General features: G+C 42.6%; 2 protein-coding genes across 2 annotated transcripts; one reads left to right on the forward strand and one right to left on the reverse strand.

Moving 5' to 3' along the window:
• Window positions 1–5,400: 5,400 nt before the first annotated feature.
• Window positions 5,401–30,765, forward strand: SLC49A3 (solute carrier family 49 member 3). Its single transcript, XM_063129102.1, has 10 exons — window positions 5,401–5,825; window positions 12,325–12,483; window positions 16,720–16,939; window positions 18,792–18,868; window positions 18,975–19,112; window positions 19,970–20,086; window positions 20,488–20,640; window positions 21,824–21,981; window positions 24,067–24,179; window positions 29,405–30,765. Exons 1-10 carry the CDS (start codon window positions 5,673–5,675, stop codon window positions 29,557–29,559), a joined length of 1,443 nt encoding a protein of 480 aa, XP_062985172.1. The 5' UTR covers window positions 5,401–5,672; the 3' UTR covers window positions 29,560–30,765.
• Window positions 30,766–31,335: 570 nt separating this feature from the next.
• On the reverse strand, window positions 31,336–116,546 carry DGKQ (diacylglycerol kinase theta). Its single transcript, XM_063129108.1, has 23 exons — window positions 116,252–116,546; window positions 98,627–98,706; window positions 85,534–85,633; window positions 84,080–84,165; window positions 83,671–83,796; window positions 80,310–80,463; window positions 74,737–74,805; window positions 69,781–69,881; window positions 68,546–68,769; window positions 66,517–66,607; window positions 65,502–65,556; window positions 65,150–65,211; window positions 62,791–62,941; window positions 61,344–61,382; window positions 59,600–59,715; window positions 56,741–56,892; window positions 51,723–51,871; window positions 51,341–51,522; window positions 49,259–49,359; window positions 46,685–46,831; window positions 43,747–43,858; window positions 43,143–43,295; window positions 31,336–41,700 (listed from the first exon to the last, which is right to left on the reverse strand). Exons 1-23 carry the CDS (start codon window positions 116,544–116,546, stop codon window positions 41,602–41,604), a joined length of 2,844 nt encoding a protein of 947 aa, XP_062985178.1. The 3' UTR covers window positions 31,336–41,601.
• Window positions 116,547–144,179: the final 27,633 nt, after the last annotated feature.

The following is a 144,179-nucleotide window of genomic DNA, read 5'->3' on the forward strand; positions in this document are numbered from 1 at the left end:
TTATACATGCTGCCCTTGGGTAAGCTTATTCAATCTCATGGCCTCCAATATCACCTGTATGCCGATGATACACAATTATATCTCTCATCTCCGGAACTTTCTCCTGATGTCCACGATCGTATCTCGGCATGTCTTTCAGATATCTCAGCCTGGCTGCTTCATCGTTGTTTGAAACTTAATATGGCAAAAACTGAACTGCTTGTTTTTCCTCCTAAACCTTCTCCTCACCTCTCATTCTCTCTTACTGTCAACGATGTCACGCTTACTCCGGTCAAGGAAGCTCGTAGTCTTGGCTTTATATTTGATTCCTCACTCTCCTTTATTCCTCATATTGAGGCAGTAGCTAAATCCTGTGGTTTCTTCCTGTATAATATTGCCAGGATTCGACCATTTTTGTCTGTCTCTTCTGCCAAGACTCTCGTTCACGCACTGGTTATCTCTCGGTTGGACTACTGCAACCTTCTTCTCTCTGGCCTTCCCTCGTCTCACATCAGTCCGCTGGTCTCTGTCCACCACTCTGCCTCTAAGATCATCTTCTTGGCCCGCCGCTCTGACCATGTCACTCCACTTCTGAAATCTCTTCATTGGCTTCCAATTCACTCCAGAATCCAATATAAACTTCTCCTGCTGACCTTCAAAGCTTTTCACGGTCTAGCTCCTGCCTATCTCTCCTCTCTCATCTCACACTATTGCCCCGCTCGTGCTCTCCGCTCCTCTGATGCCATGCTTCTCGCCTGCCCAAGGACCTCCACTTCCCTTACTCGGCTTCGTCCGTTTTCTTCTGCTGCCCCTTACGCCTGGAACGCTCTTCCAGAACACTTGAGAACTACCAACTCAATCACAGCTTTTAAAACTCAGCTAAAAACTTTTCTTTTCCCTATAGCTTTTAAATATTGAGTTTGTTCTGACTCTATACTGTTAGCCTCACCCTACCCGGGTGTTTACACTTCCCTGTGCCTGTTTGCATTCTCTTTCCCTCCTTACTGTTTACTTCAACTTTATTAGATTGTAAGCCTATGCGGCAGGGTCTTGCTATTTACTGTGTAATCTGTACAGCACCATGTACATTGATGGTGCTATATAAATAAATAAATAAATAAATAAATAAATAATAATAATAATAATTAAAAAAAAAAAAACAGTCTACCTCTGCCAAGGGAGGCTGATAGACTCGCTTAGAAAGTGTGGTGAACCCTTCGAAATGTGTATTCCGGAGTAAAACTAAGTACCCTTTGGCCTGAAAATCACTCCTTAAGCCGCTTGTCAAATGTAAATGAACATCCCTTGCCAAAACAATTACCCTTTCCTTATCTTAATAGCTCATCTTTCACTTTGAAATGATAAACCTCTGCAAGTCTGCTCCTTAATCTTATGCTCTTATGTGGAACTAAGGGGGGGGGGATTTTTAGTGTACTCCCTAAGGTACTTGACCCTGGGAACCTTGGGGGATATTGGCTAGGCCTAAAATTAAAGTGGTTCAGGGCCTAGAAGCTGACTGGGCCAGTGCTTTTGCCTGTCCACATGGAATCATACTGTCCATTGTGATACTGCCAGAGCTGTCAGTAACTTGTCTCTTAAAGGCCATTAAATTGTTCATTTAATTGTTCTAGTGGCCATGTCTCCCCCTCCCATTTTTACTCTAAAGCAGACACGGGGGGGGGGGGCAGTTTGGATCAGGACTCTAGTGCAGGGGTAGGACTTTCAAGAACTAAATCGAGGACCCTGCACCTGTTCCAGAGTAGGGGGAGCATAATTGCTAGACTGGCATTTAATGTCTGTTTTGGCCCCTGGTTTAATAGATTTTGCATTTTACAACCAGTTTGGTGGCAATTTTTTAAAATCTTTTATTTATTTATTTATTACATTTATATACCGCCCCACAACTGAAGCTCTCTGGGCAGTTCACAAAAGTTAAAACAGTAACATTAAAACAGTATAAACAGTTAAAAAAAACAGTAAAAAAAAAGTTAAAACAGTAAACATTAAAAAGTATACAAAATTAAAAAACAAACTTAGCATTGTTAAATGCTGTTAAATGCCTGGGAGAAGAGAAAAGTCTTGACCTGGCGCCTGAAAGATAACAGTGTTGGCGCCAGGCGAGCCTCATCGGGGAGATCATTCCACAGTCGGGGGGCCACCACTGAAAAGGCCCTCTCCCTTGTTGCCATCCTCTGAGCTTCCCTTGGAGTAGGCACTCGGAGGAGGACCTTAGATGTTGAGCGCAGTATACAGGTAGGTACATCTAGGTTTATCCCTTTATATGTAGGATTATATGTAGGTTCATGTAGGTTTATCCCTTTATAAGCTGCCTGTTCTTCTCTCTCTCTCTCTCTCTCTTTTTGTGGGATAGAAATAAAAGTACTTACCTGAGTTGCAGGATCTACACTACTGTTTTAAAACGGTTTATAACAGTAGTGACAACTGTTGGGGCCCAGCACACACTCCGTATACAGCTTTCAAACCATTTTCAAAGTGTCATATCCTGCTTGGTGTAGATCTGCTTCCCCAAACTTGTCATGTTACTAATATGGAAGAGGAAGAACCTTGCGCTCAGACTGGGCCGTGTGTGTGTGTGTGTGTGTGTGATCAGCTGCCTTCCCCAGAGATGTACCTTCCTTAAACACCCCTCTGGCGATAATTATTTCCCAGAGATAGGTGAATAGGGTCAAGGATCTGATGGGAATTGGAGAAACACTCACTGAGGCGGTACATTTTATGAGCCTGTGAAAAAACTGCATAAAATGGGTAGCTCCACATTTCTTAAGGAGAACATTTCTCCAGTTTCCTTGGCTCACCACTGTATTATTATTATTATTATTATTATTATTATTTATTTATTTATTTATATAGCACCATCAATGTACATGGTGCTGTACAGAGTGAAACAGTAAATAGCAAGGCCCTGCCGCATAGGCTTACAATCTAATAAAATCATATTAAAATAATAAGGAGGGGAAGAGAATGCCAACAGGCACAGGGTAGGGTAAGCAGGCACAGGGTAGGGTAAAACTAACAGTATAAAGTCCGAGCAACATCAAGTTTTAAAAGCTTTAGGAAAAAGAAAAGTTTTTAGCTGAGCTTTAAAAGTTGTGATTGAGCTTGTAGATCTCAAATGTTCTGGAAGAGCGTTCCAGGTGTAAGGGGCAGCAGAAGAGAAGGGACGAAGCCGAGCAAGGGAAGTAGAGACCCTTGGGCATGCAAGAAACATGGCATCAGAGGAGCGAAGAGCACGAGCGGGGCAATGGTGTGAGATGAGAGAGGAGAGATAGGAAGTTGTCTTCTACTACTGGGACTTGACCCACAATTCAGTTGCACCTGACCTGACCTAAGATGGGACAGACTATTGACACCTCAAGCACTTGCTTTTTTGTTTGAGGTGTGTGAGAGAGTGAGTCAGTGGGTGTGTGAGGGAGGCATATCTATTATATATCAAAATAAAATGTTATCTACCGTATTTCTTTGATTGTAAGACGCCATCGATTGTAAGACGCACCCTAATTTCAGTACCACCAACAGGAAAAAAAACCCCCGAAGACACACCCACGATTCTAAGACGCACCCCATTTTTAGAGATGTTTATAGGGGGGGGGGGGAAGTGTGTCTAAGAATCGAAGAAATAGGGTATAATATGTTGGATGAAGTGGGAATTCTCCGAAGGGCAGATTCGGCCTCAGACCACCACAGTTAGAAACATGCTCAAGGAGAAGAGGAAAAAGAGAGAAGGAGGAATAAATACCAACAGCTGGCGCTGCATTTTTATAGCTGTCAGCAGAGAGCACAGTTGTTTGCTCAGCAGTGGGTGTGGATACCAGCACTGAGTCATAGGTCATGTGAGTAAGTGTTCCTTTGAGATCCCTCTCCTTCAGGGCCAGCCAAGACATTTTGTTTCCTGGGTCAAAGGACAAGATGGTGACACTTGGAGAGATCCTTTTGGATAGATCCTTCTGGAGCTCCTCACAAGCCCTTTTCATTTTAACCACCTTACGTAATTTGGTGTCATCAGCATACATGGCCACTTCATTGCTCACTTCTAATTCCAGATCATTTGTGAACAAGTTGAAAAGCATTAGTCCCAACACAGATCCCTGTGGGCAGGGCCAGTGCCAGACTATTTTGCGCCCTAGGCAGGTGAGCTGCTTTCACCCACCCACACCCACCCCAGCGTACCTGGGCACGGGACGCCATCTCGCCCACCCAGCCGAAGCGAAGCCAGGACACTGGGGGGGGGGGGGGTAGCAGGCCGGCAGCTTCAGAACAGCGCGCCTGGCCAGAAGCCGCTCTAGGAGAGCAACTTCCGAGCGTGCCATTCCAAAACCGCCCGCCCCCCTACCCCAGCGTTCTGGCTTCGCTTCGGCGCCCACCCAGCGCCCAGAACGGCGTGCCCAGAAGCCGCCCTCTCAGAGCCGCTGTGGGAGAGTGGCTTCCGGGTGCAGCGTTCGGCGCCCCCCTTACCTTGGCGCTCTAGGCGGCCGCCTGAGTGGCCTCTATGGTAGCACCGGCCCTGCCTGTGGGACCCCACTATTTACTTCCCTCCATCTGGAGAACTGACCATTTATTCCTACTCTCTGCTTTCTGTTCTTTAACCAGTTAGTGATCCATAAGAGGACCTCTCCTCTTATTCCACGACTGCTAAGTTTGCTCAGGAGTCTTTTTTGAGGGACTTTGTCAAAAGCCTTTTGGAAATCCAAGTTCACCTATAAGTGAGGGGGCAAGTATTTATTTATTTCTATAGCGCCCAATAGCTGAAGCGGTTCACTGTAGCGGTGAACACTAGTTCACTTAGGTAATTACAGGGGTGGAGGCAGCTCTGGACTTAATGATCTTATAGTGGGGCTGTATAGTGGTGTAGTGGCTAAGGTGTTGGACTGGGAGTCGGGAGATCCGGGTTCTAGTCCCCACTTAGCCATGGGAACCCACTGGGTGACTTTGGGCCTGTCACAGACTCTCAGCCCAACCCACCTCATAGGGTTGTTGTTGTTGTGAGGATAACATGGAGAGGAGGAGGCTTATGCACGCCGCCTTGGGTTCCTTGGAGGAAAAAAGGTGGGATATAAATGAAATAAGGAAATGTGCATGATTAGTCCACATACTTCAAACGTGGTAAGCCAGCCTTGCTACATTTCGGGTCCCCTCCTGCGCATTCTGCTGACTGGGGCTCCTGCCCCCTTTTCTAAACGGGAATAGCAACGCGTTTGGAGCCCTGCGCGGTTGCTTCGCTTGCGGATTGTCCAAAAAACAGGCAGATCCAGCAGCCGGGCTGGAGATCTGGCGCAGGGAGCTCAACCCAAGAGGCGCTAGGACCCAGCAGAGAGAGCCCGCGGAGGGGGAAGCCCTGGGAGCTCCTCGGGACAATAAACTGCAGCGCTGGTTTGTCGGTGCGAAAACCCAGCCAGTCTCTCCGGTAGCAGCGGCCAGGGAAGCCGGAGCAGGAACGGGTAGGCGCCGCGCGGGAACTGGCTTTTCGGGATTTGCCTGAAAGATGTGGCAATTGCCACCACCCCAGTCCCCAGTGACCCAGGGAGGACGGCATCCGGCACGGTGGCCCTGAAGGCGGTTGAGCCACGCACAGAGAGGAGGCTTCCCATTTAAAAGCAAGCCTTTCAGTCGGGGCGAGCAGGGAGGGGAATAAAGTTCCAAAGGGGCGCCGAAGGATCCAGAAGGCCAGAGAGACGATGGACGTGGAAGCCGCCAGCAGCAGCAGCAGCAGCAACGACCACGAGGTCGTCCCAGCGACGGACTGGGTAACGCCGAGCTCGTTCAAGGTCTACAAGCGCCGCTGGTTCCTGCTGGCCGTGCTGTGCTTGCTCAATTGTTCCAATGCCATGGTACGTGGTCACGCGGAAGCGCCTCTCTGCCCTCCGGCGCGGGGCTGCTTGGGTGGCTTGTGCCTGGGCTCGCCTCGGGCTGCTTTCCCACCCGAAGCCGCCCACGGAATGGGCCCCGGGGGTCCAGGGTCGCCCCGCGAGGAGACAGGGCCGGATTGCGAGGCGGGTGGGGGGAGCCCCGAAACCGCGTGTTACACTCCGTTTCAGCCCGGCTACTCAGCGGAAATGCACTGGGAATTATTCAAGTGACTTAAAAACCTGGGGCGTTTCTACACCTTCCCCCCCCCCCCTTTTGCTGGATCGTCCCTGTGCGTGCAAATGACACACACAGGATCCCTGGAGCAGGCAGGGACGATCCCTCCATTTTCCTGGGATAATCCTTAGGTGCAGAAAGGGCCCTGCTTTAAAGCCCTTTATAACAGTTTTATAGCGCGTTAAAGCGCTTTATAACTGTTATAAAGCGCTTTAAAGCAGTAGTGTATATCCTGCCCTGGTCACATGCAGCTGGGGCTAGATCTACAGTACTGCTTTATAGCGGCATTGTAGGGCCCCGATAACTGTGGGGGCACAGTCCACATTCCCTATACCGCTTTCATCGTGTTATCTAGGGTGTCCCTATGAAAAGGAGGACAGGGCTCCTGTCGCTTTAACCGTTTTACAGAAAAGGGAATTTCAGCAGGTGTCACTTGTATACATTCATCACCTTGTGAAATTCCCTCTTCATCTCAAAAGCTAAAGCTGCAGGAGCCCTGCCCTCTTTTGTATCTGGTCACTCTAGTATAGCTCCTTCAGCTTTAACTGTTGTGATGAAGAGGGGATTTCACCAGGTGCTGCCTGCGTACAGATGATACCTGCTGAAATTCCCTTTTCTATACAACTGTTAACGATACAGGAGCCCCGTCCTCCTTTTCATATACCGTATTTCTTCGATTGTAAGACACCATTGATTGTAAGATGCACACTAATTTCAGTACCACCAACAGGAAAACAAAAACCTAAAACACACCCGTGATTCTAAGACGCACCCCATTTTTAGAGATGTTTATATGGGAAAAAAGTGCATCTTAGAATCGAAGACATAGGGTAGGCACTATATGTTATCGCCTGCTTTTCTTCCACATTCGTTATGGTTTGATCCAAGGGGTAAATCTGTGTTAGGTATTCAGCAGCAAGTCTCACAGAAGGAATGGGATTTACTCTGTGTCAAGGTGTGCACAACGGGCGTGTGGATCGGTGGGTACATAGGGTTGTATCCAATGTTAGTCTAAAGTCCCATTCATTTCAATGGGTCTGTTCTAAGTAGGATTAACATGGAATGCAATGTCATAAGAACATAAGAAGAGCCCTGATGCTGGATCAGGCCAAGGGTCCATCTAGTCCAGCACTCTGTTCACACAGTGGCCAACCAGCCATCTGCCAGGGATGAACAAGCAGGACATGGTGCAACAGCACCCTCCCACCCATGTTCCCCAGCAACTGGTGCCCACAGGCTTACTGCCCCAAATACTGGAGATAGCACACAACCATCGGGCCTAGTAGCCATAGATAGTCTTCTCTTCCAGGAATTTATCCAACCCCCTTTTAAAGCCATCCAAATTGGTGGCCATCACTACATCTTGTGGTAGTGAGTTCCACAATTCAACAGTGTTCTGTTCCCACAGTGACTAACCCCAATGCCTATGGGAAGCCCCCAGGCAGGACAGGAGCACAACAACATCCTCCTGCCCATGTTCCCCAGCACCTCTTCACAAGCCCCCACCCTTTTTCAGCCACCCTAAATAATTTGATCTCCTGCAGTGAAGAGAGATGCAAGGATTCAGCATCTCTGAAACCTCCTTTATTATTTATTACTTTTATATCCCGCCTTTTTGTACATGATCCTCCTCTTCATTTTATCCTCGCAACAACAACCCTGTGAGGTAGGTTGGGCTGAGAGTCTGTGACTGGCCCAAAGTCACCCAGTGGGTTTCCATGGCCGAGTGGGGACTAGAACCCGGCTCTCCCGACTCCCAGCACAACACTTTAGCCATTACACCACAGTGGTTCTCTTTAGTCCACCTGTAGCTCCATAGCTATTTCCCTGATTGTGATGTATTTAAAGAACTCTTTATTTTTGGCCTTATTTAGCGATATGCTCCTGAAAATGCTTGTTGTACCCCTTATTATCTGCTTGCATTTCTTTTGGGCAAGTTTGTTCACATTTGGGCAAGACTTCCAGTTTCTGCCTCCCCCACATCCCACCCCAGTGCTTGGCCTTCCCTGACCTGCGGTGTACATTTGAGCTGATTGTGGTTTTGAGCAACCTCCAAGCATTCTGGAGAGATTTGGACCTCTTGACTTTCTCTTTACCAATCCAGACAGCAACAGTAGACTTGTTTATCTTCGGCAAAGAGAGGTGCTCAGCCTCTACTGCCTTCTTAATCCAGTTGTTAAGTTCATCCATATAATTAGATAACTTCTGCTCATTAGCTACAGTTATATAGACTCTGGTAGAGAGTAAAGAAGTGGTTTTCACTCTGGACTACTTTACATAAGAATTAACTGCTTGATTGGGCAATTAACTAGTTTGCCAAACTTGACCTCTCCTTTGTTTTCATTGTGACACAGAAAAGCAATTAAGTTTCAGTAAGCTAAAGACCTGCTTCCTCATTTGATTTAAATGCAGCCAGTCTGCTTTCGAGAGACTCCCTGTTAGGTTGTAAACAAGTAGTGTTTCCTTGAGGGGGAAATGGCCAAGTAACATTGGGATGAATGTTGACTGGTGGCCAGTTTGCACATGCATGTACATCACTTGAGGACTTTCAGATGGATGTGTGAATTAACCGTGTTAAAAAGAAAATACTGCGGCAGTCAGAAACGTCTGTCTCTGGTGTGCGATTTGTGATGGTTCATGACTGGCTTACACAAATGTCTGTCATCAAGTCTCTGATGTGTTTGCAAACATTTCGGTGCGCTTTAATCCATGTCGGTCGTAACAGGCACCTTTCAGCGCCACCAATGCTCTCTTGAGGCATCCAGTTATTGCTGGCAGGAAATCGCTTCATTATCCCTTTTCTGCCAGAAGATTCCCATTTTAAATGCCAGATTGAGCACATCAGCATCATTTATTTATTTATTGCATTTATATACCGCCCCATAGCTGAAGCTCTCTGGGCGGTGTACAAAAGTTAAAAACAGTAAACATTATAAACAAATATACAAAATTTAAAAACGTAAGAAGCCTAAAAACAACAGTATCTTTGTGAAAACAGCTATTCTGGGGACAGTTAAAAACGAACAAACTCAACCCTTGTTGTTAATTGCTTGGGAAAAGAGAAAGGTCTTAACCTGGCGCTAAAAAGATAACAATGTTGGCGCCAGGCGAACCTCGTCGGGGAGATCATTCCATAATTGGGGGGCCACCACTGAAAAGGCCCTCTCCCTTGTTACCATCCTCCGAGCTTCCCTCGGAGTAGGCACTCAGAGGAGGACCTTAGATGTTGAGTGCAGTGTACGGGTAGGTTCATGTCGGGAGAGGCGTTCCATCAGGTATTGTGGTCCCAAGCCTATAGGTCAAAACCAGCACCTTGAATTGGGCTCGGAAAAATTGTGGGAAAGGCTATATCTAGATGCTAGTTGTGCAACTCATTGTTTTTTACAAAGGGCTCAACCCACTGACTTGTGCATAAAAGTTCCTATGAAGCTGTGAAGCACTCACTGAGTAAATTTCCAGCATTATTTAGTGTTATCCCTTACCCCTGTCGGAAGAAAAAAGGTGATACCCTGATTTAAATTATTTTTATTAAATTACTAAAGGGCATCATTTTCCATGGGGTGAGCTGCTTTTGGAAATACCCTTTATCTTTTGAGCGACAATAGCGAAATCTCCTCAGGAGATTCAGATGGAATGATCCCACACATGGCAAATTCCTGCCTCCCTTGGCTTACTGAGAAATGCAGAAGAATCTATTCTGTAACAGTTTCCCGAGGTGAAATAAGCCAACAAGCATTCATATATAACTTTGAAAGAAATTAATTTCTTACAGCAGACGCTTCTTTTTATTTTTCAAATGCGTTCTTTAATTTGGCAGCTGTGATAGTTGGGCAGAGTCACTTTTTCTATGGGATGCAGTATCGAAAGAAAAAACCACGAAAAGGCATATGGCTCACTAAACACATTTTAATTGTTAGTGACTTAAAAGATGATGGGTGGAGAAATCTTAATGTTGCGGGGCAGGAGGGAGAGAATTATATAAGAGGAGCCACCACTTCCTAGGCCCTGCTAGTGCTGGCTAGAGTGGGAAAGTGAGCAGATTTTTCCTATATACACACAGAGAGAGTTCTGTCCCCCCCCCCAAAAAAAAACCCTCTCCCATTGACCTCAAATGGAGGAAAAATCAGGACACCAACTCTAAGGCTGGCACAGTGATTTTCTCTTGTCATTTTGTGTGTGTGTATACACTGGGGAATGAGGGGGCTTTGAGTCATTTAGATCGAGGGTGGGTGCACAACCAGAACCCCCCCCCTCAGTCTTTGCTGCGCCCTCCCACAGAGCGCCCTGATTCTGCCACTAGTGCCGAATCACCCCCTGCACTCTCCCCTAGAGATCCTCATAGAGATCCCTCCCTGTGCCACTAGCAGCGAGGAAAGAGCAGTCTGTATTAGAATTGCTAGTATGTGGGGGGCAGCCCTTGAACCAGCTTCCCATGCCACCCTCAGGGCCATTGTTCCTACAATATAAGGCAGCTCCTTATTGAGGACAAACTGGCCCTCATCTCCCTGCCTTTGCTTTTGAACTTGAAGCGATAGCTGGCTTGGGAAGCAGAATGCAGGACGTTGACTCAACCCAGCAGGGCAATTCTGATATTTTTGCTAGTAAATGTGACTTCCATTCCGCAAGCGTGGGTCCACATTCCATCCTGGCTGCTGTTGGACACCCCCCCCCCCCACACACACACACCAGGGTCAATGGAACTCCCGCAGCTGCACATTCCTTCCTAGATATGCCCTTTTGTATGATGGACGAAGGAGGAACGTGGGCCTCACTGAGGAGGTAACTGTTGTGTCCCCAGTTTGGGCTTCCGGATGTAAAGATGTCCCATTTTCAGACCTGTCTAATAATCTACCAGTCTCCCCTTCACCGGTGATATGGAAATAATGTAATCCAGCCTTCCTGAGCCTGGTGCCCTTCCAGATGTATTGGCCTGCAGACTCCATCATCCCCAGCCAGCCCGACTAAAGGCCAGACAGTGGGTGATAGAAGCTGTCGACTAGGTTGAGGAAGGCTTTGGAGTATGCTTTGATTTCTCAGTTGGTTTGGTAGAGATGCACTGATGTCCTGTTTTCAGATATTTTTTTTAAGGTGCCTCCACCTGAGTTTTTAGGGATCCCCCCCATCTCCCTGCTTGCTCCATTCAGGAGGGTCCTGCTAACATTGAGGGGGGATTGGAGGGTCTGCCATGCAGAGGCTGTGTTGGGTGGGGAAGACTGCTTCCATTAGCCCAGTTTCACAAACCTAAATCTGGATCCAGCCCATAGTGGATTACACATATACCAAATGTAATTGCTCTAGCTCATTGGGAAATAACTGTTCTGCTACTCCTTTGATGAGTCAGTGGGTGGTAGCCTTATGTCATATATGCATGCGTGTTTGTGTGACAAGATACTGTGATTGCTAGAACAATCTGAAAACAGGGTGTGTGCGCATGTGTGCGTCTGTGTATAAATGCTTAATTTTACCTGTTCTTGCTTAGAGATCTGTCATGCATCAGTCTCCTGCCCCCAAAGCAAACTGTAATTTGTGTTTGCATTAATTCCCCAGAACCCAAATACTGTTGCATGAAGATCTCTTACTAGCTAAGTATGCAGCCTGGTGGGGTGGAGCAAGCTGGGGGTCATATGACCCTTTACCCGTCTAAACATGCATGGGATTGCATCCTAAATGTTATACATGTTTTACCTGGATTTATATTTTGTTCCCAGGTAGGATCCCCTAATCACCTTCCATTCTAGAAATGTTTTCTTAACACTGTTCCATAGACTCCCATTCTGTGGAACAGCGTTAAGAAAATGTTTCTAGAACGGAAGGTGATTAGAGCATCCCACAGAGTTTAGTAAAATCTTCCAAAGACATTCTTGCTGCACCTGAGCAACCAAGCAGGTCTGCATTACAAAAGTCACAAATATTTTTTTACTAGCCCTGCTATCCATGCATGCCTATTTCAGTCATATGTGACCTAAACAAAATAGCGGAACTTCGGTAAAGCTACATTGCCTAGTTGAAGGTGATTTTTGCACGTCCCAGGAGACCAGGTGAGTGGCTATTTTCAAAAATGACAGCACAATCCTATATAGGCCTACTCAGATGTTAGACCCATTGAGATCAACAGGGCTTACTCCCAGGTAAGTGGGTATAGGATAATGTCATAATTTAATACCTTACATTTATGCCCCAAATTTCCAACATTAACTTTCTCCTCTATTAGGTTTCAAACATGCCTCTTTTCTCCTCCATCTGCAGCTATGGTTGACATTTGCTCCGGTGGCTGATATAACAGCCAAACAATTCCATACCTCAATGGATATGGTCAACTGGCTGACCATTGTGTACCTTGTGATATCGATTCCAGTTGGATTCCTAGGAATATGGATTCTGGACACCGTTGGACTTAAATGTGCTGTAAGTTGAAACAGAGATTGACATGAATTGGTTTACTCGTAGGTTTTCCAAAAGCTTCTCAGGGATTTCTCCACAGGATCAGTATTGACCAGGAAGCTACCCTGAGGGAAAGCTTGCTAATCTCCTGCAATGTACGACCAATGGGGGGCATTGGAGGTGGGGTGACAGCAGTGAATCCGAAGACGCCTGGCATGAATGACAGGCCAACCAAGGTGGGCCAGATCTAGCCCACCTGGGATCCCAATCTGATCTTCTAGGGTCCCCAGATGGCCACGCCCCTTTCCGCCCACCCCACCTGTCTTCCTTTGACTGTTGATCATTGGGTGTTTTTCTGGCTGATTCTCAGGTAGGATGCTCTACTCACCTTTCACACATTCTAAAAGGTTGAAATGCCTCTCTAAAGGCTTCTTTAGACGCCATTTATCTAAAGACCACGACCTAGGTGGTTTGAAAAGGCTGAGGCCATGCATTATTTTCAAATGGGAGTGACACCCTCTATCACATAACTGTGGGAACTGTAAAGTTAGCCCAATTAAGTCTCCAGGGAGCACACACCAGCCCACATTGGCCACTGATGAAGACTTCGTGTTGAAACACGTTTGGCCTTTTTATTCTACGTTGTTTCTGTTAGACATTTGTTTCTGTGCAATATGCTATTGCAGTTTTAATGCAATATTACTGTTAATCTTAATTGTATTCTTGGATATTAAATATTGTTCTAATATATATATATATATATATATCTCCATCCTTCACTTTTTGTTTAGTATTACATAGTTGTTTGTTAAGGACTTCACGTTTCTTTGCCCTGAGGATGGAAACCTTGTCTCCGACAGGGTTATTTTTAACATGCAACGGGTGCAAGATTGCAAAACCAACATCATATAAATTCAAGGCTGCTTTAATGCTCTCCCCAACACTCCCCACCTAAAGTAGCTGTGAGCTGTGCTGCTGCTGTCACTGTTCCTTGCATGAGGTTTTAGAGTCACTTTCTCTTGATACTGCTGGTTCTGCAACTCAGCAGAATTTTGCAGAATTGGTCTCTCAGTGGCCAGCACACAGTCTTGCGAGATCATGCCTTGGTACCGCTTCCTTGCCACACATTTCCCCATTGATGTGGTGGAATTCCAGGCTGTGGCTCTCGTCGTTGAATGCAACACTCAAATTTACATAGTTACTATTTATTTGTTAAATGTATTCATAGGCTGCTTTTTATGACCACACCTTTGTGAGGAGGTGTGCGCAGCAGAAAACACGCGTAGATAAAAAAAACTTGTTCATCTAGTCAGCCTGAATTACTAAGAGGCATGGTAGATCTAAATGAAGCCATAGGGTTTCAATGTATAAAGGTGGGGGAATCACGTATCCTAAAATACATTAAGGAAAGGCAGCCCACTTACACTGGCCTGCTCAAAAGGCTACGTTGAAGGAGCAAAGCATTATTAATTCAGGGATTCCGGAGCTGTAGAGCCACCACTGAGAAGGCTGTGCCCACCTACTTGGTCTTATCAGGGGGCGCCCAAGCTTTGAAGGATCATATATTCTTGCTGTTGACAAAGGCTGCCAACCTGTTGGTTGTGATGGCGCAGTTGGGAACAGCCTGCTTGCTTGGCCACAGACCACTTTGTGGCAGCCTTGGAAATGATACAGACTGGGAATGCAGCCACCAGTTTGGCTAATCCCCCAAAGCTGCGTGGCTTCATGTGGCAAGCTCTTCAGCCTGTTTACTTGACTCACTCCCTTTCTTGTTCAGACATGCTATACTAGTCCGTGGCACTTACATGGGGCTCTACGTGAATTCAAAACCGTTCTCATGCGTTCTCCGTTGACCTGACTACTGCCCTCTAAATCAGCTCAATATTAAAACCTTCCCCCCCATTTCAAATTTGGGGCTCAGGCTGAGAGACAGTAGGGTATGATTAAATCTGGAACTAATCCATTGGGTTCCATCACCAGATTAGGAATCCTGACTGACCAGATCCCCAATCAAGCGAGGGAGGCCTGGTCAAGACAGTTGCTCAGGGCCGAGCACTATTTACATCGGTGCTTGGGGCCTGTGGAGAACTGGCATGAAACTTCTTACCGTCATGAATTCATGGAACACACACTGGGAATAGGGTGGACATCCCTAGTGATTTGCTTGCCTGAAGCCAGCTAATAGGTTTATGGTGGACGGCATTCAAATCAAAAGGCCCACTGGATTTACAGACCTGCCTCATAGACTCTGGGCATGTCTACACCTCCCAGCGGAGAGGGGAGGATCTCGCGATACGATCGTGAGATCCTCCCCCTTTGTCCACATGCAGCACGCAATGTCCCGGGAGGAAGGAGGTTGTCGCGCCCGCCAGTTTTTATTATTATGGAAGATGAGCGCACGAGCACTCCATCGATAAGGTTAGTGTGTGTATTTTTAAAAAATGATCCCGTTCCCCCCTCCCACCCCCGATGGGTAGTGTGAGGAACGGTGAGTTTTCTGAGGATGAGGACTCTGGGGATGAGCAGCCACAGGCGGGACCCAGTACTAGCTTGGCCGATCAACAACCAGCAGAGGCCTCATCCAGTGCAAACTTAGAAGAGGAGCAAACAGACTTGTTACACGTGCCCTCGTTCAAACAGCAAAGGGCAGAGAAGGAGGCTTTACGCCGATCTAAGCGGATTGCTAATAAACGCCAGCTGAACAAGGAACAGCTGTGAGGCTGAGCTGGTGTATTTAGGTAGCAGTGCGCAGGCCAGCAAATGGTCAGAGCTTATCTGGTTTGCCTGGGAGAAGCTCTGGACCGTGTACCCTTGACCGTGCCGTGTTCCTGTTGGATCGTTTTGGACTCTGGACTTCTTGGACCCCGTGACTCTCTCCTGCCCTTTGAAACTTGGACTGGCTTATGGACTCTGGTGACTTGCTCTCTCGTGCCTTTTGAACCCTGGACTGTTATTTGGAATTGGCTTGGAACTTTACGTGAGCACTAAAGACTGTTCTATTTTGTATTTAACTTGTGTGAATACACATTATTGTTTATCGTTTAGTGCTGTGTTGTCTGATTCTTGGCGGGCTTCCCAGTCTGGGCACTCTGCCCAAAGAGATAAGCGAAAGTGGCTGGCTACAGACTGGCTTCTTCAGGACAGGTACAGAGCTCCTGAAGAGCTCCGTGCCCCATGCCCAGTTTACTCGCAGGGATCCAGGACGAAACTGGGATGTCCACCCACACATCCCGCGTTCTTGGGGCAATCCCAGCAGCACGGGGAAAAAACGGGATAAAAGCCATCCCGGTTATCCCGGGGAAATGGAGGATGCATCACTCCCTGCCCCCGGGATCCACTGTGTGTCATGTGGATGCACAAGGATGATCCCGTACTGTTAGAGCAGTACGACAATGGAACCAGTTACCTAGGGAGGTTGTGGGCTCTCCCACACTAGAGGCATTCAAGAGGCAGCTGGACAACCATCTGTCAGGGATGCTTTAGGGCGGATTCCTGCATTGAGCAGGGGGTTGGACTCGATGGCCTTGTCGGCCCCTTCCAACTCTGCTATTCTATGATTCTATGAATCCCCAGGGCAAGGCATGCTGTAGACTCTGTTCTACACTAGGTTAATGTCCTGCTGCTCATATTATCTGCTAACTAATTGGTTTGATTGCCATGTAAAAAAGAACTTTTCTTGAAAATGAAGAAAAGGCTATCTTCTATTCAATATGGGATTACAAACTGATTTATTATTTTTATTAAGCACCTCATAAAATACATTTCTCTAGGCATTTTACAGTTTAAAGCAACAACTTATAACAACACAAATAAAATCGCAATAAAATCAACAACATGAAACCAATAAAAGTGCCAGCACGGCATCAAATACAATTGATTGATTTGATTTTGATGTATTTATTTGTCTTGCATAAGAGGTAAACACACATTGTGGGGCCTAAAATAATGAAACGAACGTACTCAAATATTTTAGAAGACTTAAAAAGCCCGGGAGAACCGGAAAAGGTTAGCCTGGTGCGGAAAAGATAGAGTGGGCACCTGTTGAATTTCTGTCTGGAGAGCAGTCCGCTTCTGGCCAACTGTGGGGAGGAACCGAAATAAGCCCTTAATCTCTCTCTTGTTGCCACCCTCTGAATGAGGCGACACCGGAAGAAGGGCTTGCAAATGCGTACAGGGGCACGAAATAGTTTCTGTACCACAATTGCCATCCATTTCATTCTTGTGGGTTGTCTGGGTTAACGCTGGTTTCTTCCCCTGCAGGTGATCCTCTGTGCCTGGCTGAACATGATGGGAAGCGTCATCCGCCTTTTCAGCGTCATCGACATCTTCAGCCTAGGCTCTCTGAACGTTGTATACCTGCTCGTAGGGCAGTGCCTCTGCGCGGCAGCCCAGCCGCTCATCTTTTTTGCGCCCACCAAACTAGCGGCTTTGTGGTTCCCCGATCACCAGAGAGCCACAGCCAATATGATTGGCTCAATGTGTAAGTAACTGGGCACTGTTGTGCCAGGCGTAACGGCTCAGGAGCTGGCAGAGAGGGGTGGCTATGAGCGACAGACCATGAACCCCCTGTCAGGTATTGTGGTCCCAAGCTGTGTAGGGCTTTTTTAGTCTACATCAGCATGCTATGAACAAGCACAGGTGTCATTTACATTTTACTGTATTTCTTCGATTCTAAGACACACTTTTTTCCCCATATAAACATCTCTAAAAATGGGGTGTGTCTTAGAATCGCGGGTGCAATGATTATTCTTAGAATCCAAGCTTTTTTTCTGTTGGTGGTACTGAAATTAGTGTGCGTCTTACAATCGATGGCGTCTTACAATCGAAGAAAAACGGTAGTTGTGTTGGTGTAGTTGCCACTGCAAAACAACTTCTCTCTGGTTGGTCCCTAACTATTATTGATAAAACCATCAATCGCTACTGTTGTCAGGATCACGATACCATTTCATGCGTGCTTTTCATGTCTGCTCATCGGTTGTGTCCCAGTTGTCCTAGCGTGATGTATTAAATGAATGTCCCAGCTTTGAAGTTTTGGCTGTGAACCAGGGAGGTACCTGAGCTACAAGGCTTGGCAACTTTGGCACTTAGGCCATGAGATTTGTTTGAAGACAATAAATTAGTTCTAATATTCGATGAAGAATTCCTACTTTGTGTGAAAGTCGTTAGTAGCTATTTTTGTCTTGGCACAAATGTTACTAAACAATGACTACTTCGTTTCTCAAAAGTTTAGGAGTTGTCAGCCTAGCTGCTAATTCAATTCATTCCACAATTAATACATTCAATACTCATTCTAAGTCTCAGTTTTTAATGGAATCTTTCAGATATATATTCAAGTAATGTAATTGTTGAAATTGCTGGAGAACCATCATGTCTCCAATTACCCTAGGTGTTTTCTCCCTTTTTAATACGTTGTGATACCACCAACAGTGTCAGTAGTCCATATTCAGTCATCGTAGGAGGAGGCTACCCTTAATGTCCTTGTTCACACGACATGACAAACCAGAATGGTTAAGCAATTTGAGCTAAACATTATAGCTTAGCATGTCGGGTGAACCATGACTTAGTGTATCATGTGAACCATTCCTAACCATGGTGGCTACATAACCATGGTCTAAACATGCTCACTGACCATTTGCTACAAAAGGGTTAGCAGCTCCGTGGCTTATCGTGCCAATAAGTACAGGCCCAATAGTAGACTATAAAAGAGGTGGGCGCTTCCGCCCCCCCCCCCCCCCCGGCTACAATCTTGTACAGGTCATAATGAGGCCCTGTTCCCAGAGGGAAATGTAGATCTTACACAGAAGATTTTTTTTTTCCCAGAGGAAAAGGATCTTCAAAGGCAAAATCCAGCATGAAACTACTAAATCCTCAAGAAGTTCAGTCTTCTCACTTGTGGCTTAAATCAAGATTATGAGTTAAGATCTAGGAGTAGGCGAATGAGCGAATTAATGTTCACTAAAATTCTCTAAACGCCACCTTGAAGCTCGCCTTGCCTTGTTTCTTGTGTTCGATTGTGCTGTTCTTTCGTTTCATCCAATGGGAAAAGTGTGCATTTCTCATGCATGGATGTGAGTGTGTGCATGTGTGTATGGAGGATGACATTCCGTGCATCTGATGAAGTGGGGTACAACCCCCCCATCAGACCCATCCAGCACGGCCAATGTTTAGGAACAATGGGAGCATGCCATAATCAATTTGTTAGTCTTTAAGGTGCCTTGGTCGTTTTTGAATAGTTGGTATGTAGATGAAATGTTTGGCATTTTATTTCCGGTGCTTTTGAGGGGAAAAAAGATCACCTCTAAATCAACTCTTCTGTTTTTATTTCCATGTAGCCAATCCTTTGGGCCTCCTCGTAGCTAATCTGCTGTCACCTGCACTTGTTCAGGACGGAAAAGATATTCCTTTAATGGTAAATGAAAGATCATCCATTTAGGATTCAGTTCCATTTCCAGATCCGTGGCAGAAGAGCTGAAACGTTTGATTTGCTTTTTCAATGTTTGGTTTGTGTTTTACAGCTTGGAGTGTACTCAGGCCCGGCTATATTTGCCTTTGTGTTAGCAGTCATTGGTGTTCGTCACAAGGTCCCGCCCACACCACCATCAGCCAGTGCCACTCATTCCGATTCACTGTCGTTCTATGGAGGCTTGAAGATGGTACATTGCGAGTGAAGCACAATAGTGAACTTGGGGGGGGGGGGTGTACAAAGAGGTTACCTATCCTGGGTCTGTATCCATACAAGAAGCCATTTTAAGCCATCTCGTTCAGTATTGCCCCACCAGGCAATCAGGTGGCTCCTGAGATCCTTGATCAGGAGATGGCAGAATTGTTTTTGGACTACAATTCCCAGCATTCCTGACTATTGCCACGTAGCTGATGGGAGTTGAACCCTCAAATATCTGGAGGGCACCCGCTTGGAGAAAGCTGTAATAAACTGTCAAGTGTTGCTTTATTTATTTATTTATTTTATTGCATTTTTATACCGCCCAATAGCCGAAGCACTCTGGGCGGTTCACACAAATTAAAACCATTCAAAATATAGAACAAACAGTATAACAACATGATATAAAATACAATATAAAAACACAGCCAGGATAAAATCAGCAGCAGTGCAGAAATACAAGTTTAACATACAGATTTAAGTTAAAACTAAACTTATGTCAAGAAATACTTTTGTAAGCCGCCGTGAGAGCCTTTTTTGGCTGAATGGCGGCATAAAAATCCTTAAATAAATAAATAAATAAATAAACTGTTACCACATTTTTATTTTGCCTCTGCCGCCACTGAGCTTGAGATGGCTTCCAGGACATTCTCCCATTTTCACAACCACGTTGCTGCTGTGAAATAGGTGCAGCAACGTGACATCTGGTGACTTCTGATCCTGGCTTGTTTGTATACATCATAGCTTAAACGAACCACAGTTCCTGATTCAAACAAAATGACAAATATGTACTGTCTTGCTGAGGAAACCAGTGCTGTTTTCTGACAACCTTCCCTTCTTTTCCATTTTTAGCTCATGCGAAATAAGGCTTACATCCTCCTGGCTTTCTGCTTCGGGGGAGGGATAGCGGCATTCACTTGTTTCAGTGCTCTGTTGGAACAGATCCTCTGTGTGAACGGATATTCAAATGTAAGTCGCTCCACAATTCTTCCAGGACGTTGACATAGGGTGAGGGGACAGGGCTTATGGGTGAACAGGTGAGATCCAGAAGGCACCTGGGAGGGGATTGTGGAAATTCAAGGCAGATGCTAGCTCAAGTCACCGGGAGAAGCAGGGGATGTGGAGAGAGAGTCTGGGTGTGCCTGTTCTCACGGGAGTCCATGATAAGGTTTCTCCATCAGAGGCCTGCCATTGGCTGGGGTACTGGGGATCACCAGCTTCTAGAGGAGAATGTTATTGAACAACCAATTTATTTTTAGAAAGCAACAACTCTGGCATGCTTTTCAATCATAAATCCTGTTGTGAAGAATGTGCCATCCCTTAGTCTTCAGTTGCGCAACAACAACACCTAAACCCATCTCCGCCTTCAGTTTTTTGCAGGTGTGTGCGGTGCCTTGTTCATCGTGTTTGGATTAATTGGTGCTTTCTTCCTCGGACTGTATGTTGACAGGACAAAGAAATTTACAGAAGCTACCAAGATCTGTATTTGTCTAGCTGCATTGGCTAGCATCGCCTTTGCAGTGGTGAGTAGTTTAAGGCTAAAGAATGCCTCTGATGGGGCACTATTATCCGATGCATGTCTACACAGAAGTAAGTTTCTTTTAAGTCTTCTATTGGATTGAAACATTTTCACCTTTTGTGCAAGTCTGCTCCTTATCTTGAGCTGGAGATCACAGCCCATAGTTCCAGTCCTTCCAGCTCCGGCTGTGAGCTTCAGGTTGTTATCAGGCTTACCAAGGAGACAAACGTAGCCAGACTCACACATTTGATTACAAGGAGACTGATTTATTGGTATATTTCAGCACATTCAATGCATATCCGAATAAAGTGGACCAGACTGCGAAAGCACAGAAGACCCTTTGAGCAGTCTGGACCCCGCACCCCTGGGCACGAGAACAATTGTAGTATAACTGAACCTGGCATTGCTGCCAAGTTAAGCTTAGGCGATTCATTGCATGTTGTTAATAACTAAGCCGCTCTTCTCATCATAAGAATCCACAGCATAAGTCTACATTGTTGTTGAGAAACAAGGCATTACTTGGCATTTCGTTGGCACACATAAGCATCCCCTTCACCCAGGTGCACTTACTAATTGGATGGAGAGACAGCTCGTTTGATCCTCCAGATACAGTACCAGGCTACATAGATAAGACTATAGTAAGGGAGGCAGTGGTGGTGAAAATGTGAGCAAAGGGAACCCAAAAGGCGACCACCGTAGAAACAAAATAAACCCAATGAATTAAATTGTCATTCAAAAAATTATACACATTTGTTTTTACTAAAATAACTATTTACAATCCAATGCTAATACAAGTCTACAACAATTAACTACCACATCAGTGTAGCATCTCATTACATATCAATAGCATCCAATTGTACTTAACAGTCATTTCAAACCAAATTTTAAACAATCATTGCAGAAAATCCGACCCATAGACAACAAACACTTTAATCTAATCACAGCAAGTATATTAAGACCAAATTTAGTCAACAAGGTTCATGTTGTTCCTTGTTTCAAAGTATCTTCTTCAAAAACGTTGGTCTTTGTACTCTGCAAAGAATAACGATTCCAAGTAAACACATTTGATTAAACACATAAACTGGAAGGGGGCGGATGCAACCGGGGCTCCCCATACATGGAGCTGAAGCAGCATGAAGTGGGCATGGCTGCTTTGTCAGTGTTCTGAAGAGCCTCTCTTCCTGCAGATATCTCAGTTCAGAAACCAGACCTATGCCTTGGCAGCCATCAGCTCCCTCTTCGGGTTCTTTGGGTTTGCTTCCTATCCGATTGCGATGGAGCTTGCTGTTGAGTGCTCTTATCCGGTGGGAGAAGGAACTACGTCGGGGCTGATTTTTGTGATCAGGTAAGCCACGGAACCGTTCATTCAAGAAAGGGGACGTTTGACCTTCTCTTCTATACTGTGCGTCGTGGGAAGGAGTGTGGGGAGCTCAGGCCTGCAGGCCAAATCCAGTTCTCTGGGGTTCCCCAGGTGGCCGCACTCCCAATTGTTTTGTGGTTCCCTGGCTTTTATGCCATTTCCCCCTTCCTTCTAATATGCTGAAATGCCTCTCCTAAGGCTTAGTAAGAGCTCGAAGCTACAATATGCTTGTGGGGTGGGTGGGTTGTATGTCTGCCCCGCCCCTTTTTGGCTTTGGCCCCTCCCACCACTGGAATGCGGCCCCAGAGGGCTTCTTTGAAATGGAAGGTGAGCCTCGGGCTGAAAGCGGTTCCCCACCCCTGTGGCCTGTGTATTCTTTCCAGCAAGTTGGAGGCAGGCTTGCCAAAATCCAAAGAGGCCGTGGCTGAAGCGAAATGGGCTGTTATTCTGTGCGAATTGCTTCCCGATTCAAGCTAAGCCAATTGCTTCCTGGCATGCCATGCCGTAAGGGCATGCTATGGAAGGGACTTTAGGCAGAGAAGGGGATAAAGGCGCCCTGGACCTCGTGCGGTCTATGCAGTTAAACCTTTTCCAGGATAGAAGGGCTCTGTCTTCTCTGCCTTACTTGACACGGATCTCATTCTTTCTCACTCCTGATTTTCCTCGTTTTAAAATTAAAAGGCAGAGGCAATACTGCAAGGCAGGCACTTATTCAAGTCGTGGAAGTCTCGAGAAAACAGACTGATGAAGTAGCAGCTTACAAAGCTGCAAGGAAGGCTCAGTGTTCATGGGAGGCTGAATTAGCATTGGCCAATGTAGAGGTGCCCCATTCCCAACCCCTTGCTTATTTTAGTTATCTTTTGGGGGGTGGCCAGATCTTTTCATGCTGAGGTCACTAGCAGTAGTGGTGGTAGCATCCCTAAACACAGGCAGATACTGCTCACCATGATGGTGCAGGAAGAACCCTATTTTTCAGAAGTTCCAGAAAGGGCATGTCTAGACAGGGTGATATCTCAGGGATTGTCCTGGGATCGTCTCTTGCATCCACATGACGCACAGGGCATCCCGGGAGCAGGGAGAGACGATCTTTCCCTTTCCCTGGGACATCGCCCTACCCTTTAGTTCCGAATTTTCCCATAGTCTTGGGATGATCAAGACCGTGGGACGTGTGGCCTGCCAATCGCAGTTTTGTCCCGGCTCCTCACGAGGACCCAGGACCCGGGCACAGAGCTCTTCAGGAGCTCTGTGCCCATAGGGGGTGGAGGGAGCGGGAGAGTTTTTTTTTTTTAAATAAAAATACTTTTGTGAAGGAGCGCTTGAGCACTCAGCTTGAGTTTTTAAAAAATATCCAAAATGGCAGGCGCGACGTCCTCTTCCTCCTGGGATGTCGTGCGCTGCGTGTAGATGAGGGGGATGATCTCGCGATCATAAAATCACGAGATCATCCCCCTCCACCCCCTTCGTCTAGCCATGCCCAAAGACTCTCTCTTTCCCCCCTCCCTTCCAAAGGGGATCTATAGTTTCATAGGCTGGAAAATTGCCAGCCTTCCTCTTCAACTGCCAAGCCTAGAAGTTAAGGACGAGGGTTTCCTGCTGCTTCCAGGGTAGGGAGAATTCCTCTATGTATTCAGCACCTCCTCTTTTGCATGAGGCATGTTAGCAAATTTTCAGTGCTCCCTCCGCCTGTGATGTAATTGCCCATATATGGGCAAGGGAAGCCACATGCCAAGCACAGGACGTGAAGCGGGAAAGCTTTGGGTCAAGGGAGGTGTAAACGAGCGTTTTGGGGTCAGACCCAGGTCTCTGGTTGGCAGTGGGCTGTCACTTGACCAGGAGGTAGGTGGTGGCATGGAATGCAGAAGATAATCTTCACTGCGTGGTCACACTTGTCTGGGGTGGTACAGGTGGGGCCTCTGCTGAAAGCAAAGGGGGAGAATGTCTCATGTAGGCACAGAAGAAAATCTTAATGGCTAAGGACAAAAATACTTCTGCAAAACAGCAGAGCCGGGGTGCCAAGAAACATGGAAGTAACGAAGGGAGCTGAATGATGATCCGTTTTATTTTTAACAGCCAGATCCTAGGAGTTCTGCTCATGGTTTTGTTGCAAAGCCTGGCTGTGGAGAAGAAAAACGCCCCGTTCTCAACTTGTACTGCAGCCCAAGGTGGAGCGCTGGATTGGAGCAGTAAGTGCTTCCTTCTTCGTTATAGGATGCTACTTGGTCAGCAGAGTTTGGCCTTTGAATTCCAGGCAGCTCCTCTGTTTCATTCTCTCTTGATCGGGCGGTCTGAAGAAGGTGCAAGGGCCCTTGCTAGAAAGATATGCAGCAGGTACCAATAGGGCTTAATGCCAAACTGCATGTCAGGTTAGGCACACTTTTGTTTAAGCGGGGCAGCCATGCTCCAGGATCACAACTGCGTCTGTTTCCTGTTGAGCATCGCCCCGGCTGCTATTTGCCCACAAAGGTGCGGTTTACTGGAAATGGCACCCTTGGGGGAGACGGAAGGTTTGGGGGGATTTCGCAGCGGTGGCGGCCCTCCTTCCTTGCCCTTCCCGTTTTAGATAGAAATAGACTGTTTAGCCTTCTCCGCAGTCGTTCTCAGAACCGCATTTCTTCCCAGGGCTTGATTTAAGCGAAAAGCCAAGAGCCAAGCCGCACGTCGCAGAATGAAACGAAATGACCTGATTCACGCATAACGAGAAGCCGCCGAGGGTGAATTTCCTTGTGGGGCTTTTCGCGGCAACGGCAGTCACGGTTTTGAATACGCAAGCCATGGGAGGCGGGGGGGGGGGCACGCCGTAGGTTGTTATGTGCCGTGAGGGTGGGTTGCTGGGATGATTGACAAGTCACCCACAACCCTAAAACAGCCCATGGGTTCTCGTTGGCTTGTCAGCCACCCCAAAGATCCACCCTCACCAGCTTCAGCTATGGCGCACCCACCCCGCAGCCCAAATATTGAAAATGGCAGCCACTGCTACCGTAAGAAGCCCCATGGAAACCACCCGTGGTGGCTTCTTGTTACATGCAAACTGGGCCAGCAGTTCTTTCTGGACTGTACCACTTCAGGCAGCAAGCCCTCATGGCAGCACACATGGATTATTCTAGTGTGCTGTGTGTGTGCCCGTTCCCTCTCACGTGCATTCACACGTGCTGGCAAGCTGACACGAGACACTCACATCAGTGAGGCTTCTTTTTAGTGAGGAAGTCTCATGGTAACAGGCTTAATGGTTACACACTCCAAAACACACTTCAAGCTGAATGATGGTCAGAACGCTTTAGGCTCCAGGCTTCAGGCAATCGCACAGGGAATCCTTGAAAGGCTTAAGAAACCATCTCAAGGGAGCTTCTCCAGATGCAGCAAATGTAGGTAATTCAGGGAACATGGTAAAAGCCTAAACAAGATCACAGGTAGGGTAAAATCCCAGCCACAGGAGCCCCAGGCTTTCTGCTTTAGCGCTGGCAACTCCCTGCCACCTGAGTCTGGCAGAGGAAGACCACGCACCGATCAAACCCAGCCTGCCGAACGCTGAGCTGACCCAGTAGGCATGATCACAGGGAAGGGTAATATCTAAAGCACAAGAACTCCTCTGCACGTAACTTCAGCTCCAGGGGAGCTCTCTGCCACCTGAGCATGGCTGGGAAGAAAACCTACAGTCAGTCCCAGCCTGCCGAGAGCTGAGCTGACCAGGCAACCACACAGTCCACAGCAAATGCAGGTTCAAGTCTATGAAAAGCCTCACAGTACTTTACATGGCACAGTCCTAAGAAATCCAGAGTCCCAATTGAGAGTCCATGTGCAGAGTGCTTTCAAAGCCCCACGCGGAGATCGGTCCAAGTAGGAGGGATTTCAGGCCTTGCGTCGAGAGATGAAACCTAGCAAAAGCTCTTCAGCTTTGGCTCCATCATATAAAGGCTTGTTCAAAGCCGCTTGACAGACAACAGCTGTGCCCTGTAAAACATGCCCATGGGCCAACGGGGCGGGACTGCTCCACCCACTAAGATGATGCTACAATCAGAGTGACACTTTCAAACAGTGGCCCCCACCTTTCCAGCATACCCGGGTTCCCAGAGAAACCTTTTACAGCTGCAAGGCCACGATGGGGAGTGAGAGAGCTACTCCCATGAGAAACTTGCAGAGATAAGCTTCCCAAGACATTGACATTCTAAAACTATTCCTAATCAATCTACCTACATTCGACAAGGCCTCCAGCCTTGTTGAAGACTTATACCTGACATGGTGGCAATGACCCAATGAGGCAGGTTACATTGTGTATGTGTGTGATTAAGCTAAGGCCTCCGTATGAGATTCATAGGGCCCGGTTCAGACAACACGCTAAACCATGCTGGTTAAGGGAATGCACTAACCTTAATGCATTCCCTTAACCATTTTGGGGTTAAGCAGCATGGTTTAGCGTGTTGTCTGAACCAGGCCTATGTCAAGCAGGGGTTTAAACTCAAGTCCTCCTGGGCCGTGTCCGTCACGAAGGGTCGGCTCGCATGCCACAATAAGCCACGCTGAAAATAAGCCATGGCAAGTTAGTGATTCGCTCGCTAACCCACATTATTCCCAACAGTCAGGCATTCACCGCCTTGCCATGACTTCTTTCCTCTGTAGTCCTCCTGCCTGCTACCAGCGCATAGCCCAGGGGACTTTGCAGTTCAACCTGTTTATATACCTGCTACGATGAGATTCGCCCACCCCTCCACTTTTCTTCCCTTGTGAAGCACCAGCATTGACAAATTTATCCTATATCTTTAGCCTGCCTTACTTTTTTAGGACAAGGTGGCTGAGGGTTTTGCTTTTCTTTCGTTAACACTTAAAACGACAGCACCCTCCTCTTTGGCTGCTCCTCGTCGCCCCTTCCTAGCACAGCTATGCATGTATGCATGATTCATTTATCTCTGGATAAATGCACAAACAGCCAATTCAGGAGGGGGGATTTAAGCTTCACCCTTCCTGTTTTCATGCCCAAATCCCCACCCCCCACCCCCAAGAAGAGGGAATGGTTAAGAAAATGGGGGAGTCTTTCCCCGGCTTGGCATGTACTGAAGTTCAGCTAGCATGGAATAAAAACATAAGAAGTCCCACCCTGGATCAGACCAAGGGTCCATCTAGTCATAGAATCATAGAATAGCAGAGTTGGAAGGGGCCTACAAGGCCATCGAGTCCAACCCCCTGCTCAATGCAGGAATCCACCCTAAAGCATCCCTGACAGATGGTTGTCCAGCTGCCTCTTGAAGGCCTCTAGTGTGGGAGAGCCCACAACCTCCCTAGGGAACTGATTCCACCGTCGCACTGCTCTAACAGTCAGGAAGTTTTTCCTGATGTCCAGCCGGAATCTGGCTTCCTTTAACTTGAGCCCGTTATTCCGTGTCCTGCACTCTGGGAGGATCGAGAAGAGATCCTGGCCCTCCTCTGTGTGACAACCTTTGAAGTATTTGAAGAGTGCTATCATGTCTCCCCTCAATCTTCTCTTCTCCAGGCTAAACATGCCCAGTTCTTTCAGTCACTCTTCATAGGGCTTTGTTTCTAGACCCCTGATCATCCTGGTTGCCCTCTTCTGAACACGCTCCAGCTTGTCTGCGTCCTTCTTGAATTGTGGAGCCCAGAACTGGACGCAATGCTCTAGATGAGGCCTAACCAGGGCCGAATAGAGAGGAACCAGTACCTCACGTGATTTGGAAGCTATACTTCTATTAATGCACCCCAAAACAGCATTTGCCTTTCTTGCAGCCATATTGCACTGTTGGCTCATATTCAGCTTGCGATCTACAACAATTCCAAAATCTTTCTCGTTTGTAGTATTGCTGAGCCAAGTGTCCCCCATCTTGTAACTGTGCATTTGGTTTCTATTCCCTAAATGTAGAACTTGGCATTTATCCCTATTAAATTTCATTCTGTTGTTTTCAGCCCAGCACTCCAGCCTATCAAGATCACTTTGAAGTTTGTTTCTGTCTAGCTATCCCACCCAATTTTGTGTCATCTGCAAATTTGATAAATCATTAATAAAAATGTTGAAGAGCACTGGGCCCAGGACTGAGCCCTGCGGTACCCCACTCGTTGCCTCTCCCCAGTTTGAGAAGGTTCCAGCACTCTGTTCACACAGTGGCCAACCAGCCATCGGCCAGAGATGAACAAGTTGGACATGGTGCAACAGCACCCTCCCACCCATGTTCCCCAGCCACTGGTGCACACAGGCTTACTGCCTCGACTACTGGAGATCGCACCCAACCATCAGGGCTAGTAGCCACGGATAGCCTTCGCCTCCAGGAATTTATCCAACCCCCTTTTAAAGCCATCCAGATTGGTGGCCGTCACTACATCTTGTGTTAGTGAGTTCCATAACTTAACTAGGCGCTGTGTGAAGTCCTTCCCAAGGGGGCTTCGCCAGCCCCCAGAGGCAAGAGCACAGGCAGCTTGGGAGCCTCCCGGAGGCTGCATTTTCTCGTACTGCAGACTGGCGGGCCCATCTGTCCCGAGGTGATGCACCAGATCAGTGGTGGTGTCCTGCATCCCACGGGCTGCCTTGAACGTGTTTATGCTGAGCCACAGCAGACACACAAACCCTGGTCAGCTGCAGTCCAAGGGTTCAGTTGGAGGCCCGTTTCAGCCTTTGATGGAGGACTCCCTGTGGCCCTTCCTCTCGGGGAGTTTGGAAGCAAGAAATGCCTGGGTACGGCCAAGGCTACAGCTCTGGTCCTGCCACAAGGCCTTCACACCTGTGGGGGGAGGGCATGGGGGGGTACACAGAGTCTTCAGGTGTCTGCAGAATGTCTTTCTCCACGTTGTCCCCCAGCTTAGCATTAGAACTCTTAGGTATGTCTAACAAGAATATAGTTTCATTATAGGTTATCTGTTTAAATGGAGTGAGCATTATAAATTTATGAAGATTGCTCTGAAGACCTTTGTGTAGGATTTGAAGGCTTCCTCTATTTTGGTGTCCCTATATTGTAGTAAGAGGAGAATAGTGTTTATATTCATATGGTAATATAGGAAGCTGGGTTTTTGCCTTGTACTATTGGGCAATCTGATTGAAAAAGCAGGATGATAATCAGGGCTTTGACTTAGTTCATGTACTGTTTTGCTACTTAGTAATGCATTTTGCTCGAGTTGTGTAATGACTGGTTTTAATTATACATTCCATCAGATTAAGATTTACAATTTAACTTGATTAAAAAGTGAAGTGCATTTCGATAATTTGTGTATAATTTAGTTACCCAATAGGGCAGTCCTAGACACGTCTAACCAGTTGTCAACCTCACCGCATTCAGTAGGGCTTACTCCCAAGTAAGTGCATTGAAATTGACAGTGCTGTTTTAATTTAATTTAGTTGATTTTAGTTCACATCCATACCACGAATTTAGAAATAAAATGCTGATGAAATACACCCCCTTTATTCTTATCACAGCGCCAGCACTGGTGTTGGCTGGAATCTGCAGTATGGTAGCCTGTTTGTACGTGGTTGCCTTTCACACGAATTACAAGAGGATCTGTGTGGAGACGTCTCATGGCTGTTCAGTCAACAAAACAGAAGATGACGAGGCAGCGAAAGCACAAGGATGAAAAATCTCCAATTGACTGCTGGACCAATCCAAGTGCCTAAAGAACTGTGGTTGACACTTCAGCGACCTCAAGGGCCCTGGCTGCATAAGATACCTCAGTAAATTATATGTTGATGGGAACTGTCTGGAGCAAGAGTTGCTGCTTAACTGTAATTTCTTCTGTTTCTGATGTGCAGAGGTGAGTGCAATGGATTATGTAGCCAAAACAGCACCATCCATGCACAAGGTGGTGGTAGCCACAGGCTTGGAGAAACCTTTGGGTTCGCAGAAGTCAAAAACATATTTAGAAAACACACTTAAGGAAGACCCCCTAGCCCAGCCCAGTGAAAACAGGGCATGCGCCGTGGCCACATAATGCTGACTGACAGTTGGTGGGAGGGGGAATGGAATGGAGCGTCCTGGACGAAGACATGGCTGAAGTACCGAACAGGACCAGGCAGCGCTGCAACATTTTGTTACAGGTTCTACATATGCCATCCTAATATGCAGCGTTATTCCACCACCACCGCCCCACTAGACCTGACGGCAGTATTCTGGAGCTAGAATAACAGGGAGTCAACTCCATTAAGGTTTAAACCAGGGATGGGGAATGTGTGGCTCTCCAGATTATTCCGATAATCTCTCACGACTATGCCAGCTGGCGAGCTAGGGCTGATGGGAGTTGTAGTCATCTAGAAGGCCACACATTCCCCACCTCTGGTGTAAATCTTTGTGATGGTGCTAAAGAGCAACAAAGAGTAGTCTCTGAATCTTGCTGCAAGACTTCCTTGGTTTGAGTCCATTAGTGCCTACGGCTATTCTGACCATTACATGGGATGAGGCCAAGTGTAACTAAACCTAAGTTCCATGTGGAATGAGGGGAGCCGTGACTTATGTAGCCAAACACAGTATGACCCATGCACAAGGCAGAGGTAGCAGCAGGCTTGGAGGAGCCCCAAGTTTTGCAGGAATACAAAAGGGAAAAAAAGCCCATGGATTGATTACTCAATGATTGCTGGGAGAGATAAGAAACAGCAGGGATATGGAATGGAGTAGGTGGAATCCACTCTATGCTGCAACATTTTGTTACAGGTTCCACTTAATTAAATAATTTGAGTTAGAGGATGTATGTATTCAAAGGATCTGCTTGTGTCAGTAAGTTGTATAGAATAGGTGAAGCAGGTGTAAGAAGACCCTACAAACAGTCTTGCAAATAAATTCATATGAAAAGATATTAGTCCGTATAGTATTTATGCACACCCTTTCACTTATTTGCACATACCATCTTGGTTATTTGGAGCAGACTCTTACTCGCTACAGGCGACTAGGCGTGTGGCTGCTTACGTGCCTTCCTGTTGCAACAAAACACAATGGACAAATGTAGCCAGGGTACAACAAAAATTAGCTGTTATATTTGTCACAGACAAATTCTAATCCGATGTCAAATACTCACAAAGCACTTGATACAGAATCGATACAGTTTGAAATCAGTGCAAAATATACAATCAAAATGAAACCAAACACAAATACATAGCAAAAATATATACAGAATCTTCCTAAGAATATACTCTTGAAGACAAACTGATATTTAAATAAAAAAAGAAAGCACGCCATATAAATAATTCGTACAGACATTGCATTTCAGGACTTCCCATTCAGAGACAAGAAAAGTGGTTTGCAAGGCAGACAACTAGAAAACGGTACACAACAAAACCCTGTTTAAGACAGAACAAGTAAACAAGTATGATGTGCATTTCTAGCTTCTGTTTAGGCACACAATGTGGAAATAGTGTTAACCTAATGGTTCTAATATTACTATGACTCTTGCGTGAATTGTGTTTAGCACGCATATTACAAAAAGCAAGTACTACACAAGAGGCAAACTATTCCAGATGGCCTGCTTTGCCTTATATTGTGGAATAATCAAGGATGCTTTTCAAGGTATTTGCTACTAAAGATTGCTCACCTTATTTAAAAGTTCTAGTCTGACGCAATGCATTAACTCAGCGTTTCTCTCTCCGCCACCCCCCAAAAAATGCAGGCCCCTTTCGAAGCCACCTCTTTGGCGAGTGAGCACATAGACTTCTCACCCACATATACAGAACCCTGCAGGATCTGTGGATTGGGCCACTAATCCCAGAGCGCTATTAGAAAAGGCCAACCACAGGGTCCTTCCTAAAACCAGCAGGCCAGGGGAGAAGGTGCTGTGGCTGGAAGTTCTCATATGTTTGCCCACCTTTCTGCAGCTTTCAGGGTTAGCACAGTAGATTGGATGGGTGCAAAGCTCAACCTCTACTTCTAGTAGGAAAGTATCTGGGACTTTGTTTGCTTCAAGGTTCAGTCCCTCTTTGGAACGTCCTCTCCAGCACCAATGACCCCCACCCCCCCACCATGAGAACACTGCATGAGATACAAAAAGAGTACATGATTTACAGCCTGGTTAAAATTAAGACTAGCTACAGTAGTGAACATCTGTGTACAGAATATATTGGACTTTTAATAATGGATCTCGCATCACAATCTCCCTTGCTCCAAAGTCAACTGCATTCACAGACAAACTGGCTTTATAGTCCCCTTCCTCAAGAAACCCTTTGAACTATAGTTGTGTGTGAGAGAGGGTCAGAGATCGCCAACAGAGCGGCCTCACAAAATCACAGTTCTGAGGATGTCCAAGAGGTAACAGTTAAATTGGTATGTAACATATTTGTAGTGCAGATATGGCTGGAAACCTGCAATTTCACTCATTAGTAAAGGTTCCTATTTAACCTCTTTACCTAGGATAAACTAGAATGTTTCTAGATACTTTTTACTGGTTACAAATAAGTGAACAAATACACTTCTATGACGGATTCTAATTTTTTTCTTCTAATAATTCACACACCAAATTAGGATACTCACTCATTTCTTAAGCATTTGTTTATATAATACTTCTAATCTCGGAAATGGAGCAATCCTTGGTTTCTGGAACACTGAAAGGTGTTTGCCCCTTTTTGGTCGGGATTTGTAAGGAGTGAGTATATTCCAACAAGGCCACTTAAGACCAATTTGGTTTAAACGCATCTTAGAACGAATACCACCCCCCCCCCCCAAAAAAAACCCAAACTACAGAATGTTGTGATCAAAGTAAGAATGGGCCCAGTAACTCAGAGCAATGGCTTTCAAGCTGTGTTTTGGGGAACCCGGAGTTTCTTTGGGTTTCCCTTGATGAAATACAGGATGGCAGACAAACGTCCCTGAAAGACCGCATGCAATGCATAGTGCAATGCGTAGTTGCCTATACAGTGAGAGTTCTAGGACACATTCTCTGTTCACCCAAAGGCTCAACAGGTTTAGTCAGCCTGAACATCGCTGAAAGGCATTAGCCTTGATAAACAGACACATGTATGGGAATTTAAAGCTAAGCAGCTGTTCATATTTTGTAGAGACATTTGAAAAACAAAGCAAAGTTCACATAAAATTATTATGTGTGATTAAATCCACATATTCCACAAAATGCATGTGTGCTCAACATATGCAACTGCACGTATGTGGGGGATGCATATTTCCTGCATGGAAGCAGTATTTCTGTAGGAAATTTGACATGTGCAGCACTTGTGCTCTGAAACGCTGCAAGAAATAAAAATGCTACAAAATAGGAACTACAAACACAGTTTGCTAATGGGGCAAACTCTTGAAAACAGGTTCTTCATTATCATGTTTTCATTAGATGATGAATATTTGAATTCGCATTTACATCAATACAATTGTATATAAAACCTTCCTTATAAATTATCTTCAGAAAATATAAACCTTCTAGTTAGAAATATTCTATTTAATATTTATGTCAATACAAACTCTGCTCATTCTGAGTCTCCATGAGTGTGAAAAGCTACACTTGCAGCTTTGAAGGGTTGTACTTAGGAGTCTGGGTCAAGAAAGGCAATTGTTACATTAATTGTCCTATAAAGCAAGTAGCTTAAGCCTTCCAATGGAAGCAGTGCACTGATATGGAAGTTTACAATCAACAGTCACCACCTTGTAAACATCAAAACTGCTAGTCAAACTGTATGAAGTTGTGTTATTGCATTAACTGTAAGCAATACAAAGAATGGCTTTGCAGTCAACGCAAAACTATAGATAGAAAGAACTACAATGAATGCAGCATTCATTCCAGTATAATGTGATTCACAACCTCACCTCACCAGTCTGGAGTAAATAGATTCAAGCTGATGTAGTCCCACTGGATACAAAATCTGTTGGAGATATGTAATCTGATCTCCGTAGTTTTTTAATTCTTTTTATTTTCAAAACTTTGTAATCACAGGAGGTCCACAAGTGGCTTTAGGCTGTGGTGCTGGGGGAAGGTTTAAGAAAACAAACTTTTCCTTGTGTCGTTTCCACACTCAAAATCCCGTCCCAATGCTCCTATTAGGTGTGAGCTAAGAGTAGCTTTGGGCACAAATAGTAGCTTTGCGGGCAAAATGAAGAAACAGTGGAGAGGAAAGACGAACTCCACTTTCCCCAGCACAACCCAGACCCAAGGCAGCTGCTTTAAGCCATAAAAAACTACTGTCAGGAGATCTGATCACAGATCTCCAGGGTAACATGTAGTTTGGCCTTTTGTGCCCCAGATTAATGTAGACCAGCCTGTTAAGGGAGTAGATAGAATTATCACAGTCATGTATTCCCATGGAACTCCGCTTACACGAATGATCTGGAAAAATACCAATATTATCCAGTTGAATGGTAGACAATAACCTTGTACTGATATTCCATCTATACCAAATCACTGTGGTGTCCCATAAATCAGACATCACGTTTACCAAAGGCCTACATAAAACCCACACAGTCCCAACTCATGAGATCTGTACACCACAACTTTGGAGTACACAGCCTACGCCAGCCTTCACTAGCCTGTTGCCCTCCATTGGCCATGCTGGCTGAGGATGCTGGGAGTTGCAGTCCAACACACTGGAGGGCACTAGGTTGGGGAAGGCTGGACTGCGTGGGCCAGACCTACACACATTGGGCTCTACATGCATATGCCCCAGTGCAACATGATCTTCATCTTCCACTGCACATTCGATAGAATGCTTGCACTTCACACACATCTTCACAGCCAATTTATATCAAGCTTAAAGTGAACTTTCAGTTGACTGATTAACAGCCTATAGAATCAACTACAGAAGTACTTGGTATATTTCCCTCCTGAATCTCTAGATGGGCAACCTGGGGGCGGGGGTGGAATTCAGCTAGATAGGCACTAACGTATGGCACTAGAATGACAAAACAGAATGTCCAGCTATGTACGACAGACAGAATCTCAACCCATAAATGCATGCCTTTAGATTTATAGAATGGCTTAAAATGCCAAAACCAGAATTTGCAACACAATTGCTCCGACATTTTCAAGTGCAAAGTGAAGGAAGCATGTAAACAATAGATGCACAACTTTGTAAAAATAGTAATTGAAATTCTATTAATAAATTATGATCCGAAATCAATGACAGTTGATTTCAAAGAGCCCTGTGTGAAGGCTGATTCCAGCATTACATTTTGACAGTGCTGATACAGGCTTCCACAGGAAGATAAAAGCAATTTTGTTGAGTGAGAAAAACTGTACTAGTGGTGATCTTTTCTTTTTTGTCGAGTTCACACACTAGGAAGTCAGTCTATACATTTGCTTCCTAATGTATATAATGGTAAATATAAATACATACACACTGATGTGGCCATTTCCACGTTAGTCATTACTCATGCCACCACATGTAAGTGTGAACCAGTGCGTTGTATACAAAAACGTAACGTGGGAATCAGCCCCAATCCTGTTTTTGTTTTATGGAGACAAAGGCCCGGTGCAGATGCAATGTTACTTCCATGTAAACAGTGGTTTGCATATCAGAAGTTTGTGCTCCCTCCCCGAAATGATTCCCTCCCCTCATCCATTGTGTTCCGAGCTTTAACTATGGTTGCGATATTGCATGTGCAGCTACACCAATCATGGTTCCCTTGTAATCCAGAGTTTGAAGTGGGTTTGCAAACTCTGGTTCTGTGTGCATTGGTGCATAGGTAATGCAAAACCATGGCTAATGCAGGAAAAGAAGGAAAGGGGAGTGCATGCTGTTGAGATTTGCAACCAATGGTTTGCAGGGAGCTAGGGATAGGTCTACACAAGCCCACAGGCAGATGAGCTACTGGTACGAAAATGATAGCTGCGACAGCCTACCGAACTTCCCTGTTTTGATGGGAAAACAGGTTCCCATCAAAACCGAAAGCTTAATTAGTTTCAGGAGAAACAATAGAAACTGGCAGAAAATCTACTCCACACAGACCCTAAAGAGGCACACTGCACAGAGGGAAGCTTTTTGTAGTGCAAATGAACGTATCATCTTTTAATGCCCAGGCACATAAACACAGTACTTTAATAAAGCACACAATTTAAGGATAAAAGAATTACAACATAAAGGACATAAGGAACAAGCTATGGAGTTCATTTTTTTTAGTTTCCCTGCTATTCACTCCAAATCACTGTTAGCAATAGTGTAATGAAAATATACTAAAACGTTTAAAAATGAAAATATACAAAGTAATACTCTCTTCTAACAATCTGAATGTTTCGCTAATCATCACAAAGATCTGAAATACTGTATATATCACACATCTAAAAAACTCAAAAGCTATAAAGTGTTTTTGAGCTCAAGCCTTGTCAAAAAGACATATTCCACGTAAACTTAATTTTAGGAAGCACAGGATAAGGGATCTTTAATAAACATAGCAAAATATATTTAGGTCTGTTATTACAAATATCAAAGACAAGACTAAGAATAGATGATCAAGTCCAGTGCTTTTTCTTTCAGTAATGACATTCACTAACGACTGCCATCATTAGTGAAGAGATTTGAAGCAGAAAATTCGAAAAAATAAGCAAAAATGTGCACTGTATTGTTATTTCAGTGAAGTCCCTTTTTCGCATTTACTCCAAGAAATCAGAATGACATAGTAACGCAATCAAAGCTATGGGCATGATCTATGCAGCCAAAGCTAACCATTCTAAGTTCTGTTTTATTTTAATGAAAGCATTAAGAACATGCTTAAATCTATCCTGTATAAAAGTGCTTAACTTTCATTAGATCATCTGTGTATGAGAGAGAGAGAGAGACAGACAGACAGTTTTATAGGCTTGCTCAAAAGGCTTGTATTGCACACAGTGGTATTTTCATTTTTTTTTACTTTCCCCCCCTCTAAACCATGCTGCATTACAGTTGCGACTGAAACTCTCATCAGTTTGAAAAGTAGTTTGCTGTGTGACTAGGTGAGGGTGCGCTGCTAGGCCACTATTACAGAAGCACAAGTCCAAAGCCTCCTCAGGTGCACAGAACAAGTTACATCATTATTCTTTGGATCCCAGCTCATATCTTAGCATTGAAAAAAAGAAAGTCTGCAAATAGTCTTAGTGTAAGCATTTCTCTAACCAGTTGTTGAAACAGTCTAGAGATTAACTTAGAGCTTTAAAATGAACACATTCAATTATATTATGTTGACATGTCACTTGGATACTCTTCAAATATATGTGAAGACCACAGTGTCAAGGAAGACCACTGCTTCGCTATTCTATTTCTCCAATTAAAAAAAGCCACAGAGGTGCAAAGGACAACTTTGTATAACAGTTGTAGTCTGTTTGGGCGAGCAGAGGTCACAGAGGAAGGATTGAATTGGACCATAGTCAAACGGTCCGCCACTTAAGTGCAAATTAATCTCACTGGAGTTTTATTTAGACTACTTTTAGTAGTGCATAAAGTTACTCTAGCCAATAGTTGTGAACATGCATACGAAACTGCACAATACTTCTGCAAACCCAGAAACAGAAATTTCCCTTTCCCTGTGTATTTAAATCTTTGCCAACAAATGTACAGAGCACAATCAATTTAAGCCTTAAGGATTCTACTTGGGGAAGCATTCACACTTCATAAATATTATACTGGAATTGCACTGTGCTATTTCAGTGATTGGCTGTAAAAATTACCAATTGTGGAAATCAACATAAAAGCAGTTATGCTTTCAAGGTGGATTTATAGCTAACTAACTACAGAAGCGAAGAACACAGAGCTGGGAACAAAAGTGCTACCGTGTACCAGTTTCCAAAGTAGTGCAGCAACCTTCCTCAACTTGGTGCCCTCCAGATGTGTTGGACTGTAACTCCCATCATTCCCAGCCAGCATGCCATGATTGGGCACCAGGTTGGGGGAGGCTGTAGGGGATATTGTGTGGGACTATTGCTATGTGAGAAAAACAAATTAAATTCCTTTGTGCTCAGGGAATTTGTTTTTGTAGCTCTTTGGATCCTGGCCAAGCCACATGACAAATACGATTTGATAAAAGAAAAATAGATGTATGATTCTGGTGGCTTAAAAAACACCTTAAAGAGAAAACACACACACATATTTAGTTCTAAAAGACTAGTTCATCGACATTTGTAACAAATATACGCATGCAAACAATAAGGATCTAACAAGCTGAAAATACCCTAAATGTCTACATTCCATGGAAAAGAAGACAATTCCAATTTTTATTATAAGAACGTCTTCGACTATATATGCACCATGCCCGAGTTTTACTCGGGTGCTGTGGAAGTATGCATAAACTGCAATGTGTTCTAACAACTTGGAAGACAAGAGGCATAAAAGCTAGTGGACTGTAAGCTGCAGCATTCAGTACAAATTGGAAATGGATCCACAATTGACATTGGAAGAAATGTGGGCGTGGAACATTAGTATGTGAAGGGTCTCACTAAGTGGGTCTGATTAAGGTCCGTTCCAGACAGGTCTGTTCTCAGATGAGAATCTTGCAGCGGTGACTGCAGCGAGATAACACTCAAGCATGTGCTTCTGTTGTGCAGGAACAGTGGTTTAAGCAGCAATCATACATCCAAGGAGAGAGCTTCTGAAAATAGCAATACCGCCTGCAAACCAGAGCAACTGGGCGTGTTCGCACAACACACTAAGCCGCCCTGAGAATAAGTTATCCAATTGCAGATCCTTTGGGTTGCAAGATGGTTATGCTAGTGTCCCAATCACTTCCTGGCTAGTATCTGCAATATCAATGAGAAGCACATCACGATTCCCTCCTCTGCCGACCTGCACCATATTGAATGTCTGGCAGTAGAGGGAAAGTATCTACTCCCACCAAGCACCAATTTTCTTCTTCTGCTGTGCAGCACCATTCTTTTTTTTTAAAAGGCAATCGCCATGTGATCTTATTAATCACATGTGGATGGGGTATTAGAGCAAGTGGCTAGTGCAGCGTCATGACTTCTGGGGTAGCCATGGAGAGGATCTTCTTAGCCCACTCCCAGAAGGAAAAAGGCAGCCTCAGCCTCTTTGTAACGCGGAGCCTTTTAAAAATCTAGATGGTGTAATCGTACATCTGTATAATGATTATGACCATGTTTGGTGCTACTGCTACTGTTTTGGTATTCGGGGGTGGGGATGGTAATTACATTCTCTTTTAATACATACATACATAATGCGGTACAATTCAGGAGGTCAGCCACCCTGAAGAACAGTATTCTACAAAAATATTTCCTTTTTTTTACTATTAGAGCTACGACAAATAATACTCAACACAAGCCAACAAACATGCGTAGCTTTCCTTCTGTGGTTTCCAGGAACAGAAGAATACAGGCTACATTTGAACTTGGTTTATCATTATGGGCGTGAACTGCAGTGAGCCTTGGGTTTATGTGCTACAACTTGCCCTCCGGCATGACCATGACGAGTTCTGAAGCCTCCGCTTCTGATTTTAATTAACTACAGTTACGTGGTGCATGCAAACCTTAAACCATGGTTAACTTCAACTGCTGTTTCAACAAGCCATAGTTAAGATTAACCACAGATTGCCTAGGTTCAGATGCAACAGCAAGTTACGATTTATCAAAAACAGAAGTGAAGGCCTCTGACCTCTTCCTCACAAACATAATGAAGGAAGAATGTAGGGGAGCACGAGTGGTCCAAGGCTCACTGTGGTTTGTTTCCATAACCATTGTTTATTGTTAACATCCGAATACAACCTATAGTAACATTTTCTTGTAAGGTCAATTTATATTAAGAGCTTGGGGAAATCATCTGGAACTCAAAACACTCTTGCATTTGTTAAAGATCAAGAGGTGTGTGCCTCTTGTAGGATGGGTTGTTTCAATGAAACTTCTTCTTTTTCTGCAAGGGTTCCTTTCAGACGGATTTCTTTAGCCCCGGATATTTTAAAACAGTTAGCTAATACGTTATTAATATCAGGCTTGGCATCTTTGATATTTTAGCAGACCTAAAACATTTCATTGTGGCTTTTTCTCCCACTTAGGTGGGAACACACCATTTCTAGTCTTGTGTGAATTTAAAAAGGAAACAAACAAAAATATCCCTTGAATCTCTTGCTTTCTATTAAAGGTATCTCCTCCCATGCAGTTAATAACTCTTTATGGCGTTCAAAACCAACTATTTTGGGTTTTTGGTGTTACACTGTGTTTTATTTCAAAGAACTGAAGCAACCAGAGTTGGATCCACCTTCCTTCCAGGTTTTTACTGTGCTGTATTTAAAGCAAATTGTAGGACCTCCCTTCCCCGTTTTGTGGAACGAGAATTCTTAATAATAAACGTGCATTGATCCTCATCTAAAAAAAAAAAAAGAAAACACTAAGAAATGGCAATAGTGAAACTAACATGAAAAACATAATACCTACAATCACTGAGCTTAAGACTTAAACCTAATCTTATTAACAAGGAACCCTCCATGAAGTAGTTTTTTCCTTGCATAATCAGTACATTCACACCAGATCCAGTTTCATATCCGATATGGACATAACCAGTGATCAGAAGGTGTGTATTAAAAAAAACACCCTAGAACATTCTTCAATAAAGAATAAACTAATGCATATTTCAACTTAGTGTATCAATACTTTATATATATTAACAAATGCTGAAACAGCTTAGTTTACTATATTGTGCCATAAATTACACATTCTAGATTTGGCATTTGAGTTGCCAGTAACTGTGGCACAGAGTTAAAAGAAAGGATTTTAGGAATGAAATTAGAAACATCAAACTAGAGACCAGAATTATGGGGCTGGGGTGGGCGTGGAATGCATATGCAGTACTGTAGAAAACCAGAAGCTTGTAGTGTATATAAAAAGGTTTTGCGGTATAAAAACAGATAACATTATGGTAGGAGATTCCCCCACCCCACCCTAAGGGTTTCATTTAGTAGTGTGGAATAAGGAGTTCATGGCACACAAATAAAACCAACTAAACAACGGGGCACAATTCATGCAAGCTCTTGAGCCCCCTAACATTCAACTGAGCATTTCCCCCCTGAGTGCATTGCAAGGCATCCAACTATTTCCAATCAAGAGAAAAGGTGTGAGTAACTTACACATGGCAACCTAGAGCAGAGCAGGCTGCTAGATCCCTCAATGTGCGGCTTAATTAGGAACTGCCAAGAACTTGGTAGTGAACCTGGCACAGTGGCAATGCACCCAAAGGAACCGGGGATGGAGGGTTGCCACTGGATTAAATTGCTCTGTCCCTATCCTACCTAAGGCATTACTGCACAAATAATCAGCAACGTGAAATTATCCATTCTGTAAGGTCTTCATTATAGTTATTTTAAACTGGAGAATGCTGGGCTACCTTAAATCTTTAAATGGGGAATGGTGTTTTATTTTTAAGAGGGCTAAAAACGTATTTTTACAAAATAAGTGGTTCCCAGGGAGGAAAAAATTTGTCGAAACAACAACAACTGTAGTATAAAAAAGCACGGTATAATGAGATTTCTGCTTTATTCACTCTCTGCATAAAGCAAAAATTGGTTAATGGTTTGCAGAAGGGCTACTGAATGGAAATGTCTGATCCATTTGTGATGTTTAGACAGATCTCATGTCAGCCACAAGATGGGCACTGTACAGCAAACATGGAATATAATAGCAGGCTCATAAGCAACCCTTCTTAGCCTGAACTGTACAATACAGTTTTACCAGGCAGACCCCACGTCATCTATGGTAGGTGTACGGCATTTGCTCTGTGGATATCTTCTTCCATCAGCGCCCCACTTCACTGGCTGACATGTTCTCAGTTCTTGAGTCTTTTACATTTCCAGTTTTTTTCTGTTTCTGTTTGGATTTCTTTAACATATGGACCTGTAATAAAAAATATTAAATACAACATTTATTCAAACATATCTTAATCTGAAAGAAGAAGAAAACAATTTAAAAGTCAAGAGCACCTTTGGATCTAATTTTCTTCTTTAATTAGCTACAGGTAGTAGCAAAATGCATACTAAAAGGCTGCTTCGCATGTTACAGTAGGTGGGTTAAAATTTAAAGGAGACAGAATAATTGACTCCATTCTACAGCATACGCATTTGGAAAATACATGTCATACAAACACAAACACACACATAGGATGGCAAAGAAGCGGGTATTTATTAAATCTTTAACACATACTTGCTTCTACTAATATATGAAACAAGCAGCGCTAAAAATTATAGAACTGTGACTAGAATCCAAAGGGCTGTGTGAATACCTGGGGGGCTTGCAGTCTCCCATTCCCACGGCAAACTCTGAAAAGCTGTATCAGTTTAGATTGTTAGTGGGGGCTTACCTGTCAGGGCTCCCCCATACATAAAACATTTCTATAAACAGAAAATTAGGTGTCAGGGAGAAAGGTTCTAGCTTAGCCTTCTCCCTAACATACCAGTTTTATTTATTTATTTTTTGTTACATTTATATCCCGCCTTTTTTCCTCCAAGGAACCCATGACGACGTACATAATCCTCCTTCTCTCCACTTTATCCTCACAACAACAACCCTGTGAGGTAGGTTGGGCTGAGAGACTGTGATTAGCCCAAAGTCACCCAGTGGGTTTCCATGGCTGAGTGGAGACTAGAACCCGGATCTCCCAACTCCCAGTCCAACACTTTAGCCACTACACCACACTGGCTCTACGCATATTAATGCTTTCGCATGGAAGAATATTCAATCATGTGACCATCCACCTGCAGTCTGAAGAGGTACAACAAAGATACAGATTTACTACTTCAGTGAGAATGAGGCCTTAGACAACAGTCTGGTTTGGAAATGACATATCCCTACTTATTAAGCTAAGACAAACATGAGCCTTGTGTCTGCACCTCCTCTTCCTAGCACATCATGACTGAAGACTTCCTGGGTGAACTAGAGCTTCTCATTAAGTCTACACCAGGAAACATTCGTTACCAGGATCAGAACAAATGATCATCAGAAACCATGATTTCAAATTGGGTTTGAAATCCTGGTTTGTTCTGATCTTGGCTTCCAGTTTGGACATAATGAGAAACTCTGGTTAATTAACATAATTAACATAGAAAGTCTTCAAAGCATGGCACGCCAAGGAGGGAGTGGGAAAGGGCAGCAGGCACAACGCTTGTGTATGTTGGCTTAATAAGCCAAGATGTGTTATGTGTGAACCCGGCAAATCTTTAAAATGTTCTGAATATTTACAGACTATTAGATAATGGATTCATGTAAAAGATTCTAAAAGATAGTGGGGTTCCATTTTTTTAATCAATAAAGCATGTTTGACACAACACATGTATGATTACCTTTGGTCCTGCTACCGAAATAATGATCTGCCCTGGTGGCTGAATCCAGGGTTCGCCGTCTACTTGTACAGGAATTGGCTTCAGAAGTGTTAAACGGAAGTAGGAACCTTGAGCTATCCGGATGCCTGAACGTAGGCCACCCTGCACTTGACCCTATTAAAAGCAATCTAGTCTGAATAGGCCTTTTCAAGAATGTTACAACAAGCAATTAAACATTTAAAAATGTATTTTACAAAAATGAGTAAAACTCATAATATTTGTGTATTGGATATGTATACGTTTTTCGAAATCCTTTAAAAGTTTTACTCATGAAACATTTCAAAACATTATACCCTCAAAACATATGTATTTTTTAAAAAAGAAATGTATAGAGAATAGTCTGACCAACAACATATTGTATTTTTACAAGGTTTCATTGAAATATCAAATTAATTTGATTTACAATTAAATCATTTTGTGTCAGGACTAATGGGGTACAAACACTATTCAAGTTGGTACCACATTGTGTTTATGAATGAATCAAATCCAAGACATATTTAGAAATTAGGTGTGAATGGTTCAGATATATTTAATCAAATGAACTGGTTTTAAATACTGGACTTACCATGTGAACAACTCCAGTGACACCAACAACTTCCAGTAAGCCATCATCAATTCTTGGTTTCTCAAAGCGATTATCATTATCAGATCCCCAAAGATCAGCACCAGATCCCCAACTAGACAGAACACAACAAGATAGACAGAGGTAACTTTTCTTTTCTTTTTTTAAGGAAGTGGATTACACCATAAATGAGGGATTTGGAACTGTTCTGACCCCAGGGGCAGCCTGCCTCCCAAGAGACCTCCCAGGGACCGGATGGCATCAATAGGCGGACCCTTCCCACCTTCCCGAACCCTAGTAATGTTCTTCCCTAAACCCCATCCTCTGACATTACTAATCCAAGAGTGGGATTTTCTTGTCAGGGGTAGAGAAAGGCTGCCTTTTTTCTAGAGAAAGGTATTTCTTTGGGTAGGGCCATCAAGCTTGAAGACCGTATGGGGAAATCCTGCAGGCCAGATGTACCCAATCCCTACCACAAAGCAATTATATCAGTGTGCCCAATGATCAGGGCTCATTGGAGTTGTAGTCCAAAACATATGGAGGCCACAAGGTTGGGGAGATCTCCCTTAGAAGCTCAAAGAGGTCATCTCATCTAATTAAATGCAACCTCCAATCTTATTTTCCTTTCAGAAGACTTACCCATGTCCTCAAAACTACTCTTAAAGTAGGCTTCTCATTGCTTAATTTATTTCTATTCCATCCTCACAATTTAGCATTGACAACAATTTATTACATTTATACCCTGCCTTTCCTGTAATGATCTCAAGGCAGTGTACATTCCCCACCCCCTGCCCAGCTTTATCCTCACAACAACCCTGTGACGTAGGTTGGGCTAAAAGATAGTAACTGGTCTCAGGTCACCCAGTGAGCTTTACAGCCGAGCGGGAATTTGAACCTGGCTCTCCCCAGTCCTAATCCAACAACATTAAAAAATACTTGTGATGCTTTCTACTTTCTCAGTATTAAAATCATTACCATACTGGAACAGGATGGATACCATTGACTGGCTGTGTCCAACTTAAAGACCTTCCTGAACTTCAGGGGTATTTTACTTTCAGTACTGGCCCAGCAGACTGGAATTGTGCCCAAACTAAAGGGGTACTTAAGAAGCATGGAGACATAAAGGGAGCATAATCAACAGTGAACATAGCCCTTTACTCTAGGAACAATTATCTGTCTGCAGTCTCAGATACTGCCATCGCTGGCATCACGATCAGAAATTGGCAGCTTATTACTTTCATATTCAGGAAAGTGGGCAATTTTCTGGCAGACTTTTTGCTTTTGACTTAATGACCTGCAGAGGGCACTTTAGGATACTTTAGAAGGCTTTTTTAACATTTAACATTACACAAAGTAGAGGTGAGGCTTAAACCCTACAGTAAATGCAATAATAAAGGCAATAATAAAACACGCAGCAATAAAGATCAGAACAAAAGAGATCTCCCCATGAACCCGGCCTACCCCATACTGTATCAACTAGCTAATCAAACCGCTTAGCTAAAACAGAAACTCACCATCACTATATATGCACTGAAGCCCTCAAAGATGTGCTTATCATTACACAAAATGACTTTTTAAATATATATATATATATATCTCCCATTGCAAATCTATTTATGACTCGTTATAAATAAATAACCAGAGTTTATTTGGAAGTGGATATGTACAGCAGTGCGCAGTTTCCAAGGTTTGTCCTTTCCCCCCACAATATATTGGTAGCAGAGTTTCTGTTTCTTTCTTTTTGTCACCCCTCCATCTCCATGTGAAAGGTGGTTTTGCCAGGTTTGGGACATACCATTTTATGTCACAATTCTGTATTAGAGGAGTCACCAGGCACCCAATGTTTTGCACTAGCATCTCCTGCTGAAAAGATCTCGAATAGCAGGGACAGGGAAGAGCTCTGCCTGAGACAATGAGAAGCTGTTGCAGCTGGAACAAACAGTACTGAGCTCAAGAGATCAATGGTATGACTCAGTGTAAGGCAGCTTCGTATGGTCATATCCCAAGTTGAATGGACAAAGGCAAGAGGGAGAAGGGACAGAACAGCCAGAACAGTTAATCTAAGTCTGTCTTTACATGTTTTTGTATCTCCTATACCTTAGCAAAAAAAAAAAAAAGGTTGCCTCTCGAAATCAGGGCATTAGTGCTGCAGATGAGCTGTTGGCTAAGCGAAAGTCATAAGCCTCATTCATTTGAACACAGCATTAAACCATTTTTTAAATTACAGGAATGATACACAGCGAGCCTTGGACTTGCACGGCCCACCTTCTGTTCCAGCAGGGGAGGGAGGGAGGGGTTCGGAAGCTTTTGCTTCTATTTTAGACGAACTGGAGTTAAGCATTACATTCAGACACAGACAAACTACGGCATATGAAAATGGCTTGTTTTAACCATCGTTAAAACTCTTAGTAATAAACGTTCTACATATTTTTTTCACCTGACAGTTCATGATATTTTTCTAACATTTTGCGTTTATAACATACTTCTTCACACACCACAGAGCCATACCTGGGGGGCATTATACCACCCCAAGACGCATTGCAAAATGCCTTGGGGATAGTAAGATGTCTCACAAACAAGGTTGTGCATCGATTTTACATCTCATGCACGAGGGCTAAGAAGAAACACAGCTGAAAGTTCAGACGCAAGTTAAAATAGGGTTAACTGAAATTTGAAGCGAGCGCTTCCCAGCTCCTCCTCCTCTTCCTTCTCACAGCTATACCAGAGGAGGGAGAGGAAGGGTACAAACCCCATACTCTTATATTACTGCATTCAAACTGGGCCAATACATTGATTCAGAGAAAACTCCTAATGCAAACAAGCCCCAACAACCTCCTATTTATAAAGAGATTATGGCTATTAACATTCGGGACAAAATGCAACCTCAACGCAAAAACCCTGAGAAAACTGCACACCCAAGAAGACAGATCATGGTTTCTACCTGGGAATATTAATGAAAATAAGGCCCTCTATATTTGGAAGCTCAATTTCATGCTGGTTCACTTGAAGTTTTATTTCTTTATGAAGATTTCTGGTGTGACTCATTTTCTGAAGTCCAACTTTTACATAGACACCTTTATTGTGGAATCTAGAGAGAGAGAGAGAGAGAGAGAGAGAGATTTCATTCAGTTTCCTTTTAACACAAACCACCAGCTTCACATTGCATCGCTAGTTCTGCTTTCCTCACCATTACAAGATTTTCCTCCCCAAATTTTACGGGAGATTTAAAAGCCCTCTTTGGGCACTCTCCTGAATGCACGAAGGCTCGAATTGTGTAGGGGACGGGGCCTCGAGCGATTGCCTTCCCTCCTGCGTGGCCGTGCTTGCTGGGCCCTGCCCACCTGTTCCCAAACCTTGCTGTGCTGGGAATAAAGCCTGAAGCAGAGTTCTACTCATGCCCACCTGAAAAGAAGTAGAACTCTAGATGCGAGACCAGGGTCCACCATCGTGCAGAAAGTTCTACTTGCATTCAAGCAAAACGCAAGCAGAATGCCCCTTCAGATGCTGCCTCTCATCGTGACGAGGTCAGGGACTGAGGGGACGGAGCACATGGGGATACAGGGACCCTGTCCCCCGACACACTTCGACCCTCATACGTTCGTAAGAATGGATGCACAGGGCTTCACCTTCTCCTTTTTAAAGTACATAGGCACTCTAGAGTTGCAGACTGTAATAGAATACAAACTGCACATTTTCCAAAGACTGGGTTGGACGATATGCTGAACCACAACTAAGGCCCACCAGGGATCCCTCACACAACCCCTTTGCTTCCATCTGAAGGCCAGCTTCACACTTTGGCTCCCATGAATAACTCAAACCAAACCCTACTGACTTTGTCTGTTAGCTGCTGCTTTAAAGTACAACACGAGAGAATACGTCTCTAAATGGCAATATCAAAGCAATGGCTGGAGAGCTCTAAGCTGGCAATAGAAGTCAACGTGGAAGCTACATTGAAAAGAGCTGAACTTATCCCACAGTAAAGCGTGCATAGAGTTGTTTAAAAAAACAAGGCTAGTCTCTCGATGGGGCTTAGACTAAGAGAGAGAATAAACAATTGTGTATCTTTCAGTAATGTTCAATGCATATTGTTATCCGCTCCCCTCTTTCCCACATGGTGAGAAGTTTCAGGGGCAGCTCTTATTCAGGTTTGATTTCTTTTGGAGGAGAGATGTGTATTTAATACGCATGTAATATTTGAATTTATTTACAAATATACAATTGAGCATGGGAGGAGGCATGTAGCTTAATCACGTCTATAAACAGCAATTCCACAGCCCTCTGTCAGGTCTTGAGAGAAACACCCAGCACCCTGAGATGATGGCTATTTTCCTTTAGCTCACTCCGTCTCCTTCTGACTCTGGGTACTTCCAGACAAGGCTTTTATTATGTAATTGGCCTGCCTCAAACATAGAACTTTATGTGGGGTGGGGAGAGATGAGATGCTGGCGTCTTCCGTTTGTAACCCTCCCACTGCTTGTTCTGTCCTTTTTCTTACAAGAAAAAAAATTGTTAAAGAGAAAAAGACAGGATAGCACTGCTAATTAAAAGGCACCGTGAAGCCAGGTGCTTTCCATCTGGAAGCACCTTCTGATTCGAACTGCAGTATCTTTGTTCCTATGCACACGCGCACAGAGAGAGAGAGAGAGAGAACAAGAACTAGATGACAGCATCCTAAGCTGGGGATGGGGGAAGGATACCACCTCCGCCTCTGCATTTCTTCTTGGGTCTATAACTTGTAATTTCCAAAACCAAGGATGTGGCTGGCAACCTGGCCGCTGACCAGTACAAAATACTAAGCAGCCATTCTGGCACATAACACCCTTTTATTCAAACCCCAAACTGAGATCTAGCATTGCTTCAAGGCAAACCCACAACATTATAATTCATAACACAACTCAAACCGTTACATAGATTTTATGGTGGCGGATTAAACTGAGGCCACTTAAGTCTGGCTGGCAACGGTGAAAGCAAGTTCCTCTGAACAGCCTCTAGCCAGAATATACATCTTGGTCATGGTTTAAATCAGGTTCATCGATGTTCATACAGAAAACAACGACACCACTGGCCCTGGTTTTGATTTTCACAGACGGGATGGCAAGAAGCCACACAGAAGTAGTTCCCACACCCACCTGATTCATATTGCTGCATTTAAGTGTGAATCAGATCGTTTCTGCTCTATGGGACTACCCTATTTCTTGGATTCTAAGATGCACTTTTCCCCCCATATAAACATCTCTAAAAATGGGGTGCGTCTTAGAATCGCAGGTGTGTCTTAGGGTTTTTTTTTCTGTTAGTGGTACTGAAATTAGTGTGCGTCTTACAATCAAAGAAATACGGTATTCCAAACTCACATCAAATCTCCAACTATATTTGATGCCCCAGAGGAAAATAAACATATATACCAAAAGAAGAAGAAATACTTATCCATCCCCATCAGTGTCAACAAGAGAAGAATACATGCACTTTACTTCTCTATGAATACCAATGAGAAGGAGTGTTTGTCAGCTCCAATTACCTGCTATTGAATTTGTCTGGTTCTTCCTCCCTAGCATGATGAAACCCTAGACTCAGCTCTGCATCAATTCCAACACCACAGTAATTGTTCATCTGCACAATCTGAAAAATAAAAATAGCACTACAATTTAGTCCACTTTTTTTTCTGATTTTCAATTCATAGATTGGAACATTTGCATTATAAACCTTTCAAATATAAAGGAGCTGCAAAATAAAACACTTGACAGAGGCCAGATCTACACCAAGCAGAATATTGTACTTTGAAAGCAGCATGAAAGCAGTATATAAGAGGCAGAAGCTACACTACTGCTTTATAGCGGTATTGAAGTGCACTGACAACTGTTGGGGCCCGTTGACAAATACCATATACCACTTTCATACGGCTATATCCTGCTTGATGTGGCTCCTGTCTTTTATATACCGCTTTCATACCGCTTTTATGGTGCCATGTCCTGCTTGGTGTAAATCTGGCCAGAGTGTCAGGTCTGGAGAAAAGAAACCTGGACTCCAATCCCTGCTCAGCCATGAAGCTCTTAACATAACATATCTAACGTAACATAACATGGGCCTGTTCAGACCATACACTAACCCATGGGTAGGCCACTAACTCTTCTGCAGCAAATGGTTAGTGAGCGTGTTTAAACCGTGATTATGTAGCCACCATTGTTAGGAATGGTTCACATGTCACGCTAAGCCATAATGTTTAGTTCAAAATGCTTAACCACCATGGCTTAGCATGTCATCTGAACAGGGTCCATATCTCACAGTAATCGTTGAAAGATAAACTGGGGGTAACCACAGACATATCACCTAAAGCTCCTTGGCGAAGTGGTAGGATATGGGTGAGAAATAAATAAAATAAATGCATTGAAACACTGTCTTTGAGTTGTTTAACTGAGTTTGCCATTGGTAAAGACCTATACAAATATTTTCACTATTTGAATTAGAGCTTCCTTGTTCATAAATACAGCTTAAGAGAGGCCTCTGAAGAAGATTATATTTTGTAATAAATTCTGACGCTAAAATATATTCTTGTTATAATATATTTCAAGAGGCTATGTAGGTGAGTTTTCAGTGGTTTCATTTTTTATGGCAAAAGATATATTTTTTCTACTACCACTATTTATCCTAGAACAGAACAGAATAAGAGGGTGCTGATTTACAAAGGAAACTTAGGGCTCATCTACACCAAGCAGGATATTCCACTATGAAAGTGGTATGAAAGCAGTACATAAAAGGTAGGAGCCACACTACTGCTTTATAGTGGTACTGAAGTGCACTGACAACTGTTGGGGTCGATACATCTACACCAAGCAGGATATAACACTATGAAAGTGGTATGAAAGCGGTATATGGGATGTGCCAATGGACCCCAACAGTTGTCAGTGCCCTTCAATACCGCTATAAAACAGTAGTGTGGCTCCTGCGTTTTATACACCACTTTCATAATGGAATATCCTGCCTGGTGTAGATGAGCCCTTAGAGGCAAAATGTATTGAGTTTTACAAAAACTTTCGAAAAAGAAACTAAGAATTAATTGACATGATTAATCCTAATCAAACACAAATATTGTAATAACGATTTACTAAACGTCTGGCACATGTTGGGCTTCAAAACAGAATACGTCTTAAAAGGAGAAATATTGTTCCCAGGGAGAAATATTGCTTATACATGGACTGTACTCAAGCTATGACGTCTATCAATACTGTATTGTCCTTGCAGCCGTGAAGCTTTGCCATGAAGAGCCTATTCACCAGAGAGGAGGAGCACGGAGCAAGGCAAAGACAGTTAAGGTTGAGAAAAAGAGACAGGTATGAGCACAAGAGTGATTGGAGAGAGGATGGCAGGAAAGAATATGCATCATGGACCAGGTAGCTGGGGAGAAGGAAGCTTCTTCCATAGTTTGCAGCTTAGTTAGCTGGGGGCGGGGAAGAGAAGCACAAGCAGGAACACACACAAGAGAGAGATGCTGGAATTTACCAAAACTGGCTTCTAGTATTTTATTGAACTACTTAATTATTACAGTAATGGGTTTAAGGTGTTTAGCCTCTTTCTTAGAGAGCGGAGAAACTGAGAAAAATACCTTTGGGGGCTCAGGCTCCAACACACCATTTTCTGAGCTTTCAAGAGCCTCTGGAGCATCCAAAAGGATGGTCCAGCGATCCATAAGCACATCGTCAGCTTCATCTACAGATATCAGAACGGAGTACGGATCTTCGCCGCTATATCCAGCACCCCAGCGCAGCACCCTCCCCAAGTCATTACCTAATGAAAATGAAAAAAAAGTTTTCATTAACAACTTCTATGAAAGCTAAATGTCTCGCCCTCCCCCAAATTAACCAGACAGTCATACTACTCCCCATTTATATCTTAATAAATAGGCATTTGCAAATTTAAATCCGTGACTTTAAGAGCGTACTTAGCAGTTTGTCATTTTAGTTCCTGAAACCCAGTGTCAGACTCACCTGTTCCCAAGGGTAAAATAGCCACAGATGGATCTGAACAGACGAGCTTGTGCCTAATCTCTTCCAGTGCTCCGAGAACCCATCCAACAGTGCCATCACCACCACATACCAATATTCGGAAATATGGAATTTGAGAAAAAGCATGGAACCTTCAATATTAAAAAAAAAAAAAATTGGTAAACACAACTTTATAGTAGAAATACTTTAAAAAAAATCCAAACATATATTCAGGCCTCTTTAATTCTCTCAGCCATTTTTAAATATAGATAGATAGATAGAGAGATAGAGAGATCCATTGTCTTTGAACAGATTGAGGTCATGATCCAAAAATGGTATGACAAGTTCTGCATAGCCTAGGGGACTCCAGTTATTCAAAGAGCAGTTTGTGATTTGCAACTGGGGTCTGTTGGTCAAAAACAAAGCGGTCGAAAATCTCACTGGGTGTGCCCAAAGCCCCTGGGTGTACCACATGCTGCTCTTTGGATCCAGCCTGAGTGCTACTCAATACAAATGCCTTTTTGAGATACTGAAGGAAGTATAAAATTGTTCACAGATTAATAAAAAGAGTGATGACTCCTTGCTAGAAAAGAAGGCTGAATTTAATATTTACTTTGTCATGCCCTAACATATCAGAACCAAACTAGCATTTGAAAGCCAAGCAAGCACGACCTTAACTCTCAGTATGACTGCCCTCAACATAGGTTTCAGTTAATAAATCTATTAATTTAGGGTGACCATATGAAAAGGAGGACAGGGCTCCTGTATCTTTAACAGTTGCATTGAAAAGGAAATTTTAGCAGGTGTCATTTGTATATATGGGGAACCTGGTGAAATTTCCTCTTCATCACAACAGTTAAAGCTGCAGGTGCCCTGCCCTCTTTTAAATCTGGTCACTCTAGTATAGCTCCTGCACCTTTAACTGGTGTGATGAAGAGGGAAATTCACCAGGTTCTCCATATATACAAATGACACCTGCTGAAATTCTTTTTTCTATACCACTGTTAAAGATACAGGAGCCCTGTCCTCCTTTTCATATGGTCACCCTAATTAATTAAATCTTCCAGCCCAACTTTACACCATTTGATGATCATCAGCAATTACTTCCAGTTGCTTTTGTTTTCTTAGTACTTTAGCTTGAACAATAATCATGGTGGTAACAAATACATCCACGCATGTCTATTTTTTACACTTTCAAATCTGAGGTTTTCAATCGCTATCATTCACCACCATTACAAACTTTTTGTAAGCAGAAATATACTGAGTGGTAATGGCAGAAAAGGAGAGTTAAGATTTCTCTTACCAGAGATAATTTATGAGAAATGTTTAGAATAGGTCATGTATTAATTTGCACATAATATGTTGTCATTTCAATGTCAAATTAGCTGTTTAAAATGTGCGCCTGTACTTAACACATTAACTTTTGCATGATAGACCTGATTCTTACAATATCTGGAGGAGCGCGTGAACACGCCAGCTCCAGTGCAGTTATTATTTCTGCTTTCAGTTAACAACCTCAGAATAGGGCTGCCAGTCAACCCCCAAAGCCTATGGTATCAACAACCCATAAGTTGTCATTACATGCAAACTGGGCCAATGCAGTCAGGATCCAAAGATCTGTTTCAGATAATGCTTTGGTACGTTAGGGAGGAATTTCACTTTTTTCCTTTGAATGTCAGAACCCTATGCCACATCACAAGCTGCTTTGGGAATTCCCCATAGAGTGCAACGCTAAAGAAACCCCACTGATTTCAATGGAATTTACTTTCCCAAAACTGTGTATAGGACTGCAGCCTTAGTTTCAAAAGATGTTTGTCGTATGGCATGAGAGATGGCAGTTTGAGAGTTCTCAAGTCCAAAGTTTTCTTGGACATACAGAACAACGTGTGCTGTTCTTTGGATCCAGGACAACAGCTTTGACTTTTGCTCTAATACGGTACTTTCCAAGTAATTACAGAAAGTATATCAGCCAGCTGTGCCTAGTCTACTGCTAAAGAGAGAGTGAACTTTTTAAACATCAATTCCTAGCTATAGGATGCAAAGTTACAACCAAAGGAGGAGATATAGGCCTGCATGTAACAACAAGAAACAAAGGGAAGTATCTTGCTGATTGCACCAAAAACAACTCAGCTAACAGACTGAAAAACTGAAAGGAAAAAAAAAATATATGACCCAGCCTGAAATAAATCCCATGCTTCCATTTTTATTTTATTTTAAAAAAAACCAGACAGTGCGTGTGGTTGTGCTTTATATAGTTTAAAAACAAAAACTTACAATGTTTCATTTCAAGGGCCAGCAACTGATCTAGATTTACAGATATAGCAAATAGCAAAAAATAAGATAAAATAAGCCCATTGACTCTTGGAGTCACATAATAAAAGTTCACCCTACTTTTCAATGGAAGACAAGTGCGCTGATTAGACTTTGCTATCCTCTCTCCTATTTCACAATGGGTACCTCACTGTGTGTTTGACAAATGAGCTACTGTTGCATTTGTTTAACCGCTGCCAAATCCCAAACGTAAAAATAGAAATGTCATTTATTAAACGACAGTTTTGTTAGCTGACATTAAAAGCTGTTGAAAATAGTGGAAAGATTTATTATTTGACAGTAGGGTTAAACATTCCACCACCTCCCTTGTGCCTTTTGGCATTAGTACGGTTCATCCCCAGCTGCACTACTACTCACACTGTGGTGCTCAACTGCAGCACTAAAAGCTTTGGAAACCAGTGGCTAGGATCCAAAGGCCTAGTGGACAACTAGTCCTGCACGTCAGTGAGGCTTTGGATTAGCATTTCACAAATAGCAACTCCCTAACCGAACTCTGCTAAGTTCCAAGAATAAATTTACGATATGGCAGAGGAAACTCATAAATCCCACTATATAGCCGAAAGGCCTCAGTTGCACCTCAGACCATTTGTCTGATCATAGAATCATAGAATAGTAGAGTTGGAAGGGACCTATAAGGCCATCGAGTCCAACCCCCTGCTCAATGCAGGAATCCACCCTAAAGCATCCCTGACAGATGCTTGTCCAGCTGCCTCTTGAAGGGCTCTAGTGTGGAGAGCCCACAACCTCCCTAGGTAACTGGTTCCATTGTCATACTGCTCTAACAGTCAGGAAGTTTTTCCTGATGTCCAGCTGGAATCTGGCTTCTTGTAACTTGAGCCCGTTATTCCATGTCCTGCACTATCGAGAAGAGATCCTGGCCCTAACCACTGTACTTATTGCTGGTGAGCATCTAAAGCAAACTTCCCTTCCTGTGCATATCGTGGTGATACACTTTTAGGTAAAAACTGTATGACGGCTAGAGGTTCTTAAAATAGCTCTGTAATATGTAATGCCAAATTATAAACACGGATTCAAGGAACAAAAAAGAGTTGAGTGGGAAACGGCTACAGCAGTTTGAAGGGAGGAAAGAAGTTATCAAGTTCATTTAGTATATTACACGCCATTCTATCTCCAAGGGCCTCCGAACAGCTAACATATGACTCTCATCCAGGCACTGCTCAGGGTCAAGCTGCTTAGCTTCAGCAACTGAACTGTAGCATGTTCTTCGAAGACCAGGCAACAGAAAGAAGGAAGGAAGGACCCCAACAGAATGCAATAAAATAATACCACCTATCTGGACAGGGATAACCTGGCTTCAGTTGTCCATGCTCTGGTAACCTCCAAGTTAGATTACTGCAATGCACTCTACGTAGGGCTGCCTTTGAAGACGGTTCGGAAGCTGCAGCTCGTGCAAAATGCAGCGGCCAGATTGATTTCGGGAACCAAAAGGTTCTACCGTATAACAAATGCTCTGGTCGACTTGCACTGGCTGCCTGTATGTTTCCAAGCCCAATTCAAGGTGTTGGTTTTGACCTATAAAGCTTTACACAGCTTGGGACCACAATACACGACGGAACACCTCTCCCGACGTGAATATACCCGGTCACTACGTTCAACATCTAAGGTCCTCCTCCGGGTGCCTACTCTGAGAGAGGCTCGGAGTGTGGCAACAAGGGACAGGGCCTTTTCGGTGGTGGCTCCCAGACTATGGAACGATCTCCCTGATGAGGCTCGCCTGGCGCCAATGCTGCTATCTTTCCGGTGCCAGGTTAAGACTTTCCTCTTTGCCCAGGCATATGGCAGCACATCTTAATCACCCATATGTTTATTTTTAACGGTTTTAATGCTTTATGTGTGTATGTTCTGCGTTTTATAGGGGTGTGCCCGGACCCCCCAATCCACTTCGTGGCCCGATCCGGAAAATCCGGATCAGGCCTGATCCTCTTCGCACCGCTCCGCCTGTCTCCGCTCTGCGGAGCGAGATCCGGCTTCGCCGCCGTCACTATATGGGCGGTGGCGGCGGTGCAAGATAAGCCACCCACCCCACCTCCTTACCTTCCTCCGTCGCGTCCCTCCTCCCTGCTCCCTTACCTGGCGCTGCCACCGCCGCATGGATGGCGCCGCCGTCGGCGCCAGGTAGACCAGGCCCCCACCCCTTACCTTCCTCCGTCGCGGGCTTCAATTGAGGCCCCGTTTGAAGCCGGAAGGGGCCTCGGCCTTCACTTCCGGCTTCAACCGGGGCCTCAATTGAAGCCCGCGACGGAGGAAGGTAAGTGTCCCTCCTCCCTGCTCCCTTACCTGGTGCTGCCGCCGCCGCCGCATGGATGGTGGCGCCAGCAGCGCCAGATTAATCCCCCTCCCCCCGACTTACCTGCAGGCGCAGCTCCGGATTGAGGCAATCCTCTTCGCCTCGATCCGCAGCCCCCGACTCTCTTCGCCTCCGCCTTTTTCGGAGGCGAATTAGGCCGCCTCGCTCCTGCTTCTCTGAACCGAAGAGAAGCGGAGCACATCCCTAGTATTTTAGAATTTTAAATTTTGTATACTCGTTTCTATCTCAATTTTAGAATTTCTGTAAACTGCCCAGAGAGCTCTAGCTATGGGGGCGGTATATAAATGTAATAAATAAATAAATAAATAAATAGCAAATTTAAGAAACAGGACGTCTGTACTGAACAGAAATGCACCGTTACCCAGGCAGTGGGCCTCCATTTGTTAGTTCGAAGATTTGATGAGGATTCAAGAGCTTTCTAAAACTGTACAGCAGATCCCGACCTTTAAGCCCTCCACTTTTGGGATTCACAAATACAAGCAATGGATAGCAGTTCTGTGGAAGTTTGGTTTGCTAAAAAAAAAAAGGCAAAGAGAAGCAATTAAAGAGTATTGGATACGTGATCAACAACAATAATAAATAGTATTAACAAATCTATTGCTTACCCGCCTCTCCGTTTGGATCGAGGCGGGAAACAACAATGAGTATAAAATACATAAAACTGATTAAAAACATAGTATACATTATTAAAACATCCTAAAATTCCACATACTATTCCAAAAATATCCAATAAAGCTTAAGAAAGAAGCCCGGATTTTACAAGTGAACTCCTCCTTATCCTTTACAAGTGAACTTATCCGAAACTGAATTCGGCCCTCAGGCAGAAAGAGGTTTGACATCCCTGGTCTATAGGTAAATTGTCATGCACACCCACACTGCATTTTTTCAAATGGTTTGTGTTAGTGATGGACCCCGCTGGCGCTTAGGTAGTATCAGATACTGCCCTTAAACTTGGCAAAGTAGCTCAGAAATTAGTTATGAACTCACACGACAGGCTTTAAGAGACCCAAATAGATATGGATTCATTTTTAAAGGGTTAGTTAAAGTGGAGTAAAATAATCCAACATTATGCTCTCAGTGTATAGACACTTTTGTTATCTGGGGCACATTTTGAGTATTCTTCAAGATTATAAACACTAAAGTTGTTTTTCTTTTAGATAGAACAAAAATAGATCATTATTTTAAAGGCCAAAATCAAACATGACTGTTCTTTGTTTATAACCACACATTCCTCTCTTGGCAGTAAATTTTGCTCCATTCCCTTATTTGTTAATTGCTCCCATCTTCTCCATAGCCAGAGTGAAATAGCTAAGCAAACTAGGACTGGATTTAATTTATCTTATTTTCATCTGCAGTTACTATGAATATTACATTTATTACACTCTTTTAAAGAATGCTTTTTTATTTTGAATGTTAGAGTAAATTTATAACTCCTTCGTATTAATGGGCAAATATTTAATTAATTTGTACTAGGAAAAGGTGTTGAAGATTAATTAGTTAAAGGATGTCAGAGCAGGTGTACATAAACCAAAAAAAAAATCCGTTATGCAAGGTATTTATTTTCTTTTATATCACCCAACTACTTTCTTTTAAAAACCCAACGTAAAATAAACTCAAAAGCCCAGAGAAAAAGGCATAAGCATGTTTTCAAGTAGTGATAGCAGGATCAATTTTTATTCTAGATTGCAGATGGTTATGATTAATGCAAATCAGAAAGCAGGAAAGAGTGATTTTAAGTAACACCTAGGTGTCCAACAGTAATTCAAATTATACTTCTAGAAATTAAGGGCAGCATCCAATGGGGAGCAATTGGTGATGTAAATTACATTGTACTAGCATAACTTGTGGTGACATAAATTATGTTGCGCTAGTGTAAACTACTCTAATGTAATGCTGAGAGTGCTAGCTGGTGTGCTGATTTCCCAGGGAAATTGGTGCACCAGCTAACACTACTGGCATTGTGTGAGAGTAGTTTACATTATCACAACATAATGTACATTACCGGTTGCGCCCCAACTGATATGGCCCTTAATTTCCTCCCTGCACACAACTTCCTGGTTCTCATAGATCAGGGATCAGCAACATGTGGCCCTCCAGATGTTTTGGCCTATAACTCCCCAATCCCTCCCTGGCTAGAGCTGATGGGAGTTGAAGGCAAAAACATTTGGAGACCACAAGTTGCCCACCTCTGTCATAGATACAGAGAAAGTGCTGAAGACATGCATCTGTCTCGAACACAACCAGCATTCTTGCATTATGCCATTTATGTAGCATCCTCTCTGCTGCAGGTATTATGAACTGATTTTTCCTAATTTCAAATTAGATTCTATAACAATCTTAAAACTCCTTTGATTTCCCCAGATCCCAACTTAGTACCACACTGAACAAGTTTCAGAGTTCTTTGGGATACCATGCCACATTGGGTCCTGGAAATGTGGTTAGAGCTGTCTTATCCAGGCCAAGAAAAACGTCTCTAGTGCTTGAAATGAAGCCCCAAAAGCCCTAAGTAGTCGCCTTAGCATTTTGGCATAAGTACTCATAGCTATAGTTCATATCTATCCCCTCGTCATGCTAAACACATTTTTTAAATACAGTGTTTCCCATTTTCCATTTCTGAGACATGCACACAGATAATGTCTCTTAAAGTGAAATGGCACATGAATACATTTGGTTAGAGGGCTGCAACTTTATTGTGGAGTGACGTGTATTTTAGATCAGCTGATGACCTACTAGAACCACCTCCCTTTGCCCCACAACACAATAGCATCAGTGTGACTTTAAATTACTTGCCCAGAAGAATCCAGACCCCACCCTAGGCTGAAGAACATAGCAGGTACCCTTCAGCTCTAGGACAGCGACAGAGGCCTCTGGGGCATCTTCTCATTTTGTTTTTGGTGTGGTGCCTACTAGTTCGGAATTGGTCCACTTCCACAGTAAGGGAGAGCTCAAAAATAAGTGTGGGAATGGATTTAGTCACCACGTGGGACTTGTTAGAAGGTAGCAAACATGTATTGAGAAAGACAATGCAGACCTTTGCTGGAAACTGGATGGTATGTAAAAATGTATCACTCCATTTTAAGAGATTAGTGACTGAAAGGTTTGAACTCAATTTCTGTCCAATACGTCCAACTTTCCCCTATTAACATGGACATTATATATGAAGCATGCCGTATTTACAATTACAATTCGTACATTGCAATGTCTGTCCAATAAGTCTTACCAGAACTTCAGGGATGACAACTGCACTGAGTAGCTTGTCATTAACGGAGGTGTCTTTAGCTAGCATATATAATCTTTCAGCTTCAGAAAAACATGAGATTTCTAGTATGACAGCACCTATAACAAATGGTTTCAATAATATCTTCAGTTGTTTAACATGAAACACATAGGTTTTATAAGTATAATAATATGGTATCTTTGTCCTGACACCAAAGATTTATACACAATATAAACTGTATTGTATTATTATTATTATTATTATTATTATTATTATTATTATTATTATTATTTATATAGCACCATCAATGTACATGGTGCTGTACAGAGTAAAACAGTAAATAGCAAGACTCTGCCGCATAGGCTTACAATCTAATAAAATCATAGTAAAACAATAAGTATGTAACTCAATTCACGATTTTGTAAAAGGTGGAAGCTTATTGAACATTACAGTCTCTGAGCGACTGCAGCTATATCTGGACAGCAACATGGGTGCAACCATGTTAGATCTCTTTTGATGGTACCCTTCTGTCTTTCCTAATAAGACATTCTAGATAGAATGCTCTCTTGTTACATTCTGTGCACACCACCTTCCAGATTAATTTGTTGTCTGAACAAAATATAGAAGAGCTGCAAATCAACGTGTTGTGAACTGAAAGGTCAAATAGTGTCACAAACTAAGCTGAATGTAAGAGGGAACAGCGAGAGCTTAGCAACTCGAACAACACACTTAGCATTTATGTTCCTCCAGAGAGGACAACAGTACTATAAATTATTGAGCAATTGGGGCAATTTAAATTTTGTTTATTGCTAAAGCAACATAGAGCTGCCACCAAAGCCAGCATTTCCACATTAAGTTCTCCCCCTATAATCTGTAGGCCGACTTCTTCATTTTAGAACTTCATCATACAAAATCCCTGCCATGGCAGGCGTGGCTGATCACAAAACACCTATTTCCCAGATGGCCAAGATATGAGACTGAAAGAAAAGTAACTTGCCTAAAAACCTATGGATTAGGCCAAAGTTTTAAAACACAAAATCTCTCTATTGAACCCACAGTTTTCTGCTCCAACACTCATTACACAGCCTTCCTCAACCTGGGGCGCTCCAGATGTGTTGGACTACAACTCCCAGAATGCCCCAGCCAGCTGGCTGGGGCATTCTGGGAGATGCAGTCCAACACATCTGGAGCGCCCCAGGTTGAGGAAGGCTGCATTACACAGAAGGCAAACTGCTGAGAGTCAGAGATGTGGGGCCAGAGGAACTCTTGGACTTACAAATGGTGCTGGAGGCTGATACAGCACAGCATGCCAGTCTCCCAGATAAATTTTAATTTAAAAGAAACTCAAAAAATAAAATAAACATCAGGAGGGACAGAAAGCCTGGCGGGCATCAAGAGATGTGTCCATGGGCACCAGTTTGGATACCCCAGGTATAAACACTTGAACAGTAAGATCTTACCATTATTGGGAAATGGCATGTCCCCTGCCCCTGAATACCAAAATGATGTAATGATAATTAGGAGAATCTGCACTCAAACAAAACCAAAAACCCCACGTTTAGGAATTAACTTCTTACCCACAGTGAACAGTATTAAGAGAAAGCACACATGCCAAAAGACAACACGCCAACCAATCTCACTACACATGGAGTAGAAGGACATATAACTTCCAAACAGTCGCACGGACAGCACTTCATAACCAAAACTGTTTAACCAGCCAAACTCCAGTTAAGCATTATATTCTTACCTTGAGATGAATATACGTGACTCACAGAAACTAAATTGGCTGAAAAAGTTGAAAAAAGCAAAATGTTTCCAAATGTTACATTAAAATGTTTATTTTTTCTGAATGAAAGAAAACTCTCCATTATCCAAATAAAGCTTAGCAAGTTAATACCGTCTCATTTTACACGTATTTTAAAAGACCAGTCTTGTTTATTTGAAGATGTGTGAAAAGTATACACAAATTAAACATGGATTTCAAACTAAATGCTTCAGGGCAGTAAACAAGATCAACTGTTCATAGCAGAAGAAAGCTAGTTCCAAATACTGCTGATGGGATATAATAACTAAAGCGATAAACACAAATCGCATATAAGCTACCTATTAATCTTAATTTAAGTTGCTGTAAGCAAATGCTGCACGGGTGGGAACTCAAAGGGCTGCAAGCACAACTCCATGTGTGCAACGGGGCTTCTGAGGGCCACCTCCTACTGTAGCCAGTTTTTAAAGAGTGATAATTTGGGGAGGGACACAAGACACACAAGGTCCCTGTATGATGTTGAGGCCCCCATATGATCTTCTATAGTTAGTTCACCAGACCCACACATTTCCCTTTCCCTCTCACTGCTGGAAACAGAAACAGCCCCATTGAACTTCTAATCAAGCCTGTGTTTATAAAGGCTTATAGCTCTTTCAAGAGATTTAAGCCCAGAGCAATGGTTTTTGTTTTCGCTTTGTTTTATTAAGTTAAAGCATTTTTTTCCAAGAAGCATTTTTCCAAGAAGTTTTTAAATGGATATTGTCTGGTTTTGTTTGTATTTTATGCTTTTGATGGTTTTAAATTTTGTATGTTTCTTTTTAATGTTCACTGTTTTTAACTTTTGTAAACTGCCCAGAGAGCTTTGGCTATGGGGCAATATATAAATGTACTTAATAATAACAACAACAACATAATTAACAAAGAAATTATTAAAATAATCATATTTTCATATAAAACCCAACAAATAATGACTATCAATTGTTACAAAGGAAGAAGAAATCTAGAAGACATAATTGACAGGTAGAACAGGTGCATGTTTGGGGCATCACTTCTAATTAAATAATGACCTCTGCTGTAACAGGTCCTACAAGTAGCACCATAGCATTACATTTGATAAACATAGGAGAGTATTTCAAAAATTATGGCCTGTATAGATTTTAGAAATAAATAAAAACTTCAAAAAGTTTAGCTTGGGAATAACAATCACTATCTGACACCTTTTCAAAATATAAAATAGCTTTTCCTGTGACTCAGGCCATGGCTAGACCAGGCCTATATCCCGGGGATCGCCTGGGATCCTCCCTGTACATCCAAATGACACACAGGGAATACTGGGAGTAGGCAGGGATGACCCCTCCATTTGCCTGGGATAATCCTAAAGTCTAGTTAAGGCCATAGATTCAAGTAGAAGCTGTAATAGTATCTGACTTACTTTTGATGGTTAATTCATCTTTGAGGATGTTTGTGTATTCTTCAGTAGAGAGATGAGGTGGCAGACCACCAACAAACAAATGAATTTGCACACTTGATATATTGTTTTCAACAATGTAAAATCTTGTTTGATTCATCTGACGTAGCGAAGTCTGTGCAAGAGAAAAGAAAGTGGAAAATTCATCACATTACAAATACACCGCATGCAGAGAGAAGGTTAAGATTCTCATAACCAAAAATGATTGCCAGCTACCAAAAGTGGTTACTAAGCCTGCCTACATAAGCAAAGTTCTCATACAGAGAGTTTTCCTTTTGTTTGGAAATTGCTCATTTGTTCTCATCCTGTGCTACAAGCTAGCAAAAGCCTGAGGTAAAATACAAGATTATCAAAGTGCCATGGTTATGAGTAAACTTACAAATAATTCTAGATTACGTGTCATGGAATCCCAAAATCCATGCAAGGAATAGATCGTGAAAGTACATCTGCATATCTTTATTTTGTACAGTTTAGTCAGCTTTCTGAAAGATGTTGTCCCCCAGATAATTTGGAATATGTGAAGATGATTGTGCAGTGGAAGAAGTTAGTAGGAAAATGGTCTTTGGGGTAGATGTAGCAGGGGGAGAGGTCTTAGCGGTCAAGGGCGAAGGATAGAAATCCACCTAACCCAATGACCACCAGGATATGCGCAAATTACCATCCTCCTGGTTATAAAATTCTAATAACATTTACAAAGTCAGAGAGGTTTTGAAAGCTCCCAGAGCTCCCTCCCCATCCACACCTTTAAGAACATAATAGCTGTGCTGTGCACCATGTCTTGCTTGTTCAGCCCTGGCTGATGGCTGGTTGGCCAGTGTGTGAACAGAGTGCTGGACTAGATGGACCCTTGGTCTGATCCAGCATCAGGGCTCTTCTTATGTTCTTATGATCAGACCAGAGCTGATCTAGAAAAGCATTCTGTTTGCATAGAGGTCAAGCAGATGCATACGGAAGCCCATAATACAACAGCACCTACTGTCACCACATCTGCTTTCTTGAGGGCTGCCAGCTTCCTACACCCACAGAGCCTTCTTGTAAAGCCGACAAGTCTAATCTTTCCTGACCATCTTCGCTAAGACGGGAGCCAAGCAGAGCTCCCTGGAGAAACTGGACTCTGAAAGTCCCACTTATGCGCCCACCCCACAAGTTTTGCTCAGCCCTCAGAAGACAAAAACATTAAAGAAGTTGAGGGATGTGTTACAGGAAGCTGCACAGCATGCATCGACATCCCAAAATGGATATGCCATAGCAAGACGCACATACAAACACTACTTGGGGGGGGGGGGGGGAGTTGCCAGCAGAAATGAAAGAAATTCAGCCGTGACATATATTTGTTTGTTCCCTCTAGCAAGACAGGAGCAAAAAGAAATAAACAGAAAGCCATCACAAGCAGCATTGGCTGTATCCTTGCCCAAAGCACAGGGTGAGGAGAGGAATGAGAAGGGAGTTCGAGAAACAGCTGCCTTTGGTTATTTATTTATTTATTTATTTATTGCATTTTTTATAACGCCCAATAGCCAAAGCTCTCTGGGCGGTTCACAAAATTTAAAACCATAATAAAACAACCAACAGGTTAAAAGCACAAATACAAAATACAGTATAAAAAGCACAACCAGGATAAAACCACGCAGCAAAATTGATATAAGATTAAAATACAGAGCTAGAACAGTAAAATTTAAATTTAAGTTAAAATTAAGTGTTAGAATACTGAGAGAATAAAAAGGTCTTCAGCTTTAAGATTTGTGGCTACTATAGCTGCTTGTAACAATAAGCCAGAAATAGCAGCAAATTCTAGCTTATTGTTCATGAGTAGTGGGCTGGTGAACGCCACCCACTCGCTTCTGTTTGGCTCATCTCCTGAGTGGGAGCAGTTCACCCAGCCAGAAACTCACCAAGAAGCAAAAACTTAGTGTTATATCTGAACTGGGAGACTATTGGTTTGTCACTTACCTAATGAGCCAAAGTTTTAAGTCAGCGTTTTTATTTGGCTTCCAATTCCTGGTTTGTTAAGGGACCAACAAGCCAGGAGTCCCAGCTCAGACACAACACTAAGTTTTGGCTTCCTGGTGACCTTTAGCTCCTCCTGATGGTGGAAGGAGCCAACAGGGAGCAATCAGGCTGCATGCACTAGCACACTGTTCATGAATGATAAGACATAATTCTCCACAATTCTGACTTATTATTACATGCAAACACAGCCAGTGTATATAAATTTCTTCTCTTTAGTTTAATAAAAGCCCAATAATAACATGAGTAGAAACAACATTCAATAAACATTTCAGGTATATAAAAAAATATAGTGTAGTGTGCCTTAATTGTTTACCTTTCTTATGTCTTGGAATCTGCTGAGAAGCAATTCATGATCATCCAGTATCATTCGCTGAACTTAAGGGGGAGAAAAAACAATTCTTATGTGGCCCCTTTTTTAAAAAATTAAAAACAATTATGGAACTCATTAACACAGTCAGAATTTCCAATGTGGATAATTATCTTATTCAGTTACATTTAATTTTCTAAATTATAAGTGAAATCACAGAAATGGCAATTTTAAAAAGAATTAAACCCAAAGTCTGCAGGGTCTTCAAACTGAAATTTAATATTCAGGCTTCTGAAATCTAGCACTAACATTAAACTGCAGTGACTTCCAGTAATAAGAGAAACTACTGATGACTTACCTTGCTTGGAGCCCATGAGTACTTCCACCAATTTGAAGTTCTGGAAGCAATCCACCTGCCAAAAGACAGACATATTCAAAAAGGTTTCTGATAAGATGCAACCTTTTTAACGTCGAGCCTTTTGTGTCTTTTAAAAAAAACAAAGGAGTATTAATAAGCAGAAATAAGATAATAGCTTATTTCTGATATCCGATCTTCCTGTTGCACTGCAGCAATCCCACTCTAAACCACTGAACAACCCACATTGTACAGCCCATAAAGTAACATCAAATTGTGGGGTTCAATTAGATGCTGAGGAACATGTTTTCTCAGCTAGTGCATTATTGACAGAATATTAAAATATTGCTGAGGTTGTGGGGAAATGGTGCAGCTCAGTGCACACAGTTTACCCTACAGGAGTGGGGTTTAGTTTGCATGAATGTATTTCCTTGGACTGCAAGAAGATCAAACCAGTCCATACTCCAGGAAATAAAGCCAGACTGCTCACTTGAGGGAATGGTATTAAAGGCAAAACTGAAGTACTTTGGCCACATAATGAGAAGACAGGATACCCTGGAGAAGAGGCTGATGCTAGGGAAAGTGGAAGGCAAAAGGAAGAGGGGCCGACCAAGGGCAAGATGGATGGATGATATTCTGGAGGTGACAGACTTGACCTTGGGGGAGCTAGGGGTGACAACGGCCAACAGAAAGCTCTGGCATGGCCTGGTCCATGAAGTCATGAAGAGTCGGAAGCGACTGAACGAATAAACAACAAACAATTTCCTGGGCCAGCTAGTTTTATAAGTCCACAAAGCCATTCAGGCTGGCAGACTGACTGTGGAGTACTTAAAGCAAATAAACAACTTCTTGAAAAATCTAGCAGACCCACAATGAAACTCCTTTGCCCCTTTTCTCTGTCATTACTTTAACCTTTGTACCACAGGCATTCTGTGGTACTCTGATTTGAATAATATCATTAAATACAAGCCAAAGCAGGGAAAACAGGAAACAAAATTATCCATTTGATACAATTTACCTGGCATCCAAGCAGCGGTAGAACTTCTTTAATTACCATCTGGGTAGTGCTTTCTTTCTTGACTCGTATTGAGACACAGGCCATTCCAACCCTGGGGATGGGAGAAGAAAACATTTATGCAAGGCAGGTAGGATCAGAGGAACATCAGCAGGGAACTCCTACGTTGCAATTGTGCTTAGTTAAGGTGCTTCGCATCCACAAAAAAAGGTTAATTCACTAAGCTGCAAGACCTTGAGCTTTTCTACATGAGGCATTTGTTGTGTGCTTGTCATTGTCTACTCATGGTTGTTTACAAGTTCTTTAGACAACAAAATGGCCTTCCAGTTTCACTTCTGTTTGTAAACAGCTCTTTCCACAAGCTTTTTTAGAGCGGGGAAAATGGGGTATTATTTCTGATGGCAAAAGAAAGCCTGATTTCCTCTTGCATTCTGCTATACTACAGTGCCACCTAGAGATTATGGAGCGGAAACGCAGGAAAGGAAACGCTCTTGTGTGCTGCTCAGATCTCAATTCTGTGACAAAACCAAAAGTAGATGTAGCAGATTAACAGCCTCAGGTAGAAAAGCCCTTTGACCCTACTGTCCATAAAACCAGTCGCTGAAGCCTAAACTGCACATGAGAGGAGCACATCCATGAGCTTAAACTCAGATTACCCCAACCATGGATAAAACAAATGCCAGGGGCTGGTTTTAATAGCACAAGGTGAAGGGCCCTGAACCTTCCACCACCCATCACTTACTTCACAGGCATTTTCCTTCCAACCAGGGTCACATCCTGTATCAAATCCTAACTGAAGAAGAAGTGACCTCAAGGGGACAGATTGCAGGGCGATAAGGCAAGAGCAAGGACAGCTTAGTGCCCATTTTACCACTTTTGCTCTTAAAATTTGAGCTCACCAGCTCTCCCACTTTCTACACAGTTGGGTCAGATCTGGGTTTAAACTCATAGATATGCCACCATCATCTGCAGTTAGGCCTTCCAATTCCTGTTCTCTTGCGGGATCACAAGAATAATTTAGGAAAAGGTTAACGGCTAAAGTTAAACCCCATTTAATAAAGTCTGCCTTGACACTGTCTAACGTGTGAGAAACACTGTCTAATAACATACGAAAGGTCAAGAGAAGCACAACACTGTTTACAAAAATTCCAATTCCAGTAGTCTACTGCAGAGATGGGGAACCTCTAGCCTGAGGGCAGGATCTGCCCCATGGGTGTTTCCAACCCGCCTACCAGCTTCGCTCCCCACAGTGCTGGAGAAAGGCTTTCTGACAACAGAAAGGAATTCCCTTTCTCAGTGCTGAGAGGGAGCATAGAATGATCACCTCCGTGCCTAACCGTACACAAAGAGACTCCAATGGCATGGCAGGGGGGGCGGTCAGCTCCCTGATACAATCCAGCCCCTGGGAAGTGTACTGAGATGCAATCTGGCCCATGGGGTTGGAATCCCCTCCCCACCCACGATCTACCACTGAGATGGTAAACAAACAGATTCAGAATATCAAGACATGACTGAATATTTCACTTAAAATAAAGGGCGCTATTTGGAAACGGATTGAATCAACACTGCTTCAAGTGTCGTAGTTTTTCATAGATGAACACTATATGCCAACATCAAAATGAACTACATATTATGGATGGGGTCCCCAAGAATTGTAAGCTTCTATATCCTTTAAAACTATCCAACAAATAAAAGTTGCAGTAAGTTCATTCTGAAATTTATAAATTAATATAAATGCAAACATTTGAGTTAAAAGTTTTCAGAAAAAGTCTACATATAGCCTAAACTTCTAATAAAATTAAAAGCTGTTATTAGTCACAATTCTCTATAAATGCAGCATAGTGATAGTTTGGATGTGTTTAAATACTTTTGTAAGCTACTTTGAAATTATTTATAAAGAAAAGCAGGGTATATTTTAAAAAAATAAATCATCTCTTATTTTCTTGATATATATCTAAAGTTGAACATATTGGTCCTGTTATTTATGTCATGGTTTCACATATTTAAAATTTAGTGAGAAAAGATCACTCACTTCAGCCAAGCAGGATAAATTTTTATGATTTCACTATCCCTAGATTTTGCTCTGATGATCCAAGCTTCAGGAACTGCTTCTCGGAATACAGATCCAGTGTGGGTCTCTTCTGTGGTATCATTCCTATTAATGATGTCATCACAAAACAGGGCCTGCTGAGTGAATGTCTGAAGTTCATAATCTTGCTGATCATCATTGATGTAATACGCCCTCAATGCAGCCTCCTACAACAGCAGAGAATCACATAGTAAGTAATTTTGCTTTAGAAAAAACACCCACATGGATATTCTTTATTGGAAAGGAGATATGACCCTGACGTACGTGATAGACAGTATAATCAATCAGGGCTCTGGTCAGCCAATTACATTTTCCTGGAAAACTATTTCAACAAAAGTGAAGAGTGGAGGACCAGAAAGCTCTACTCCTACTCCTTAAAAGTGGCCCACTGGGATGTACTGTTACCATATATTACTTGTATCACTTGATCTAATCTCCTTTGTCTCTATCTTGGCAACTGGGGACCAGATGACACCTCTCAGTAAGCAGGCACAATTTAGCACTGAGAGCCTCCTGGCCCTGACACACACACACACCCCAAAAAGAAAGGCAAATCAATGCTCAACAGCAAATAGCACTATTATGCGAAATATAATGGATTCTAAAGGAGTCAGCATTTCTTTAATATTAAGAGGAAAGATAGGGGCCCTAGAAACGATAAGTTCCATTCTTTGACTCTCAGTCCAAGAAAAAAGACAGAGGGCTCATCTACACCAAGCAGATACTCCACTATGAAAGTGGTATGAAAGCGGTATATAAAATGTAGGAGCCACACTACTGCTGTACAGTGGTACTGAAGTGCACTGACAACTGTTGGGGCCCATTGACACCTACCATATACTGCTTTCATACCGCTATATCCTGCTTGGTGTGGCTCCTGCCTTTTATATACCACTTTCATACCACTTTCATAGTAGAATATCCTGCTTGGTGTAGATGAGCCCAGAGTCTACCAGAAGAACAGGTATGTCCCAACATGGCAATTCTTGTGTTCTTATCGACAGCAACTACATCAGGTACTATTTGTATTACATTAATGCTTATTGTTTTGAAACAAAACGTTAATAGAAATAGGATCAAATGATCAGCCTCATATACAGAGCCAATTAACAGTTAGCAGTTGGCACTACTACCATTTCAGGATACATAGAATTCAGCATAGATCATGGCATTCTTACCACAACTTCTTCGTTTTTTGAAATCCTTGGAATTGTAACAAGCCGATACTGATTGCGTTTAACTGCATCATTCCCATCATATATTTTTAATATTTGTTTGCCTAGAAGCAAAATTGTATTTTATTATTATTATTATTATTATTATTTATTTATATAGCACCATCAATGTACATGGTGCTGTACAGAGTAAAACAGTAAATAGCAAGACTCTGCCGCATAGGCTTACAATCTAATAAAATCATAATGAAACAATAAGGAGGGGAAGAGAATGCAAACAGGCACAGGGTAGGGTAAGCAGGCACAGGGTAGGGTAAAACTAACAGTATAAAGTCTGCACAACATCAAGTTTTAAAAGCTTTAGGAAAAAGAAAAGTTTTTAGCTGAGCTTTAAAAGCTGCGATTGAACTTGTGGATCTCAGATGTTCTGGAAGAGCGTTCCAGGCGTAAGGGGCAGCAGAAGAAAATGGACGAAGCCGAGCAAGGGAAGTAGAGGCCCTTGGGCAGGCGAGAAACATGGCATCAGAGGAGCGAAGAGCACGAGCGGGGCAATAGTGTGAGATGAGAGAGGAGAGATAGGAAGGAGCTAGACCGTGAAAAGCTTTGAAGGTTAACAGGAGAAGTTTATAGTGGATTCTGAAGTGAATTGGAAGCCAATGAAGAGATTTCAGAAGCGGAGTAACATGGTCAACATTTAATACAAGAAATAAAGTAAAATAGTGTGTACTTCCAAACTGCTAAGACATTTTTAAGGTAGTTTTGAGTTGCATCTTCTCTGGGTCTCACTTCTACCGCCTTTCCTTACATTGAGGTGGAGTAACTTTAACATAACAAAGTTTCTTAGCTTCCAACAAAACCTTGCTTTAGTTCTATGAAAGACTTAAGTGCCTTTGAGATGCAAATTAAAACCAAGTGCCTCCTCTGAGAGAGACTTGGACAGTGGAGACAAGGGAAAGGGCCTTCTCAGTGGTGCCCCCCCCCCCCCGGACTACGAGCTCACCACTGAGGCCATCTGGTGCCAACCCTGTAATCTTTTCAGCAGTGGGTTAAGACTGCCCTCTACGTCCAGAGATTTAATGGAATATTATGTGGCATTTACACTAGTCATCCAAACAGGTCTGTTATTCTATTGAAACTACTTTTAGCTGTCTAAATTGTTTTAAATTTTGTATGCTAATTTTGTATGCTGTATTCTATGCTTTATTTTATTATCTTTGAATTCTTGTAATCTTCCCAGAGAACTTCAGCTACTGGGCGGAATAGAAATGAAAATAATAATAACAACTACAAAAACAATCATTTTCTCTTCACCCTACCATCATTTTTTTGTTCTCTTAGTAATACCAGCTCAACAGCCTCAGAAACATGGTTGTCAGCTTTTGATTTCAAAACTGTTGGCTTCCTGGGTGGGGCTAGGATCAGGTATTGGAGTTGATCAGCTTTTCAGTCCCTACCACTGGTTATGACTGGTCAGAACAACATACTGGCAACACTCATCAGAAATAATACTTCACGAGTACCTTAAAAATAACTACCACACTACTGAAAGCCCATACTACCAAAAAAATATTAAAAAATCACCCAGATCTGGATATGCATAAGAAATGTAACCTACACAGGAACAAGCCGCTTCTGCACTCAAAGCAAGAATATGAACTTCTTGTTCCCTAGAACGGACAAAGTGGTTCCCTTTGTCAAGATATTTTGGGACTGAGGATGTAGAGCTATCATCAACAGGAAGTTGATGGTAGCAGGTAGTTAGTGGGCCCAGGAAAGTAATTAGCTCCCTAAAATTTCTATAGTAAATCATAAAGCATTTTAAAAAAACAAACAAATGAAAAACTTACGAAATCACCACTCTACACTTCTTGTAGTAGCACATCTTCTTGACTGCCTTTGGACCAAACTACACGTTAAAGGAAGACAAATGCTGGCAAAACTGGCCGGCATCTCCCTCCACGTTACCCTTCTAAAAGTGTATTTTATAAGGTGTCATGTTGTGACATTGCATTAGTGATTCCTTGCCCCTGCAAAAGGCAGCCATTGAGACAGAGTAGGAGATGGGGGGAAACTCACGCAATGACATTATCTGTTTTCCAATTACAAATTTAAGGGGGGACAAGAGTTAGTGGTGCCCACATCTTCTTTAATACAGAGTCTGACCCCCCAATCCATGGTTATCACCACCTTTCAAGAAGGTAAGCATGGAATGACAGGAGACTATCTGATAGCTTTCCATCATCCTTTTGCAAGAAATAGAAGTGTTACATTAGTTAAATACAGGCCACAATTTTAGTCTTATGCAGCTAAAAAGTCACTGTAAGCTTTTAACCTGCCTATAAAATTGATAAAACCAAGAAGATCCCTCAACGTTCCTCATTCTGAACTCTACTTTATAGCTTAGGGAACAGAAGAAAGAGTTTACAGAGCTCGACAGGCAATAGAACTATGAATACAACCAGAATTAGTCTCCAAAAAGCAATTTCATGTTTTTAGATACTAGAGAACTCTCTGAAGATAGGAAAAGCATGATTGCAAAGTTAGCCAAATTAAACAACTAAAAGCCAAAGCATATGCACCAGAAGAGTTACAGCACTCATATAAAAGTTACCATAATATAGAAACTGCAAGAAAAGAATTGAGTTCAGCCTCAATATTAGAATACTGTCGTTGTTTAAAAAAAGTCTTAAGACTCAATTTTGTGTGATGTTTTGTTTCTCTTCTGCTTTCTAAACTTCAGATTACATTCATAAACTATCACTAAGGTCCTAAAAATAAACATGACGATGGCTAAAAAGTTGTATTGTTAAAGTGAATACAGATTTGTAGGTGATTCCAATGACTTTTTCCCACTGAAGAGCTTTTTAAAAGAGTTCCAATTCAGCTTGAAGAGCTAGTTAATTTTAGGAAAGGAAAGGAACCTCTCGTGCAAGCACGGAGTCATTGCTGACTCTTGGAGGGACGCCAGCTTTCGCTGACGTTTTCTTGGCAGGCCTTATAGCGGGGTGGTTTGCCGTTGCCTTCCCCGGCCGTTATTACCTTTCCCCCAGCTAACTGGGTACTCATTTTACCGACCTCGGGAGGATGGAAGGCTGAGTCGACCCGAGCCGGCTGCCTGAAACCAGCTTCCGCTGGGATCGAACTCAGGCCGTGGGGAGAGTTTCAGCTGCAGAAACTGCTGCTTTACCGCTCTGCGCCACACGAGGCTCATAGTTAATTTTAACCTTCATACAAATAAAGGCAATGGCCAGAATCCAGAGAACTGCAGAAGTCTTTCCAGGACCCCAAAGGGACTTTTCAGTGCAATGTTATGCATGTCTATTCAGGAATTACCCCCACTGGGTCCAACAAGGTTGATTTCCCAGTTGTTTAGGCATACAATCCTGTATCCACATACCTTGGAGCAAGCCCCACTGAATTCAATGGGACTTACCTCTGAGTAGGCATGTGTAGGAGGCCCCTTTTACCCTCCCCACTTGCCACAGAGCAAATTGCTTTTGGAACTTCATGGCATTTCAAAAGTAGCTTCTAAAAATGGTACATTTGAGGAGTGGAGGGGGTCAGCTGTTCAGAGTGTAAAGAATTTTAAAAAGTTATGGGGGAAGACATGACAGACATGTCGAAAATTATGCATGGTGTGGGGAATGAGGATAGGGAGTCATTTTTCTCCCTCTCCCAAAGTACTAGAACCTAGAGTCATCCCATGAAGCTGACTAGTGGGAGATTCAAGACAGATAAAAGGAAGTACTTCTTAAAACAGCACATAGTTAAACTATGGAATTCACTACCACAAGGTGTAGTGATTGATGGTCACTAGTTTGGATGGCTTTAAAAGGGGGCTGGATAAATTCCTGGAGGAGAAGGCTATCAATGGCTACTAGTCCTGATGGCTATGTGCTACCTCCAGTATCAGAGGCAGTAAGCCTATCTATGTACACCAGTTGCTGGGAAACATGAGAGGGAGGTTGCTGTTACACTTGTGTCCCGCTTGTAGGTCAATAGCTGGTTGGCTACTGTATGAACAGAGTGCTGGACTTGATGGACCCTTGGTCTGATCCAGTATGTGTCTTCTTATGTTCTTAAAAATGCTACTGGGCTAATGCATAATTACTGTTCCATTAGAAGCCTCTGCAGATTAGAATCCCCCAACCTGGTGCCTTCCAGATGTGCTAGACTACAACTCCCAGTCCAGGCGGGAGGGTGCTACAGATCAACAGAAAGACTGTTTCTCTGGGCTGACATATTTGTCATCAGCCAGATCCTAAGCATCCTGTGCTCCTTCCTCTGGAGAGATAAGCGGGGAAAAAACCTTCTTCCCTCCAGTGCCAACAATATCCATATTTATATTGACATTGTAAGCCACTTTGGAAGCTATCCTGGCTGAAGGGTATGAGATAATAAATAAAACATGCTAACAAATAGAAAGCAGTTTCTTTGATTCTTGGCCAGTGCAAAAGCAATGCTGCTTATAATTTTGATTTTTTAATTTAAAATTATTTTTATCCCACCTTTCCATTAAAAGAAATGCACAAAGCGGGTTACAGGCTACCACTAGATATAGGTGTCCTGTTCAATACAGATACCAGTGGACTTCAGTTTTTATACAAATTCCATTACGCTTAATATTGCAGAGTCGAATTTGAGGAGAGATTTCATTTTATATTGCATCAGACATAATATTTGAACTTAAGTATTCAATAGTGTAAAACTAATACTTCAGAACAGCTGTACTGCAAACACACCAAATACTTTGGATTGAGATTATTCTCAGTTACAATAGTAAGAAACAGCTAACAGGATTTGCCAGCATATCGCAGTCTGTGCTTTATTAAGTTTACTGCCAACTCTTTGAAATTGGACTGCATAACATTTCACACAATTTTTAAAAAGTAGAATGTGTCACTATCACAAGTCTTGCTCTGAACAGATATTTTCTGCTTATTAACAAACACTACTTACTTGAGTCTGTTGAAGACTGGGATTCTTTCAGTGATAATTGTGTCGAATTATCAACATCGTCATCATCATCTATGAAAAGAAACATCTTCTTTAAAAGTGTACTTCACAAAATAGATTATTATTTTAAATAAATGTTGCACTGAAAAAAGTTATTCACATTATTTTATTTATTTACAACATTTATAAACCTGTTCTATATCTGAAACAGACCTCAAGGCATGTGAAACCACCAGGCATGCATCATTCAATGACCTATTGACCAGCCAGACTGATTAGGAAAAAGGCACTCTCTCAAATATTCCACTTCTAGCATATACATAATTGAAATGGTTAAGAATATAAACAACCATCAATGACAGATTCTTCAAAGCCTGCACTGAAAAACATTTGGTGCCTGCAATTTTTGTGTTCAGTGTTTACAATTTTTATTTTCCTTGTTTATTTTTATATGCAGGTGATGTATTAGCTTAATTTGTGTGTTCAAATAATGGCATCTTCCAGCACTTTAAAAATACTACTAGGGCATTCTGTGAAAATGTCATGTATTTAAGATTTTCAGTTTTGGTTGTCAGTTTTCTAATGCAAGTCATATAAAAAGTTTAAGCCACGCTGTAATATCAGTGAGACCCTATGGCACGCAATGCACTGGTTTTCTTCTAGTCAATTTTTAATTCAGTTGCAGAACTGCGGTATTTTAAGTTAACTAGACTATAGTCCCACCCAACCCCCAACTGTTTTTATATATTTTGTATCTTAACATTATGTTCAATTTACTTTATTCGCTTTGGCCACTGTCAGTAACATGATGTGTTATCACACTGGCATTGTTAAGCAATCTGAAAATCAAGGTGGCTTCCAAAATGGTTTGGCAGTAGAGCAAAACCAGGAAGATCCAGATTGGGTAATATAGCTTACTATTTTCTTTATATTTCAGGTACAGTTTTCACAAACATGAATATGACAAAGGGGGTATTTTCATAAAACCACAATATGGTCATCGTGAAGCCTTTGATTTCACTCACCCACTGGCATTCCATGTGTGTGTATGGTAGTATTGTACTATGTTTGTTGAAGACTGCGATACCAGAATGAAATTCAGTATGCAGGTTCAGGATACAAAGATACATTTAAAGTTCAAACTCCAGCATTTTCAACGGGAAATACAGAAAATATGTAAAATGCACTGCAGTGCAATAACCCCCTTGACCATATCACACAATCAAAGTTGGATGTTAGGGTGTGATATCTTTCCCCATTGGAAGATCACATCCCAGCTTGATTCAACTAAGATGTAATAACATATCTTCCTGAGAACCGAAAGGGGACAATGAAACTTTGGTGTATATGTTTATGACATAAATCCTCCATTTGGTTGAGCTGGTTAAACCAAATGGAGGGTGACACACTGTAAGGCAATATCTGAAGCTAGGCCACTTGAACATTGTACTTTACTGCATTTCAGCACTGTATAGCCATTTTTTAATTTTCACAGCATAGTAGATATGTCTCCCCCACAGTGTCCATTTATTTCTGTGTTGTGTGTGTCCTGGCCTTGAAATAAAATAGCTCAACCCAAACAAAAGTAGTACATTTTCATTATAAATACTTGTGGTGTTTTGCTGCTGCTGTTATTATTAAGTGGTTTTTGCAATCAAGCAAACTTTAAATATAAGCTGATACTGAGAAAATGGTTTGTTTCTTAGGTATGGCACATGGAAGGTGTGGGCAGAAATTGCAGTCTATATTTGTGATAAGCGCACCTGACATATGAAGAAAACAAAGTATTTTGGACCTACCACAATCCCAAAGGGTAGGGGTGGGGGTTGCCAAACTACTTGCAGTATTCAAGAAGCAGGTTGAACAGGTCAAAAAAAGGTTTTGGGGGGAAATTCCCCCCCCAAAAAAATATTCTGTTTTTTTTCCAGGCCTCAACAGGGAGCAGTTAGCCTAGCCTAACTCTGAGGGTGAGTTTGGACAATCGCTGTGAGGGAAATATTCAGTGTAACTGCTCCCACTAAGGTGCAGCGCAGGTTGGCGTGTTGTCTGAATCCAGCATGGGGGTGGGTGAGTTAGACATACCATGCAACCTCTACTGCATGTTGTAGGTTGTAGGGTGGGTATGACCCGTCCCCCGCCAGGTTCAGACAACCCACCAACCTGCACTGTACCTTGGGGGGAGCAATTACAATGAATATTTCCCTCACAGCGAATGTCCAAACTCACCCTCAGAGTTCGGCTAGGCTAATCGCTCCCTGTTGAGTTCATGCTTGGTAGCAGACTTGAATTTGCTGCTGTGTAACATGTGAAACAGCCGTTATGCACACTGATAGCAAAAGTAAAGACTTTAAGCTATACAGCATGCTAGGTGAAATCAGGTAGAATGGCAGACTACTTGGTTAACTTGCTTTCCACCAAATATTGACAACACAGCCATGTAGCTGCAACATTTTCCGTGAGACACAATGATAGGAGAGGGGGAGAAACAGCAGGGCTAGCAAGGCCATTTCTAGCTAAAAGGAACTCTACTACATGACCTAAGAAGTGTTCCCATGATTCCTTGCTACCCTGGTGTGCAACATCTGAATCACGCCGGGCACTCCAGTCACAAGCTGCTTCACTGGCGCCTGTAAAAATACTACCGTCCCAAGCATTTGCTCACGTGGCTTGTTCTGTCAAGCCATCCCTGAACAAAGACAACTGGAGGACATGATAAACAATACCAAAGAGCAGAAACACAAACTAATTTGACAAAATATGCTGAAAGAATGCGAAGTTTAATCTATAGCATCACAGCTGCATCAGTGTACATGTTTCTAGTCCACTATGCACTGGGACTAACAATCCCTTCAGGAAAGCAGAAGGAGATTTTACATGCACTGACTTGATCCAGGAGCTACTTTTTATAAACTGCCTTAAAGTTCCATTAGGATTTGTGGTGGAAAATGATTGCAGGTTGTTACAGGATTACGCATAAACCAAGTCCTTATGTAGCAATCATCAACGTGGAAATCAGCAATTCCAGCTGATTGAATACTTCAAACACTACTCCTCATAGATGGACATTTTTGAAGAATAGAGCCCTTTACAGAATTGGATGCTTTTACCTCTTTCTTTCTTACACAAGAAGTCAATTTTCATAGTATGCAATATTAAAGATGCACATTGAACGTTTGCAAAACCAGTCGTAAAAATGCTGCCCTCTATACATTTAAAGTGTATTTTTTCATATAAACCCATCAAAGGGCACATGACTCCCCATTTATGTATCTAATTCTAACTGGAACAGTGTTTTGTTTCTTGTTATTTTGCTTTCCCTTTTCTTTTCAAGATACCTGATGCAATTTAATGAACACAGAACAATCAACAATTTTTTTTATTTGGAGGGAAAGGTTTTATTTTTATCAGATTTAAAATTATAACCAAGAAAAGGTTTGTCCACAGGATTGAAAGGTAGCTCCAGACATTTCCAAACTAAACTTTTAAATTCAGAGTTGCAGCAAAGCATATACAAGAGCAAATTTTACACAAACCAACTTTGACAGAATGTTTGTATTAACTGTGTTTTAGAGCATGTTCTATAAAATACGAATGCACAAGAAACTGCAGTTAAGGAACTGAGAGCCAGTTATGAGCATGCAAACTACCATCTCCTATTCCCTGTCCTCCAAACAAGCCTCAAGGGAAATGTCAACACTGACCTTAACCACAATTAATGTGAACCAGGGTTCCTGTTAACCATGATTTCAAAAACCATGTAATAATATTCACAGTGCAATGTTAAGTGTAGTTCCACAAAGTCTCATTGAATTTTGTGTTTAGGGTGGCAAACTAAACCATGGTTAAGAGGTAACTAGAAGTATGTCTTCAGAGGATACAAATAGCAGAGACCCTGCAAATCAGAACTGAAGCAATTAGTCATGCTTTTATATTTGCTTAAAATAACTGTTGCTAACAGTAAAGGCAAGTTTATATTCATGACCTCTGACATCCACATTTAATGAAAACCTGATGGCCCACCTTCTCCAAAGGCACTGAAACATAATAATGTCCAGGACTAGGGGAGGGTTGAAATAAAAAAGTACTTTACTGGAACAGTACATTTGGTTGAAAACAACCTAACATACACCACATTTAAGACAACGAAATAACTCCAGAACATAAGAACTGTCTTGCTGGGAAGACAAAGATCCATCTTGTCCGCCATTCTGCTTTCAATAGTGGCCAAGCAGAAAGCTCTGGAAGCTTACAAGCAGGACATAAAAGTGATGGCCACCTCCTGTTCTTTATCCTCAGCATGTTGCCTTCAATGTATCATAACTAATTAGTCATTAACAACCTATCCACATGGCTAATAACCACTGAACAGACCTATCCTCGCAGGAAAATTGGGTGATTACACGCGCACACACACACATACGTGTGCATATCTTTCTTGAAAGCCAGAGGAGTGAGTGTGTGCGTGTGTGTGTGTGTGTGTGTGTGTGTGTATACACCCACCCACACCATATTATATCGTACTCTAGGTGGCAGTAAAATATTACTCTAGAAATTGAACAAAGTCTGTTCAGCGCACCCAAGATAAGCACCACAGGGTTTGCACATTTTGTTCCTCTGTTGAACCTCTTCAATGTTATATTTCTATACAATTTTCTCAGGGTTAAGCCAGATGCTTATGTTAAATGCACAGCATCTAGTGATTCTAAAACATATTTTTTTTACTCTAGATATAACCCTCCTACTTGTCTGTGAAGTGTTTACACTAGAGTAAAAATATATATTTTAGAATCACCTAGCTGCTATGCATTTAACATTTACTTTAATGTTTGTCATTATTCTAAAGATTTTTCCAACAGAAGCATTTACTTGTATTTAGTGAGATGAAAAGTAAACACAAGGACAGGAAGCTGAGAAAAGGCTACATCCTAAAATATACACTTTCCTCACGATCCAGTGTTATAGGTTTGCAAGGAGTAAATAAAGACAAGCAATCACTGGCCACTGCCTGCAAAAGCGATCAACCAACTCCCACAAGTCAAGACATTAAATTAAAAGCTATCTAGGAACATAGGAGCATAGGAAGCTGCCTTATACTGAATCAGACCATTGGTCCATCTAGCCCAGTATTGTCGACACTGACGGGCAGCAATGGCTCTGCAGGGTTTCAGGCAGGATTCTTTCTTTGCCCTACCTGGAGAAGCTGGGACTGAACCTGGGACTGAACATGCCAAGCGTGTGCTCTGCTTTGTTGTGGTTTTAAAAAATGCATCTGGCTTGAAGTTATCTACCTGCTATATATTCCCTACAGGAAACACATTTTCAAAACATGAAACGGATTCTTGACATTTTGAATCTGGCATGCCCTTTCAGTTCTTCACCTACACAATCTTTAAAAAAAGACACCTCTAGCCCTCACAAAACCTTTTCCCTCAGAACTGCCTGCAGGCAAGTTGCCTGAACGGTGTCCTGTTATGTTGCATACCTCTTCTCTCAATAGTCTCTTCATCATCATCATCATCATCTGCTACATTGCTAATGAAACAAACAGTTTAACATGTATATGTTCAGAGTTTTACCTGGTTCTGTTTGTAAGCTTTCCGATATCCGAAAACAGTGCATTTTACTGAAGTTGCGAGAAAACAAGTGTACACAGTTTGGGGGAAGAATCATATTTCTTAGTCTTCCAAATGTACATTCTGGAGGTACAATCACATAGCAAGCAGCATGAGCCTATGGAAAACACAGCGTCAAGTTCTTGTTAAGTTATGTCTAATTTCCATTTGCATATTTTAGCACTGTAATTTTAATTCATGACAGCAACTGGCCACCCAATGTTACAGCATTTGAATGAACTGAAATCCATCTTCTGTAAAGACTTTATCACTTCCCCATATATTCTGTCAAAAGAATATTCTGTAGCTTATGACAGTACACATGCAGCAGTGATAAGGACAGGCAAGAGAAAAACTGGGATGAAGTGAAGCTTCGGCTATTGGGCAGTATAGAAATGCAATAAATAAATAAAAATAAATAAATAAAAGCACTGTCATACCTCTTATACTTATGAACATTTGGGGCAGTATCCAGCTGTGTCATTCTGCTAGAACAAATGATGATGCACTAGACCAGCGGTTCTCAACCTGTGGGTCGGGACCCCTTTGGGGGTCGAATTACCCTTTCACAGGGGTCACCTAAGACCATCGGAAAACACGTATTTCCGATGGTTTAGGAAACTGTATTGACTGAACTATGTCATGCATCATCTTTTGTATTATTAAAGCTATTGTTATGTATTATTTTCATTAGCAAACCATCCCATGACAATGGATCATGTAGAGAAGAACGAAAATAATTTTATGGTTGGGGGTCACCACAACATGAGGAACTGTATTAAAGGGTCGCGGCATTAGGAAGGTTGAGAACCACTGCACTAGACACTGTTGGATACTGCCCCTTGTATTTCAGGGTTATTTTGCATCCCTTTAGTCATAGATGACAGGGACCATCAGTAAAGAGATTTATCCAAAATCCAGACTCTCAAGTAAGCTCAGATGCTCATACTATATATGTCACAGAAATAGAAGGATATTACAGTACCCTGTTACAGTATACCTCTCCTCATATGTACTGTTGTTTTTAAATGGATCCCGTTGTTTTTATACTGTTGTTTTTATGTTTTTGATGGTTTTAAATTTTGTATACTTTTTAATGTTCACTGTTTTTAACTTTTGTAAACCGCCCAGAGAGCTTCGGCTATGGGGCGGTATATTAATGTAATAAATAAATAAATAATACAGGCCATAGCTAGACCAGGCCTATATCCCGGGATCGTCCCGGGATCAACTCTGTGTAGCCAAATGACACAGGGGATCACGGGAGCAGGCAGGGCTGACCCCTCCATTTGCCTGGGATAATCCTTGGGTCTAGCTAAGGCCACAGACTCCGATGCTCTCCAGGCTTCACAAGAGTCCACATTTATTTCAAGATACCCACATGCACAAAGAAATGCACATGTGAATCAACAATTCACATTGACATAAGAAAGAAAACCATTTCTACTGTTCAGGGGTGGGGCAGGGGCATGCAGTACACTTTAAAGAGAACTGGAAACTTTCCCGTTCTCTTTAAAGTAAAGTTAAATACATAAACAACTGTATTATGTTTGGAGTAGCACAGATATAGGATTGGGGCTTACCAATTTTAACATTATTTTATCTGTTCGCCACCCTGAGATCCTTGTGGTGTAGGGTGGGATAGAAGTGTTTTAATAAACAATCATAAATAAATAAATAAACTTTTTAATCTAAACCCCCTACTGTGTAGTCTGATAACATCACAGCCTCGTTGGTTTGTTTGTTTAAAAAAAAAGTCTTAATTTGCTTTCCCCCCTATTTCAAACGAAACACAAAGTACAACTATCACAGCCTTTCACCTCCATCTAGAAATTCATTAACCGTATTCCTTTTTAACAATTGCCTAAGCGGACAGTCCTGCAACGTATTGGAATTTTTAAAGTGCTATTACTGATTGCCAGAATTTTCTGTATTTGTTGTTTCACAAAATATAATATAATACTAGCCAAGATGCCTTCAGACCTTTCGAATGGTGATTTCTGACTTCACTAGAATAAGCAAAGAATAACTATAACCCCCATTCAGATGAATACTGACCAAGGTCCCTTTTGCTTTTAAAATCAGGCAAATGGGTGAGGGGTGGTGAAGCTGCCCCACAATCTGTCTCCCAATGACATTTCCCCCTAGCTAGGCCCAAATACTGGAAGTGAGCCCAGATGGGAGAAAAATGCAAAGGGGTGGGGAAGGCTGCAGCACATGTGGAGAGGGTTTAGTTTTATACGCACAAACACATGCACGCACACCACATGTACACCCCTTTTGCTTTTAACATCAGACTCATACCCCACCACAATCCATGATTGGGGCAGACCCACATTTAAAGAGATAGGTCTGCAGCTGTGGCACCTAAGGCTAGCTGAACACAAATACTTTAGATGAAAACATATAGACCTAGTTTGCATGTAACAATAACCCTGAATATGAGTTGAGTATGGGTTATCATTGAATCATGGGTTTTAATTATGTGTGAATCCTGCACTATGGTTTAATTATGGGTTGTTAATCACAACAACAAACCATGTGCTCTCTTTTGGGTAATGACAACCCACAATTCAACAACACACAATTCAATGACAACCCATACTGTGGGTTGTTGTTATGTGCAAATCAGGTCATAGTCATTATGGGAAGGAGCCAAAGCTGAGCTGCTGAGCTCATCCTTTCCATACAGGAGGTCCCAGGTCAAACCTCTAATATCTCTTGTTAAAGGAGCTCAGGTGACAAGAGTAGAAAAAGACCTTCGTCTGAAACCTTGGAGATCTGCTGCAAGTCAGAGCAAGTACCGGGCTAGAGGGATATAGTTTGACTGAGTAGAAGATAACAATATAAAAACCTGCTATACAGAAAAAAAATAACCAAAGACAGAAATAGTCTAAAATTGAGTATTGCATAAAACATTATGCAAAAAGTATTACAAACTCTGAAAAACAAACTCTGCAATAATGCTGTCATCCAGAAACAAAAAACTTATCTTTGAAGTTTAAAGGAAGTTAACTCTAATTTTCTGAGTGATTATGGACACAACTGTATGCATGTTTAGACCCCCCCCAAAAAAGTCCTACCAGCATCCTCCAGCCAGCTAGATGCATTGCTGTATTACATCATGTGCATGGCAATATTCTAATAAACTCATCAAACGATGCTAAATGCCTCAGAAAAGAGAAAAGTCTTGACCTGGTACCGAAAAAATAGCATGTTGGCCCAGGCCAACCATATATTGTTACAGCCTTCTGGCTAAACAACAATCTTTTCATTTTATGCCTTGAGGATCCAGGGTGGGCCACAATGTACCTTATGTACATACCAGAATTCCACACCATTCGCATCTCATACCCGAGAGCACCTCTGAAGAGCCACATGTTTTCTTGCAGACTTTGCAACGCGCACCTGAAGGAAGATTTCCCTCCCTCCAGTGATGATGGTATGTATCCTGCAAAAAGTAAATCAAACAACTCAATTATTCTGAAAATCCATACAGCACACAGATCGATAAAGTATTTACATTAGCTGCATTGGAAATCTGAATATTTCCAATATAGAATATGAATACAGAACCTTAAATAAAGCATGTGCGCACGCACGTTTGATGACAGCAGTTTTAGAGCAAATAACAAATAATATGCCCACTTGTTAAGCCTGAGATAGGTATTACATGCCTCCTAGTAATTGAACAAAGTTATTTCCTACGTTCTTTAAACAAAAATTATGCTTACATGATCTTGATGACCATCTTGATGACATTGACGACAGTCACTGCAAGCAAATGGGGCACAATCTGTATGCACGTGTAGCTCACATACTGGAAATAAATAAAGGGAAAAGGAAAATGAGGGAACCTCTGCATCTGTTTTACACTGGCTTATATCAACATTTTCTTTTCTCTTACTTTACCCTTAAAAGAGATAGTTATTGTGAGAGTAAGGACTAATAAGTGAACCATTCTGAACCCAGGTTCAGAAGTACACCAAGGCAGGACCTAACTTCGGCTAAACTAGATGTAACACCATTCTCACAATTAGCAACAGAGTGAATGGCTTAAGTGTAAATAGTGGTGGTGGATACTTGAAAATATTCACTCAATTCACTGATTGAGTGAATACTCACTCAATACATGGCTTGGGACCACAATACCTAATGGAACGCCTCTCCCAACATGAACTTACCCGTACACTGCGCTCAACATCTAAGGTCCTCCTCCGAGTGCCTACTCCGAGGGAAACTCAGAGGATGGCAACAAGGGAGAGGGCCTTTTCAGTGGTGGCCCCCCAATTATAGAATGATTTCCCCGACGAGGCTCGCCTGGCGCCAACATTGTTATCTTTTCGGCACCAGGTCAAGACTTTTCTCTTCTCCCAGGCATTTAACAGCATTTAACAACGTATACTAAGTTGGGTTTTTTTTAATGGACCCCAGAACTGTTGTGTTTAAATTGGATACTGTTTTATACTGCTGTTTTTATTTTTTGATGGTTTTAAATTTTGTATACTTTTAAAATGTCCATTCTTTTTAACTTTTGTAAACCGCCCAGAGAGCTTCAGCTATGGGGTGGTATATAAATATAATAAATAAATAAATGGTGTCCCGTCCAGCTAGGCCATTGGCGTCAGAGAAACATTACCAGCTAATCACCCTCAGGGGGCAGTGCCAAGGAAAACCTCTTCCCACCAGGATCAGTTGAAGAACCCAATACTGGGCTAGATGGAATAAACTATTTATTTATTTATTACATTTTTATACCGCCCAATAGCCGAAGCTCTGTGGGCAGCTCACAAAAGTTAAAACCATGAAAAGCACAACAAAACAACCAACTGTCTAAAAACTATAAGACTGCTTCATATCTACTCTAAACTGCTTCTCAGACAATATTAGTGTATCCTCTCTAACGAATGGTGAATGCTATGAAAGCACAGCCTCAATAACGTTTCATTGATTAAGACTATTTTGCTTGGGACAGGGGCAGGCGGAATGCAATTTCTCCAACAGGTTTCCTTTTCAAACCATTTTTTCTGCATGTTTTCAGGCTTCCTTCTGCCAAGTAAATCATTGTACATTTTTCTGAAGTACCAGAAATTATCCTGAAGATTACAGTGTCACTAGAGTGGCATACATTTAATATCGGATTTAGGCTATGCTGTTAGGAATATGAGCCATTATCATCCATCCTTACCTTCACAGCGAAATGCTGGAGATTCTAATTGCTTTCTGCACACAGCACAGAATTTTCTCTTGTAATGTCCTGGAGGCCCTAAACAATGTGCAACTGGAACCTAGACAGAAAAAAAGAAGTATGCTTTAACTATGTATTTCACACTGAAAACCTACAGCACTGCACAGATTTATATAGGGAACTAAAAAAGGCTGCACTATTAGAGGGAGTGTAATTTTTTGCATTTTTAGTCAGAAACCAAGGCCTCATTCGCACATAAGGGTACACAATCCAACATATAAACTGTTTCCATCCCATTAAGACAACTTTCCTCCACAAATAATTGTTTAGTACTAGGATGGGCAAGACATTTGTTTGATTCACATCTTAATATGAATTTACCAAATATTTTGTACTTTTCAGAATTTTGTGGTGCAACTTAGAAATAAAAAATGTATGCAAAAATGTGTATTAGAAAAAAGCACATGGCTGAGTCGGGCTTTGAACCTGAGCCTCCCCAATCCTAGACTAAGGCCATGGCTAGATGAAGGGGTCTGAGGGCGACGATCTTGCGATTTTATGATCGCGAGATCGTCGCCCTCATCTACAAGTGGCGTGCGACATCGCAGCCGCCATTTTGGTTTTTAAAGGAGAAGGAGTGCTCGAGTGCTTGTCCAAAAACCGTACATTTTTTGAAAAAAGCAACAACCTCGTCCTCCCCCCACCCCACCCCCGATGGGCAAAGAGCTCCTGAGGAGCTCTGTGCTCCATGCGCAGCTCCTCGTGGTTACTTGTGAGGAGCCGGGACAACCTGCGACGCCCACCCACACATTCCGAGGTCTCTGGGTCATCCCGAGACCGTGGACAAAGCGGGGGGAAAGGCTATGCCAATATCCTGGGGCAAGGGAGGGATCATCTCTCTTTGTTCCCAGGATCCCCTGTGCGTCATGTGAATGCACGGGGATGATCCCTGGGATATTGGCAGGTCTAGCCATGGCCTAACACCTACCACTATGCCAGGGATGGAGAGCTTCTGGAGCTCCATATGTTTTGGCCTACAACTCCCATCAGCATGAGGCTATGTTGGTTAGAGCTGATGGGAGTTGGGTCAAAACATCTGAAGGGCCACAGCCTTCCACTACAACAAGCTAGTATAGCGTGTGAATACACTATGATTAAGAAGCTTTGGAACCACTGCCAAGTTCTGTTGTTAGGACAGCTGCCAAGTCCACTATTAAATATTTTCTCCTTGTGTTAGTTAATCCTTTTAGATAGTCAGGTCAGTTACACATCATATAACACTAAAATAGCAGGGTGACCTTAATGAACACAAGCGCGCCATCACTTCTGATGAGCAGATATACATTGTTAATGCACCAACCATCGCACTAGGAGAGGCTGCAGACATGCACCACTAAAATGCCCACTGCAAAGCAACAGCAAAACCAGTAATAACGTATGTGACACTTTAAGAAAAAGGCAGCCATTCCAGAACTTTCTTTTCTTTTGATAATTGAGGCAAAAACAGTCTAAACATTTTGATTGCCGCCACCATAAAAAATCTGCAGCCTCTATGTCCAAGAACCTCTGCTAAAAAGTCTACATTTTTTTTTAATGGTGTGCTGCTTTTAATGATGCACTGGTTTAAACGTTTGAATTAGTTGTATGTATTTTATGGTGTTTTTATTAGTGTTGTACCCCACCTCGATCCAGAGGGAGAGGCAGGTAACAAATAAATATATTATTATTATTTATTACATCCAAGAAAAGGGACACATACCTACATTCACAAGATTACACAGACGCAATTCCCCTCTATGTAGAAGTAAAAAGGAGCAAAGACGATAAAATACAGTAGAGAAAGAAAGTCAATGTTCCAATTCCATGCAGCATAATTCCTCCGCCAGAGATAAGGATGGTGTCGTGCCAGCCAGTTCTGACCTAGTAACCCAGGCACAAAACGTTTCTCTGTTGCACAAGCATTGCAAAAGGAATGTTTTCCCTTCTTTACGCTATCAAATGACGCAATTTCTAGTGATTGGTTTCCCTTCTCTCAAAAAACATGTATCAACCAAAAGATTCACTTCCTTTGCCTCCCTTTAAGTGAACTGCCAAAAGTGGCTCTACATCAAGACACAGATTTATCACTAGCTAGTATATACATCTCCTGCTTCGGAAAATAGGTGGGAAGAGGCAGTTTTTAACTACTCTGTCCAGTCCCATCCTCCCACCTCACCCCCACACTCCATACCCCCACAAAGGATATTTAGGAAATAGGAACCGAGCATACTGCCATCACCACATAAAGCCTCAATTATTCTTGTTCTTAATAATCACCATGGCCAACCAGCTGCATTAATTCTAAGGCGTGATGCCATAAGACACCCTGACAAAGCTGTTGGGCTCCCATATATTATTGAAAGCCCTTTATATAGGAGCCATTAAAATCAATCTGCAAAAGAGGATGTTACAATCTTATCATAGCAACGCTTTTAAAGCCTTTAAAGGACCTTTAATGCACTAGACATATATCTAAGCAACATTTAAGACTGGGATTTTCCTCTACTCCCTAAATGCCCTCAAATAATCAGTTTACTTCCAACCACAACTACTTCTTTCACAGCCTTAATCCCAGCTATCGGTTCTGGAGGATCAACAACTATACCTGTGAGGAATTTAGCAGTGCTCATGGGGAGCGCTGCACCCCGTGTGCAACTACGCGCAAGTAATTGCGCGGAGTCGGGAAAAGCCACGGAAACGGGCCACATGCTCACGGTCTCGGGCTCAGCCCAAGACTGGGGGGAAAACCGGGCTCAAAGTGTAGGGCTGTAGCCCAGGGCCAGGCAGGGTTGATCCCTGCCTGAGCCAGGGATTCCCTGTGCATCATCTGGACGCACCAGGGCGATCCCAGGTATCAGCCCAGGATAACCTCTGGTCTAGCAAAGGCCCAGGTTGGGGAAGATTCATTTAGCTTTACGAGAATGAGCTTAAGCGAGGCTTGGGCTCACACATTCCCCCTACATTGCGGCTGCATGAAGTTTGGAAGCTTTTGCTTCCATTTTTTATGTTCCATTTTATCATATTTTTAAACGCATCAAAATGTGGTTGTTCTTAATTCTCGTTAATAGATCAAACCAACTTCAACCTATGGTTTACAAAGCTGGCTTGATTCCACTAAGCATAGTTAAGTTTCAAATGACGTGACAACCTGCAGTTAATTAAAATAAAAAACTGAAGTGGAAGCTTCCAATATATGCTATTGGAGGGGAAGGGAAGCGAGGAGGGAGACAGTGAGTCTAGGTTTGCTGCAGGTAGTCTTTGTAACTGTACACCAAGGTTTAGCCTTCTGTGCAAACCAGCTCTAAGTTTAAGGGGGTGGTTATACCTAAAAATGTAAAGTGTAACCAATCTATGCATCATACAGGGAAAAGGGATCAACTACGGACATGGCTAGATGGGGCAATGTCCCGGGAATCATCCCTGGATCGTCTCTGTGCATCCACATGATGGCCAGGGCATCCAGGGACAATCCCTCCCTTGGCCCGGGATATGGCCCTACCAATAAATTCTGATTTTTCCATGGTCTCAGGTTGATCCTGAGACTGCGGAATGTGCGGCCTTCCTCCTGGGACAACGCGCGCCACGTGTAGACGAGGGGGACGATCTCGCGATCACAAAATCATGATACCATACCCCTCCAACCCCCTTATCCAGACATGCCCTACATCTCCTGTGACTGTACATCCAGGTTTGTTACTGTGTAACATGTGAATGGCTCTAAGGGCCAATTCACACTTTGTGCAGCAAGTGCATTTGTAGTGCTCAACACCATAAGGGTTGATGTTGATATGCTTGTTTGGGGCTCCTGCGATCAGCACTTGTCAGAGAGTCTCAAATGGTTACAGTCCTTCAATGCTCCAATGTAGCTGACCACATGCTTTGCAACCATACAGTCCAAGGTTCAATCCCTGGCATCTCCAGACAAGGCTAGGAAAATATGCTGCCAGGTAGTGTTGACAGTATTGGACAAGATAGGCCTGACTCCGTATAAGGCAGCTTCCTATGTTCACTTCAAAGTACATGGTGTTTATCCTCCAAGGCAAACATTCTCGCCACTTAATGTGTGAGTTATTCATGGAGATAGTTTCATGCCATAGAACTTCCCAGTGTTTCCTGAAGCCAAATGTTGCAGGACAATAAAATCAGAATTTTCAGCTTAGGTTAATAAAATTAATTAACCAGACCAACAGGAAAATATATTTAAAAATGTGGAACTAACCGCCTCCCCTACACAATACTTTAAAACAGTGTCCATTTTTGCAGACACGGAATTTGCTTCATTAAAAAAAAAAAGAGCACAAAGCAAAAACAAAAAATATGGCATAGCTCTAGAGAATGGAAGCATTAACAGCTATTTGTAGCACAAGGATGCCATTCTATTTTCAGCTATCTTTAGCAGTTACATTTCCTGTTTTAAGTTTTGTAGGGGTTTCCCTCTGCGGTGCAAGCCTCGGTTGCAACGATACGCTTAGAACAATGACATGCATAACTGCAGAACAAAAACAATATATCTAGCCAAAGCCTGGTGAAAAAGCATTCCCTGTGAGACTGGTCACCAGAGAGATGTTGAATTGTTACCTTTGAAAAGCTATGTTGAATGCAATGTCTTAATCTGACACAAGACTCACTAGCACACACACACACAAAAACTATTCTGTGTTGGCAACTCAGTCCTGGAATATGTGACATATTAATCAAGATATCTGTTAACATACAGAGCACTTTAAAGTCATTACTGAGTAATCACACCCAGCACCCTGCAATCTGAGATTTTAAGTAACTGCTTCCTGGTTAGAGAACACAATTTCCAGGAAAGAATGAACACTAGCATACTTCATTTTAGAGATTAAGCATTTTCAAGGCAGGGCTTTTCTCTAGAATAATAAAAAAAGAATTAAATCCATTGAGGTCAGCATCATTAGCAATGCAAATCTGGGTTGAAAAGAGGATTGTATTCAGGCTGTTTACACAGAAAATAATTTGTTCATCAAGATCCAAAGTGAAGGTAATCAGAAGAAACAACAAACAAATGAAATGAAATAAAATAAGGTCTCATCTTTATATGATTAATTCTATTTTTGACACAAAACATTGCTTCACATAAATATCCCCTTAACCAGTTTCAACCTACAGGGGGGTTGGGGGTGACTAAACCCAACCTACAATATTGCATAATTTCACCACTATGGTAATTGAAAACTAGCCACTATTCTTCTGGATTATTATGAACTGTGTCATTATCCTTCGCAGGGGAGGATTCCCCCTCAAATTAAATGATGCGGTTTTAATACACACACAGTCAGTTAACCAAAGAAATAATGTTTTTTATGTGTGGTAGCTGAAGACTCAAATAATAAAGAAAAGCATTGGTTGGTAAGGGAGGAGGCGCTGTCTCAGGTATCCTGGTCCCAAGTTGTTTACGGCTTTGCACACTAGTACCAAAACCTTAAACTTGGCCTGGAAGCGAACAGGCAGCCAGTGCAGTTCTCTCAGCAAAGGAGTTGCGTACTGAAAGGGGGCAGCCCCTGATAACAGCCGAGCTGTGGCGTTCTACACGAGCTCCAGCTTCTGGAGCAGCTTTAAGGGCAGCCCCACGCAGAGTGCATTGCAGTAACCCAGTCTTAAGGTTACTAGCGCCTGTACCATTGTGGCCAAGCTATCCCTTGGCCAGGAGAGGCCATAGCTGGCGAACCAACTGGAGATGGTAAAAGGCAGTCAGAGCTACCATAACCACTTGGGCCTCCAGTGACAGTGATGGATCTAGAACTGCCCCCAGACTACGAACCTGACCTTTCAGAGGGAGTGCAACCCCACCCAGAACAGGCAATGAGCCTATCTCCCAGATCCAGGAACCATTCACCCGCAGGGCTTCCGTCTTGCCAGGATTCAGTTTCAGTTTATTGGCCCGCATTCAACCCATTACTGTGTGTAGGCACTTATCCAGGATTTGCACAGCCTCACCTAATTCAGATGTCACAGAGAGACAGAGCTGTCTGTCATCATCATACTGATGGCACTTGGCTCCAAATCCCCTAATGACCGCTTCCAGCTGCTTCATATAGATGTTAAACAACACTGAGGACAGGATGGTATCCTCCGGAACGCCATCGTTCAGGTACCAAGAGGTCAAGGCATGGTCACCCAATGTTACTCTCTGAAATTTGTCCTGCAGGCAGGACCATAAGCACTGTAACCCAATCTAGGAATCTGGGTGAGAGCCATCATGCTCACTTCCAGCAGCAAGGGTGAGAGGGAAGGGAAGGATACAATTCCTTCACCCAAAATCCCTTGGTTAATTGCTAGTTCACTTTGTCCTCTAAGTGTGACAAGAAATGGACCAAATGGCTACTCTAAAGATTACGTTAAATTTGCCAATTCATTCGCAAAACATAATCCATTATAACTAATCCAAATCATTTCTTGCTCATCTATACATGGCATTTAGTTATTCCAAAGCACCTTTTTGATCTTCCTCATCAAAATCCCTTTTCCAAACAAGTATACTTCAATGTTGAAGTGTAGCTCCATACTGGAGAATGAAGCTGCCCATTTATATGTAAAAAGAGATGTCACTAAAGCAGCCCCATTTTGTCTGTTGTATGCCTACCACTGGGTAATACTTTCCTAAAATGACCTTCCATTTGGAAAAAAAATGCCACATTAGCGTTACAGACACTCAGATACCCATGTTTTAGATTTTAATAGGAATGCTTACATAAAACTGACTGTCTTCAAAAGACACTGCTCATGACCACTCTGCTGAGTACTCATGTGTGTGGAAACAATATACAAATAGCCAGACGTATAGATTGTGACCCTTCAATTCAGAATCTAACATAGAAACTTGAAGTACTGGGTTTGAAGGTAATTAAACCACTTGCATAAACAACTTGACTCGAGGGTATTCCAAGAACAAGAATCACCTAACATATGAATCACTTTCGGACATCCTCTGAAACAAAGGACCTATCATATCTGCCATGGATCTGGTTGCAACTTTCAGATAACATTTTTTGCAGTAATAAAAAAGCAGAAAATATTTTAATCAATGAGAATCTTTAAAAATGACTATAGAATTATGTTATCATACCTTCGTATATGGTATAAATGGCAGGAGAAAGGAATACTTCCTAGTATTCTCCCATGTGACCACCTCCAAGTTTTAAGACCTGCTGGAGGGGACTTGTTTTGGGTGCCTTCCTTTTCTAAGAGCCTGGGCAGATGATCATTTTATCATACATTCTACCACACATCATATTTGAAGTGAGCTTCTATTCCCCTTACCAGCATGAAATAAACAACCAAGCAACATTCACAAGTGAATGTGCTCACCCAGAGGTATTTTCTTCATCATGCTGCCCCAAGCAGAGCTTTATCAGTTTTGCCTTAACTCCAGCCAACTCTGTACCACTTCAAGTTCAAAGGTTTTTAACGTTTAATCTCATTGCTCTGTTTTAACAGACTATTTTATACTGCTGCTACTTTTTGGCTTCACGGTACTCTGACTACAATGGATCCCATCTTATCCTTGAATCCTCAGGAGAAAAATAAAACTTTAGCAGCAGGATCATGGACAAGATGCAAGGAAGTCCCCAAAAATATTGTATGCTGGAGAACTGCAAACAAAAATGGCAGATAACCATGTTGGTCCATTAGAGAGAGAAAAAACCAAAAGCAACAGTTAGGAACAACTGAAAATGTCACAAAGAAGTAAACAAACTTTTGAGGTCAGCAGAATACAAGGAGGACTTCCTGGGAAGAACTATATACACAAGTTTGTTTTAACAACAATAGGTACTGTAACTAGACAATACAGACTCTCTCTCTCTCTCTCTCTCTCTCTCTCACACACACACACACACACACACACACACACCCCTTCTGGAACATTGTCAACTACAGCCAGCTTCTAACCAAGTCCAAGCAACAAAGATTAGTCATAGTACACAAACTCCATAATTCTTCTTTGAAAGTTGTCGGCGCAGAACTCATCTGACTCATGCCATCCTTTTGAGTTCATGAGCCTTAACTCGACCTTGAATTCCATGTCCTGTTTAAGAGCGACATTTTCAGAAAGAAAGGAGGATAATCCAGTTTCAATGTAACATCAAAAGAAGCATTCAGACAAAGCTGACTCTTCGCCAGATCCCCAACTCCAGCCTTCAAAATGCAATTTTCAAAAAAATGTAATTAATGGTTTACAATATTAGTATGCTCTAAGAATCCAGCAGGAAAAAATCTTTAACACCCTTCACATATTAGAGCTTTCCATAAATAGCCACTTTGTATAATCAGTAAGGAGGATAGGAGACAAAAATAAAAGCTTTCCCTACATAGAATAAACTACCATTAATCCTTCTGTTATGTTTTTAAGCTAAAAGCCAAGTTAAATATTTGGTGCAGCCAACACACAAAAAACAATATCCCATATGGCTGCTTTTGTACAGCAGAAGGTTAACTTAGACACCCATCAGGTAGTTTCTAATTAACAGTAACAGCTTAACTTTTCATGACACTTTCTAATGTCAAAGACACAAAAGCCATGAACTAGAAGGGGTTGCTTCTGCTAGCCTAAAAGGAAAGTGTTTCCAAGGATGAAGAACAAAACCCAGAAGCATTTCCCACAGCATCAACTGAAAGAAACTTTTGCAACTATGCTATTTATAACTACGTTTTAAGATTAATAAGCAGTGTCGTATCACAAATGTAACATAAATGAAAGGGTTTTCCCTCCAACTTCAACCTGTTCAACATCAACAAGAATTATCACCATCATCATCTATTGTTATGGTCAGTGACCAGCATGAATCATAACCACAAATGAAATCATGCTCAGGCGTGACTTCCAACTGATATTACGGATGATATAATAAATGCAAGGACAGCTATTTTGTGTTTTAGTACAAATGTGAGGGGCTGGGTTTCAGTGGGAGAGGACCTGCTTTGCATGCAAAAGGTCCCAGGTTGGAGGGAAATGGTTAAATGATGGTATTGATTATATCTCTTTTTTGAGTTAGATCAGTGGTTCCCAAAAATTTTCAGGTCACCGCCCCCTTGGTTCCACAAATTCATGCCCAGTGCCCCCTACCCTACACTTATAAAAATCATTATTCAGAATAGCGGTTTTCAACGACCCACTAAGGAAGATAATTACAATAAAATTCTAAACAGTAACAATTAATTGAATATTTATTCAAAATCCAATTACATTTTTTTAGTTTATTCAATTAAACATAATTGATGAACTTGATCCAGTGATATCATCTTTTCAAAGTCTGATAATCATATAGCAAGTATATTAGATATCACATTTAGTAACTAGGGTAGAGTACCTCACTATTCTGCAAATTCTTAATGTGATGGATGGGCTTGATGAAGTGATACCAGCTTCCCAATGTCTGGTTTAAAGTCACTTTACATGAGACTTAAATCACCATGTTTAGTAATCTGGAGTGGATTTCTTTGCTTGGAGAGAAGTAGGCAGACCATACTAAAACCACATTCCACCAAATATGATGCTGGAAATGCAACCAGGAGCTTCTGAACCACCCTCCATATTGCAGGATAGCGATCAGAAATTTCTTTCTGTAACCAAAACTCCTGGTACATTCAGCTCAATGTCATTTTGTAGCTCAGTTGGCCCCTTTAAATGGGAAGCACCTGCCGCAGGCCTGCCCAGGTAGGGAAGGGAAAGAGAGCGAACGCCTCTGTTTTGCAGCCGGCGTGGCGGGGCACACCAAGCAGGGTATGTCTCTTCATTAGCGTTTTGGTGCTTTTGAAACATTTCAATTCACCATTAAAAGGACTCTTCTTAAACGGTATTAATACATGTGTGGATTCTTCCCCTATATGGCTTGGGACCAAACTACCTTCTCCCATAAAAATGTCCCTGGGTTTTAAGACCTTCTGGAGAGGTGCGTCTCGGAAAAGACCACCTTGAGCACCCCCCCTGCCGCCCCTTTGCCTCTTAACACCCCCCTATGCAATCCCACTGCCCCCAAGGGGGCAGTACCGCCCACTTTGGGAACCACTGAGTTAGATTCTAACTGATATGTACTTAAGCCAACCTTTAGTGATGTTGTGATATGGGACATTAGTATTGTTTTAGAATTTGAATTCTAAAAATATATTGGATATAGTTTGATTTCTTGTTTTGGTCTACAAAAATATATTAATCTTGGATTGTTATTCGCTAAAGTAGTAAATAATAATGGGATCGTTTTTTAAAAAATGTCTCTTGAATAGCTGAGACTGAGACATACAATTCTCTTGGCAGAAAACAGCTCAAAAACAGCTAAGAGAACTCCTTTATATATACTTTGGGAAGCTGGTTGTGTTTAATTTTCCATGTGCAAGTTAGAAGCAAGGAGTTTTATTTGGAAGGTGTTGATGAAATAAGTATACTTCTGAGTTTTAAATTGTTTTGTGATATTTGAAATATTGGTGTTTTATGCATTACTCTGTGAGAGTTACTTTATCGTTGCTAGTATGTTTTAAAGTTGTAACATGTATTTAAACAGTTAATTTCTTAAGAAATTGGTCTTTAAAGATTGTTTTGTGTTACATGTTCTTCGGTTGCCCTTGATAAAGACACACGCTCGAAAGGCATTGGAAACTATAAATATTGGTGCAGCTGTCTTTTGTCTTTGTTTTGGCTTTTTACAGCTGTGTTTTTATCCCTATATTTGTTGTTGTTGACACACATGGGCCTCCTTGTTTTGGATACGTGCTCAAAATCTTGGAGTCGATGATCTTCTGCAGGCCCCTCAGAATCCTAGAGTACTGTGCCTACACTATGTGCTATCTCTTAGTAGCAAAGGCAGTAAACCTGTGTGCACCAGTTGCTGGGGAACATGGGTGGGAGGGTGCTGTTGCACTCATGTCCTGCTTGTATGTTCCTGGTCAACAGCTCGTTGGCCACTGTGTGAACAAAATGCTGGACTAGATGGACCCTTGGTCCGATACAGCGTGTGTCTTCTTATGTTCCTATGCAGTGAGAGAAAGCAGCACCACTTGCTTGTGAGTTACTCACTCTAAATATAGTGGCAAATTCATTTGGTGGACAAGCTGGGAGCCATGGGCTCGTGCTGCGGTTTCTCAGCCAAGCACAACCCCGACTCTTGACTAGCTTCCTTGCCTCCTTGCCCTCGGTTTCCTCTCTTTGCACTTTTGACTGGAGAAATGCAATACTGGTGCAGATGTGAAAACTATGGCTTCCTGATCAAGACCCAAGTCCTGAAACTCACACGCTCTCCTTCAAAAATTACTCTCTCCCTTATCTTAACCATGAGTTGGTGTTATACCTGGTTAACATGAATCATGGTTACTTTCAGAATAAATTTCCTCATAACTAGGGTGTCCAAATGCTCTTTGAAGCCTGTTTCAAATCCTGGGCACAACTCCTGTGATCCCTCACCACTGGCTATGCTGGTTAGGGTTGATGGGTGTTGTAGGCTAAAATATCTGGAGAGCCACAAGTTGCGCACCCCTGCTGTAGGCTATAGCAGGAGCGGAACCACCAGCCGTTGCAATTCAATGTGAACAATCTCAACAAATGTAAATCCAAGTCTGCTTAGCACCAATCAATTTTGGATGAATGATTTATATCCCTAACTGGCCCACCTAAGCCTGTTCCACTTTTGTGCCTTCTCCTTTCTTGCATGTGACTTCCAAATTTGATCTTGGCTTCCCTCACAGGCACTGCCTTCCCTGATATGGGATATCTAATTTAGACTAAATGCTTTGCTGAGACCCCACATACAGCAAATGGTGACTCTCCGTCATTTGACGTTGAACACCAAATATGATACATAATTTGTAATTACCAAGGGTGCTTCCAGATGAGGCTTTTATTGCGCAATTGAACTAACTCATTCATCAAATATGACAGGGAGTCTAGACATCAACATCTTCAATTTGTTGCCCTCTCATGATTTCCCATGGCTTCTTCTCAGTTGACTGCACTGTCCAGGAGTAAGTTTTACCAGCCAATTTAAAGTGTTGGTTTGACCTCTAAAGATGTAAACAGTTTAGGACCAAATTACTTGAAAAACCACCTTCACCCTTACCAGCTTGTCTGCACTTTAAGATCAACGAGACCTTTCTCAGTTGCCTACCTGTGAAGGCAGTTACAAGTGGCCCTACACCTCTGGAATAAGTTGCCATCAGGGGTACGTTGGGCCTCATCACTGCAGGCTTTTAAGAAGGCCCTGAATGCTGCACAATGCCTGGCACTAGGAGCCCTCTGTGTAGAAGCAGCCCAAGACTTCCATGTGCAGGGATTTACAAAAAATCCCATAACTACCACGACCTGTGCCTTACAAGATGTACAACAGCATCTGCCCCTTATTCAGTCACCTATATCTAGAACTCCCACAACCACTTTCCCTTTATATGAACAGACATCAACGATTCTCATACCACCAATTAGTGTCCTATGAAATAATATGTAGCAATAGTTTTTATATCAAAAGGTTACAGGAACATTTTCAGGTAAGACAAACATTTGTAAATATTTATTTTAAAACATCAAACGCCCACAGAACAGGAGCTATTTACTGACCATCATATTGACCATGGGTTGGACCCAGGATCTGTCTTCCATGGACAGAAGGGATCCACTAATGGAAAGTGCCTCCATCTGATTTTGGGGGATGCTCCCCTCCCCTCCCACCTGCATCACTGTTCAACCCATTTTCAGTAGACTGGAGGGGCTGCTGTGGGTAGGGGACGGGAGAATCCGCTTTCGCCAGCACAGTTACATGTGCCTAAACCTGGATTCAACCCCATAGCATACTATCCCACCTTTCAGTTTAGCTAGCTGGTAGTTTGATGCCAGACAAAGGGGTTGAAAACACAAGGTTATGCTGAAGAATACATATAAGCCTTCCCCAACCCAGTGCCCTCCAGATGTTTTGGATTACATCTCCCCAAATCCCTTATCATTGGTGACATTGGGCAGGGCTGATGGGACTTGTAGTTTAGAACATCTGGAAGGCTTGGGGAAAGCTTTTTTTATATACGGATGTCATCTTATAATGCATGGACCACTTACCCTTACAAGACTTGGAGCAACACAGGAGCATGGTATCTTCACATGTTTCAGGCACTTCTCATGAGACATAAAATTGCAAACTGCAAAAAAAAAAGTATATATGTTAATTTCTCTGCTGTGGCACCCCGGCTGTGGAATGAGCTCCCTAAGGAGGTTCAACTGGCATCTATACTACATATTCTTTCAGATGCCAGGTGAAGACCTTTTTTTTCTCTCAGCATTTTAACAAGTCTATAAATTTAATTTTAACTTTGCTGTTTTAAATTTGTATTTTAAATTTGTATTTCTGCACTGCTTCTGATTTTATCCTGCTTGTGCTTTTATATTGTATTTTATATCATGTTTTTATACTCTTTCTTTTATACTTTGAATGGTTTTAATTTTTGTGAACCACCCAGGGAGGTTCGGCTATTGGGCGGTATAAAAATGCAATAAATAAATAAATAAATACATTTGTCTTTTTTTAAAAAAAAGACACTTCTAAAATCCCTATTACACAATTTATACTGGGTTCAATTATGCATTGTGTGAAGTAATACCGTTCTAAACATACTTCCAATCATTTTATTGCATGACCATGGGTTCTTGTATTATAAGAGAGGGAGAAAAGCTTCCTTCTATCCACTTTCTGCACACTATACATAATTAAATAAATCTGTTATGTCCTCCCTTTATTGTGTCTTTCCCCCTAAACTAAAAAGCCCCAAAGGTTGCAGCATTTCATCATAGGGAAAAGTACCCCAGGCCTTTCTGAACCTTTTCTAGCTCTTCAAGGCCTTTTTTTGAGAGGTAGCAAGCAGAACTGTACACAGTATTCCAAAAAAGGCTGCACCATAGATTTTACAATGGCATAATGGTTTTGGCAGTTTTATTTTCAATTCTTAACAATCCCTTGTGTAGAATTTGCCTTTTTCGCAGCTATGGCCATAGCTAGACCAGGCCTATATCCTGGGATCATCCCGGGATCATCCCTGTTCATCCAAATTACACACAGGGGATCCCGGGAGCAGGCAGGGCCGACCCCTCCATTTGCCTGGGATAATCCTTAGGTCTAGCTAAGGCCAACATCCCTCTCTCTCCCATCTGAAAGCGCAGCTAATTCCCTACCATATAGAGGTAATGCACATGAAGCTGTCTGAAATGTTGAACCGTGCTATATAAATAAAAGTTATTCAGGATAGCAAAAACCCAGATTCTAAACAATTTCAAAAGACTCTCTCTAAACTGGGTGAATGGACAATAAAATCACAAATACAGTTAACTCAAGCGTTAAGGATGGGGCAAAACATCCTGTCACCACATATACATTGATGGTGTCTGAACTGGCAGCAACTAATCATGAAAAACATCTTGGGGTTGTGGTAAACAGCTCAAAGAAAACGTTAACCCATTGCAAGGCAGAAAGAGGGACTTCCTTACTCACAGGGCCAGTTCGCACATCACAATAAGCCACACTGAAACAAGCTAAGGTGGCTTGGTTAATTGCTCGCTAAGCCACACTGCTGCTGACAGCTGATCAGGTGCTCACCAGATTGCCACGGTTTGTTTCCTCCTTTGTCCTCCTGCTCACTCCGAGCACATATCCCGGGGGTCTCTGCAGCACAACTCATCTATACTCCTGCTGTGATGAATTTCCCCCTACTACCCCCACAACCCCCCACACACACACACTTTTCTTCTTGCCTTGTGAAGTACCTGCATTGACATATATATGCCATATCTTTGGAATAGAAGAGAGGGGCTTACCTTTTTAGGATAAGGTGGCAGAGAGTTTTATTTATTTTCTTTCTTTAACACCTAAAAAAAGCCTCCTTAGCCTCTCCTCTTCGTAACACAGCTATGTATGTTTGATTGACTTCCCTCTGGGTAAGCATGCAAGCCCCAGTTCAGGACCATGGCAACCCGACAACAAGACATGGGTTCTTGGGGTGGCCTGTGCATGGTAAACAACCCACCTTTACGCTATTATGCTGTGAAACAAACAAGAGTGACAACCCATTGTGGGTTGTCGTGTCATGCAAACCAGGTCACACAGTCCTTATGCTACTTCAGTAATAGAGTCCTAACACTTTAATGGTCACATATGTAATACCTAAGATCACATTCAGTAATTTGAACCTATGTCTCTTTAGCTGAGACATTTTCTTGAGTGGCATCAACACTGGCAAAGTAAGAGACGTTTCCCATGTTGTCTTGCAGCTCAAATTCAAAACATGTTTACTTAAGTCGAACTGAACTTAGTAAGGCACAATTTCCTCATAAGGATCCTTAGGTTTTCAATCTTAATCATAGTTTGAGAGGCAATACCAAATTTTAAGGAGGAAACGGCTGCTTTTCTGATGATAAAAAGCAGCCGTTATAAACGGGCTCTGTGGGACTAGCTATCTTTTCATTAAGTGTGGCTAATTTTGCTTGAAGTGTAATTGCTCCCACTTCTTTCCATTGTCCTCCTCAGCATGCTGCAGCTGAAGACAGATGACCTTGAAGCTATCAGCTATTAGATACAGAAGCATAAGCCCTTATTGTCTGCAGCTTTTAAGATGAAGCATCTCAACCAGCTGATTTATCTTTCAAATTTGGTTTTAGTTATCTTGATTAGACTTCTCTATCAGCATATTAAATTAATATGCAAAGAATGAACACTGTTAAGTTTTGTTAAGTGCTACAAGTTTGATGTCAACCTTATATCTCGAGCTTGCTTGAGTATAAATACCAGAAAGCATGAGGGGAAAGCAGGAATTAAAACCTTAACACAATGGGCGAGTTTACATCTCAGGAAAAGCCACCTTGAAAATAATCCACAGTGGGTTGTTTGTTCACTTGCTAACCCATGTTACTCCTAACAGATGTTTAGGTGCTCTGTAGCTTGCCATGGCTTGTTTCCCCCTTAGTCCTCCCGCACCCAGTATCCTCGTACCTATGAAGGGAAAATTTCTTGGCTTTCCACCCAGCTCGGATCACTACCTCTTTAATGCCAAACTTTTCCATTCACAACTTTGGGGCGGTGGTGTTTCGGTGGGATTCCAAATGAGTTTATCTTCCCCCACACCCATGGTTTGCAATTACGCAATTGCCCATATTCACCTGTCTGCTATTTATTTTCTTCAGCAGTACATCAATGTGTACATAATATCCCCTCTATATTTGTTGAAATGCCACTCATCAGTTTCATCCTTTCACTGCATAACTTCTTAAATAGACACTTGTCAGTTTCCTCCCTCATTTCAGCTTCCCATGACATCGAACTCCGAAAGCGGTGGCTGAACAGAATGGCGCTGTTTGTAGTTACTCCAAAAACAGGTTCAGTTCCCCACCACCACCCTGTCTGTCACTCCCGGGTTCTCAGGGTGGCTTTGCATGGTTAACAAACTGCACTGAATCATCCATACCAGGTTCAGATGTTCCTTTTAATTGGTTATTTTGAGTGAATAAAAAGTCTCCTGGCAAGAGTGACCAAAGCAGCAGTTGCCACTCTAGCCCACAGCCAGCAAAACTCACAATGGCTGATGCCATACCAGTGGGAGGAATGGGAGTGGGGCGAGAGAGGTGGATGTGTCAATCAAACACACGGTTAACTAATAGTCAACTCGACACTGGCCTTAATGCACACCACAGTTGATTATCATCATGTTTTGTGGGGAGTACCCCCTTGATAATCAACCGTGGAGTTGACTATTATCCCAGCATTGACTATTGTGCTGTCTGAACACAGCCATTATCAACATGACTTGTTACAATTTAGATTTTTCTTCATTTGGATTAGAGGTATGTGTTTTTCTGCACATATCACCATTTGCCATGATTTTAGAACCAACATTCAAGCACCACAGAAGGGGTGCCATCCTCTCTGGGACATCCCTTAGTGCAATACATGATTACTTAGGTAAGCATTTGACAGTTTATTCTATCCCTGATCATGCTCTTCCTCAACCTTTAAAAAATCTCATCAATTACTCCTTGTGTTCATACACTCACTAATTCATTCATTACATTTATATCCCACCTGTTTTCCTCCAAAGCACTGAAGGCAGCCTACATGATAATCAACTCCACTTTATCCTCATAACACTCCTGTTAGGTAAGGTTAGGCTGAGAGTCAGTGACTGGTCCAAAGTTACCCAGAAGGTTCATGGCAAGTGGGGCTAGAACCTGGATCTTCGGAGTCCCAGTCTAACATTCTAACCACTATACCACAGTGGCTCTTGTCAATTTTCCCATAGAACTTAGATATTCCCCTCTGGATTTTGTGATCCGTTACACCAACACGTTTTCAAAATTCTGTCCCCCACCCTCCTTTTCATATTTTGCACATCCTAAATTAGTAGTGCATAAAAGCAAAATTCATCTGGTCAGGTACAGATTTGGTATACTGTTTCACACACACAGCCTAACCCTAGGCATAAATACAAAGAACAGCTCAATTATCATGGGAGAAGAAAGCCCACATATATTGTAAACAAGGGTACAATGTGTAAAGCTCATGATGCATGCTGAACAGAAACAATACAGTACAGTACACTAAGACACAATGCACGTAGCCAACTTTATGAAACAGAATTTGATAGCGTTAGGGCCAAGACATGCATCCCTCACAAAGAGGTCCACAGCAGCATGAATGCAATTGAGTTCTCATTTGAATGTACAAGGGCATGAGCATACCATATCAGAAAATTGAAAACTGGTATATTTATTTCGCATGTATTGTTTTAAGTATGGGGGCTTGGATGTGAGAAGGTTAACGTGGCTAGAAAAACCGCCGGTGGCAAAGTATGCCAGCCACATCTACTGTTAGGAAAACTATAGATAAATGGCCAAGAAAGGCTTTGAGATGGTTAGAGAGAATGACTCATCCTTCCCTGCCCAGCAGGAGTGAGGAGGGGAGCAAGCAAGGTGTGCATACAAAGGAACACAATAACAGAAGCTGCAGGGTTTTTTTTTAGTGTGACTAACTGAGCAGAGAACTAGCTTTGAGCTCAGGAATTATTCTCAGATGTAGGTACTTCTCTCTAGGGATCTGATATGGGAGCAATGGGGTTTGCTGCTGTTGGGATTAAGCTGTGCCTCCACTGATGCTCAACTGTTTGTGAATAACTTCAAATGTTACAGAAACACCAATCATCTCTTCATCCAAAGGAAAGCAAATCCAGGGAAGTGTTGCCCCTGTCACCTCTCACCACCTGAAGAATGGGAATGTGTAACAACGTGTATTACATTGATAGCCTGTTCTTCAGGTGAAAGAATTTCAGAGCAGCTGACACAGAGTTACAAGAGTCTCTCCACTGTATAGCTGTCTTGCTTCAAACCATATCCTACAGCTGTTGGGCACCTGTCTTGTCAAATCTACCCCACCCATTGGGGAATGAAACACCCCAAGAGCACTTTTCTTCCCTGCTTAGGTACCACAGCTGCCTGCAGCTGGGAAAGAAATGCCCCCACAGCCAAGTGGCTGAAACAGCACCATTTCCTCAGGCAGACTGATGATGCAGACAAAATGCAAATATCCATATATGAGAAGTGATAAAACTAGATATTTTAAATCACTTTTAGATCTTTTGGAAAGTTTCAGCTATTTGCAAGTTTCATTCCAAAAAGTCATCCTGTTAAAGTGAAGGAAGCGACATTTCCAGACTGCCCAATAACAAGTAATTCTCTTCTGGTCTTATATGCAAACTTGTTTGAAACCATAACTATAATATCAAACACATGGAATCACAAGTTTGTTTTCAAAAACAAAAGGAATAGCCCAAGCTTGTAAAAAGCCACTTGCCTATGGAGAGTAAGAATCTGTTCCAAACAACCATGAAGAGAAACATTTTAAGACTACAAAAAACGAAACAAAAAACACCCTCTTTTCTTTCAGGCTCTCAATAGAGCCACAATGTTTATTTGTTTATTTTTAAACAAGTATGCTACCTCTCTGCAAATAGCACTCAAGACAGCCGAACAAAAAATAAAATGTAAAGAATACTATAAAATGTAAAACCAGAAGAGTAACTAAAATAAAACCTGCCACAGTACAGAAAAAGACATGAAAACAGTTCTAACTGTGCAAATTGACCTGCAGCCAACTCCTATGTATCTTTACTCCGAACTAAGTCCATTGAGTTCAATAGCACATACTTCCAAGTAAGGATTCATAGGATTGTATCATTAGCCTATTATAAAACAAGGTCTTGTGCAGACTGCTGTCTGCCTGGTTTGATTGCCTCCATATCTCTTAGGAATGTTCCCTCTTAATCCTAAACTGCCCAGAAAAAGCTGAATGCACAATATTAAGCATCTCGGATTTCTGAAGGCCTAATTGACAGCCTTTATATCCTCCTACTAAACAGGAAAGAAATGTGAGAATACAGCTAATTAGAGTCAAACACAGCTTTATTATGGAAAAACACAACATAGTGAAGGATAAAGCAACCCAGGTACACACATCTGCAACCCAGGTAAGTCATAAGCCGATTTACTCGGAAGTACTGTCATGTTCAGGGGAGCTTACTCCCAAGTACTTTTCCATAGGATTCTTGCTTCTGCCCCAATGGTTTAATGGGACAGAAGATGCAATCTTATGCAAAAAATTACTTGGAAGTAATTTCCACTGAATACAACAGAACTTGCTTTTGGATAAACATAATTAGGATTCACTAAATTAAAGTTTAATACAGGTTTCCAGATGCAAGTGGTACTGTAGCATACACTTATTACCCAGAAACATACCAGTTGGAAAATGAAAAATCCACCAAAAGAATTTAATTGAGAGGGAAAAAGAAAAGCATGCAGTTGTCATTCTTGAACATGATATATAATTTCTGGGCCAATTGCTGAGGAATGGTCAACAAAAGACAGAGAACTGATGTGTAACTTTCTGCAAACAAAAACATACAGAAATAGCAAAGATACTCTGAGCTGAGAAGTAACCCTATATAAGGAGCTGTCTTATTCTGAATCAGACCACTGGTCCATCTGGCTGAGTACAGTGTACTCCTACTGGAAGTAGCTCTCCAAACCCTCAGCTCTCACAGCCCTTTTAAAACTGAAGATGCCAGAAACTGAACTAGGGTCCTTTTGCATTCAAGTTCTACCACTGAACTATGAGCCCTCCTCTACTAAACAACTCTCAAAAAGAAACTCTCTGCTCTACAGAAAATTCAGGCGTGAGAGTCCGCAACTGGCAAGCTCTTTAATACAGAGCTTTCCTTCATGTCACTGAGTTGCTCCATTTAGAGGTAAGATGGAAATGAACACCAATTTACATAACTTCCAAGAGCATTAACCTTTCAGACTGTGCCATTCCAAAAATGGTTAGGATAGATAATACATCAGAGAAAACTATTTGATACACTGCTTGCAGGAAAAGGCACGATTATGTGCAGCATTTGTCAGAAAGAGATCTAAGAGAGGCCTGCACAAATCTGATGTAATAAGCTCAATGCAGCCCATACCAGCCTATGTATCACAGCTTGGCAGGTGCCTACAGACTCAGGTAAGCAGCCAAAAGAGGGGGTTTATTGAACTCCTGGTAGACTGTCATACATTGTTGAGGGGCTGAAAGTTGAAGAGGCTTGATTCTGGTATAATTTAAAAGACATCCAAGAAAGAAATACAACTTCCAGAGGAATAGCCAGTTAACACAAAGTATTTTTACCAATACTTACAAGTTCTACATCATTTTGATCTTACTTTTACGCTGTTAATTTTATTGTCCCCTGTGCCTGTTTGGTGCATTCCCTTCCCTTTCTTATTGTTTTATTATGATTTTAATAGAATGTAAGCCTACGTGGCAGGGTGTTGCTATTTTATTGTTTCACTATGTACAGCACCATGTACATCGATGGTGCTATTTAAATAAATAAATAATAATAATAATAATAATAATAATGTTTGTTATGATATTGATTCTCTCCTTCTGGTTTCAACTTGTTGCTGATGCATTCTCCTCCCCTTTTTATCACAACCTCTTCTGTCTTTTGAATTAAGGCTGGAATCACTTCTAAGAGGAAAATTTCCAGAACTGAATACTTTTTTTCGAATTGTTCAGATTGAGTGGGTGTGAGAAAAGTGTGCCTGGTATAGTCAAACTGTCGCTTGGGCAAACAGCTCAGAAAACTATCACTCCAATATTATTTTCATTCACTAATAGCATTTAATTAAACAATATTTATGAGCTCAACAAGAAAGGTAAAACCATAATCTTTTATTATTAACTCTGAAGCTTCCTTTTTTGTGTGCGTTTCTTTGTGCCTTCCTTCTAGGTAAGATGTATATCCTGGCTGGGGAGAATTTTCAGTGTCTGCCCCATACAAAAACTATACAAGGGATGTTAAGAAAATGTGCCCTTGTAATTTGCCACCCACCTGTTCTTCCAAGATAAGACACAACTACCATGCAAGTGGCAGCCTGTACATTCCCAAGTGGGGCACTCAGGGACCCAGTTCGCATGCCAGCTGCCATTTTGCCTAATTACCTACTCAGTAATTGCCTAATGAACAGCCCATGGGTTATTTGAGGGCTATTTTCCTCTACATCAAGCCACGTCACCCAGGTTCAGGCAATACAACAAGCTTCACCCAGTGGGATAATGAGGCAAATGGCACCTGGCACACACCGTGGCTTGTTTAAGTGGTGATCATACGTATTGGGTCATGGTGTCCTTCCCTCTTTGACTGAAGGTTAGAGGAGGCTGTGCTCAGCATCACGACAACAGCATAGGAAGGGAAAACAGCAATGGCAGGTGAGTGGGAGATGCAACACAGGGAAGGGGATTAGCAATAATGAATGCTGCAGACTGCGCAACTAATGCCTAAAAAATTATTTCGAAGATTAAGACTCAGAATATTTCAACAAAAACAAAAAATTAGACCTAGAATCTGCATCTCTAATTTACCATAGGGATAGAGTCATCAAAAACAGTATTACATTGACTTCTAGGTTGTGGTATGACTACGTAACAAAGTCCTTTTATTCAACCTCAGTGGAATCAACATCAATGTCATGTTTCTTAAAAAACCTCCTACCTTCTCAGGAGACAAAAAACAAGGCCTGCTAAGTAATCCACAAAGCTTTATTTAAGCAATAAACATCTCTTCCCACCTGAAAAGAGTCTAATCTCTTGGAAACTTCTCTCTAGGAAAAGCTATGCAAACCAAGTGAGACAATTGTTGTTTCAAGGAGAACAGAAAGCCTTTTCCCAAAAGGCGTTAACTTCAGAGAGGTTAGTTCTGATGCGGCTTCAGACGCAATGCGAGCCGGGCTGACTTTCTCTCGTCTTCCTTCCACTCTGTGCATTTTAGCCTGCGCTGCACCCTAGGATCAGTTAGCCTGTCGGTGGCCTCTCCTTCAGAAGAATGTTGGCTTCCCACTGCCTCTGTATGATTTGCCCTTGACGAGATAAGGTCTGGAGAGAGATCAGGACCAGCTGGAGGAGAAAGCATGAGAGCTCTGTCCCCCACTGGTACAGGCTGGCCTGCGTCTGGGGCCGACTCCTCTACTTCAGAGTCTGATTCAGATGGATTATCTGAAACACCTTCTTCCAAAACAGGGGGAGCAGGGCTAGGCATGACGATCAGAGTCTCAGGCTTGTATGCTTCTGAGGGGAAGCTCGATCAGACCAACATCCAAGAAGCCCCGAAACAACCAACTAACATTTTTGCTTAACGGCAGAACTGTAATTAAAATAAGAAAGAAGTTGCAGCCAAAGAAGTTTTAGTGACGTCCTTTTCCCCTTCCATTTCTATCTGGAGCAGTATTTGGCAGAAATGTCCTTTAGAAATTTTTTGAGAAACCTTGATACATGACTGCTAGCTTTTATGAAGTCCATCAATTTTTCCCTTCCTTCCAAAAGACAACAGTCTATATAGAGGGGTGGGGAATCACCATGAAAAAAGTATAGTGAATTAACTCAACCCAACATCCAATTCTGTATCTTCAGGCAGACAATAAGAAGAAAGGGTGTTTCCCCTATAGAGCAAGTGATGGTATCGAAACAAAAGCATTTTAGAAAGTATATAAAACAATCCTAATATACATGATTCATGTATTATCCCCAGAGCTAGGGATCAATATCCAAATGTAAAACTTGGGCATGTTACTGGCCCTTTCTTCCAAATTCAGTTCTCTGGTTTCTGTAGAAACTTTGGCTCACTGCAAGATATTTTGACATGGAGATTGCAAAAGCATATACAGACATGGTTTGGGGGATTTTTCAATAAAAAAGAATTAATAAGGTTCCTGAACTAGGCCAACTTTATATCGATCAGAAATGTTTGACCAGAAACTGTCCCTCGAGAACCCTTTGTCAAACATTCCAGAAGTCAAAACGCACATTTTTACGAGGATTATAAACTCTCAAATAATAAAATTATGCCTAAACCTAAATATCTGAAAACAAAGGAACTTTGCACAGTTCATGCATAAGTTACTGAAATTTTAAATATCTTATTGAATATTACTTATGATTTCTTGGTTGAAACACCACTTTCTTTACTACTAGTGTACTTGACATTGTATAGGACACAGCCTTTCACTAGAGAAGGCTTACATGAATCTACCTTAGATGGGCATTAGAGCAAGGTCTAATGTACAGTAAAGAAGGGTTAGGTCAGGGTCAAGTGACAGGTAACTGAGATAAAACTGAAGAAGTTAGTCTTTAAAAACCTAAAGTGGTAAAGGAATGCAATGCAATAAGGAGGCTACATGCAGAGCAAGATAGAAGGGGAGCTAACAGGACACAGAGGTGGAGAGCTTCAGAAGTAAAGAATTGAAGCTTGAAGCTAATGAGGAGAATGACAGGGGCAGACTAAGGCTGCACAGAAGCTCCCAACCATAGCATGTAGGATTGGAAACCACCAGCAGCAAGGTTTGCATATGTATGCATCAAATAATAATAACAAGAAGAACATTTTCTAGTTTATAAGTAAAGTTTTCAATGAGCTATAAAGGACTAAAGTTAGGTAAATATGTAAACCATTATACTAGCTTAAATATAACATTCCTCACTTTCAAACAATGGGCCTGTTCAGAAAACATGCTAAGCCAGGTTAGGCTGCTAATCTTTTTGCAGTAAATGGTTAGTGAGCATGTTTAAACCATGGTTATATAAGCCACCATGGTTAAGAATGGCTCACACAAAACCCTAAGCCATAATGTTCAGTTCAAAATGCTTAACCACTGTGGTTTAGTGTGTTGTCTGAACGGGGTTAGTTTTTCTGAATATTTTATTAGGTTATTCTTAATGAAGTAATAGTAATTCTCATCTGCAAAAGGTTCACCTCCAATATCCTATATCCATTGTTTAAAGCATAAAACATAACCACATTGAACAAAAATTCTAAGTTGACTTTGTCCGCTAGCCAAGGGACCAGTTCATAAAGTATGTGTTATATCAAGGATTATGTGAAGGAAAGGGTTAGCAAAGTTATGAAAAGAGAGGCTAGGGTATTGGTTAAAATAGGAAAGAGTGCAAAGGGAGGAGACAAACACATTTGTGACAACCTCTGGGTGACAACCTTTCAAGTATTTGAAGAGTGCATTCACGTCTCCCGTCAGTCTTCTCTTCTCAAGGCGAAACGTGCCCAGTTCTTTCAGTCTCTCCTCATAGGGCTTTGTTTCCAGACCCCTGATCAACCTCGTTGCCCTCCTCTGAACACATTCCAGCTTGTCTGCGTCCTTCTTGAAGTGTGGTGCCCAGAACTGGACACAGTACTCAAGATGAGGCCTAACTAGTGCCAAATAGAGGGGAACTAGTACCTTGCGTGATTTGGAAGCTATACTTCTATTAATGCAGCCCAAAATAGCATTTGCTTCTTTTGCAGCCACATCACACTGTTGGCTCATATTCAGCTTGTGATCTGCAACAATTCCCAGATCCTTCTCGCTTGTAGTATTGCTGAGCCAAGTATCCCCCATCTTGTAACTATGCATTTGGTTTCTTTTTCCTAGGCGTAGAACTTGGCATTTATCCCTATTAAATTTCATTGTGTTGTTTTCAGCCCAGCGCTCAAACCAATGAAGATCACTTTGAAATTTGTTTCTATCTTGCAGTGTATTAGCTATCCCTTCCAGTTTTGTGTCATCTGCAGATTTGATAAGCATTCCCTGCACCTCCTCATCTAAGTCATTAATAAAAATGTTGAAGAGCACTGGGCCCAGGACTGAGCCCTGTGGGATCCTGCTCATTACCTCCCCCTAGTTGTGCTTTTAACCTGTTGGTTGTTTTATTGTAGTTTTAATTTTTGTGAACCGCCCAGAGAGCTTTGGCTATTGGGCAGTATAAAAATGTAATAAATAAATAAATAAATAAATAAATAGTTTGAGAAGGTACCATTGATAAGCACTCTTTGAGTACAATTCTGTAGCCAACTGTGGATCCACCTAATAGTTGTTCCATCTAGCCCACTTTTAGCTCCTTTGCTGATCAGAATGACTTCTTTATAATCTGCTCCAAAATTTCCCCAGGGATTGATGTCAGAATAACTGGTCTGAAGTTACCAGGTTCCTCCTTTTTGAAGACAGGGACAACATTAGCCCTCCTCCAGTTGTCCGGCACTTCACCCGTCTTCCATGATTTTGCAAAGATGATGGACAGTGATTCTGAGAGTTCTTCTGCCAGCTCCTTTATTACTCTAGGATGCACTTCATCGGGCTCTGGAGATTTGAACTCATTCAAAGAAATTAGGTGTATGCATAGGATTGCACTGTAAGGCCTCAAGAAGTAGAGCCTGCTTTCTGGAACAGACTGATATTAACATCGTTTGACTAATCTATGGGGTACTATTCCAATAGTTATCAGTTATTTATTATTATTTATTTAGAATATTTATATACCGCTCCCCATTGAAAAATTTCAGAGCGGTGCACAAGGTAAAATGAAAATAAAAACAGAATAAAACATTTAAAACAAAATTTAAAAAGAAGCAAAAATCAGAAATCCAAGGCTGCATGTTAAAGAAAGGCTTCTTGGAATAAAGATGTTTTCAGGAGGCGCCGAAAGGAGTACAAGGTCGGAGCCTGTCTGACCTCCAGAGGCAGGGAATTCCACAGGAGGGGCGCCACCACGCTGAAGGCTCTTCCCCTGGTGGATTCCAATCGGAGGATGGATCTATGTGGAACCACCAGGAGCAGGCCCTCGGATGACCTCAGTGACCGGGCAGGTTGGTAAGGGAGAAGGCGCTCTCTCAGGTATCCTGGTCCCAAGTTGTTTAGGGCTTTGTACACAAGTACAAGAACCTTAAACCTGGCCCGGTTGCGAATAGGCAGCCAGTGCAGTTCCCTCAGCAGAGGAGTTACATGCTGGAAAGGGGCAGCTCCAGACAACAGCGGAGCTGCTGCATTTTGCACTAGCTCCAGCTTCCGGAGCAGCTTCAAGGGCAGCCCCACATAGAGCGCGTTGCAGTAATCCAATCAGTTAAAAGGAAAGTGAAGAATAAAGCAGCAAAATGCCATTTCAAGATTTAACTGAACATTTTACAAGATTACAATTTTGTTTTGCTTTGATGCAAGCAATTGCATATCTTCTTCATCTGTCATTAAGATAAAGCATTTTTGTGTCATCTTCTGTTTCTTAAGGATTTAAATAAGTTAACACAAAATAGCAACTCTTTTTCTCAACACACACACACACACACACACACACACACAGAGAGAGAGAGAGAGAGAGAGAGAGAGAGAGAGAGAGAGAGAGAGAGAGAGAGAATGAACACTTGGGTGTTCTTTGCTTAAAACTTCTTCAAAAGCAGCTGATGCAAAAAAAAACTTCTTAGTGCAGCTACATTATTGCTCAACTACATCCAGCTCTATAGTAAATTACTCATGTTCCCTAGTTCCATACCTGGCTCACACCCTCTTGAGTTTTACGTAACATGGATATGAGCAATGCTTACTCATGGTGCCAGGACTTTTACATCTTTAAACAACGTAACTGGTTTTTTTTCCCCCCTGACCTTCCTGTTCAAGGCCATTTTAATATATCTGTATCTTAGCAAATTACAACAGATCAATGTAGTGTATCAAGATGATCACCAACTAATATATATGAATGAAGAACATACAGGGAAGAAAGCTGTTTCCTCCGATGGCAACATAAAAAGAAGAAACACTGCAGATACAAAAATGAAGCATAGCACCAAACTTAAGAAAGGCTCAATATGTCCAATAACAAATTCATTCAGGAGATACTTTATCCTCAGGATTCTATCATGGAGGGTAAGAAAAGCAAGACTCAAGGTCAAGACAATTCCTCCCTTGGCCCCATGATGCTTCTCTTACTGTAAGGATAAGGTACCAAACGAACCAGAGAATTCCCAATACCACCCAGCAGACACAGTGGCAAAGTATAATCAGAACAGGCCCAATGTGTGCACAAACAGCTGGATATGAGAAAAGAAGTCTGACCTGAAAACTATATTGACAAGGATGCCAAACCCACATTTCAGAAAGAAAGAATGCTTCAGACAGGGCTGAATGCATGCCATGATGAAAATAATCCAAGTTCTGAATACAGGGGAATTAAAATATTTGTTCAGAATGATCCTTAAGTAATTCACTATTTGTTGCAACAATATAATGTGGATTTCTAGTGGAAGGCAAGGAAGATGAACAAGGCAAGCAACAGAAACGTCACAACCTGGCCAGTGGAGCCATGCCCTACGCAGCTCAGTTTGGAACCAACCTAACACATCCTGCTTCCTAGCTATTCCTCTGGAAATTGTATTTCTTTCTTGGACGTCTTTTGAATTATACCAAGTTATGCTTCCAAGTTATCAAAGTTTTCTGCACAAGCTTGGGTGAAAGTACAGTGAAACCGTCTTACTCTACCAGCCTCCCAACATTGTGAGAGGTGTCGGTCTCTTCATGTGAGAAGAACTACTCTTCAACTATAGCACTTGATGATCATCAGAACTCAGAAAAGAGATAGAATCTACTTGAGGAAAGTGGACCTTCACACAAAAGTGCCTCAAAAGGAAGTCAGGTCTCACTCACACCCTTGCTCTGGCAGACTGCCTCATCGGGAGGTTCAGATGAATCCCATCACATGTTCAAAAGGGGCAAGTGAGTTAGTCATGGCCCTCACCATCTGCATGTGAGAAGGGGCCATATGTACATACCAACATGAGGTCCTTTTAACAAGTGGAAAATAGGATCCTGACAGGAGCAATATCCCACTGATGTGTAGGAGTTTTATGAGCACATTTTAGTAGTAGTATTAATAATATTTATTAATATTTATTTATAAAGCGCCATCATTGTTCATGGCGCTGTACAGAATAAAACAAAACAAGACTATCTGCCACATGGCTTACAATCTAAAATCACAGTAACAGACAGGGGAGGGAGGGGAAAAGCCAACCGGAGTAGGCGGCATTAAAACTAAAATATAGACTGCATGGAAGGGAGGGCAACAGCAAACACCCACAGGACTCCTCCAATGCAAACCCAACCCTCTCCTCAAAATATGGCCTAGTATGACCAAGCTACGATTGAAAAGCTTTCGAGAAAAGAAACATTTTCAAGCGAGATTTTAAAAAGTGAAATTGACATTGCGGTCCGCAAATGCACTGGAAGAGAATTCCAGGCATAGGGGGAAGTGAGCGAGAACGGGCAAAGACGAGCGAGAGGAGTGAAAACTCTTGGGCAGGTAAGAGACAAGGTGTTATTGGAGCGGAGGGTCCCGAAACATACATGGGGAATGCTTAGTATGGGCAGCATATGCATCAGCAGCAGGGGGCAAGGTCACCAGGCACAACCCCCACCCCCAAACAATGCACAAGGGACTATCTCTCTTCTCCTTCAAGGAAACAAGGCAAACCAACACATTTGCATTAGCGACCTACCTGCCTGCAAAAGCAGAAAGTAGCAGACCAAGGAAAAGAAAGGACTCAGGGTACCTTCACCACAGAAAGCCACACTTAAAAAGTGGCACTAAGGTTCAAGTCTTACCCTCATATCAATAGTGATCTATCCATGTAAAAGTATTCAAGAATGGGACTGACAACCTGCCAGTCCCAAAAAACATACAATTACATGAACACAGCTTTAATGTGTGCGCGTACACACGCACACAAACACACACTGTAGTGTAAAAACAGGTATTCACCTTGCCCCCAACACCAAAGGTAACAAAAAAGTAAGGTCCTACCCATTCCCCTCTAGTGAAAGCATTCCGACAGCAGATAAGGAAGCATGCAGCCAGCAACAAAAAACCATAAAGAACTTGCCAATTCACTAGCCTGCTCATCCACATCTACCTATGGGTGACACAAAATCTTGAATTATCAAGTATAACACTACCAATTCTCCTGGAGAGAACTGTTACTTGCTCTAGAGTGATGAGATTAGGCTGAAGACTGTTTTTTTAAAAAATTGCCCTCCTTCCATAGCTCGCCTATTCTCAAATATATGGGAAAGAATGGCAATAAACCTTCTTTCTGCCTCGCAGCCCACCAATAGTGTAATGCATGGATGGTACATTCAGTTCTTTTGTCCCAAAAGCCTATCCATTTCTAGAAACCCAGGTTCAATTCCCACATTATAAGGTTGCCATTTTTTTTTCCTGTCAGGGCTTCTCTATCTTTAACAGGTAGCTGACTACTTAACAAAAATCAGATGTAGTTTCTTCCTGGCCATGGAAAGGAAATAATAAGAAAAACTTTGGCTGCTAACTTTCTACCTGCAGAGCAGCTCATCAGGAGACAAATACCAGCAAGCCTGCAAGAGGAAGTCCTTTACATCTGTGATGCAATGGACAAGTTTTTCCCAGGATTGAAATGAAATTATGAGGAAAGCTTTACCTAATAAATATCAACCTCTCACAGGCTGCTGTGACAATGAAGGAGCTGTATCAGGGGGAAAATATTGCCAACCCTTCAAGGGGAAATCCCTTGCACCTCTCTCTATTACAACACAAGATGCTTTTCCTACACATAAAGTGATGCAAAACGCTTCACCTGATTGATACCAGCCTGTCAGGCAGCCTTTTAAGAAAGAGGAGCCCCGGCTTGGCATCCTTACAAGGCAAAGTCTCTCTGCATCTGCCACTGCAATGGGAAGCGCTTTCCCTAAACCAGAGATAAAGTGATGGGGAAAGTTTCCCCCAGTGAATTTCTGTTTGTGAGTATAGGCAGCTGTTAAAGGACAAAAAGGAGTCCGGACGTTGGCAAACCTGCAAAAGGAAGTTGTTTGCTTCAGCTAGCTTTTCCTGGCATGAGCTTTTTGAGTAGTGTGCAGTGACAGTCTTACAATGGCAGTTCCTACTTAAGAGTAGACCCATTGAAATTAATGGGACTTAAGTTGCCGACCTTAATCCATTTCAATGGGTCTACTCTAAATAGGACTAATATCTGAAGTGATGGTGAGAGGGGGAAGGGAAGCATTACCTGCTGATTTGATCTTTGTCAATAGGCAACTTTTAGGACCCTCTGAAAATATGGGGGACAGGGGCTGGCAAGGCTATGACGAGGAAAGGCTACTACTCACCCCAAAATATGGAGGGGAGGGGGAAGAATTAAATACTCCCACCCCCCACTCCCCTCTCTTAATGTTTCCCATACTGACATCTCCACCCACACACACTAGGGGTCGTGAGGCGATTCAGGGACCCTCACACAGCCCCCCCCCCACACACACACACGGTGTTACCTTCGCACAGGTATCCCGCCAGCCCCCAGATGAAGTCGGTGCAGCAGTGACAGAAGGTGGGCTTGGTGAGGGTCACCCTCTTGAAGCAGTGCCCGGGCGCGCTCCCACGAGCCGTTGGCGGCTGTTTGGGAGACGCGGGCGGCGTTTGCTGCTGCTGCTGCTGCTGCCGCAGCGCGGGCGAGGAAGACGACGGCGTGGGCAGCGAGCGGCTCTTGTTGCCTCTCCCCATCAAGGGGCTGGAAGCGGGGCTGGAGCCGCGGCTCCCGCCGAGCAGGGAACGGGCTCCGTCTGCCATGCTGCCGGCGTGACCGGGGTCGGAAAGCGCCGTTTCTCCGTCGCGGCGGCGGGCTGGAGACTCCCCGCCTCAGCAATTGGCAGGCGGGCGTCTCTCTCGCTCGCTCGCTCGCTCTCTCCCCGCCGGGCCGCCTCGAGGGACGCGTCGTGAGGAGACAAGCGGCGGCAGTGCCTCTCGCAACACTTCCGCCGCGCTGCCAGGGAAGCCAGAGGCGGCGGCGAGGAGGAGGAGGAGGAGGAGGGAGGAACCAGACGGAGGAGGAGAAGACGAAGAAGAAGGGAAGGGAGGGACGCAGAGGGCGGCGCTTAGCAGCAGTCTCCACCGCCGCAGCACAGCCGCCGCCTCAAGGCCGCCTCCTGCAGGGCCCCGCGACACGGTTGGGAAGGAGGCGGTAGTGCGGGAGGGCCGCGCAACAGCCTCGGCGTGTCGGCTCGGAGGTCAGCGGCAGGCAAGCCCTTGTGCGTGGGAGGCGGCCGCTGCTGCCTTCCCAGGCGCATTGGAAGGGTTGTATCCATCGTCCTCCTGGCAGGATCTACACTACTGCTTTAAAACGGGTTATTATCACGAAAAGAAGACGAGAAACCCCCTGTTGTAAAAGCGCCCAGAGAACAAAGGGAAGAATCGCCACGCACAGTTTTCAAATAGTTAAAAAAGAGAGTCAAACAAGGGTTCTACTGTGATGTAAATGCCGCGGCAATCACCTCAGTTTTGTTGCAAATCATCTATTTTAGACAAATTATCGGGGCAATATAAGCGTAACAAAGGGTGTAACTAAGTGGGACGCTGTAGTTACCACCGTAATATGCATCCAGTTATAATGTACATATACAAGGATACATAGAGGTGAATGGCCCAATATGACAAAGATCCCAAACTACATGTACTGTTGGGGCCCAGGCCCTCGTCTATACCATAGTGGGATAGCTCCTCATTAAATAAAAACACAATTTTTCGTTGATTCGGACGTAGGTAAAGTGTGTCACACTGCAGCAGCAACAGCAATTTATTTCCTGAATTATTTTTATAGTGAGTTATTAATGCGCACATGCGCATTATCCCATATACGATTATAAAGAGTAGAAGCCAATGAAGCTATAAATCTTATCTGCGGAGCTCTGCAGACTAATATAACACACAAACTGAGTGGGAGGGGGGAAACGAGGCTACAGAGGGAAAGGAAGGAGGCTGGCTGCCTGATTCCCGCTTTGTTCCCATTGCTCCTAAGGAAATTCAAAGAAACAACCTCCACAAACTGGGGGGGGGGGAGGGGCGAGGCTACAGAGGGAAAGGAATATATATATAAATATAGAAATGAATTTGTTTTAGGAAGCTTTCTCTGCGGAACTCTGGGAGAGACTTCAAACTAAAATCGGCGTGAACGAAGGAGGCAGCGGATTGGTGCAAAATCGGGAAATGGGCCAATCACGTTATCCTACCCTCAAAGCTCTGCCCACATGTCAAAATCCGACATAACTCCCCCAAAGACACACAGCCATAACGCGGTGCAAACTTGGACCCGATCTAAAGGTCGCAGTAAATTGCAAATGCAAATATGTGCATTATTGCAGTTGAAACCCAGCGCTGAGGCGAATGGACAGCTGCGTCATGTAACCTAAAATGTGAATATGCGCATTTAGGTCAGGGTAAAGAAGCCATATAGACATGCCCCAGGACACACTCCACATACAGTTTTCAAACCGTCATATCCTGCTTGGTGTAGATTTGAAGGGTTGTATCCATTGCCCACCTGTCGTAAGCCCCAGTCATTTCAATGGGGTCTACTCTAACGTGTGATACCATCCTAAACGGGAAGAAGCCCCGCCGAATGCTCTGGGACTCACCAGTAAAGAGACATGGGCTCGAACTGTGGGGGAGCCAATCAGACCATCCATTGCCCAATTGGCAGGCTGATAAAGAAGGACTTAAGGTAAGACCTTTGCTTTGTAATAGATGTATTCAAAACCAAAACATTGGTGCCATGGAAGGCACTTACCTCATGTTCAGAGACACAGGACCCTCGACTCTCATGTTAGAAACAGATGCTGGTTATCTTCACACAGAAAAGGCACTCCACATATGCTCAGGGCATTCTTGTATACTTTGCTGTACCTTGCAGTTCTCCAAGCAACTCAGGCTAATCTGCTAGAATTTTTGAACACTAGAGATGCTAATTGTAATGACAGATTTACTCCAAAGTGGCTAGGATTACAACCTGGTGAACTGCCCAGAGAGCTTCGGTTATTGGGCGGTATAAAAATGCAATAAATAAATTAAAATAAGGTATCAGAACTTGGAACCAACTCACTACATTTTAATAATATTGTTAACTCCCCAAATGTAGGACCTGATGGGAACATCTTAAATTTCCTTTTCAAAATCCTCAAAAGGTCTAGTTTTCATATCTTAAGGATATTATAGAAGTGGAAATGATGGGTGAGTATGGAATTTCTATCACTTGTAGTCATCTATCGTTTGATTATTTCTGTAAAAAAAATAAAGGTGAAAGTGTTGCAAACAGACTGGATGTCACCCTTGGGTGATAGGGAAAATGGGCAAAAGATCTACTCTGCCTGATAAAATAATCAGAGTCCCAGCTTAGCTTCAGTAAATCAAAAGTCGAACTAAAGGGATAACATGACTTCAAAATCATTCTTCTTGTTATCCCATCTCCTATAGATTTAGAGGTGAAAAAAGTCAAACATTGATGTATTTACTTATTTCAACGTATTGCATAAACTGGAGAGAATATAAACTCATAATGTTAATAAAGTAGTTTCCACAAGCAGCTGTCTGTTTGCTGTGGTTCTTTGGGCACAAAATAATTCAACTTCCTGAGCATCTCAGCTTTCATTTTAGCTGGCCCTGCGTGGGTGCAGGGACGAACAGAACCAGTTTCTAGCTTTTAAGACTGAAGAAAATGTGTTTGAAAGTAGGATGGCAGTGCCTGTTGAAATCTTGCTCGAGAAACTGCAGCCATGGAGTCTGTGTTCTGGTTGCATTCAAGCCTTCCTTCCTTTTAAAGAAACTTTGAGTTCATGCACGCACACATACATTGCTTGTTTTTCCCCATCACTTGGTTACTTGTAACTGAATATGTGAAATGACTCTGTTGAAAAGTATTACAGTTGAGGTGACATTTCATGATATAAACATTCTAATTGTGACAGCTCAGAAACATTTCAGACGTTATACAACAAGAAACCTAGATTTTTTCATAGTGTAGACATGCAACCAGGAGGGTAACAGCCAATCCTAGCTCTGATGCATGTTGCTGTGTATGATGTGTGTGTGTTTCAATGGTTGTATTAGATTCGCACTTCACCTTTTTAAGCATACACTTCAAAATAAATCTTCAGACATACACCTAAAGATATGCAGTGTGTGAAGAGACCATCATTCACACCATACATTAAAGGCTGAACATCCATATGTGTAAAGTAGGCCCCTAATTCACACTAATCACATTTCATATCCTGGAGAGGTACTAAAACTTTATTTCCCCCCCCCTAAACATTGAGAAAATATCCTTTTGGGGTGTTTTACACCCGCTCTCTTAACAACCTCTAGCATTACTGGTTACAAGATGCTACTGGTAAATCACAACATTATGTAAGAGACGGTTTTATAGAATTGACCACAGTACATCTCTTTCTACCTGAAAAAGAATTTTGCCTGATTCTCGACATATTATTTAGATTTTAAATCCATCATCCTACCAAATTGGAGCGGGTAATATTTCTGCACAGAATTTACAAATAAGCTTCTTTTCAGCAAGGTCTGTCCTTTCCTTTTCAAAGCAACCATGAGATTATTCAAGTAACATAATCCTCAAGCACACAGATTATGCGTACTAGGTTTTAAAAGATATAAATCATGCACTGTTAGTAATGAATATGTTTATATGTACTTAAAGTAACCATGGTTGGAATAAGAACATTCAAATGCTAGTTGGAAAAAAATCCTCTTTTGTTCTGATAAATCAAGGTATTTTGTTGACAAACTATTGTATAAATTGGCAGTGTTACAGTTTTCACATTTTTATTTACTCTACCCCCACCTGACTTGAGTAGCTATGGTGACAAAACATAGGTACCCAAGGGTTGCTATTACACAAGCAAAGTCAGTCTACTTGACATTTCTTCTTCTGGACTACTGAGCTTGAAGTGAAGGAACAATTGTTGCTGTCAGACCTCTAATCTGAGATACTTACAAAGCTCTGTGAATCAGTCGGCAAAATGCTTTCTTACAGTTCTATCTACATACCAGGGTAAGAGCTTAAAATTGAACTTTTAGAACACCTGCAGTTGCAAAGAAAATATTTCTGTAATTATAGACCCTCTGAATCCATCAAACTATTTGTAGTCAGTTCCCTCTAAAAATGGTCTAAATTTTTAGTGAAGATAAATCTGGAGGAATAACATATGCAAGAGGATCAGAAAATAGGACAATTAAACTGCAAATCTTTTCTAGTTGTCTTTATTTTTAAATCAGTCTTTGAAGGGAGGCAGAATATAGCTCTCACTTTCAGGAACTCACACTACAAATTAGACAGACACCAACCCTTCTCGATTTTTGACGCCTACTGAAAACATACCTTTTCCAGGAGGTATCCCCTGGAAAGGAATCTTGTCTTCTGTCTGAAGACTTGTTCTTTGTACATTGCTTAGAATTCTATTTAAAATAAGTTATTCATAAATATTGTTAAATAATAATATCATTTAATCAAATGGTGTGTGCATGAAAAGTTGGTCAGCTGATGGCTTTGCCCAGTGGTGATGATAAGTTTGCTACTTCCCTTCTTCCAACAAATTTCTGTCCAGGAGCAGAAGTATAGTAAAATTCTCCCTGCCACTTGGCAGGGTATTAGAGTTGGGCTGGCCTGCTTAGTGGGTACAGGCATGCCATGGCAATAGTATTCTGTATCCACCCTTTGGTTGGAGAACTTGTGAGACTGGTGACATCAGGGCTCCATCCCATTTTACATTTGCTATATGGAAGGAGGGGGAGTCTACTGAAGTAGTATGGCTTCTTCCTACACTGCTTGAGTAACTTGAAAAGCACACACCAGTTCCTATGTGTGCCAATTTTCAGGATAGTCAGTGCTGGTATAAGGAGGATGGAGCTTCGGCATGACCTCCCATGCGGCCTGGGGCTTCTCAAGGAACCTTGAACAATGTTGGCAAGGTAGCTGTGCTACGGTAACTCCCATACATAAACTTAATAGTGAAAGAGTCCCACTTAGCTAGAAGACTCTGACTGAATAGAAAGGGACATGCCACCCTCAATTTTTCTTAACATAGCTATTTGCAGCTAGCTTTATTCCATTTTTTAAAATCCTATATCATTTACTTGTCCCACTACTAGCATAAATCAGAAATTATTTTCTAAAAAATGAAAACCACACAAGTGTACCAGATCAGTTTGTGTGCTAGGAGTAACACAGCATGAAGCAGTAGCTGTAGCCTGCAATTTATTTTACACATCTAACAATATGAGCAAAAAATAAACAAAGACATCAATAGATATATACAAATATAACCTGATTGAGGCTGCAATCCTATACAAACCTGGGAGTAAGTTCTATTGAGCTCAGTCATTCTTGCTTCTGAGTAAACATGCCTAGGATGGCACTGTGAATTTCTGAAAATCACAGGCATAGACAACCATATCTCCTCTTGCAGGTTTGCACAGAGAACAAAGGTTTACGAAATTAGAACCTAAAGCTGCTGCAGAAGACAAACCTATTCATCAGACATTTCATTGGACTTAGGCGTGTCAAACACTGCAAAGCCTTGGGCTTGCACCGTGCCGTAGGACATGTTGTTTTTGCTGCTGCAATCTTTAATAGGCTTCACCTTGTAGCTTGTGGCAATTCAGAAATCAGCTCTATAGGCAACTAGGCCTGGGGGCTTTTGTAAATTGCTCTCACCATCACCACATATCATCCACGTGCCACAGATTACCACCATGGATATTGTAACAGCTGCTGACAAGTAGATTATATTGGTGTTTCCAAATGAACAGCTCTTATGCTACCTGTCACTAGTTATTATGCAGCGATGAATTCCCCCCCCCCCATGGTTTTCCTGCATTAAAAAAAAGTCAGAAAAAGCATTGGGAAAAAGCAGAAGGGTTGAAAATGAAAGATGACATCCCCTGACATCCCCTTGCCCCCTGAAAAATTGTATGAACAAGGCAGGGCAGGGCAATGGCAAAATAAAAGCCTTGTCTGGTTAATTGCTCACAATGGTCATCTGGAAAAAAGGCAAGTAGAGGTGTATAAATTTATGCATGGTGCGGAGAATGTGGATAGGGAGGTATTTTACTCCATCTCTGATCATACCAGAACCCGGGGTCATCCTATGAAGCTGATTGGTGGGAGATTCAGGACAAATAAAAGGAAGAATTTCTTCACACAGTGCAGAGTCAAACTATGGAATTTGCTACCACAACATAAAGTGATGGCCACCAATTTGGATGGCTTTAAAAGGGGGCTGGACAAATTTCTTGAAGAGAAAGCTATCCGTGGCTACTAGTCCTGATGGCTATGTGCTATCTATGTACACCAGTTGCTGGGGAACATGGGCAGGAGTGTCTTTTTGCTTGTGGTTTTCCCGTCGACAGCTGTTTGGCTACTGGTGTGAGCAGAATGCTGGACTAGGTGGACCCTTGGTCTGATCCAGCAGGGCTCTTCTGATGTTTTTAGGAGAATTTCTAGCCGGAATTAGCTGAAACTGGTGGTGCAACCTGGGGTGGGTGGGTGAGTGGGTGGCTTGCCCATGTTTCTCTCTGATGGATCTTCTGCCTTGCAGAAGCAGCTGTTTGCTTCCACTTCCACTCTGTTTCTATATCTGTTAAGTAAAAGCAGTTATTAAAAAGCCATTGCAAGTCTAACAACGTTCTCTCATCAAAGGAAACCTTATGTAGTGGAACTGCCCGCAGAACTTTCCACAGCTTGGAAAGGTGGGGAGCACAAAACACCATGGACAGAGAGGCTAAAGCAACTTTTATGGACCCCTTAAAACCTCATATTCACACATCGGTAGAAAAATCAGCTGTGTACAAAATAAGACCCTTGAACACAAAAGTATGCTTAAGTGAGTAGCAAGTGCTAAACAAGCTAAGTGTTAAGAAACACATCACACTTGAAATAGCCTTGCTCTTTTTTGTGGTCTCTGTGCATCACACATATGGGCTCTGCGTCTGCGCGGAGCTCATTTCAGAAACTTCTATAGCTGAGGCAAATGTTTTTGGCGGGAACCCCTCCCCTCCCATCCACTGTCTCTGGGTTCCCACCCTTCTCCTCAGTTCTCTTTCGAGATATTTTGAACAAGTAAATACTCACATGGTTGAATTTAAATGCCTTTCGAACGTGCCTAGTGATGCTATGGTTCATTCTACCTCGCAAAAAATGCTCTGCACGACCTCATAATTGCACATCCAAATGTCTTCGGTATCTCCAGTATTCAAGGCAGTAAGCCTGTGTGCACCAGTTGCTGGGGAACATGGGCGGGAGGGTGTTGTTGCACCATGTCCTGCTTTGTTGGTCCCTGGTCGACAGCCGGTTGGCTACTGTGTGAACAGAGTGCTGGACTAGATGGACCCTTGGTCTGATCCAGGAGGACACTTCTTTACATTATTTAAATGTAAAATAATAATACTGTTTTTGTTTGCATTTTATGCTTTTTATGGTTTTAAATTTTGTATATTGTTTTTAATATTCACTGTTTTTAACTTTTGCAAACTACCCAGGGAGCTTCGGCTATGGGGCGGTATATAAATGTAACTAATAATAATAATAATAATAATAATAATAATAATGACTCGTTGTGAACTTCTGTCTTTCTCATGAGAAGAAAGCTTTAGAGTGCTGAGGTTTTTAGTTCTTTTTAGTTTCTTTTCAGTTTGTGTTAGTCTTAATTGATTATTGTTAGTATTTTTCACTATTTAACCCTCCAGCGATCTAGGATTGCATCAGGGAGGGCTCGTAAAGCTGTTAAGGCCTTTTTTCTGAAAATGTGTTGAATGCGGCAGCAAGCTTCCCCAACACAGATATTCTCTCTGATTTGTTTGGGAGAGGCTCACATCATCGAGACCTGTCGCCACTGTATGAGATTCATGACACTTAAGCCTTCTGAGCGCTAATCGCTTAATGGCGATTCTGAGGAGAAATGCTCTAGAAGCCACGGATTCTTCAAAGCAATCGATGCAGCCACTCATGGCAGAGGCTCCTCAACCTCTCCTTGAGAGGGGGCACACAGGTCTTACATCACAGCTGCATGTTTCCTTTCCTGGACCTGAGGGCTGAATAGAGTTTCTTGTTGGTTAACCTTTCTTCTTTGCATGTCAGTTACTTGTTCCAATAATGCAACTTCCTGTTTTGGAAGAAGGTGTTTCAGGTAATCAATCAGAATCAGGCCCTGAAGTAGAGGAGTCGGCCCCAGATGCAGGCCAGCCTGTACCAGTTGGGGACAGAGCTCTCACGCTTTCTCCTCCAGCTGATCCTGATCTGTCTCCAGAGCTTATCTCGTCCAGGGCAAATCATACAGAGGCAGTGGGAAGCCAACATGCTTCTGAAGGAGAGGCCACCGACAGGCTAACTGATCCTAGGGTGCAGCACAGGCTAAAACATATGGAGTGGAAGGAAGGCAAGAGAAAGTCAGCCCAGCTCGCATCGTGTCTGAAGCCCCTCAGACTAGCTTTTCTGAAGCTAACGCCTTTGGGAAAAGGCTTTCCGTTCTCCTTGAAACAACAATTGTCTTGCTTAATTTGCATAGTTTAGCCTAGGGAGAAGTTTCCAAGAGGTTAGACCCTCTTCAGGTGGGAAGAGATGTTTATTGCTTAAATAAAGCTTTGCGGATTAACAGGCCTCGTTTTTGTCTCCTAAGAAGGTAGGAGGTTTTTTAAGAAACACGACACCAGCGTTGCAGCCCGCTGTCATGGTGCATTGCATACAAAGGACTCAGATGACGCCATCCATGTCCTGCCCTGATCTCGCCTCTTCCCCTCTTCTTTGTGAGGTTTCCAAGTGCTGGGAAGGAACGGTTTTTCCAGCAATGCGCTCAACCCTCTACGTGTATTTTTATCCCATTGTACTCAATCTGATATTCTGAGGGCGGGTGGCATTGCTGATGAAAGGGAGGTGGCATGCCAGGGCGAGGTGTCCCTGCAAACAACCAATAGATTAGAAGGGGAGGTACAAATGAGATCTGCAGGATGGGAAGAAACAGTGGTTCCGAGGAAAGGTGTAAAGACGAATGAAACATAAGGCTTTCAAACGCTAAGTAAATGGAGGGGGATAATACAAGGGCAAACGTTCCGGGCTGATGGAGCTTTGTGTTACTGGCAGAAAGAGTTTTAAGTTACCCTATTTCTTTGATTCTAAGACGCACTTTTCCCCCATATAAACATCTCTAAAAATGGGGTGTGTCTTAGAATCGTGAGTGTGTCTTTGGGTGTGTTTTTTCTGTTGGTGGTACTGAAATTAGTGTGCGTCTTACAATCGATGGCATCTTACAGTCGAAGAAATACGGTAATACATGCTGCGATTTTGGCCCTGCCCCTTTGGCACCACCCACTACTGGAATGTGGCCCCCAAGAGCTTCCCTGAAATGGAATCTGGCTTTAGGGCTGAAAGATGTTCTGCCCCCCTACGTTAAGCCAACAAGCCAAAGCAACAGAGCTCTAGGAAAGAGTTATTCGTTTATTTACTTACCGGGTTTGTGTACTGCTCCAGTAAAATTAATAAAGCAACAAATTAAAGATCAAATGCCTGTTCTTAAAGGAAGGGGTTAACCTGGCATCTAAATGGATACAATGTATTTTTGATCCTATTGTTCTACTTTTTCCTTAGTAATAAAATGTATTTGTAATGAGAGGGAAAGGATCTGTGTCTGAAAAATATTTGGATTTTAGCCCCTTCACACAGCCTATGAAAATTCACAGTTATGGCTTGGTTGTTTTCCTTCCAGATATACAGGTTTCATTCCAAATCTTGAAAGCGTAGTTGGAGAAACCTATGGCAATGCTACACGAAAACTTCTTGCACATCGGGCAAAGTTGCTACGACTAAGCCATACTGCAGTGGGCATACCTGGGCACAGGTATCTTCTCCACAAGACATTCAGTCAGCCATATGGGCACCACTACACTCAGCTGCTAGAAGACAGAAATACTGCACATGGTAAGACTGTCACCCATATGGTATGGTTTGGTGGTGGTGATGATGATGATGATGATGATGATGATGACGACTACTACAACATTTCCGTATTTTGCAACAGCCAAAACTCTCTGGGTGGTTTACAAAAGATTAAAACCTTTAAAATAAATATAAAACACTGTATAAAACTATTTACGTAAAAACAAAAAAATTAAAACACGCACCAATAAACATCCTGGACCTCATCATATGCTTTGTGTCTGCAGCCTTTCTCCTCTCCCCCCTCCTTTCTCTTAGCACAATCCTTCACAGTCCTTCTCAACAAAAATCCACTCCTGATTACTCGAAGCTTTCTTCATTTCGCAATTGGGCGTTGGAAAACCTTGCCGACATAGGCATGCGCAGCACATTTCATTAGGGTGTGCACCCAGGAATTTTTTTTAAAGAGGTGATTGAATACTCAATCATAAAGGACATTATTTTTATTCTTTTATTTCTTAAACACTGTAGACTCTGTAGACTCTGTGTTTGGCCTGCCTGATCATGGGAGGGCTGTTGCAGGTGATGGGGGCAGGGGGGGAATGAGAAGCTCTTTAAGCCCCAGCATTGGTGGGGCTTTGTGGTGACACTGGCCGGAGGAGGGGATTACGAGGCGATATTAGCCTTTGGGGGCCCCTCGTCCTGGTCTCTTTGAAGTACAGCTGCCACCAGAGGGGCTCCCAGCAGAGCAGTTCCTTTTTGCTCCTGGCCAGAAGCAACAGTGATTTCTCGGGGCCAGCGGTTCTTTGGCGTGGCGGCAGAGCAGCCGGAGGGCATCCGAGGACTGTTCTGCTGCATCTGGATCCCCCTCCGGATCCCTACTCAATAGCCCCCTCAATTTGACACTTATTGCTCGAGACATTCGAGTGTGCCGGGCACACCTGGCACACCCCTTGCGCATGCCTATGCTTGCTGATCAACTACATGTACCTTCTGCGATAAACGATAGTTTATCAGACCAAGGTCATGACATTTGGACTGGGTGTAGCAATGTCATTTTGGATTCTCCAAAGGATTCTGACAAAGGATTCCAAGAATCCATCTTGCTTTCCAACTACCGTCTTTTTGTGCCCAGTCAAATCAACCCATTGTGTAATCCAGACACGCCTTGTGTGTACAAATAGATGGATGGAGAGCTGAAAGAAGGCATGGGAATAGGCTTTCAAAGCTTTCTATCCCCTTTCCACACCATTTAGCTAGCAGTAACTAGTCAAAGTAATTTCCTAACCCAGGTTAGGAAATGTAGTAGCCTTCACAGCCACCCATATGATACGTTCATATATCTTTGTTGCATAGAGTCAGGGCTGCTTCCCATCCTGAATTCATTAGCAAGAAATCCATGGGCAGCCCATTCCACCTGTGGAAATCTACTCCAAAGCAGTTGAAGGAGATTCTTCCTTCCCAAGCTTCATAAAGATGGTTCAATTCCACTTTCCCTTGGAAAAAAGAGAGACTGCGAAAAATGTATACATCATCATATCCCCAGTAAGCGAATCAAGTGCAAAGTACATTTCTAATGTCAAGGCAAAGCAGTTTGACACTAATAGGAAAGCACATATATAATTAAAATTTTAATGAGCAAAATAGGAAGACGTCAATAGTTGTCTGCCTCTTAAGATTACAACCAAGCATGCTATTCCGACATTAAGCCTTATCTTCCAGGATTAAAGCAATGCCTTCCTGATTTCAAATACAGGCTCAGTTTTTATTTCCGTTAACTGTAGTAAAGCACAGGCCTGCCTTCTTTTTCCAGAACCCCTGCCCTCAAATATCAATCGACCTCACTTTGCACAAAGACTCATCTATGATGGTGATCCTTCAACCTCTGCTGCCATTCAGTCAATAGAAAAGCTCAAGGCAGACTTAAAAGCGCCACCGAAATCGAGCCAGACAAGACAGCACCTCCTAACCAAGCCAGAAGATGAGTCAATTATGGTATGTAGGGTTCCACCACCATTGCTACCATGGCTTTCACACACTCCAGACAGCAACACTATTGTACAGTCATATGGCTTTGATGTTGCTCAGATTGAGCTTCGGGAGTCCTCTGATTTAAGTCAATGGGTCAGTCCAGATGTAATGCCAAACCATCCTTTGGCATTGCATGGCTGGCTTTTATGTTTGTGAGCTCCCCTCTCTGTCCTCCATTCACATGTTCTGTCCACTTGATTAATAATATCCTGGGTTTTGGCAAACCATCGTTTGATGGTACACCTGACTTTTTCATGAGCCCAGCAAAGCAGGATTAGAAACCAATGTTTGATCCTGGTTCCCAATTCCAGGGTGGTAAAATTCTATTTGAGTGACCGCTTTCTCCCCTATAGACCCATTTGGTCATCTGAGGAGGCGGCTGCGCTGGTGTTGCCAAATACTCCTGAGACCTGCTCCGTGGTTGTTCGGAGCACAGCCTTTTGTGTAGTAGCACTCACTATGTGGAATAATCCTCCCCCAGAGGATTAGACATGTACCAAGACTTTTTATTTTTCGGCTCATGTTGAAGACACATCTGTTGGCCTACCATCTTATGAATATGTTCACAAAAGATATTCCATGTATCAGTTTTCTATGTTTATATTTTTATGATTCTATGATTTTTATGATTTTACGAGTTTGAAATCTGTATATATAAGCGGTTTATAAATATAACTAAATAATTGTAAGCAATCGATTAATTTTGCATTACTTCTGTCATGACAGATTTCTTCTCTGGCAAATCATAGTTTGCCCTCTGATAAGAAGATCTCTAAGAAAATCTTGGATAACACCATACCCAGGACAGACAGAGTACAAAACCCAGAGCAATCCTTGACATTAGACCCTCCAAAGAGAGAAGTTATTCAGAAAAGACGAGGCAAGCTGATATACAGAACTGACTTCGGCCTCCTTCCAAATTACACTGGCTACATCCCTGGTATGTGTCGTCCCCCCTTTCCCCGTCTAAATTTGTGATTCCATTTGCTTTTAATCCACCCACATTATAAACTTTAATCTATTTCGCTACAGAAGCTTAAAAGCAAAACAGGAAATAAAGTCTATTCTTAGTTCAGGTCAATTCACTTGCCCCTTTAATATTCCAGTTATAAGCTATTAGATAAGGTGAAATCATTGCCTGTACATATGGGGATGCAATCCTTAGCGAATTGTGCTTCTCAAAGAGGGTAAAGGGCAAGTTCATAAATGAAACGGAGATATGCTGTCTGCAGAAATCCTTTCTTTACCCTTTCCGTCTGCTGGGTCGCCTGCAGAAGCAAAGAATTTCCACACATAAGAAGACCCCAAGGCTATAAGGGAGAGATGTATCCTAGTATTGCTGCTTCCAAAATGAGAGGCAAGTGGGACCTGCAACAAAATCTTGCAGCATGGAATGCCCCTGTTCAAAATTCTAGCCATTCCACTCCATTCTATTCCCCCTCCCCTCAACAGTCAGTCACATGACAACTGAGCATGCTCAGTTCTCATGAGGCTATGAGGGAGGTTCTTCTAACATGTGCAAACCTTGGGATTCCTCCAAGCCTCCTGATACTTCTTTCGCGTTCGTGGTTGGTGCCATTTGGGCTACCAAAGTAACGGCACTCACATCCTAAGCATCAGAAGCAGAAGGAATTCTACACGGCCTAGGTGCTAACAACCACAGTTAAGAAAGTCATCCACAGGATTACATGTTCTCCTGCCCCATCAGTTGTAATCATAGAATCATAGAATAGCAGAGTTGGAAGGGACCTACAAGGCCATCAAGTCCAACCCCTGCTCAATGCTGGAATCCACCCTAAAGCATCCCTGACAGATGGTTGTCCAGCTGCCTCTTGAAGGCCTCTAGTGTGGGAGAGCCCACAACCTCCCTAGGTAACTGATTCCATTGTCGCACTGCTCTAATAGTCAGGAAGTTTTTCCTGATGTCCAGCTGGAATCTGACTTCCTTTAACTTGAGCCTGTTATTCCGTGTCCTGCACTCTGGGAGGATTGAGAAGAGATCCTGGCCCTCCTCTGTGTGACAACCTTTTAAGTATTTGAAGAGTGCTATCATGTCTCCCCTCAAACTTCTCTTCTCCAGGCTAAACATGCCCAGTTCTTTCAGTCTCTCTTCATAGGGCTTTGTTTCCAGACCCCTGATCATCCTGGTTGCCCTCTTCTGAACACGCTCCAGCTTGTCTGCGTCCTTCTTGAATTGTGGAGCCCAGAACTGGACGCAGTACTCTAGATGAGGCCTAACCAGGGCTGAATAGAGAGGAACCAGTACCTCACGTGATTTGGAAGCTATACTTCTATTAATGCAGCCCAAAATAGCATTTGCCTTTCTTGCAGCCATATCGCACTGTTGGCTCATATTCAGCTTGTGATCTACAACAATTCCAAGATCCTTCTCGTTTGTAGTATTGCTGAGCCAAGTATCCCCCATCTTGTAACTGTGCATTTGGTTTCTATTTCCTAAATGTAGAACTTGGCATTTATCCCTATTAAATTTCATTCTGTTGTTTTCAGCCCAGCACTCCAGCCTATCAAGATCACTTTGAAGTTTGTTTCTGTCTTCCAGGGTATTAGCTATCCCACCCAATTTTGTGTCATCTGCAAATTTGATAAGCGTTCCCTGTACCTCCTCGTCCAAATCATTAATAAAAATGGTGAAGAGCACTGGGCCCAGGACTGAGCCCTGCGGTACCCCACTCGTTGCCTTTCCCCAGTTTGAGAAGGTTCCATTGATAATTACTCTTTGAGTCCGATTCTGTAGCCAACTGTGAATCCACCTAATAGTTGTTCCATCTAGCCCACTTTTAGCTAGTTTGTTAATCAGAATGTCATGTGGTACTTCATAATTAAGTCTAACCAAGATTTGCTTTTTAAAACTTTAATGTATACAGCTTTTTAAAACATTAATCTAAAGAAAAGTATCAAAAACAACAAAATGCCCCACAGCTTAAATACAAAGAACATAAATGTCAAATCTATCCATAAAACAAGCAGAAAACAGGGTTTGAAGCTGAACTGAACCTATATGACAAAGTGACATTCTATTTTTTTTTTAAAAAAAAGCAATATATGTGGAAAATCATCGCAAAATCTACTTGGCATTTTGGCAAAAGATAGTCAAAATAACATCTCAAGCACTGATTTGTTAAGCTTAGCTTGTCCAAACTTTATATTGAATCCATTGATTCAGATGTAGCTATATCATCATACTTTATTTAACAAGAACCAAAAGTGACATGGTGCAGTACAACAGTAATTAAAATCACAGCCTGTGGGCTTATGTCAAAAAGAAAGAAAATCTCATACATGGAGAGGGAAAAGGAGGGTTTAAGAAAAGAAGGTTCTGTTGTAAAGAAAATTACATCAGCACCACGGCATAGTTCGGTTTGCATTCTAAAAATGTTAACTGTGCTGTTAGGAAACAGATTTAGCTCTCTATTTACAAAACTCATACCTGGGCAAGGATTGCAATCTCAACTCACTAGCCGACATTTCAAAGTAAAGGAAACCAGGGGCCCATCTCACAACCACAGAGGATGCTCTGTGAGGCCTGGGACCAGATTTACCTCAAACTGCTGCATCTTAAGAGCTCCGAGAGGTATAAGCCCAAGTTAAAACACAGTCAAATTTGCCACCAAGGGATAAACACCTCGGATTGTTTAAAGATGCAGGTAAATTATCTCTATCCTGGTTACATTTGTATTTCAGTTCTACATATCAGCCAGCAAAACAGTGTTCTGTCTGGTTACCAGTTTCAGGGTCTAGAAAACCAGCCACTCCGAATTCTGCCAAGCACCGGCTACAATGTGTCAGATCCTTCAGTAGCTATACAGGCTAATGAGTCACTCATTCACACCTAGGCTGTTTATCAAAGTCATAAGATGTTATTAACATATAAGGACCTAAACAACTTGAACTAGGGTGACCATATGAAAAGGAGGACAGGGCTCCTGTATCTTTAACAGTTGTATTGAAAAGGGAATTTCTGCAGGTGTCATTTGTATACATGGAGAACCTGGTGAAATTTCCTATTCATCACACCAGTTAAAGCTGCAGGTGCCCTGCCCTCTTTTAAATCTGGTCACTCTAGTATAGCTACTGCAGCTTTAACTGTTGTGATGATGAAAGAATTTCCCCAGGTTCTCCATGTATACAAATGACACCTGCTGAAATTCCCTTTTCTAGGCAACTGTTAAAGATACAGGAGCCCTGTCCTCCTTTTCATATGGTCACCCTAGTTCAAGTTGTTTAGGTCCTTATATGTTAATAACATCTTATGACTTTGATAAACAGCCTAGGTGCGAACTTGAACCCAGGCTATCTGAGGGAGCACCTTTTCCTGTATCAACCTGCTCGTTCACTGAGACCCTGTTCAGACAACATGCTAAGCCATGGAGATTAAGCATTTTGAGCTAAACATTATGGCTTAGTGTGTCATGTGAACTATTCCTTACCGTGGTGGCTACATAACCACAGTTTAAACATGCTCACTATTTCCTGGAAAAGTGTTAGCAGCCTAACCATGGCTTATTGTGTCATCTGAATAGGCCCTGGTTGACCCTTTGCCTGCACAGGTGCCTCGGACGGTAATTAGGGGTAAGGCCTTTTCTGTTGCGGCACCTTTGGAATTCTTTTCCCTCCCCTTCCAGCTGCCATCCTTGACAGTGTTTACGCACCTGTTGGAAACTTATCTGTATACCCAGGCATTTGCTGACTTTAATACCTAGCTTGAGAATATAGCAGTGAGGGCCAGAATCAAGGGCATTATTATTATTATTATTATTATTATTATTATTATTATTATTATTATTATTTTCTTTCTCGCTCATGGCGGTTCTTTGATTTCCATGTCCAATGGTGTATATTTTTCTCTCTTTTCCTCTTCCTTTTCAACATTTTTGTCATTCGGTATTGCTATGTCGATGAGGTATGTGTTTTTTTTTGTCTATGACCATTATGCCTGGTCAGTTACAAGTTATTATTTTGTCAGTATGAATTGTTCTGTCCCAGTATATTTTATGATCTGCATTTTCCAAGTTTGATTTGGGTGAGTATGTATAGTAGTGTAGGTTGTTTGATAAGATTGAATTTGATGGCCAGTTGTTGGTGAATTATTTTTGCAGCTGTATTGTGTCTGTCCGTATAGTCCATTCCTGCCAGAATTTTACATCCTCCTGTTACATGATTTATTGTTTCTTGAAATTGGTGACATTTCCTATATGAGTCTGTTCTTACAGTCTTTTTGGTAGTTCTTGGTTGCTATAACTTGATCCTGTATAGCTATTAGGAATCCTTCTGTTTCTGGAAATAGCTCACCCTTCCTTAGCCATTCGTATGATTCTTCTTTATTTGTGGGTTCTGTATTATGTTGCAGTGCTTCCCATGGAGTGCTTTTTGTGCCCATTTTTCTCTGCGAGCAAGAGTGGTCTTAATTTTGTAGTGCTAGGTTGGTGTAGTTTTTATCTGCTTTTACTAAGGCTTTATGAATGGGGGTGTTTTTAGTGTGGAAGAATTCTCTGAGTGGTTTTATCTGTTTAGCATGGATTATGTTAATGTCCGGCAGACCTCTTCTTCCTTCTTTCCTGCTGATTATTATTCTTTCAATGCATGAGTTGGGATGAAGCATGCTGTGTTTTGTGAGTTCGGTACGGCTGAGTCTGTTATGTCTCTGAGTTCAGTGTGTGACCAGTGTACAATTCCGCGTGAGTATGTGAGAATGGGTATTGCGTAGGTGTTGATGGCTTTGAAAATGTTTTTAGAGTTGAGTTTGGATTTTAGGATATGTGATAGGCGAGTTTTATATTGCATTCTTAGTTGAGTTTTTACTGTAGAGTGATTGATTTTTGTGTTTTGTTGGAATCCTAGGTATTTGTATGCTTCATTTTCTTCCATGTTATGTAGTATTTCATTATTTAGTGTTTCTGCTGTTTCTTTTTCTTTCCATTTTCCTCTTTCTATGTGTAGTACCTCGCATTTTCCTATCCCGAAATCCATTTTCACGTCTGTCAGTTCTTCAGCGATTCGCACGAGGCCTTTTATTTTATTTGTGTCAGAGCTGAAGCATAGATTTTGATGTCACCCACATACAGGGGGTGACTGATTCTGTGCTTTGCTTGTTTTTTGGTGTTTTATGTCGATGTGTTGTCATTTCTAATGATGCCCAATATTCGAAGTGCTTTGGGCGGTTTACATTTCATAAGATACAGCATAAAATGCAGCATAAAAAATTAAATATCTAATTTTTTAATAAAAATGGTTGAAAACAGTTTCAATGAACTACGACACCTGTTTAGACGACTGGCATAAATGCCCCCTTATATGCCATTAAATGCCTAGGAGTGGAGGACAGTCTTAACCTGGTGCCGAAAGGACAAGGCCCCCTCTCTCTTGTCATCACCCTCCGAGCCTCCCTTGTGTCCAGATATGTTCAGATCGGGAGAGGCGTTCCCTCAGGCATTGTGGGCCAGAGCTGTGTAAGGGTTTATAGGTTAAAAACCAGCACCTTGAATCAGGCTCGGAAACACAGTCGGGCCTGTAGAGTTGGGCCCACCTGCCAGGGGCCCACACCCCATCAAGAAACCCAGTCACCACAGCCCCATTGGAGTTGCTTCTCTTCACCATGGCAACCTGCTTATTCAACTGCCTCCCACTCTGGCCCAGACAATGGTAGAAGTGTAAAGAAGGAACAGTAGCTGCCATTGCCTTGCTTGCTCATTGCTTCTCTGCTTGGTAAGCCAGCAGATGTTAGCAATAACCCGGAAGTGGAGCAACAGCAGCCAGCAAGAATGTTTGGGCACAGGTGGCCTTGGCTGAGAGAGAGGGCGTGTTCCGAGGAGGGCAACCAGGATGATCAGGGGTGTGGAAACAAAGCCCTATGAGGAGAGACTGAAAGAACTGGGCATGTTTAGTCTGGAGAAGAGAAGATGGAGGGGAGACATGACAGCACTCTTCAAATACTTGAAAGGTTGTCACACAGAGGAGGGCCAGGATCTCTTCTTCATCCTCCCAGAGTGCAGGACGCGGAATAATGGGCTGAAGTTACAGGAAGCCAGAATCCGGCTGGACATCAGGAAAAACGTCCTGACTGTTAGAGCAGTACGACAATCAAACCAGTTACGTAGGGAGGTTGTGGGCTCCCCCACACTAGAGGCATTCAAGAGGCAGCTGGACAGGGATCTGTCAGGAATGCTTTAAGGTAGATTCCTGTATTGAGCAGGGTGTGTGTGTGTTTGGACTCGATGGCCTTTTAGGCCACTTCCAATGCTTCTATTCTAGGGTCCCATCGAGGGTGTCTTGCCAAGGCTATCCAAAAAATAGAGCTGCCACTGCACAATGGGACTTAGTTCCGAGGGAAGATACCTGGGATTGCACTGTGAAATTCGTGCCTCTTCCGATCTACTCCTAGTAGCACATCTACTAGGATACAAGATTCAGAACAAAAACTGAAGCCTCACATGGGTGAAGCTCCAGTGCCTTAAGTGGACTGCCAGCAGAGGGGGGCCTCTATCGAGATTATTTATTTATTTTTGACTGTTATTGCCTGTTTTCATTATAAAATAATTCCAAAGCAAGGTGCAAGTAATAATACACAATAAGGCTACAATCCAATGTATGTTTAGACAGGAAAAAGTCCTACAACATCCATCATTCAGCAATGCTGGATGTTGTAGGACTTTTCCCCCCTATCTAAACATGCATAGGATTGCACTTTAAATCATACAACATTGACACCCCCCGCAAAAAGGGGGAGAATAGTAACACAGATATGTCACACTTTGCACAATGCAGCAAAACCATTTCACTCAAATCCCTGAGTGAAGAAATAGGTCTTTCGTTGGCTCTGAAAGCTTGTTTAGCATCGACGGGACATGAGGGATGAAGTGAGTTCTGCAGTTGGATGCCTGTAACAAGAACACCATTAGATAAAATCTCCCTCTTCTCATTATTTCCCCCTAGTGAATCATCTCTCTTAGGTTGTAAATCAGCCATCTCTAACCTTTTGCCCTCCAGTATATTGGACTACAATCCCCATCTTCTTCAGCCAGCGTTGGGAGGTCACCAGGTTGGGAAAGGTTGTTGTAAACCATTCTTCTGAGTCTTAAACCATTTTGAGTGCTTTCACAGAAAGGCAGAATAGGGCTGGTCAATACATAAATACACACGAACAAGCTGGTCGTTCATCAATGTTCCTTTCCATATCCGAATATTTGTGGCAGGTTCCAAAAAAGAAAAATGCCAGTTAATTCTTCTACTTGTTCAAAACCAGGTCACAAGTTCTCATTTGGAAAGACTTGGGGAGTAAGCACCAGGGACTCACTGGGAACAGGGAAGAAGAGGCCTTTCGTGTGGACATCTCTCATGTGAGCATGGCCCGATGGGAGCAATTGGAAAAGGACCCGCGCCTCCTCAAAGAGCATCCATGAAGTTGGTATCAATGCAAGTATTCGGGTTGACACCTGTTCTCAAACATATTAAAGCAATTTCAATATTGTCTATGACTTTTCACTTGGATGCATAACTATAGGCAGAAGTTAATTTCTGAGCTGAAGCTGGTAATTTCAGGTTGCCCCCGGAAGCGCTGTTTGCGTGAAAGTGCTGGGCGCTGTTTGCGCAATGGACTCGTTGGGACTGGTCGCTCGTAGCCACTCACCATTGGATACTGCCCCTCTTGTATTCCTACTCACAGGCTGCATTTGGACACAACATTAAACTATGGTTTAGCGTTGCACGAACGAGTCTCAGGCTCATGCACTCTTCCTTCCTCCAGTATGACATTTGCTTCCATTTTCAGCTAATCGTGGCTCGTTATTACATGATATGTTTTCGTCAGCTTCTTCTTTAACCTCCTCCTCATTTATTTATACCTCGCATTTCCCTCCAAAAGGAATCCCAAAGCGGCTGACATCATCATACAGAATACAACGGTATCAAATGTATCAAAAGACAACTATTTAAACATTTTAACCATACGTGTATTACAATGAACCTGTAAGCAAACTTTCAACTCAGTTCTTAAACATCAGATCAGTTAAAGACAAACACACACCACATAAATATATTGAAACAAGGGGCTAATAAAATGCAAACCGCATTTTAACCAAAAATGCGCATGTATACCCCACTCCAGCAGCCAATACGGGTAACTGTTTGGGCATGCCGTTAAAAGACAAATCCCCCTGAAACCAGAAGGAAAAAACGATGCAACCCATTAAGGCAATAATTGTACAAACTATGAAGAATTACCATACCCTGAAACCTCCTCCTGTCAAACCTGCCCTCTCCAGAGGTTAATACAGAGGGAGAAAAAGGAAAGGCCGCCAGCTTCAAGCTGTGATTGACAATTCGGGCTTGCTCAAATCAACCATAAGCAAAAATATCATCAGCTCCTGATTCAGATGAAACCAGTGCCTCCTCCAGCTCCCAGGCAGGCTCAGAGGATGGCAATGGGAGACGGCCTTCTCCGTGGTAGCCTCCCCTTATTGTGAGATGCTCTCCCTACTAAGGTCCACCTTTTTGGTGTCAGGTTAAGACTGCCCTCTACTCCCAGGCATTTGACAGTAGGGGTGTGCACGGACCCCCCACTCCGCTTCACTTTCAGATCCGCCATTTTCGGATCGGGCCGCTCCGCCTATGCCCACTCCGCTCCGCTCGGAGCTCCGGATCCGGATCGGAGTTCCGTCCCCCCCCATAGGGGGGGTTACCGGGCCCTGCCACCATCGCCGCCCATGCGGCGACGGCGGCAGAGCCCGGTAAGGGACCAAGGGAGAGGGGGACCTTACCTGCCTCCGCTCGCGGTCCGTCGCCGTCTTCAATTGAGCCCGCGGTAAGGGAGAGGAGGGCGGGGCGGGGGTTACCGGGCCCTGCCGCCGTCGCCGCATGGGTGACGGCGGCAGGGCCCGGTAAACCCCACTTACCTTTCCGGCGGAGGTCCGGATCTAGGCGAAGGATCCGCCTTCACCTCGATCCTCTTCGTCACGCTCCGCCGGCCCCCCAATCCTCTTCGCCTCCGCCTTAAGGGCAGGCGAAGCCCCCCGCTCCGCTCCTGCTTCTACGGTCCGATTAGAAGCGGAGCACAGCCCTATTTGACAGCATATGATGGGGGCATTTACGTTAGTTGTTTTATTCACTCCCGGTATCTTATTGTAATGGTTTTTAAATTGATTTAAAATTTTGTACCTTAAAGACCTTGTATTGTCGTCTTTATTATCTTAGCTTCGTTTTTATTCTCTTATACCTGTGGAGTGTCTTTTTTGTGAACCGTTCAGAGAGCTTTGGGCATTGGTTGGTATAGAAATGAAATGACTTAAAACAGAAGTGGGTGCTTTTGATCTCCTCTGCCAGAGGGGAGCGGTTTGTGCATGTAACACTAAATAATGGTTTAATGTTACATCTGAATGAGGCCACAGTTGACCTTACTTGCCCAATCTCTTCAGTTACATAGCGTTATGCCTTCATCCTTTTGCTGTGCTCCCTCTAATTGGGTGGGATCAGCAACATGATTATTCCTGGAAGGAAGTAGCAGTACCTGACAGCAGGGTGGCAAGGGGAGAGAACAGATGGACATGAGTGAAAATTTTGCTTTTCAGGAAATATTTTTACCACCCTGGAATAGCTATTTACAAGCTGCAAAATGGCCCTGGGAACATTCCATGCAGCCCTAAGTTCTACAGGTTCATAGTCAGAGCCATGTGATGTAGTGGTTAGAGGCTTAGACTGGAATTTGGGACACCCAGATTCAATCCCCACTTGGCCATGTGACTTTGACTGTACCTCACAAGGTTGTTGCAAGGATAAAATGGAGAAAAAGAGGATCACATATGCTGCCTTGGACTCCTTGGAAGAAAGGCAGGATATAAATGTAACTAATGAATAAAGAAGTAGAGGATTAATATTCACATGAAGTTCTCTTCCATGCCATTCCTATGTCTGTGTTCTTGAATAAAACATTAACCAGAAGTGAGTCATCCTGTTAGAATACTACTCGTTATTCATTTTACTGAAATCCACAGTTACTGCAACATTATTATTATTATTTTATTATTATTTATTTATTTATATAGCACCATCAATGTACATGGTGCTGTACAGAGTAAAACAGTAAATAGCAAGACCCTGCCGCATAGGCTTACAATCTAATAAAATCACAGTGGAGTGGGGTGAGAGGTTGTGGGAGGAAGGGGAGAAAATAAGAGGCAAGTCTTTAGGTCGCTTAGTAATAGAACTGGCAAGTCTCCACATGTCAAGAAAGGAATCATTTTTTTTAAAGTCACTTGAACATGGACAAGTCAAGACTAGCAATGCTAGACGTCGTAATATAATCTTCTTTATCCTGTTTGGCTTTCATAGTCTTGTCCAATTTATCATCCAGCAATGAAGCCATACCATCTCTAGGGAAATCTTTCTTAGCAAGCTGTGTCTTCAAAAAACGTGCTTCTGATCTGTGTTTGACACCTATTATACCTTTCACTCCATCATATAGCTTTTAAAAAACTGCCTACCTTTTGCCTTATACTTATTCACCTCTTTTAATTCCAAGTTTTGAATATATCCTTTTAATCCTGAAATACCTAGTGACATGGGAGTTGCAGGACTTGTTTCTGTCTAAGCATGCATAGGATTGCACCCTTAATCTTATCTCCTAGGAAGTGTCTACGTCAGCGTGGTACCCTCCAGTTATTTTGGCCTACAACACCTATCTTCCTTCACCATTGGCTATTGTCCTGTTTCAGCAAACCTTTCCAAACACTGTCCATTTAACTAAGTTGGGTGCCCTGCCAGCCGTAGTAGTAATGACTGATAACGGCCTCTTCAAGGCCACTTCTACTCACAGCTGGCCGATAAGGACTTGTCCAAGAAGCAGTCCAAAAGTCACGCCAGGCAAAGTCCTGAGCATGGTATTCGGGCAAGGGTGAGGCAAGAGGCAGGTCAGGTCCAGTTCAAAGGTCAAAGAAGGTGGAAGCACACCAAGACGCTGTTTTCACGGGGCAAGCTCGGCCCCTGCAAAGCTAACTAGAAAAGGGACGCTTTTACAGAGCTGAATTCCTTGCTTGTAAACTGGGGCTTTTCTGGAGTGGCTGGGTTTGCTGCCTAGGCTTCATTCTTTGCCACTCTGGAGGACTGGGTGGTGGTCTCGCCATGCCCAGCTCTGAATCTGAGTCCTTCTGGCATGGAGGAATTGCAGGAGGGAGGCTGCCCTTGGGCATTCGAGATGAGCTTGCCTCTTCTTCAGCTGCATGACCCTGTCCTCCTGCAATGCTGCCTCTGGAACATCCTCAGGGAAAGGAGAGCTCTTGAGCTCAGGTAAGCCAAATTCTTCATCAGAAGCCATGGGGTGGAGGTGGGGGAACCATGACAACTAGGCTGGCTACAGCTGATGGGAGTTGTAGGCCAAAACATCTGGAGGGTCACACGTTGCTCACCCCTAAATGGTCTTCTAGTACCTTTTCTTCCAAGTAAATCCTGTTTCAGTTTTCTTAGGGTGACCATATAAAAGGAGGACAGGGATCCTGTATCTCTAACAGTTGCATAGAAAGGGAATTTCAGCAGGTGTCATTTGTATATATGGAGAACCTGGTGAAATTCCTTCATCACCACAGTTAAAGCTGCAGGAGCTATACTAGAGTGACCAGATTTAAAAGAGGGCAGGGCACTTGCAGCTTTAACTGTGGTGATGAAGAGGAAATTTCACCAGGTTCCCCATATATACAAATGACACCTGCTGAAATTTCCTTTTCAATACAACTGTTTTGAAAACTGTTACAGGAGCCCTGTCCTCCCTTTCATATGGTCACCCTAGTTTTCTGAAATGTTTGCCTCACTGACTCTTGAATTAGTCTAAACTCTTGGAAGGCGTTTTGGCTCTCCGTTGATTTGAGCAAGCCTGTATTGTCAATCACAGCTTGAAGCTGGCGGCCTGTCCTTTTTCTCCCTCTGTATTAACCTCTGGTGAGAGGGCAGGTTTGACAGGAGGAGGTTTCAGGGTATGGTAATTCTTCATAGTTTGTACAATTATTGCCTTAATAGGTTGCATCTAGTTTTTTCCTTCTGGTTTCAGGGGGATTTGGCTCTCTCAGGAGTGGGCAAACCTGTGGCCCTCTAGATATCATTGGACTTCAGCTCCCACAATCCTTGACAATTAGCCATGCTGATGGGGATACTGGGAGTTGCAGTCCAACAACATCTGGAAGGCCACATATTCCCCCATCTCAGCCCTTCGTTCTTGAGTGATGCATTTGTTAACTATTTTGATCTCTCTTCCATAGCTCCTTTTCTGATTTCCACCTCTCTTATTTACTTCTAGCCCAAGCATTTCCTTCTCATTTTTTTTAAAAAAAAACATCCTAGAGAGAATTAATGTTTTTTTCTGCAAGCCAGGAATCACTCTTGTAACTGGTCTCTTGCCGCATGCCCAGCCTGCTGCAGCTGCGATGCTCCTCTGCAAATGTGTGGCGGCAAAGTGGGGCTTGACATTGCTGCCTGTCCTACTAATAGTGGACTGAGTCTATCCCATTTGTTCCTGATTTTCTCCTGCTGGCGAGGCAATGGGGCCGTTTAGCTGCAGCAGGTTGGAAGTGAGAGTGATGAGCGCCCCCGTGTGGTTGACTGCTGCTATGGGGACGGTAAGCAATGCCAAGCTCCCCACGTCTCCGTCTCTCACACGTTACAGACAAACTTATTAGAAGGGTTGTCAACACCCAATTAAAGAAATCATCGGTAGATGATGGTCATCATCATTTAATTTGTAGGCCGCTTTTCCACAAAATGTTCCCAAAGTGGCTCATAGCACAAGAGCAATTCAAAAACAAGAATGAAGACCAAAACATCCATTGCAATAATACATCATTACAATAACTGACCCAGACAATTCATTTCACTAACGCTAAGACAGCATTTCCAGTTAATTACAAGATAGGCAATATCAACCATTAGGATACAATACCAGTTATTTTGTATCAGTAAAGTGTAAGCCAGAGCCAAATATACTCAAGCTTTCCAATGCATTGAGTTATTAATGAACAACACAACCTGCAAACAGCTCTCCCCAAAGTACCAAGTGCAAGAGTGTGTTCAGAGGAGGGCAACCAGGATGATCAGGGGTCTGGAAACAAAGCCCTATGAAGAGAGACTGAAAGAACTGGGCATGTTTAGCCTGGAGAAGAGAAGATTGAGGGGAGACATGAGAGCACTCTTCAAATACTTAAAAGGTTGTCACACAGAGGAGGGCCAGGATCGCTTCTCAATCCTCCCAGAGTGCAGGACACGGAATCATGGGCTCAAGTTAAAGGAAGCCAGATTCCAGCTGGACATCAGGAAAAACTTCCTGTTAGAGCAGTACGACAATGGAATCAGTTACCTAGGGAGGTTGTGGGCTCTCCCACACTAGAGGCCTTCAAGAGGAAGCTGGACAAGCACCTGTCAGGGATGCTTTAGGGTGGATTCCTGCATTGAGCAGGGGGTTGGACTCGATGGCCTTGTAGGCCCCTTCCAACTCTGCTATTCTATGATTCTATGAAATAGTAACCATAGAATCATAGAATAGTAGAGTTGGAAGGGGCCTATAAGGCCATCGAGTCCAACACCCTGCTCAATGCAGGAATCCATCCTAAAGCATACCTGACAGATGGTTGTCCAGCTGCTTCTTGAAGGCCTCTAGTGAGGGAGAGCCCACAACCTCCCTAGGTAATTGGTTCCATTGTCATACTGCTCTAACAGTAAGTTTTTCCTGATGTACAGCCGGAATTTCTTTACAGACTGCAGCACCTGATCTTTTCCATGGCCCAACTCTCATTCTGGTTGTCCTTAAATCTCCAACAGAGACAAGGTAGAGGAATTAATCTCTTCACCTGTGCTCTGGATGTTTCTGCTGCTTCTGGAGGGCTGTGGGGCCTGCAGATATATACCCAGTTTCTCTGGAAACCAGGTGTTTTCAACTTCTCCAAGGCAGCATTCAGCATGCCCCCCTTCCTCATTCTGGTAGAGTTCTGAAGGCTCTGGTATTCTGCTCCTTAGTCTCTTCCCTTGTGCTCTGGATCTTTTTGCTTGATTAAATAACCCCCCAAAAATGTTTAAAAGTGCTGCCTGATTAAGCAACACCCCCTTTATGATCAAATAAAAGGCATTTCAATTATCAATCTGACTGATCAATCTAATTGGCCAACAGTGCAAGTCAGCACATGTTTACTTGGAAGTAAGCACCACTGTGTCCCATGGAGTTTATTCTCAAGCAAATGTGAATAAGATTGCACTCTAAGGCCTTAATCTAATCCTAGACTTTAGGATTATCCTATGCAAATAGAGTGGTCATCCCTGCCTGCTCCCAGGATCCCGTGTGTGTCATTTGGATGCGCAGGGATGATCCCGGGACGATCCTGGGATATAGGCCTTGTCTAACTATGGCCTAAAAGTCGCTGAAATCTAGAAGTCACTATGGTGTAAGCCCTCATTAGACATGGGACTTAACTCTGAAA

This window comes from Elgaria multicarinata, chromosome 6 (genome assembly GCF_023053635.1).
Source record: "Elgaria multicarinata webbii isolate HBS135686 ecotype San Diego chromosome 6, rElgMul1.1.pri, whole genome shotgun sequence".
Lineage (NCBI taxonomy): Eukaryota > Metazoa > Chordata > Lepidosauria > Squamata > Anguidae > Elgaria > Elgaria multicarinata.

What these genes read in the sequence shown, in the direction of transcription:
- SLC49A3 (XM_063129102.1), top strand. Translation starts at nt 5,673, where the DNA reads ATGGACGTGGAAGCCGCCAGCAGCAGCAGCAGCAGCAACGACCACGAG. An exon ending in TCTATGGAGGCTTGAAGATG is followed by an intron (nt 19,113 to 19,969) that starts GTACATTGCGAG and finishes TTCCATTTTTAG; the next exon opens with CTCATGCGAAATAAGGCTTA. An exon ending in GTGTGAACGGATATTCAAAT is followed by an intron (nt 20,087 to 20,487) that starts GTAAGTCGCTCC and finishes CTCCGCCTTCAG; the next exon opens with TTTTTTGCAGGTGTGTGCGG.
- DGKQ (XM_063129108.1), bottom strand. Translation starts at nt 116,546, where the DNA reads ATGGCAGACGGAGCCCGTTCCCTGCTCGGCGGGAGCCGCGGCTCCAGC. An exon ending in TTGCTCCAAGTCTTGTAAGG is followed by an intron (nt 85,634 to 98,626) that starts GTAAGTGGTCCA and finishes TTTTCTGTCTAG; the next exon opens with GTTCCAGTTGCACATTGTTT. An exon ending in TGGAGCCTGAGCCCCCAAAG is followed by an intron (nt 49,360 to 51,340) that starts GTATTTTTCTCA and finishes TTTATTTTTCAG; the next exon opens with ATTGTGCAGATGAACAATTA.